At 48.0% G+C, this 144,179-nt stretch overlaps 1 protein-coding gene across 1 annotated transcript; it reads left to right on the top strand.

The window, feature by feature from the left end:
* The first annotated feature begins 42,558 nt into the window (after positions 1-42,558).
* On the top strand, positions 42,559-141,535 carry LOC126545078 (uncharacterized). Its single transcript, XM_050192769.3, has 3 exons — positions 42,559-43,172; positions 71,290-71,471; positions 136,209-141,535. The coding sequence occupies exons 1-3, from the start codon at positions 42,857-42,859 to the stop codon at positions 136,737-136,739; spliced, it is 1,029 nt and encodes a 342-aa protein (XP_050048726.1). The 5' UTR covers positions 42,559-42,856; the 3' UTR covers positions 136,740-141,535.
* Positions 141,536-144,179: the final 2,644 nt, after the last annotated feature.

Here is a 144,179-nt window from a genome sequence, read left to right as displayed (position 1 = left end):
TATTCAATTAAATATTGACAGAGACCTCTTTAAGGCTATGTAAATTTGTTTGTAGAAAAAAGAAAAAATAAAGGAAAAAAAAAATTCTCCCCGCAGGGGATTCGAACTCTGGACTGAAGCATACCGAGCCCAGCATCTTACCACTACGCCACGCCGAATATGCGCCCTGTTACATATTTTAGCTATACAAACACTTTACGTTTATGTTTATATTTGCATTTTAAGAGTCAACATGCGCTTTCATTCCATCGCGTCAACTGCCGCATCTCTAGAAAAGTAAAAGTGTTCTTACCATCGACAGGTACATTGTGTAGTGCTGGAACATCGATTTTGCTGTAGGATATACATATTAAATAAGAAATACAGGAATAGACAACGGTGACCGGGGACACTCTTAGGTTGTTACTGCTAATTTCGACAGTTGTCTCTCGCTCTGCACTTTTGAGCGCGCATATAATTCTGTGTTCAATGCAAGATAGCTACATAAACATTCGTGGATGATTGTTCATTCTGACAGCATACTGGCATCTCTCGGCAGCGCTGTACCAGAATATTGAGACCCGAGCGAGACAGCTTTTCACGCAACTTTGTGGAACAACCCAAAACTTATTTTTCGCTTTGTAAAAGCTTATGCAATATTTCTGGGAAGTTAACAGTGTCAGTTTAACGGCACATGTAAGTCCACAGGCCTGTGTGCCACATCTTACCAAATAACACAAAACGGATACGCAGCCATTCCCGCAGATGATATGATTTTCATCAGCGGCCGATTTTGAGGAGGCCGGTAGGGTATTTATGGTGCTTCGTCGTCACGGCACAATTATAACAATTGGCCACGTCGACTTTAATACCGGTGTCTGTGCTATCAGCATTGCCGGCTTCAGAGAAGCACGATTGAATACCGCGCAAGAGAAAAGTACAGGGTACCACCGATGCGAAATTGACATACAATTTTAAAGCGTCGCGACTGAAAGCGCTTCTGTCGCGGCGTCAGAAATTATGTCGCTGCGACAGAAAGTGGCACATTTCTAACGCCACGACCGAAAATGTGTAGTCCCGACAGAGAGTTCCTGTTGCGACGTCAGAATCGCTGTTGCGATAGAAAGTTGTTGTTGCGACTTCAGAACTCTTGGTCTTCACGACAGGATGATTCTGTTGGGACATCAGAATTTCTGTCCTAATGTCAGAAATGTCTGTCGCGACTACAGAAACATCACGAACTTCTGTCGTACAACAGAAATTTCCGTAGTTGCGACAGGAATTCCTGTTGTCTTTTTCAACTGGGAGCGATTTGCGTCACAGCAACATTATTTTTAAGGCGGCAAATTACTGTTATGCAGCATGAACAATGCGAACAGCCAGCCTGTTTCTGTGTTAAATGGAGGCACGCAGTGTGTGCACACAATTATGTTCATTTTGTCAGTTTTGTGAAATAAGCTTCAAACTGCATGCATTTTCACTGGGAAATCTGTACCAGCACTTCCTTGTATCAAGTTGTCTATGCACAAAGGTTTGTGCATTAGAAATCACAGTTTCAGGCAGTTACAGCCTACGATTTCTTTTTTTTGTATACAGACACTAACTGTGTTTTCATAGTCATGTATTGCACGTTTGACCAGTGCTGAAAAGGACAAATGGAATAAATTCAATTAGGCCTGCGAACTTGTTTGCTTGGTCAGGCTTTGATGTATTTTAGTAACGTGTTCATGTGCAGATGTCGTGTGAATGCATACTTGGACTTTAGTTACGTTTCACTGCATCAAAAGAAACCACCCAGCCAATCTCAATTTCCTTCCTTGTTTCTTGCCCTTGGTGTCCACATACCTGAATGTATTCTGAGTTTTTGTACCAAGACAACAGCAGGGCATCACACATGCTAGAAACATTAAGACAAAGAATAAGGAATGCGGCACAAATGATCCACAGAGTCACAAAACAAAAAAGAGGCTTCAAAGAAGCGGAGGCAGTCAGACTTGTGCGAGCATTAATTATTAGCAGGGTGACCTATAGCCTCCCCTTTCAAAAACTAAATAAGGCTGAAATGTCTAAAGTGAGCTCCATCATCAGGGCAGCTAGTGCTCCCAAAAACACATGTGCCAAAAAGCTGGAGGCTCTTGGTATTCACAACACATATGAAGAACATGACACGGCATGTGGTCATGCCTCAGATAGAACATCTGAATTCTACAAAACAAGGAAAGGCTCTGTTACAAAAGGCAGGATATCCCCTGATAGCGCAGTATGGCTGAGAAAAAACAGTTTTGCTACCCAGACAAACAAGAGAGGAAATTCTAGTTTCACGAATCCCAAAGAATATGAGCACGGAACACCACCAAAGCAGAAGAAAAGCGCAATCAAAGGCTTTACAAAAGAAATGTGAAAGAAATCCAGACGTATACTACACAGATGCATGTAGAGTGGCAACAGACAAATTCAAAATAGTGGCCTTCAATTGGTCCACAGGGATAACAACTTCCATTCGGAACCCTTTAACCTGCACCGTGGAGGCAGCAGCCATAGCGCTGGCCTTTCGAGATGCAGAAGCAAAAGAAACAATCTGCATTGGCCATGATGGACTCTAAGGCAGCATGCTGTTCGTGCATGACGGGTACCATACCATACAAAATTCACAGAATTGCACCAGGTGGTAATTTGGTGCCCGGCGCACTCTGGACTCGAGGAAAATGAGAGGGTGGACCGAACTGCTCGAGCAATAAGCATCCGAGCACTAGTCAGTCCTTTCAAGGAACTCCCATTGACCCACACGACACCTTCGAAAACCAGGAAAAAGAGAGATAAAAATACAGCCACCCGCACTCCAACCTTACGGAAGAACAGGCCAGGGATTCGCGCTGTGTACAGACTAACACATATCTACACCTACAAATACTCACTAAGGTACACCCTGCATTCTATGAAAGTATGTGTTCTTGGTGCGAGGAGCTGCCAACTCTTGCATACGTAACATGAACGTATAAACTACAGCCTCCAAATTCCAATTCGCCCCTTACGGCGTAAGTGCCAAGTAACAGGCACTGGGATGTTTGGCTTGCTAGTGAAGATGTAGAGAGCCAGAGAGCTCTTCTCGATCAAGCCCAGCAAACCACAGAGATCAGTGGAGCCCTGGACTGAGGGACGCACCGACCGCCCAAACGACTAAGAGAAATAAACTTTATACTACTATTACTTGCCCTTAGTGCTATCAGCCATCAAGTTTACCTACAACTACAAATGAGCCACATGTCACTTGATTCACTCAGTTTCCATTTCACTCTTTGTAGGAGGGCATGCATGACTGATTGCGTATGTGCAGCATTTTGTTGCCACAGAGGGGTATGTAATATGGAAACCGACATAAACATTAATACACTCTGTAGTAACTTGTTCTGAATTGAACTTTTAAAAATAAAGAGCAATTTCAATAAATGACAACATGTGTTTTTTTTTTTAACTGGGTGAGTAGTGTGCTACCGTCTGGGATTTTTTTTATTCCACGTGGTAGAGGCATGTGGCTGTCACTGTACTGCTTTCAAGCTTCTGCATCAAGTGTGCTTGTGGCACCTGGGACTAATTCTCAAAGCAAATATGCTTCAGGTAATTGTGAATTCTCGTCAAACATGACATGCATATTGCTGTATTTGTCTTGGAAAATTTATTCAGAAAAGCAGCTTTTATAGCTTCAGTAAATTATTCATTGTGGCCAATTCAGGTGACCCTTTCCGAGATTGACCAGTAATTTTACAGCAGTGGCTTTCTATCATTCAAGTATTCAGTGTGTATACTGCTTCTTTTCAGATATGTTAACATCATACAAGTCTGCATTCCTAAGAACATAAACAGCCAGAGGCCACATTGCAAAGACAGGGATCTGAGTATCAAGAAAAGAAATCAGTAATAAAGGTAGCAAGAAGTACTCACAAGCAAATGTTTGTTGTCAGAGGGATGCAAAAATAATACAGCCCATCCAGGGGGTGCGCAAAAGCCAGATAATGGCCACAAAAAACAAAGCCTACTCATATGTCACAGCCATTTTAATCAATATTGACATTTAACTCCAGGATATGCATATTGAAGCCTTGCTAATTATGTAAATTTACTAGCACTACCGTCCAGTACTGCTGTGCTCCTGAATGGCGGCTCACATTTGCAGGCAGCAATAGGTGCAGCGACATCCATCATTCGTGCATCACTCATTTTGGACAATACACACCTTGCTGCAAGGAAAAGTAGCCACAATATAGCTTTCTAACAATTATTGGCAATTAGTTTGAGAAAGGCGTTTCCAACCACACCAGGCTAGACCGGCATTGCTTTGCAGCATGCTCTACACCGGGAACGTAACTCCTTGCCCCCGAACCCAACATGTCTGTTTACCTGGCATAGGACAATGTGCAGACAATGCTCACCCCCCCCCCCCCCCCCAACACATGCACCAATATATTCCTGGCTACCGGCACTGGTCCTTGTTACAAGAAATAGAAGTACGGATCCTTGGTCTTGATGTTCGCCAATCCGGAACAAGATCAAATTGGCTAGGCAAAATAAAGAAGACACCAATGTCAACCTTCCACCTGATATGAAGGATTGCATCTAAATGTGGAGAAGATTGTACCGAAATAGCCAGTAATGCTGTTTGGTCTGTACTCCAGCCACATATTATTTATCAGGCTCAGTTTTACTGGCCCTCACTGAAGCAGAGGGACCAGATTGAGATCATTATTCAGAACGTGATGAGGGCAATAGCTGCTCTCCCTCTGTTCGCTCAAGAACATGCCCAGGTGAACACCACGGCAGCATTGCTAATTCAATGTGAATGAGCATTTGAATTAAAGAGGTTGCATGTTGCAGTCACTTCTGATTGCTTGGGTGCAAGAACAGACTTAAGGCCATGGCACGGCTGTACACTGATGTTCCTTTGGACCAATGTATTTTGTACAGACGCTGCTATTACAAGAGATGGAAGCATAGTATCAGTCAGCCTTAAGTACTTCCCTCTTTATAAAAATAAGGAATCTACAATGGATGTCTGCAACTCTACTTGAGCTTCATACCATACATGACAAGAGTCTGCAGAATGGGGCTGGTACACGGTAAAGTCACACATGACACCAATGAGGCAGCCTCATTTTTATCAAACTTCACCCAAATACAGACACACCAATTCCTTGAGTGCCATTTAGCAGCTGAAGCAAGACAGTAAAGCCACATAGCTTTGTCAGAAGATACACAAGCTTCACAACTACTCACTTTTAATGCTTGCTTACACTAGGTACAGGGACACATCTCTGGCCTTTTCAATGCCATGGCAGATAACAAAGAACACAACAACATCAAGAACATGTATCTACCCGCACCTCTTGTGCCAGGCTCACTTACCGTCTTTCTACGCCGAAAAGTTTGCTCTGATGCGACACATGCTTTTACGCTCAAGTTTGACAGCCATTGCTGCATCAATTTTGCAAGCACTGTCAAGGACGCAGTATTCTTAACTGCAATTTATTATCAGGAAATACGTAATTTTAATAATGTGAGCACAGGCATCTTGACTCACTTATTATGAATGGAAAGAAATGTCACTGCTGCCTGAATGAAAAGAGTAATCTTCTGCAGTTGTAGAGAGTCAGTGTAGCTTCATGCAATACTGTTTCACAGCAAGTTTGTACAAAGTATCATTACAGGCAGGGAATTATAGGCCTAATCGTGCTTTTCACTTGCTCTGAATGTGACCTTAAACAAAGCATTGTGTGTAAAAAGGGCAAATGTTCTTTGATATGAAGCATCTATCAGCGAGTAGCATTTTGCCTTTTGAGACTTTTTAGCATCCATGGGGGAGAGATTAAATTGCCAGTGTATCTCTATAAGTCATGCCTCTAAAAATTAAGATGCACATGGTGTTTAGGAAGGTAAATTTTTTTAAACCAGGGAGGGACGTACGGAAATAACTTTAATGAGAAAAGGATCTGCAAGGTTTCCAGCCCAGGCTCAGGCCACCCGGGCATTATGTGCGGTGAGGCATAGCCTTTCCACTGCTGCCCGGGCCCACTGGATAGCCCATAGTTGGTCGTGTAGTTCCGAGCTAGTCAGAGCGCTTAGCTATCGCTCCTCGAGAAGGTCCTGTTCTATCTTGTCCTCTAGATATATCGATCTGATATGTGTGCACTTCCATGAGATCTGTGCATTGTCTGCGGGTTCGTGCTTGCAGAGCTTGCAGCTCGCGTCTGGGTATTGTGTTGAATTTACTCTGTCTAAATGTACTGGGTTTCGGAATGTTCTGGTTTGCAACCTCCTCCAATCTGTTTCTTGAAACCTGTCGAGTTGTTTGCGGGGTTGTGGGTATGTTTCTCCTCGTTTCGTATAGTGTGTCAGTATGTCGTGGTACGTGACCAGTCTGTCCCTGTTGTCTCGTATCGCTACTTCGCTGTCGTTGCCTTCCCGCAGTCCTTCCCCTTTCCCCGGGGGTTGCGGGGTGTTGTGCCGTCACTGTCCGAGACGCGGTGGGTTAGTTCTCGCGTGGCTCGGTCGGCCTTCTCATTGAGGTTGGGAGGGCCATTCATGGTTACTTCTCCCATATGTACTGGGATCCATTTGAGGTATTTGGGTCATGTCAGAGAAACACAAATGTATTGTTCCAAAATGGTACAGTGTTACTCCGCTGCTAGAAAGGTGATTTAGAAGAGCTCTCTAACTCCATTGACTAAATTTTCAGAGGTGATTGCAATGGGTGATTCCCCTGTTACTCTGCTATTGCTAGTCTGGTGCTTACTGTCAGTGATATACACAGCATGCCAGTCTTGGAGCTCAACTTTCAAGAGCCAATTAAGAGGCATGTCATGGGTGATTTAATAAGCTTATTAGGCTTCTTTTTAAACAAACAATTAATTTATTCTTTATTTTTGCTGTCATTTTGATGGCCTGTCTATGCTTTTTGTTTTCAAAGGCCATATTATTTCCATAATTATGGCCTTCAATGTTTAATTGTAATATCCCTTATAATCCACAGTGATCACCCGTAAAAGAGAAATAAATATAGAACAAACAGTAGATGTGGGTAAATGTATGTGCATTGACTTGAACAGTCACCTGCAAAAGTTTAAAGTCAGGTTGCTCAATGGATTGAATAATCTCAGTTGGAAAGCAGCACTAAGTGTGTTCATATGCCCCTCACTCATCCAGTATACGTAAATGTAACCAAATGTAGTATATGTAACCAACACACTCTCAGACTTTAGCGCAATAAGTTAATATGCTGTGTTATGCTGTTGAGTTGAGACTGTGAACGGAACGATTATTAAAATGAGCAAGCTAGAGACAACTATTGCAGTGTTTATAATTTGTGGTAATTGCAGCATGATATTGCAAAAGAACAATAAATAATGCTCCTCTCAATGTTTCTATCTATGCCTTTCGTTCATCTCTTAGTCTCTCTGAAATTAAGCAGCAGGGCATGGCACAAGCACTGCTGCTTACGTTTATAATGGAGTCATCAGTGGGTTTCAGACAGAGGCAACTCCTATCCCTTATGCACATATGTTTTGGTATTTTCAAGACTGATCCTGTCATACCAAAGCCAAGGCTCACTGGCCCCTCATGGTATTGAAGCTTGCTCACCAATTACTCAGAGTGGATGATACATTTTCTGGATTTTGTCAGGTGCCATCTGTCTTGCCCTAATCATGGTATGAAAGGTAGGTCCTGCTGGTCCAATGCAGCTATCTTAATAAAAAAATATTATAATTTGCATGTTTCTTCTCTTGGCCACCGAAGTGCATCATCCAAACCAAACACAAACACTTTTCTTCCTAGACGCACTCTTGAAATCAAAGGCTTGCAGCCACATGCAGAAGAAAGTACAAAACAAATTATGCAAATTAATGCTCTGCAGTGTGCAGATTATGCAATGTGTACAGTAACTAAGGCTGCACCTCTAATGCATTAACTGTATTCAAGATTATGAAAGCTTTTTGCTAATAAGCCATGTTCTAAAATTGGATTGCATACCCTAGCTGCATATGTGACTAAAAATGTGGTAGCTCAGTTGAAAAAGCTACAAGTGGCATTCCTGTGGGGTATGTTTGTTCACTTGAAAAGCAGATTTTACTCAGTTGGTCATATGACAAGAAATTTTGTTGTGTTCTTAATACTTCATTCCTACATTGCATATTACACTACACCCTAAAGGTCCACACAGCCCACATATATCATCATTAAATTAATAAAATGTGAATACCATGTGCACATTTGTAATGTTCCTCCTCAGGCGAATATGTACGGTACTGTACCTATATGCCGCCCTCATCATTCGTCTACACGCTAATAGGAAGTTCGTTTGCATAGTTGTGTGCGAGAAAAATACTAAACAGCACTTCATCGGCATGTCGTCGGCGAGCATATCTCATGAGAGCCTCTCAACTGTACGTGCCAATTCGACCGAGTCATACATACATACATACGGTGCGATTCGGCAAACATGAACCTATCTTCAGGGCCAGTATGTCAATGGATTCCTTTCTCGGGGTTATCGTTATTATTATTACCTACCGTCCATATAAACGACCTATCGGTGATAGTGTACGCGCAGCACGGCAAGGAAAGGCCCTAGCGAGTACGGCATCTCGATCCGGCCTGCCTGCTCTATCATAACATAGCATAACCGTCGGAATAAAGTGATCGCAATCGCACCTATTGTGTAACACAATAAGAAAAAAAAAGCTAATGCCAACAGAGCTGGGATACGGAAGCGATCGACGTTTCACGTACCGTCAACACGCTAACTTAATTGTTGACAAAACACGATTTTACTACTAGCGTTGGCCAGACAGAAAGCGTTGTCGGCCGCATATGCCAAACTCGGTCCAAGGATGCTCGGGGCGGCAAGACTCGGGCCCGGGCCGGTCTTGGACCTAGGAGCGTCTGGCCGGGGAACATTCATTGGCGACAGACGGGAAGTCAGCGAGTCGTGGAAACTTCTTGCGCGAGCGAAACGCAAGCGAAATTAAAATATGTTACAGTGTCCACCGTCTACAATCGGGCAGCGCGAAGCATTGGGCCGCGCAACAGCTACGCAGTTAATCTGAACCCTCGGGCTAATCACAGGTCACATACCGAACCCCGCGTCGTAAGAATGGGCTATTTTCCCATGCCCTTCACCTGCGGGGTACCCTCACGCAGCGAGCGTACTACCATCCAAAAGTCAATCTATTATTGCCCGGCCGGCACCGCGTACGGCGGACGTGAGGTGGCACACAACGACGGGAGCTTTGCCCAAGCCGGATTAGCAAACGTTAAGAAACTGCCGTATTGTAATAAGTCGTGGTTATCAGCGCGTGAAATGACAAGGAAGAGCTCAATCATAACCTACGCTTATCCACGCCGGCCTGGTCGCTGTGGACGCGGATATAACACATAGCGTTACAGAAAAGTGTTCACAAACCATTAACAGCCCTGCTCGTGTATTTGATAACGTTTTCTACTCATCGTACCTTTGCGCTAGCTGTTACCAAAACTAAGATAAATCCTAACCAATTCGCCCACCTTGCTGTCTTGCTGACATAATATGACTGGTGAAAGTTATTCTAGTGCATGCACATATATTGTATTCACATGTGCATATATTGATAGTTTACTTCAGCATAAAAAAAAAAGGATGCTCCATCTGTATAATTTCACATAATTACATTTTCCTTCCTTTCTTTCCTTTTTTTTACTGTTGCAGTTGGTTGAGTACAATATGTACAAATAAAATATGTCACTTTCGCACTACTCCATCTTTTAGGAACAGCAAATCAGCAATCAGGATGACAGATATATTTATTTTCTTATTAATTTTTAAAAATTTGTAGTCAGTATGAGACAGCTCACACTAAGCTTGCTTAGTTTTTAACAAGCTCTTGGTCAACAACGACACATATGTTTGGGACTCGGAAATAAACTGTGCAGTGCGTCTGTCTCATCATGCTTTGGAATGACAAGCCAAACCTTCATCTTATGCAAGTGTGGAAACTGACAGCTTATGCAACCACACACCCATAACACATCTACAAACCTGTCATTCTTATGCACTAGAGGTTGAAGTGTGATGTCAAAATATATGTCACTTTCATCACTCATTGATTCATGCGTGACATCTCTTCTTGTACTAATCAAGACGTGGCTAAACGATACCATCTCCTATAAAATTTTTCTTTTCACATCTGCATGCAACACTTTTTGTTGTGAATGATGCAACTGCATAGAAGGTGGCATGCTCATAGATTTAAAAAAATAAATTCTTGCAGTTCCAACTGGCATTCGTTCATTCCTAGAGCACATTTTCATTTCACTTCAATGCTCAAGCAGAATGTTCTCATAAGTGCATACTACTGCCCTCCGGATGTAAATTGTGCATTTTCAAGCGAGTTTCAAAACATTCTAGATGAAGTGCATATGCTATTTTGGCATTCTACTGTGATCATTTATGGCAATTTTAATTTCTCCATTATTAACTGGACAACAGAATCTGTCACAGCTGCTCACGCTCAATGGCATATTTTCCTTCATTCCTGTCTACACTTCATGTTACCTCAACTCATTACTCTCCCAACCTGTTCATCATGTACACTGGCCAATATTCTAGATCTCATCAGAGGTAGAAAAAAATTAACATTCAAATATGCAAAGCCATCAAAACTGCCCTGGGCCTACCATCTACGGCTTTGACTACGAGACTTCTCAAGACGGGCATACACAACACCTGGCAAGAATTAGCCGAAGCTCATAAAGCCAGTCAGTTAGAATGACTTAAGCTCATGCCCACCGGGAGATCAGTGCTGCAACGGCTGAGCTACAGTGAAACCTTTATAGGCCATCATGGACCGAAAAGAAAGAATTCCTCCAAACATCTACAAATCCCTGTGCATAGCACCAATTGTACCACAAGGAAAGAAGACAAGCCCAAGTGGATACCCTACGGCAAAGACACAGGCAAGGTCCGGATGCCAGATACACCGGCACAGTCAAATACCCGCAAAGAAATGCTTACGCCCTGAACGTCACAGATTCTAAGGGCAGAGAGCTAGCGTCTGCCACAGTCCGTGCACAAAACTCTGAGACTGCAGAAGAGACGGCAATCGCCCTAGCAACTACCACGTGCAGACGCAGCTGTAGTTTTTTCCGATTCTGAAGCAGCTGTCAGGAACTATGCTAAGGGTCTAGTGTCGACAGAAGCACTAAAGATATTGAAGCACGACAGCGCTTCGATCCGCTACACCTGCGTGACCTGGGTTCCTGGGCATGACGGGCTGGAGGGGAACGAATCAGCACACACTGTGGCCCAAGGCCACACCTGCCGGGCCAACCCTTCTTACTCTCAAGATGCCGGTCTGCGTCAGCAGGGGCAGAGACCGTACCCATCACCTACTCAGCGATCCTTCAATATCACAGGCTGGAACGCAGGGTGCACCCACCACCTCACCCAAAGCTCACCGAAGAAGAAAGTACCACACTCAGAAGACTAGAGAGTAACACTTACACCCATGGAATACTCATGCACAGACTATACCAAATGCTACAAGGAAATACTCATGCACAGACTATGCCCAATGCTACAAGGATACCACTGCCCAATGTGCAGCTTACCATACACCTTGGCGCACCTGATCCTCGAGTGTCCATGGCATCTAGATACAGACGCATCGCCTTCACCGAAAGAATATAACGCCAGACAAGAAAGCGAAGACCTCATTGAAACGTGAGAGGCCAAGCTCGTCTCCGAGGGCCTGGAGCAACAATGACACCTCGTCGCCAGGGCCAAGGAGGCAGCGAAGGCCAGAGGGTTCCTGGAATGAGGAGACCTCCCACCTAGAGTAGAACTGGGGCTTAACCCGGGATACTGTTTCAAAAATAAATGTTTATTCCTCCTCCTCCTCATCTCGACCAGCGATCCTCTAATCTGTTCCGGCATTACTCACCTGGACGGGCTGTCTGATCATGCAGTTATAGTAGGTCTGCTTAACTTCTCTTTAACAAAAAACAAAACACTACTAAACACATTAGGTGCTACAATAGGGCCAACATTACTCGGCATAATCGTTAATTAGCCACCTTTGCAGACACAGTCGAGCTATTGAAGAGAACTAGGTTATGTTTAGAGCCACCTTTGCAAATCTTATCAAAATGTTCGTCCTTTTTCTCAGCATTAGATGCAACAAAACATTCAATAAACGCCTGCAGCACCTCATAAATAAAATGAAGCGCTCTATAAAATGGCAAATAAAAAGAAAATCCAAGACATGGCAAAGATACATATTATGTGACAAACAATGCCAGATGCTACTAAAATCCACACGTCAACAGGTTTACAGCTATGATTTATTATGAATAACAGTGATTATGGCACGTAATAAACCCCTATTCACAGCTTGACATAATCCTAATTCTGGTGGTGATGTAGTTCCTGAGTTATAGTGTGTGCAGTTACTAAATGACATGTTTTGTTGAGTGTCCAAATGTGAAGACATCACTGCATGCCCTGACTTCCCCATGCAATCTGACATGTCTGAAATTGTTATTAGTGGGTCGGGCATTTTTACCTTACTAAACAGATTAAAAACTTCATCTACAACAGGTCACAGCAAATTTAATAACAAGCTACTCAAGAATGTGTCCAAGCTAGTGTCGCAACATACCCCCTGGGTTCATTCTTAAGACTGGTGAGTGGCTAAAGTCATCCCATTCTACAAATCCAGCGAGTGTTTATCACCCCTTAACCACCAATGAATATCATTAACCAGTACAATTCGCAAACTTATGGAACACATTATTAATTCACAAGTCATCGACTATTTCGAAGATCCCAGTTTAACATTCAACTACCAGCACAGGTTTTCATTTACATTACGACTTAGCATGAAACCACCACATTTACTCCATCTTTGCAGCAGCTCACCACTCTCTTGGCATCATCAAATTAAACCTAAAGCATGCTTTTGTCAACATACATAAACTTGCTTACACTGCACTAATCCACACAAAGCTCGAATACGCATCGCTAATATAGCACTCTGGCAGGTAAACATTGTTGACGAGATTGCATTTGTTCAAAACTGGGCTGCTCACCTTCATATTTTCCGACTATTCATCTTACACTTCCGTATCATCATTAAAAGCACATACTGATTGACAAGCACTATCCCTTCGCCACAAATCAGTGCGTCTTTGCCTGCTTGACAAACTTTATAATCGTACTTCTCTTCACAATGATTTCTTTCAGTCACCACCTGTCGTATTTTTATGCCGGGATCACCACCTCATATTCAAGCGTACACCATCTCGCACGTTACAATATGCATGCTCTTTTACACCCTGCACCATCACTGGATGGAACTGCTTTCCCTCTGATATTGCCACAGAATCTGACATTAATATTTTACGACGTGCTACGCACTGTTAATTAGTTGCCTTTTTTGTTACATTCTTGTTTAGTTGTTTTTGTGAGTTACTAATAAATACCTGTATTAATATCGTAGTTTATGTGTGCATGCATATTTTCAACATTTGATTTTGCTGTGTGCATAACTTTTGTTTTGCAATTCTTATGATTTCTTACATTCTGTTTCTTAATACCTAAACAATGTTAGCATACCTTTGTTCTGTACTTTGTCCTATTATTTGTTGTAACTATTTCTTTGTAATCTCATTTATGTTTGTACTCCCCCTGCCCCTGTTATGTGATGGGCGCAACTGATGCCTTTAAGGGCACCGTTGAGCGCTGCAACACTGCTACTTTGATGTAGCAGTGTTGTGAGGCATTTTGCTACCCTAGGTAAAGTCAAACTACTGCACTCCTCTCCACTCTAGCACCAAATTTAGGTGCACCATGTGAAGAATTTTAAGACACATTGTAAGGCATTATAGTAACTAATATGGGAAGAAAGTTGGTACACAGGTTTCCAGGCATCACTTCATTGTTCTTTCAAAAGTCAGTCATCCATAGTGCATTTGAAATTGGATATTTTACGGAATCCAACATTGTCCTTTGCCATTGGTGAAATGTAAATGTTAAAGTGGGGTGAGGAACGACTAGATGCGATGTGCCCATCTAGAGCTGCCAAATCTAAGTGGCCACTTGTTTTCCCTACAGCACAATATACCTCTGCTTGGTTGTGTTGCTGGTCAGAAATATACATACAAAATAACAGAAGGTGTTGCTGTGCCAATATATTCACAAAAGTCTTACATGATTATACAGGTGCCATCCATTAGCATCAAAACATGGCCTGCACAACAAGCACAGTATCTTCAGCGGAAATTGTAGTGTTATATCTTGCATACAGAAATGCAGAAAAGTGTAAACAAGGTGCACTCTGCTAAAATTTGTCTTGTGAATTCCTACTGTGCCAACTGTGCAGATTGATGACATATAGTTTGATCTGGGAGCTAGCCCAATGCACATGTACACAAAGGAAAATGATTCACCTCTTAAATATGTGAAATGACGCCCAGGTAGGCACAGTAAATTTTCAACTTTGTATGCTTCAGTGTTATGCTAGAAGAAAACGTTTTTTTAGTGTGTTGCTGATTCACAATTATATACCAACTATGCATACAGGAGAATAATCTGCAATCTTTTAGGCTGCGTGTTAAAATACCATGTATACAAACCCAGGGAAAACATGGGGAAGGCGGGAAATGGAAATTCAAGACGATGAGCAAACCGAGAACAAGATGAAAGCAGGAGCCAACGTTTCAACAAGTGGACTTGTCTTCTTCAAGGCGACATATGCTTTCCTCGCCACAGTTACAGATATTAAGAATCAATTTGGTTGATGCCCAGCCTGATACTCCGTGATTATACTGATAGATATGCATACAATTGTTTATCCTTTTTCTGTGGATTGCATTTCACCTACTAACAATTGAAAGATATCAGTCAACGTGAGATGCAAATAGTGTTGTACTTTGCGGAAGGTATGTATATATATATATATATATAGCACCAGCAATTATGTTACGACCTTTGACGAGTCATGTGACGCGCTTGACACACCATACTCGCCGCTGGGTTGTTGTGCTTTGAGTGCCACATGTTTTTCTGAGCACAGGTTTCACCGATAAAGATTTAATGCTGTGAAGTGATGTTTCCAGTGCATTATTCTACACTGTCACGACAACGCAACAATGCTCTGAAGTATATATTTATTGATTTGACAGCAAGAATTCCATAGACATTTTCTGTAGCATGAAGGAAGGAGATGCAGATATGGTAGCAGATCTGAATCAGTATTATTATTATTATTATTATATACATATTATTACTGTATTAATCATTAATATACATCATTGTACTGTGTGGTAGTACAATATATAGTATACCGCTCAACACAGTCAGTGCTCAAAGTTAGCCAGGGCTCGAGAGAGTTCGGCCTCTCTTCCATTTTCTAAGCAGGGGTTCGGCCCCATCTTTGCAGGTCAACTGTAGCACTGCGGCACCCATTCGACAAGCACTGTAGGTGATTTTATTGCCAATAGTGCCTTGTGAGGGGAAATTCCAACTCTCCAATTTTTGGAATAATGACTTAAATAAACAACAAATCGGTTTACTACCTCTGTCCAAGCGGCGTGATTATGAATGCCTTAAATTGTTGCATAATTCAAATAACACCCCACACTACTCATTAAAGAACAACTATCTGCCTCCTGATAATTTGAAACCTACTAGGAATAGCCACAAACTTAACCTTGCACCATTTCAACTGCATACTAACCTGTTTAAGTATAGCTTTCCTCATACAATTGAAAAATGGAACTTACTCCCAGGTGAAACTAGGTAAATTAGAAAAATCTTTGTATTTACTTGATTCATGCTGCGTTTATTATACTGATTGTATCTTTTATATTGAAGTTATCATGTTTTTTAAGGCATTGAAGTTGATTTGTGCAGAAAAATATTTTGTTATATGCAATGTACAAACCCACTGCTGCGATAGCCCAATTGGACTACAGTATGTGAAAATAAAAATAAATAAATAAATAAGTGAATAATCAGTTGATAGGGCATGAGCAAAGACAGAGCAACAGCTATTGTCCTACTTCTGCATGCATTTCCCCAAGGCATTGCACATGACAGTCACCACCCTTAATTGCTCGACTAATTAAGATTCTTGGCACAGCTAGCATACTGTTTCATGAGTCAGTTGAGTGTGAACCTACCTGTTCGTGAATTATTGAAGGTTCACCTTGGTTTCTTAGTTTACAAATTAATTTTAATTCGTTTATTTTTGCATTACGAGTACAGTGCTATACCATGCATGTACAGTCAACCGCAAAAGTTTACGGGACGCAGGATTTGCCAAGGAGCTGAATTCTCTCGAAGCGTGGTCACACAGCCTCGAATTAAATGTTCCAGCATATAGTAGCCTTCGCCACCTGCACAGTGATTCATTAAATACTAAGTGTCATGCCTTGACAGTGCAGGAATTCACATTTTAAGGGGAAACCGAATCCCGTAAACTTTTGCTGTTGACTGTACGTACACTTTTGCAGTAAGCAGGTGTGAAACCATGAAATATATTCTTGTAGTGCCCTGAGGTTCTAGGTCCTTTCGGCTCCCCTTATTACCACCGGTACCACTATAGCCGTTACCACCAGTGGTGCGGCCGGTATGTCGATCGATACCGCCGGAATGCTTTATTGAGCGATATATGTGTGAATGTGACACGCGCGGCTTGCCCGTAAATCCGTTTCACTTGCGCGTGCCGCGTCAACAGAAACACGCCGCTTTTCTTTCTTTCTTTTTCTGGTGGAAATGGGGCACAACATCGAATAAACGAAGCTGTGCACAACACGTTTACAAACGGACAAACACGAAATAACAACCACTCTGACTCATCATTAACATGTCTAATTGACCAACGATTTGGCGGCTGTCCATTGTATTTGTTAGGTTCTTAATTATGCTGTTTCTCACTGGTCAACCAAACGAGACTGTACTAGTAATCATGCAAGCCGTTCGTTTTCTTGCATTTCGTGACTTGCTCGTCCGGCTCCTTTTGCCGACGAGAAGCAGCCTATTTCTCGCTTTATCCCCAGCAGCAATACTCTACAAAACGAAATATTGTCCCTCCATTTAAACCCCATTCAACCAGGTTTAATGTCCTCGACATTGAGCCACAATATGTAAGGAATATCGTTTAAAGGCCGCAGGCCAGCTGACAATGGACATAAATCGGAGGGGCCGAGGGGCCAAAGAAACTAAACTAAAACATTGTTTGCCGTGAGTATTTTCTAAACAGCATGTGCCTTATATCTTAAATAAATAAATATAAAATAATCTAGACGGACATATGTTAGAACTTTGTTTCGTTTTGTCCATTTTCAAACTCTTCTAGGTGGCGCCCCAACAGCTCATCGAAATGCACGCAGCGCGAATTCGAATCCACAGCGAGATTTGAGCGCGGAAAGCTGTTATGTGCCAGTATGCTGGGGTAGGCTTGACAACTCAAAATTTTCTATTTGTACTTACGAAGCAGCAGTATTTGACAGAAAAGAATAATACTTTGATGCTCTTCTCACGCCTACAAGCGAGGGCGGCGTGATTAACAACACAGCCTAATGCGCAACGGTGAACGCCAACGAACTGCGTGCTGCACCAACCTGGACGAAGCATTTTGGTAAGCTCGTATTTTATTTCTTGTTTGCAAAGTTTGTCGCAGGCAAACAATTTCTTTATTTCTATAAGGATCGCATTTGACTTCGCTATCGTGAGTCTCACGACGTGAACAACGGCTTCTGCGATATCCAGAACGTATTGATGTGCTCAGTGCGCATGCATGATGTAAGACGATAGAATAAGCAGAACTGTGTAACCTCTATATCGTACAAGGGGGAGAAAGCGCGAAGATAATATGTCAGTTGAATAAAAAGGACACATCTCGTTTGTACGCGTCCTTTTGTTTTAGTTACTGTATATTTTGGTAATGTATCGTCATATGGGTTTACCAGCCATGGCCGGACTTGGTGCTCTCGTTCTCGCGTGCAAATGTCCCAGTTGGCTGAGGTGGCACTGTGAACAGCGCCAGACAGGGCGCGATTCCCCCGGTTCTTGAGCCCCTGGCCAAAAACTTATTTCTGGTATAGGAACAATTTTCACAGCTGTGCACTGTACCCACCGTGGTTGCTTAGGGGTTATGGTGTTGGGCTGCTAAGCACGAGGTCGTGGGATCGATTCCCGGCCACGGCGGCCGCATTTTGATGGGGGCAGAATGCGGAAACACCCGTGTACTTTGATTTAGGTGCACGTTAAAGAACCTCAGGTGGTCAAAATTATTTCGGAGTCCCCCGACTATGGCGTGCCTCATAATCAGATTGTAGTTTTGGCAAGTAAAACTCCATGATCTATTTTTTTACCTCCGCACTATGTGATTTGAAATGTTCTCCCTTGTTTAGGCGTGTTGGTACAAGCCTTTACCGTAGTTTTAGCTTTAAGATTTGACCATATTCTCTCGGTGCGTAATGCCTTTATATACAACAACCACGGATAGAAGTTGCGACTGTTTGAGATCGTAGCGCCTTTCCTCTAAGTTGTAGTGATTAGATGTCATTGGAAATGTGTAAGGTTGGAAATGCTTGTTTTCATCCTTCACATTCTAGAATACAAATTTATACTAGGGTAATTAAAACTTGCAAAATGCAGTGTGAAACTTCATACTAAACTTTATTTATTCAAAGAAAATAAACAATATTTTCAATGTCCCTTTATAATAGCATCATTGTGCACTGTGGAGGTGAACTGGTTCGAAGGCACAAACTGACTGAATGGATTCTTGTCTTGCTTTAGCATAACTCAGTTTGAGTATGGAAGAAGAAGTACAGGTGACAGGATGAGCACTAACTTCTAACTGGTCTTATTCCACGACCCTACTGCACATTATATGCGCCGCTCAGCACACTTGAGAAAAACAACTGAAACAACAACCTTACAAGAAGCAGACGGCTGCAGTTCACTGAAAACGTGCCAACCAACTTAGAAAGTAAAGTTCCTTGCCTGATAAAGATAAGGAGGGTGTACTCACGCACACCCTAACGTATTTGGCAATGGCATTAGCCTGATCAGTAATCTCGCGCATCAGTTGAATGTTACTGCATCCTATGATGACACATTCTTTAAAAAAACTAGTTTGCATCCACAAGTCTTGCAATGCATGGCAAGGGGCCTACTTCTTTAACTTTTATGAAGGTTGTAACTATGCTCGCCCAAGCAATCGTTGATACCGCATCAGAACGGCAAGTTGGGCCAGTTGGTTGGGATTCATACTAAGGTTTGTTACAGCGCAACCTAAGACAAGGACAACAGAAGGTACAAAACAGCGCCGTGTCGTCATTTTGTACCTTCTGTTGTCCTTGTCTTAGGTTGCGCTGTAACGAACCTTATTATGAATCATTGATACCCCTTCCCGTCTGTCTAATGTAGACGCCCTTGCACAACAAGGGAAACTTGTATACCATAGCTCAAGTGCAATTAACATGCCCGTTCATGTCTTTTTTTCCAACCAGTGTGTCAAAACAGATATAAAATACTCGCAAACATGCAATGACCACTACGTCACTTCACATTTATTCTGCGATATTCTGCTATCTCAACTGCAGGTTGCCAAGAATGAAAAATTACCAGAGTGCACTACTCGAATGGTGTTCACTGTATCTGATGAGTGTCATGATTTACCTAATCGATGAGATGTCAGTGAAAAGCTTTGTATGATGGTTACAAATGGCCGGTAACAGCATTTAAGACAGCCTAGGATTTGTGAAGGCACGAGAATGAAAGCCCGTAAAATAAATAAAAGGTGAAAATAAACTGCCCTTACCATGACAATGCTTCTGCGCACTATTGCATCAATCTTTACAAAAACTTTGTCAAATAGGGGCACTGGGAAAGAGCAGCTGCAGTTTTTTCTCGACATGTCAGCAGTTTTGGCGTGCAAGTACAGTCCCTACCAAATGCGAAGTAGCGCGATCTTGGTAACAGTTCGCTTTGCGAACCTTTACAAGACTGTCCCCCGGGTTTGCACATTCATAATATATGCAGTGCACTGATGACACTGTTTCTGTCTGAGACCACTTATATTACTGATGCGGAGCGCATTGTCACGTGAATTTCTAAAGAAAAATTCGCTTGTTTGTTTGTTTTGCAACGGGGGTGTTCACCTAGCAAAAGGGTCACTAGTTATAGGTTGTAGCGCTAGGCTTAAAACAGGTCGGCGCTATATCGTAACAGGGAAGCAAGCACTTCTCGTCGTCTTCTTTTTCACAAGCACACCAGCACCATGCCCACTGCCCAGTGCCTTCAGTACAATCACTCCCCACCAAAAGAGTAGCCATCCTGGCGACCTAAGGACAGGGGAACACAGGGGGGTCATGGCACTGCTTGAGCCGGGAGACGTGGACAATTTCCTGGCCCCGACGACGCTGGTCGGAAGGCGTTTCAATTGGCTCGATGAGGTAGTTGACTGCGGATGTTTGTTTAAGTACCCGATAAGGACCGTGGTACTTGGAGAGCAGCTTGGAGGAAAGGCCTGGAGGAGTAGAGGGCACCCACAACCAGACCAGCGAGCCAGGCGCAAAGCACGTAGCCGTAGTGGATGAATCGTGGCTAAGCTTTTGGCGCCACTGGTCCTGGGATGTGAACGAACGAGTGAGCTGGCGACATTCTTCGGCGTAAGCAGCCGCTCTAGAAACAGTCGTCCACTCCGAGGCATCTGGCCGATAAGGTAGAATCGTGTCCATAGTGCATGAAGGTTCGTGTCCGTAAAGGAGAAAGAAAGGGGAGAACCCAGTGGTGCTTTGCGTGGCGGTATTGTAAGCGTAGGTGACGAAAGGTAGAATGCGATCCCAATTCGAGTGGTCAGATGAAGCATACATGGCCATCATGTCACCAAGGGTGCGGTTGAAACGTTCTGTCATCCCATTAGTTTGAGGATGATATGCCGTGGTAGTGCGGTGAATGATGCGACACTCCTTTAGCAATGCTGCAATGACGTCAGAGAGGAAAACGCGACCGCGGTCGCTCAGTAATTCTCGAGGTGCTCCATGGCGTAAAATCAGATTTTGAAGGATAAAACTGGCGACGTCTTTTGCTGTGGCAGATGCTAGGGCTGAAGTTTCAGCGTACCGCGTGAGGTGGTCGATAGCAACAATAACCCAGAGGTTGCCGCTTGGAGTGTTGGGAAGCGGACCGTATAAGTCAATGCCGATGCGGTCGAACGCGCGCGCGGGGCATGGTAAAGGTTGGAAGGGGCCGGTGGCATGTTGAGGTGGCGTCTTGCGTCGTTGGCATAGGTGGCATGACCGGACATACTGGCGAACGAAACGGTACATACCGCGCCAGTAGTACCGAAGCTGGAGGCGAGAGTATGTCTTTAATACACCAGCGTGGCCGCATTGTGGGTCGTCGTGGAACGTGGCGCAGATGTCGGAGCGTAGGTGTCGGGGTATAACAAGCAACCACTTACGGCCGCTGGAATTGTAGTTGCGGCGGTACAGCAGGTTATCTCGAATGATGAAGTGCGTGGCTTGGCGACGAAGCGTCCGAGAGGTCGGTGCTGGCGACTGGCTGGACAGGAAGTCAATAAGCGAAGAGATCCATGGGTCTTTGCGCTGCTCTGACGGCATGTCGGAAATGTTGAAGGCGAAGGCACCGCAGGTAGAAATAGACGAGTGGACAGGACCAGAGGGCAGGGGTGACCGGGATAGAGCGTCTGCGTCTGAATGCTTTCGGCCTGAGCGATAAACAACGCGGATGTCGTACTCTTGTAGGCGCAATGCCCAACGGGCAAGCCGACCAGTTGGATCTTTTAGTGAAGATAACCAGCATAGGGCATGATGGTCGGTCACGATGTCAAATGGACGCCCGTACACATAAGGACGGAATTTGCCGATAGCCCAAATGATGGCCAGACATTCCTTCTCAGTAACCGAGTAGTTCGCCTCGGCTTTGGTAAGGGTGCGGCTGGCATACGCGACGACGTATTCTTCGAAGCCATCCTTGCGTTGTGCAAGAACAGCGCCGAGCCCGACACCACTAGCGTTCGTATGGATCTCAGTTGGAGCAGAGGGATTGAAGTGTCGCAGCACTGGAGGCGAGGTGAGAACGCGTCTCAGTTCTTGGAATGCGTCGTCGCACGCCGAGGACCAGGCTGATAGGTCAGAACTGCCGGTGAGAAGCTGCGTCAAGGGGGCAATGATAGAGGCAAAGTTACGGATGAAGCGTCGGAAATATGAGCACAGGCCGATGAAGCTGCGAAGCTCTTTCATGGTGGTTGGTTTAGGGAACTCGGATACGGCGCTAAGTTTTGTGGGGTCCGGAAGGATACCGTCTTTTGACACTACATGGCCGAGAATAGTAAGCGTACGAGCGCCGAAGTGGCATTTCTTCAAATTTAGTTGCAGTCCTGCAGTGGAGAGGCACGCAAGTACTTGCTCGAGGCGGTTGAGGTGCGACGCAAAGTCGGTGGAAAAAACCACAATGTCATCCAAATAGCAGAGGCACGTTTTCCACTTCAGCCCTCGAAGAATGGCGTCCATCATTCGCTCGAAAGTGGCAGGCGCGTTGCAGAGGCCGAACGGCATGACAGTAAATTCATATAGCCCATCAGGCGTTACGAAGGCTGTCTTTTGACGATCGGCCTCTGCCATTGGCACTTGCCAGTAGCCGGAGCGCAAATCCAGCGAGGAAAAGAATTCTGCTCCCTGCAGACAGTCCAAGGCATCGTCGATGCGCGGCAGAGGATAGACATCCTTGCGCGTTATTCGGTTAAGGCGGCGATAGTCGACGCAGAACCGAATGGAGCCATCTTTTTTTTTAACGAGGACAACCGGAGATGCCCAGGGACTGTTAGAGGGATGGATTATGCCACGCTCCAGCATGTCGTCAACGTGCTGGTCGATGATACGGCGTTCAGCAGCCGACACACGATACGGACGCTGGCGCAATGGTGTTTGTGGACCGGTGTCGATACGGTGAACGACTGCGGACGCTCGGCCCAAGGCTGGTTGGTCAATGTCAAATGAGGAACGAAAGCGTTGGAGGAGCTTGATAATTTCTGTGTGCTGCGCAGGTGTGAGTTCTGCGTCGACGGCACGAGCGAAGACGTCTACAGGGGCATCAGTCGCGGCGGGAGGAGTGACGGAACAAATCGGAAGTGATGCCGTATCACCAAACGTGGTGGCCAGGAGAACGCTATCGAAAGCTTCAGCGGTACCCAGGCACTCGCCGCGGAGTAGGGATGATGGGCAGGCGGACGGATTGCACACGTAAAGGGCAGCAGAACCGTCGCAAAAAGTGACGACAGCAAATGGAAGGAGAAAGTTCCGGCGGCGCGCACAAGTGGCCGACGGTGTAAACAGAACTGATGAGTTTGCAGCAGGGTTACATGACACAGGAACCAGAGCGGCGGAGAAAGGTGCGATATCGATGTCAGAGGCGGCAACAACTTTAGGAGAAGAATGGTCGTCAGGGTCGAAGCACTGCACTGATAATGTAAGTTCGGCACGAGCGCAGTCGATAAGTGCTTGGTTGACAGATAGGAAATTCCATCCAAGAATAACGTCGTGTGACGAACGAGATAAGACGACAAATTCTATAACATACATAACGTTTTGAATGACAACCCGGGCTGTGCACGACGCTGAAGGCTGAATGCGATGCGAGGTTGCCGTACGCAGAGAAAGAGAGGTAAGGGGAATGGTCACTTTGTTCAAATTGCGGCAAAGCTTCTCACTAATAATAGAAACGGCGGCTCCGGTGTCGATAAGTGCGTGTACGGTGACGCCATCTACGGAGAGTTCAATTTCGTTCGCCGGGTTAGAATGAGGCCTTGAAATGTTCGACGTAAACGCAGTTCTTGCCTCTGGAACTGCGACTGTTAGTTTTCCTCTCGGGCTGGGCTGGGTCGGCGAACCATCGGGGAAATGGATCGGCGACGTGGGGAAGGTGACCGACGGGCATCGAAAGGGAGGCGACTGTAAGATGAGTCCGGAGGAAGGCTAGATGGGTCCTGACGTGGAAGTCGAGCAGGCCTGTAGCTTGAGGCGCCCCCACTGTCAGGTAAATGGGGGCTGCGACGGCGGCAGAATCGTGCTACGTGGCCCGGAAGATGGCAGAAATAGCATATTGGCCGGTTGTCAGATGTACGCCACGGGTTGACGACAGGGGCTCCAGCGGCCGAGTAAGGGACGACCATCGGGCGTGAAGGTGGCGGCGGCACATGGAAGGTTCCAGTGGCCCGGTAGGCATCAGCAGCCGGAGGAGCGTAAGGCCGGGCGACAACGTCAGCGTACGTTAGCGGCCCAGCTGCAGGCTGCGGAGGAGGGGCAGATGGCAGCGCCGCGGCAACTTGGGTCTGAATGACGTGGCGAAGCGAAGGAGCCAAGGTTGTCGACGGCTCGGGTGTGCTGTTCGCCAGAGAGAGTTGGCGGGCAACTTCCAGACGGATAAACTGCTTTATCTCTGGCATTAAAGCAGAGATGTCGGCAGCGTCGCGGCCGAAATCCAACGGAGATAGATCCGTGGTGTCCTGCTGAGCAGCGCGCGTTGAAGCACGCTGCTTGCGCAGCTCGTCATACTGCTGACATAGCTGTATGACTTCGGCAATCGTCCGCGGACTCTTTGCGACGAGCATCTGGAAGGCATGGTCATCGATGCCTTTCATGACGTGCTTGATCTTGTCAGCTTCGTCCATAGATGAGTTCACGCGCTTGCATAGCGAGAGGACGTCTTCAATATAGCTGGTGAAGGTCTCGTCCTGGCGTTGAGCTCGACCACGCAAGCGTTGCTCAGCGCGAAGCCGGCGAACGGCGGGACGGCCGAAGACCTCTGCCAAAGTCGCCGTGAAAGCCGACCAGGTGGTAAAATCGGCTTCATGATTGCGGAACCATAGGTTTGCCACGTCAGTCAAGTAAAAGATGACATTTGTGAGCTTGGCGCGGTCGTCCCACTTATTATAGGCGCTTACACGGTCATATTCGGCGAGCCAGTCTTCCACGTCGTGGTCGTCTGTGCCGCTAAATATAGCCGGATCGCGCTGGCGGATCACGCCAGAACAGACGATGGTGGGGGGCACGGGAGCAGCAGCCTGGGACGGTCCTGGTTCATCCATTGGAACAGCTGGTGGTAGCGTTCGGCTGCGGAGTTCCAGGATGTAGAAGAGAAACCCAGCAGCTCCACCAAATGCAACGGGGGTGTTCACCTAGCAAAAGGGTCACTAGTTATAGGTTGTAGCGCTAGGCTTAAAACAGGTCGGCGCTATATCGTAACAGGGAAGCAAGCACTTCTCGTCGTCTTCTTTTTCACAAGCACACCAGCACCATGCCCACTGCCCAGTGCCTTCAGTACAGTTTGTTTGTTTTCGGAAAGAAAAAAAGACCACACATGAACTAGGTCGTTGTAACGCTGTTATCGGTCATTTCTCGGCGTATTCCACAACCTTTGCATTGGCACCATATTCGATAAGTAAGGAAATAAACATTCATTACAAGTACATATTAATTGCTTGTTCACAATGGAAAAAAAGAAACTTGAGTAGCACAAACATAAACCTATCAACATAGAGTGGGTGATGTTCACGGAAAGCACTCATTAATTTTTTTCTTGGCCACAGTTAGTTGTCACATCCAGTATGTAATTTAATGGTGGTTTCCGAGAAACCTGTACAGGTCTCCTTCGTAGCTTCATGCTAAAGTAGGGTGGGTGAAAATTTTTCCTGTCATGAATTTTACTTGCCTTGCAGGCTTCCACAGAACTGATCTGCCATAATCAAATAGTGCTCTGTAAAGTAAAATAAGGAACACCTTTTCTTCATATACCTGTATTTCACTCATTGACCTTTACCAAGCTACTCATGTAAACATGTATTTACTGCTCGAAAACGGGCAATTCATGCTCCAGTGTGTCAAATTTGCCACCTCCCAGAGCTGCTCCAAAACTTCTTTGACTGCTTCCATCCCTGTATGAGTGGCCCATATAATGTTTAATGAAATTATCACTGGCATCCCAGAAACTTCAACATTTAACATCCGCCTGCCAAAGTGCCTACATCTCAACATTTTGGTTAGAACTGATCACTTTATTTGCTGCAGGACTGAAGCTGTCTTGATATCCACAATACATTGGACACTACATGCAGGATTATGAATGGATACCTGAACACTGCTTGAAGGAGCAAGCTCTACAGCATCACTTATGCTCCTTTCCATGGGTTGGCAAGAGGAACCGTGGCACGCAACTCTACAGGCACCTGTGCTCTTCACTACCTTCGGAGGAGAGATGCATTGGTATGCTGTACATATATTTGACTGCGGGTTCCAGCTGCATTTCTTGCATTGTCATTCGATGTGCAGGTAGAGGAGTTACCTATTGGGCGCACATGTTGGTTAACGATACAAAAAGGAAGGTGCTTCTTTGAACACCGATGACCCTGTCCTCCACTTATTTATTTTAATTTTCTTGTTACCTTATTTTTGCTGATTATATAAAGGTCGCAGGCAATTAAGCCAAGAAAAGCGTTGGTGTAATTAGCTGTGGTTGAAATTGAAATGTAGAAAATATTGAAAGAAAGTCATGAAAGCAGACGAAAGGACCTTGTCTCTGGTGGTGACTGAACCCACAACTTTTGCAGTACACATGCGATGCACTACCAATTGTGCTAACTTGGGTATTTATGGTATTTATGCCCTGGGAGTGTTAGCCAGCGCCATTTAGAGCCATGGTGGGCAGATGTGGAACATCTTTTTTTGCACGATGGTGTCGCGTAACACCTGAACTGAAGAGAGCAGGCATGTGGCTAATAAACCCATGCATGCTACCTAAAGGCATCAAAGCTATGAGGTTTCAAACCCTCGCATGAATGAATGAGAAGGAAAACGGGCTTCATTTTTTTAAAATCACGACCATATAAAGCCAGCAGGCAATGAAGCCAAGAAAAGCATAGGGGTAACTAGCTGTGGTTGAAACTGAAATGTTGAATTGGCTCTGCGGCCATCTATCAAATTTCACCACAATGCATTATCATAACTCAATGGGCAGCACGTTTAAAAATTATAATTCAGAAGACTGCCAGAATTTCAACAAATGAGCAGTTAGCAAGAATGATAGTGTATGCCCTTCTAATATTCTTCGTATTTATGGCACTTATTCGTAACTTTTCCGCTGTCTTATATCAGTGTTTTAATTCGGACCAAAACTGTGCTATAATGTAGCAAAGAGGTTATGGTCTAGTGGCGTAAATGTGCATGTTAATAAGAGGGCAAATCGCCTTAACGTTAACTGAGAGTTGCTTAAACTTGGGCAGCCTTCCGAAATATACTTTTTTTGAAGTTGCTGTCCATTGAGTTACACTGGTGCACCGTGTCATGCGAGCTACCACAACGAGATGGCGCTATGTACACGGTCATGTAAGATGCGGAACAACGCCTCTGGGAGAGCGGACCAGACCGTGTAAGCCGAGCCGGCATGTAGCCGTGCTTGTTTTGCATACACAACCTAGTAAACAGTTCCAGTTAACACTTACGTTTTGTCAATCACGTATGCTCGTCACCCGACCATGACATGGAGGCAACGGTGGGATACTCGACAACGCTGTGAGAAATGCACCACGCAAGTAGAAGTCTACACCTACAGCGCACTGCGTTGAATACGAAACTTTGCTACCCATGGCTTCACCTACAGTGTCCACAACCCAGCACGCAGCTCCACTAAACTCGTTCGTCGTCAAACTGCCGGAAAAACTTGATTTTCGGCAGCCCGAGGAGTAGAAACGGTGGCTCACGAGAAGGGAGTGCTATAGAGCTATCTCCAGACTAAAGACGACGACGAGACGCAGGTGAACACCCTCATTTATGCCATGGGTCGTGAAGCCAAAGACGTCCTAGCCTTGCTCAGGCTCTGTGATGCTGAGAAACTAGACTACAACACAGTAATGCAACTGTTCATAAAAAATTTCCTGACACGGATGAACATGATATACGAGTGTGCAAAGTTCAACAGCCAGAAGCAAGACGTGCATGAGACAGCCGATATGTTCATCACCGAACTCTTCAGGCTAGCTGAAGCCTCGGAGTACAGCGCCCTGAAAGAGGAACTGATCTGTGATAGACTCGTGGTCGGTCCCACAGACACGTAGGTAAGTGAGAAGCTGCAACTTAATGCTGAGCTTACTCTGGAAGCCGCTGTCAACGCTGCTCGCAACATGGCAACAATCAAACAGCAGCAAAAGGACCTACGGCCACAGCTACAATCACTTGAAGCTGTAGACACCATGCACAGCTTCTCGAAGAGCAAAGGAAATAATTCGTAAAAACCAGCGTGACCAAACTGCGCTGACATGCAAGTGGTATGGCTCAACAAGACACCTATGGTTCACCATCACACACTATGTGCACAGCGAATGGCAAAACATGCAGTGCCTGCAGTAAAAAGGAACACAGCTGCCATACGCTTTTCCGCTTCCAAAAAGCAGAACAAAATGCACATACCAAGCTGTTTTGGAAGAGGTTTACTTGGACAATTAACTGACCAACAGGATCCTGGGCCATGAAAAATCAATGTGATGGTCAATGGCTTCAAGGTAGACACTGGTGCAGATGTGACTGCCATGCCAACAAGCCTCTACGACGAACAAGTCACGGGAAACCTGAAGCAAGCAAAAGAACAGCTGCTCGGACCCGGCAGGACCAAAAAAAGCAACGGTTAGACTGCTACCGTGTGCTGAAATGGCTGGTTGTGTCAAGAACAAATTTATGTAATAGACAAGCTGCATGACGCACTTTTTGACGTCCCCCCGCAATCAAATCCTTCAATGTCCAACCAAGTCTCCTTGAAGTAGCGGAGTCAAAAGGCAAGGTCAGTGACCCAGCCAACATTTTATGCCACTACCTCTACCTGGCTACAGACCTGGGCCTACCTTCTCAGGACCGATTACAATATATCGCTACTCCCTGATGCTAAGCGGTGTGCTATTATGTACTCGGGGCGAGTACCTCTGCTCATGTTGCCGAGTGTCCAAATGTGAGTTGGAGAGAACGGAGAGCCTGGGTGTCATCATAAAGGTCGAAGAAACCACAGAGTGGCATGCACCTATGGTAGTGGCTAAAAATGAAGGAGGCGAGCTTCAAATCTGCAGTGACTTTGGAGGGTTAAAATAGAACATTCTGTGAGAATGAGTCTTAGTGCCCACCATCAATGATTGCCTGGCCAAACTCACCGGAGCTGCCTGGTTTAGCAAACTTGATGCTATAGCCGGATATTGGTTACTGGTTACCCGAGTCCCAGAGGTACAACACTTTCCTGACGCCAATTGGCCATTTTAAGTTCCTCCGATTGTCCTTCAGAATTTCCACAGCAACTGAATTTTTCCACAGGGAAATGCTAAGACTGCTAGAAGGTCTGGACGGCCAAGCATGTCTGCAAGACGACATAATAGTGTTTGGCCGAACGAAGGCAGAACATGATGCACGACTGCACAAAGTACTTCAGCACCTGCAAGAAGCTGGCATCACCCTAAACGCAGGAAAGTGTGTACTACACCAGCAGTAAAAAATCGGGCCCCTTGGTTAACCCCCTTCTCGTTCATTACATAACGAGGGTCTCGAATCTGGCAACATTGGTGCCTTCAGGTACTACGTGTGGGTTTATTGACCAGTTGCCTTCACCCAAAAAGATCACATACTCGTGATGCCTGCGACAGAAAGGATGCTCTACATATCGCCAAGGTTTGTGAGTGGTGGCACTGGCTAACAATCCCAGGGTTAATTCTAGTAGTAACATAAATACCCCAGAAAATAGATGGGAAGACGGTGCTGTGTTAGCTCGATCGGTAGAGCATCACACACGTAATGCGTAGATGTGGAATTGTTCCCCACCTGCGGGAAGTTGTTTCTTCATCCACTTTCAGTTCCATTAAGTTATAATTTCTTTATTTCAATTAGTAAGTACAAGTAATTTTCCCTGTGTTGTCCTTGGTGCCTTTGTTTGTTGGCGTCTTATGATTAATAAAAATCGGGCCCCTCGGTTAACCTGCTTTCTTCTCGTTCATTACATAACGAGGGTCTCGATTCCGGCAACATTGGTGCCTTCAGTTGGCATGTGGGGCTTTATTGACCAGTTGCCTTCACCCAAAAAGATCACGTACTTGTGATGCCTGCAGCAGAAAGGATGTCCCACATCCACCGCGTGTGTGCCATGTTTTCTAAGAAAGCAGGAACTATTCATATAATCTCTCTGGAAGTTCATAAAAGAGGGGGAGGGAGGAAAGATTGCAAAGAAGGGAACAGGGTCAAACAAATTGAGGTGTAGCAACCTGTGTAAACCGAAAGCAAAAAACATTCATACACATACTTGTGAGAAATAGAAAAAAAAAAGAATAATTACACAGTCATTCTTTGATATTAAAAGAGCTTCTGATATCAGTTGTGAATTCATGTTTCTACTTCTGCGAAGAATATATTTCAAGTTGTGGATGACAAGTGCATGTGTTACAATGCTCACCTACATTGGTCTTACTTTGTTTTTATATTCTGCAAATGTTCTCTTGCCCTTTCATCAGTGCAGCGTCCAATTTGGCTTGTGTAGAGCTTACCAGAAGTAAGAGGTTATTTGGTAAACCATTCCAATGGCACAATTCATGAACGGTGTTGCATGCCTTTTGTTAAAAGCAGCTGTATTTTTACACTCAAGCGTGGGAAAAAAGCTTAGATGGCTTCTTCGGAACCAGCAGCACGAATGGGGCCCCATATTTGTCATTAACCTTCTTCAGTGAGCGCAACTGCTGTGCTCATGAGGCAGTGCCTCTGGCTGCTTCAAACTACGCACTGTTACCTTTGCTGCTTTCCACTCCTGAAGTTTTCGCAGTAGGGATTCTGAGATTCCGATGATGAGAGTGAGGGAGGCCAGCTGTTATGAACATGCCAACGTGAGCACAAAATCTATTGCGCCTTGTGTTAATACACATTTTTAGAGCCTATTCAAGGCACATTTGGCAATTGTGGGCTTAACGTGGATTTAGGCTGGTTCATACAGTAGCTAACCTTTCTTTGCTCTTAGTTGGTAACTTCAGGAAACATGCGTTAGGGTGAGCATCAAATGTTTACCTAAGATATGCAGCATATTGTCAATGGGTTAATGAAGTTGAGTCTGATGAAGTCTTGTCCGGTTAGGAAGAGTCAAGGGAAAAAACAGAACTGACACCGACCAAAGTGAAAAATTATTTAAAGACACGTGGGAGCTTTGCGTACAATGCTTTCACCATGCGTGTCTCATGTGTAAAGGTTAGTCCTTTTCCGTGCCCATTAAAGACATTTCAAATGTTATCTACCGTATTCTCATGTGTCATATTAGAGTTAGGTTGTAAAAGAATCAAGATATCGATGTATGTAAAAACACTTAGAACCACGGCGTTGTCAAATATCTAGTGATGTAATGTCACAAAGCACAGGAGCATTGCGATTATCACATCTCAAAACCCCTACTGCAAAAGCTTAAATTCCAAATGCAATGAAATTTCACTTTGGCTATATTGGTAATAAATTAGTAGTAAATACTACTGTAGTGATCTTGGCAAAGCTGCGGGGCTGGTATCTAATTTTCTTTTTGATATTCTTTTAATACTGTATTAGCAGACGACACATGAACCTGGTGGTTAGTGGCTATGACGAGAGTCCACATCGCCTCCAGGTTTTTATCACTGCAGGCAGCTGCAGGTGGTCCCTTATCTCGTAGGCCACACTAAGGTGCCCTGCAATCTGAGTCATGCCTCACTGCCAGTTACTGGTAATTGTGGCATTCATTTCAGTATCGGTATCAAGATTGCTAGAATGCTGTTTTGTATTTACACTGTTCGAATCATTTTTTTATGCAGCCCTAACTTTTGTTGTAGTTGGGCTTTAAGGGCTGTAAAACAGCAAAAGCCAGCAGTGCGCACACTTTAAAGCAGCTGAAGCAGCTGGAAGTACTGCCTCATGAGCACCAAGTGATGCACTCACTGCAGAAGGTTGCTGACAAGCATGGGCTCTGAGTTGGGCTGTTTGGTGTTGCGCTGCCAAGCCTGATGGTGGATAATCAAATTGTAGCTGTGGCAGCTGCATTTTGATAGGTGTGAAATGCAAAAATGCATGTGTGTTTTGCACTGTATGCACAGTAGAGTAACCAAGGGGGTCAAAATTATTCCAGAATCCCTCGTACTTCATGCCTCATAATCATATTGTGGTTTTTGGCAAATAAAACTACAGAATTTGGTTCAATATATTAGTTGGTGCCCTTTGATGTTCCAGTTCTAATTTTCTTGCTTATAAAAGCTCTGTTCTTGGTATAAATGATGAATTTGTTATTACAAAAGGCTAACGTTTAATCTAACTTAACTCATTAATTTCCTTTAGTGTCCCTTTTCCATGCATTAAAAGCATGGGACACTAATACATTTGCATTAATTTTTATTTGACTCGTGCTCAACAGCTAGATGCCATAGAAGAGAACTACTACCGTGGGCTTCAAGTTGATAGGTTGCCGTATAAAAGCTTGTCTTTTCTTTTAGAGATAAAAACACCTGAGCCTAGTTTTCTGTCTTTATATAGACTATTGAGATAGGCAAACACCACTTGCATGATAGATCAGTGATTAGTTATGTGTTCAGTGTTTGCCCCCACCCCAAAAAAAGAAAGTGAACTTGTGGGATCGTTCTCCACCTGTGGCAAGTTGTTTTTTCATCCACTTTCATTTCGATTAATTTATCATTTCGTTATTTCCCCTATGTTGTCCTTGGTGTTTGTTGGCTTCTTATGATATTACTAGTAAAAATTGGGCCCTCGGTTAACCCTCTTTCTTCTCATTTATTACATAACGAGTGTCTCGAATCAGGCAACATTGATGCCTTCAGGTAGCATGTGTGGGTTTATTGACCGGTTGCCTTCACTAAAAAAAGATCACGTTCTCGTGACGCCTGCGGCAGAAAGGATGTTCCATGTCCGCCGCCAAGGTCTGTGAGTGGTAACGCTGGCTAACACTCCCAGGGTTCTACAAGGAAACATAAATACCCCAGAAAGTGGATCGGTAAACGGCGCCGCGGTGCTCAATTGGTAGAGCATCGCATGCGAAATGCGAAGGTTGTGGGATCGTTCCCCACCTGTGGCAGGTTGTTTTTTCATCCACTTTCATTTCCATTAATTTATCGTTTCATTATTTCATTTATTAAGCTCCAGTAATTTCCCCTATGTTGTCCTTGGTGTCAGTGTTTGTTGGCTTCTTATGATATGACTAATAAAAATAGGGGCCCTCGGTTAACCACCTTTCTTCCTGCAATAACATGTTTCATGGAGGATAACAAAAGCACGCTTTACTTTCTTTAAAAAAATATGCTTCATGTACACAGTCTCTGCGTCCTTGTCTGTTTGCAACCTAAAAACATGAAAAAGAGCTAGTAAAAGGCAGCAGAAAATTTTAAATGAACTGCTTCACAAAGAATAGCTAATAAAAATATTTTAGAAATTTCAGTGGTTTTCTGAAAATAAAATTGGCTTGGAAAAGGTTAATCTTGTATGGGGCACTAAGAACAGTAGTAAAACAAATTAGTCACCTAACGCAATCTGTGTAATGAATTGAGGATAAGTGCTCTATAAAAAATTACATGTTTTCGATGAGAGATGGTGATTATTTTCCGACACATGTCGATCTTTATTTGCTAATGTGGAAAACCACAATCACTTCCCTCTCAGCTCTCTCAGGGCTCTGCAACTAACCTCATGTGCTGGAAGATAGGGAAACACCCACGGCTCATATGTTCAGCCATGTGACTACTGTAGTTATTTGTGCAAGTTCTGGGTTCACCCACTCCCTCATTGAAACATTGATAATGATTACGGTTACTAATACTCGTTTCCATCCAGGAGCCAAATCAGCTTGTAGTTGATGCTAGTCCTGTTGACAGGTCTTTATCCTTGTTTCTTCCTGCTATCATACTTCTAAGAATAAATAATCTTGCATACTATTGCTGAAAGCTGGGAGAGTTGGTTACTGGCATTAGGAAACATAGTTACTACACTATAAGATGAAACACATGAAATGCACAGGATGAGCACTACGCATGAACTTGTTTTAGTACATGAGTGCGATTATATGCATGCATGAAATGCTCAAATTTGCAGCAAAATTTGACTATACGTGACATATAACATACATCACTCATTCTATTTTGTATGTACCGTACATCTTTTTCAAGTAATCAATTTTTATATTCGAGATTTCAATAGAAGGTGTGCTATTGCATTTATCGGTTTGTCTGGGAAGGCCCTTATATATCAGTGTGCAATTTTAGCCTTACATTTTCTGAGTATGTTGTGCTGTTGTATTTTGCCATGTATTGACATCTTTTACAATGTCCTGCAAGTGTTTCAGGCCTTGCTAACACGCTAACCTGCGCAGAATGCTCAGCCTGTCTTTGAGGCACCTTTGAGTGCCTTTAATGCCTTCAGCAGCAAGTGTTATACCCGTCACACGAGCATGCCAAAGGTCCTTTGAAGTTAAGGAGCATTGAGCTTTCAAAGACATTAGTTCAACGGATATATGTCGGTGCTACATGGTCTCCAGGTAGTCTCCGTTGAAGCTTTTAACAGAAACCGCAATGTATCCTTAGCGCTACCATCACCTTGAAAGTAATAAAAAAATATGGCCTAATGCGTCTTATAATAAATTTGTCACATTTTTTTCAGCAACATTTATTTTTCCTAATACATAGAAACATCAAAACAAAATGCACACGTAGTAAAGGCATTACTTTATCACAAACAGATGTATTTATTGTAATGATGGCCACCATGTGTACCGCTTCGTACACCGCACATTGGCGTCGATTATTCATTGTTGCCTTTGCTTCAGCTGCTTTGTTTCGTTCGTTGTGGCTAGGTAGCGGTAGGTACACATAAACGCTGTAAAAACTAAAAAACAAAAGTGACAAGGAAAGATGTGCAGAAAAAAGCCAAGGAGACTGGGATGCCTAGCAGCCACTAACCAAAGAACCAAATCGCACATGGCAACCGTGTTGTGTCGAGGTTGCTGCTGACGACAGGCCGTGCCGGTGTTGCTGTACCGGCGCTTTCATGATGGAGATTGCGGGTGTCCCGAAAGTGTTTAGTACTTTAGTAACAGTATTCAGTACTTATAAGCTCGTTCTGAAGAGGTAAAAATTGAACTTCCATATTTTTAGATTATTTTTTCTACTGTCAGACGCCCTCTAGGCTTGGGAGTATTCCCTTGAGGTTTCATAGGACGAACGCGCACTCCTTTGACTCAAAGCCCCCTTCCAGTAGGGCTCCTTTGCTGTGCCTGTGTGACAGTGCACATTCTCCCTTGAAGTAAAGGATCTTTGGTTCAAAGGACTTTGAAAGTGCCCGTGTGACTGGGGTATTATGTAGGATAGACCAGGATTTGTGGTAATGGCAGGCTGCAGGAGCATTGTGCACAGATGTAGGTGGTAACAGCATCTGGATATCTCACAAAACATTGCAAAACATGCCAAACTGTGCCAAACTGTGACTGTACACATGCAGTTTGCAAATATAAGGCAGGGAAGTGCAGATTTGTATACTAGGTCTTTTCCATCCAAGAAACCAATAACTGCATTAACAAACCTTCTACAGGGGTCTTGAATAAAGAAGTTGGTTACTTGAACAATATGATGTATGACATGGGTGCATCATGAATCACATAGTTTATATGTTGTGTATTGTGAAATTTCCTGCGAATGTGTCGTTTTTATGTATGTAATCATTGTTTAGTGAGGTTGCTTGATGTCCAGCACCCATTCTCTGCATATCATGTTGGTATTTTGTTTTGTCTTAGAACTGTAATTATGTTTCATAAAACCTTACATTGCTAAAATTAGACTTTGGGGCAGTTTGGTCTTTTCATCCACATTCTTGTTTTTGTCATTTCCCTTACCATGCAAGCATTTTTCTGGAGCACTTGCAGTATTTCGTCATGCTCTTGCGTTTACAAGCCAGATGTCTGTCTCTGAACAGCTCAAACCACTTGTAGCATGCAAATCTGATGCATCATCAATAGAACTCCATAGTGAATGTATTGCTAAAAATATTTTTCAGGGGATGAAGCACTTCTATAACTACAGAGTTTTGCAGCAATAAAGAAGCAGAATGCTTGCATCTGTGTAATCTATATATATTTTCTTTGTATCATCTTTTATCTGACTGTCTGTCAGCATGGTAACATTGCATATTATCTTCTTAACATTCATGAGTTCCAAATAGCTACTATAATCTTTTTGTCCTCGCATTTTCTGCAATATCCTTCACCGGAAGGACAACTAGCAGTTCACTTGATTTACCACTTACAGGCAACAAATTAACCATAATAGTAGTGTCATGCCTATTGCTTAAAAGCTCCTAAACGATTTTGCACATCTGAAAGTTCCTTGAATTCATGCAAGCAGGTGCTGCTTATATGATGGCTGAATGCTCATGTGGTTGGTTTTTAGGCCAATGTGAAAGAAAAACGCCAGTACCCATGTGTTGCTTTATGATGTTGACCTGTATTTATTATTACGTTGGTGAACTGTGTGTGCACTCTGAAGATATGCACATTACTGCTGGTGTTTTGTATAATCTGTGTATAATACAACAACATATTATCAAGAACACATTCATTTTATTAGTTTTTGTAATATGTTGTCATGATTTCCTTTCTTTGTCAGTGCTGCAAGGCGTCCTAATACCTAATTAAAGAGATTCTGCAGATATAAAGAGTTGATTCAAAATTTCAGAAACTTTTAATCACTGCAGCTATAGGTTTTTTTAATATAAGCTTTCTTCACTACAAAATGGGGGTTCCTAAATTGGTTATTTGCGCCTATAAACCACCCAAGCTGGATGAAAATACTTTTCAGAAATTGCTCGAAGGCCTATTATACTTAAGTCAGAATAAGAAGATACTCTTTGCAGATAAAAAACATTAATGGTCTATCTCACATAATGAAACATTCTGGAAGGCCTTGTGGTCATTCGTAGAAACACTTGTTTGTAGCTTTGTCAGTGCCGTGATGTTTCAACCTTAGCCTACAAGATAACGATACTCGCACCATGTGAAATTTTCGCGAAGTATTCTGTTTGTGCATTCTGCGACTTAAAAGGAAGAGGTCCGGACACTGACCAAAATGGTTTAAAGTACTTATTTGAATTTATTTGAATTTGAAAACGTAAAAAACTATTTTAAACATTTTGGTCGGTGTCTGGACCTCTTCCTTTTAGTATGCATCATCCCGACCAGACGGGCTTTCATCATACTCTCCACTTCATCCAGTCTGCAACTGTACAATGGGCTGTAATTTTTCCTAAAATCTGAGGTGGCCAAGATGCACTTGGAGTGGTAGCAGTGAATGGCCCAGCACTGTTGAATAATTGGTGATGCTATGTTTAAATATTCATGCGGTGTCTGTTTGCAATACAATCGTACATAATCAATTTACGTTTGGTTTTCCAGAATGCTCCCTATCAAGCACTGCCATCTCAACAGTACCATGGCTTTTTGTGTAGATTCCTTCCCTTTTGAAGGCCACCACTGTTTGCACAGCATCACAGCCTGCCTGCCTTGATCTTGTGGAAGAAGAAAATACCAAATGCCTATTTTTTGAAATGCATGCATGGCTCCATGCAACACCACCTGTCGTCGGGGTGTTAAGGCTTTTTGCAGAGAAAATGTAATGACGCCTTATGTGTGCCCTGGTGGCAAAGTGTTTGCCTCTTTGCCTGTGTAAAAATTTCACACTTATGGATACTGTTAAGGGTTCCTGTATCATATTTTCTTTCACATCCTAAGAAATTTTTGTTTCATTATAAAACCAAAAATTATAGTTGAATTGCTGCTTTGTGTGATATGCAATATTCAGCTGAAGGTGATCAGCAGAGGTCGAACAAGTGTTATATCAGGTGGAGAAATTTTTTTGAGAAGTGGACTTCTTCGTTAGGGTAACAACCGTTTTCCTTGGCAGTATTTATATAGTTCACTTTTCTCCACTCCATGGATATCCAGCAAAATGAGTGTATAGAGAAGGTGAGGTAAGTTTAAATGCTCACCATGGGGGTTTAGTTGGGGTAGCAAGGTGTGTAGAAGTATGGGAGTTTGGCAGGTTGCTGGCACCAATTTCTATGAGTGATCTTGTTGTTTGTGTCTATGTCAGTTATATAATACGAGGCGTCTTCTGAGGCCAGAAATATTGAAAAAAAACTCCTTATATTTGTGGAAATTCAGTATGTGCCCCTGGGGCTACTACGAGCACTTGGGGCCACTGGGTAGATGCAGCTCTCCAATGAACTTTTTTGACACAAACTTGTGTATGTACACTGGGTGTGTGCCACTGCATATGTGCCACTCTTTAATGAACCTCTTTGATGCTGACTTAGGTCATGGGGCATCACAACACAAACCTATGTAGCGAAATCTGTGTATGCAAGTAAGTGAGCTGGAATTGTCTGCTTGGATTTTCTTTCCCTGACGACGACTAGTCCCCTTGTTGAATTAACTTCAGCCTGAGATATCACCTGTTTGTCTACTGTTATCACATTATGCCCATTTTGCTGTGAACTTGTCATGTTCTCTAGCTGGCAAGCTTGAATTTCAGGTACTGCGCGCTAAGGAAATTGATTCAGAGTGGGTGGTACCACCTCTGTTCTTTCTTTGCAGCTGTGTGTTACATGAGAGAATAAGTTGTACGTAGATGTCTATTAGAAATAGCATAGGTATTCAAAGGTACTTTCATTATCTTCTAGGTCATTGGTGCTGTCTGGCCTCCTTTGCATCATATTTTGTAGCATGCTTTTTACATGCAAAAACAAATGTGGCCTGTTCTAATGCATGCAAGCACTGCCCAATAGCTCATGATGTTTTGAGCCGCTGAATTTCAGTCTTGGCTGCACTTGTGGATTTTCAACTGTACTGAAGCTTGCAATATGCTTGAATTTCCTGTCAAACTGGTTTGCTTGTATGTATCCAATTTATTGAATTATTTCACTTTCATTATGCTAATAGTCATTGATTGTACTATCATGCTGGCACATTTGATTCTGGAACTGCAATAAATTTCCAGACATTTTATTGCTTTGTCATGGTTTTTGCACTCGTCAGACACAATCTACTAAACACACACACAAAAAGAACTCCCTTCAACCTCGTAAAATTCCCAAAAAGTGCATAATAAACTCCCAGACCTACCTGTAAAAGCTCTAATAAGGAGCTAAAATGCACTCCCAAAACATCTGTTTAAACCTCCCTTAGTAAAACAGCTCCCTAAAGCTGTAAAAATTCACTCCCAAGCATTCTCCTATATGTTCCCATAAAAAGCAAAAATCGAACTCTCAAAACTATCCATAAGTGCTCCCTTAAGCAGAGCTCCCAAAATATGGGAACGGTTGCTCCCAGGTTTACACCTAAGCACTCCTACAAGGAGGTAAAATAATTTCCCAAAGGTATCCTTCAAAACGCCCTTAAGAAGCCAAACGTTTCCGAAAATATGTACGTAAGAACTCCCATCGCTTCTCCTATAAATTCCCATAAGAAGCAAAATAAAATACCCATGTCAACTTGTAAAAGCTCCCAAAGCTCCTCATAAGAACTTCCATAGTTCTGGTGTTCAAAAGAGGAACGAAAAACTCCCAACGTTCCCCATATAGACTCCTGCAACCACTCGGGGGTTGGTGTTCAAAGGAGAATTAAAAACCTCCCATAATTCTCCATATAGACTCCTGCAACCACTCAGGGGTTGGTGTTCAAAGGAGAATTAAAAAACTCCCATAATTCCTCATATAGACTCCTGCAACCACTCAGGGGTTGGTGTTCAAAGGAGAATTAAAAAACTCCCATAATTCCCCATAACACCACCAAACACAAGGGTGTGAAAAAAAACTCCGTTCGAATGGAGGATATTGTCCTCCCTTAAGGGCTGAAGTTATGCAACGAGGCCAAAACTCCCTAAAAGGGTCAAACCTGTTTACAGTGCAGTGACCGGAGGTTGTCGCGGGGTGAAGGACCGATCGCAACAGCGTCCTGTGCCGAGTCGCGCGAAATCTCGCGAGAGTGATCGTATCCCTGAATGCAACTATATCTTTTGAAGCTGGCAATGCATAAATAGGCCGACTATACGCCTAGCGCAGCGCGCGCAGGCCCCGCCGCCACCTGCCATGTTGGTACAGCATGTTCACATTTATCCCGCGGCCTGCTGCCCCAGCGTTCGATTTTGCAAACTTCGGGCAGCTTCAGGTTGTCTTGTGATCCCAGCCCACGTGACTTCCTATCTGGACCAGAACTCCGAAAATCAAAGAGGCCCAGATTGTGCGCGCCACCCAATCTCGGAGGCCATGTCATTGTAACGTTCCTTCCCTTGGTCTTAATAATAATATTTGGGGTTTTACGTGCCAAAACCACTTTCTGATTATGAGGCACGCCGTAGTGGAGGACTCCGGAAATTTTGACCACCTGGGGTTCTTTAACGTGCACCTAAATCTAAGCACACGGGTGTTTTCGCATTTCGCCCCCATCGAAATGCGGCCGCCGTGGCCGGGATTCGATCCCGCGACCTCGTGCTCAGCAGCCCAACACCATAGCCACTGAGCAACCACGGCGGGTGCCTTGGTCTTACGGCATGGCTATTAAAAGAGGGGCGCAAATTAACACCTAAAAGACGAAATAGACAGCACCTATGCATCTGTTAATTTACGACCCTCTTGTAATAGCTATCTTTCACTAACTAACACAACAATGCCGTAAGCGTATATATACGCTTACGGCATTTAACACTCTGTCTATGCCATCGATGTAGAACAGGCTGTGATAATCCGAATTTCAGTATGGAAGGCTTGTATTCATTTTGGCGTTTATACAAAAAACATACCAAAATCACATATACGCTCAAAATAAAAAAAAATGTGCTCAAGGTTTCTGAAGAGTGCGACCTACGGTATTACAAGGAAATAAATACCTGAAGGGAATAAATAAATAAATAAATAAATAAATTATCATCATAGAAAACGGACCAACATTAGCCCTAAGGTATAGAGAATGGTCGCACCTCGTAGGACTTCAGCTATATAACCTGCATGAGCTCACACCAATAGCTTTATTGGGGTAATAAAATAATATAAAGTAAATAATGTTTGCGTGTTCCGTACGATGTCGGCCTATTGTTGGTGCAGAGCTGTCAATGCTTGCGGCCCAGAAAGTAAGTCGAAGAACCAAACTCAAAAGCGCGAACTCGAAACTAATTTTATTTTATGGAACCAAGCGCATATAGGAGCTGTTTGGAAGCGCAAATACAGAGAGAGCATAATAGAGAGATTTAGTTTAGGGGACGCAAGCGGCTTGCGTACGCAAGAGCTAGGGGCGACGGTACTGCGCATGCGCAGACCCCTACGTCTGCGCAGTACCGTCGCCCCTAGCTCTTGCGTGTTACCTTTCGCGCCACAAACGTTGACAGCTTTTTCTCAGCTAGTGTTCGCTCAAGCGAACCCGAAACAGCTGTTCTCGTTTCACGATATTTCGTTTCGAACGTTAGCATTTCGGCCTGGGAGTCCAAGCCCAAAACCCGTTCCGTGCTGCGAACGCCTAGCTCGCTTGTGACTCGAAGTCGCGACGCTGTGCCCCGCGTCCGTGCAAGCCGCCATACGGCACAAACGCGCGCGGCGCCAGGCGCTAGCTCGCACCTACTAATCCTCTCGCCGCTTCGGGTACCCCCCCCCCCTACCCTCCACCAAGGGTCGCGGCAGCTTTGACGTGCATAGGGGGGGGGGAGGAGGGGAAGAGAAGAGCGAAAAAAGGCGGGAAGGCCGAGAGCGTCTCTTCTCCACGTCGCCGCGGACCCGCTTGCAAAGAGGCGGTCCGTACCTGCCGCCCGGTGGCGTACGCTGGCGAGGCAGCCACTCGAAACGCGCGCTGCGATTCCAGGCAGAGCCGGCCCTCGATAGAGAGAGAGGGCGTCGCGCGGAGGAAGGAGAGGGCGAAAGCAGGCTCGCCGTGCAAGCCGTCGGGAAAACGCATTCGCTCCGCAGTCGCGCTCCGAGAGCGACCCGTGAACACGCCACCGCGCGCTGCGCCCTGCCGCCGCCCGTTGTTGTTGTTTTTTTGTTACCAGCGAAGACGTCGACAGCGTCACGAGTTCAGCGGAGTGTGGAACGCGTGCGTGGTGGCTGCGGCTTTTGTTTTGTGTTCCTTTAGGTTCCGTTGCCTCCGTCCGAGGTGTGACACGCGTGTGGTGGCGAATCCGCGGTGACCAACGACTCGGAAGCGAGGCCCTCCTCCTGGAAACGTTGCTCGGAACCGAAATGGCTGCTTTGCGAATCGCGACGTTGATCGTACGGTCGTCACCGGTGATGCGGTGACCGGGTGGACGTATTCGCCGCTCAGGCGCCAGGAAGAGCCCGGGAACATCTGCACAGAGTATTCTTTTTTTCGTTTGTGTGAGTGAGTATCTCGCGTCACCGTCGAGCTCGCTCGGTGTGGGTGCAGACCCGTTCGTTTCCAGCGTGAGCAGACCAACAGCCAAGAGCGTTGCGCGTAATCGGGACCCTGCGAGGGGGCAAGGACTGTGACGCCAGATGTCCTAAGGACAAGAGCGGCTCGCTCGGCGTGATACCCGCGAAGCCTTTCGGCTCCCACGGCCCCGGACCGCTGTCCTGGGCTAACCACCAAAGGAAGACTCGTCCGACAGTCGGCGCCAAGGGGGCCGACACCCGTAGTATCGCGACGCCGTCGGCACAGGATTACTACCTTGGTGACATCGGCGGCGGCCGCAGCAGCTTCACCACGCTGAACTTCACGGACTTCTCGGCCGCCTACCCGACTTCCATGTCGGGGGTGGTGGCCGACCCCCTGGACCCGGACAAGTCGGCCTTCATGGAATTGCAAGGACAGGCGGCCCCCGCGCCTCACCAGCCGTACCCTCTGCGCGCCCCGGGCTACCAGCCGCCCGGTGCGCAGGGCCACGACGGCCCGCCGGGGTTCCAGACGCAGGGTCCGCACAGGGCCCCCCTGGGCGCCTACCCTTTTCCGGGCATCAACAACGGGCCCCTGCACAACTCGTACGGCGGACACCCGACGCATCCGTACCTGAGCTCCTACCCCGGCGGACCTTGTGGACCGTGTCCGTCGCCACCGAGGGACGGTGAGTGTGAATTTCGTTGGTCGATGCGGAACTCGCTGAATGTGCCTCGAGGCACAACCGTGGTCTCAGCCACTCCGAACTTAGTGGAAGCTTAGGTACGTCCTGCGAAGGGCACCCCTGACGTTATATAGTTCCGTTGGTGGAGCCGAATATATTCGCTGCATTGGCACGTGTTCGCCATCGCTGTGCACTGTCGCCACTCGTGGGGCTGTGTGAGCCGCGGCAGGTCCTTTCTGTCCAGCTGACAATACAGATATATGGCGCGAAAAGCATTGCACATTGTTATATAGGCTTAGTGTGTTGCGCCCAAGCTCATTTATTTAGTCAAGTTCCTGACTGCCGAGGCACAGCCTTCACCATACACAGCTTCATCTACACAACGTTAAACTTAATTCACAGGCAAGCGAAAAAAAAAAATGTACAACGGCCTTTTGCGTTTGCTCCCATGACGCACTGCTAGTGTCACTGCATCTTAATTGATGAGAATTGGTTATTTAAAGCAACAAGAGATAGATGGTTCCACGATCGTCGATAAGTAATACCACCGATCACGGAAACTCCACGCCATGTCTTCAGTGCACTGCGCTATTTTCATGATACTACCAGTGCATCGAGTGAGAATTGTAGACGTCAATCTCTGTCGTTCTTTCTTCCCGTAGAGCACGCGGTTTCGGTATCCGAAAACTTTGTTAGTGTCGAGGTACATGCGATATTTGTCACTTCGTGCAGACATACACAGCTGACCCGCTTTGCAGGAGTCTCAGTAAGGTTAAGAACTTATAGGAACACAAAATCCCAACACTGACCTTCATGTCCTAGCTTTGGAGAGCTGGATTCGACACGGGAAGTTATCAGCGCACTGATGGCTGAACAGTTCGGGCGGTTGGAATGGCACTGAAAGTACATGCGGGCAAACGTCGGCAATGCTGCTTGCTTCATCGCCTTCCCAGGAATATGCACAGAGCTCGAAGCACAATAACACAGTGGGTGTCGTGTCACATGTTTCGCCCCGATCCTGCGTGGGCGTTGAAAGCTCTTATGCGGACAACTCCCTCCAGAGGGCAGAACCAGGCGCGTTGCACGGTTGCCTTTTATGGCGGCGATTTTCTGCCGTACAGGCTGGACGGCTATAACACGAACCATGGGTTCATAAGGGCCGACAGTAAATCCAGCAGGACGGTAAAAATAACGTGCGTGGTGGCATCGGGTGCCATTCCTTTTCAAAGAAGGTGTTCATATCTATCCATGCTGGTTCACACTTCCAAAATACCGAGCAAAGAAAAAAAAAAAAAAGAGAGAAAGGCGTTGTGCGCTATGCCCTAACGGCAGTCGCCGCAAAGGATATGCATTCCCGCCCCGACGTGCGCGTCGGAAATCGCCATGCAAATGCGCGTGTATAGTGCACAGCTTAAGAGTCTTTCAGCTGAATGGGCGCTGACCTCTCCCGACAAGATGATTATCCGCCGAGGGCCCCAATTACGCCTAAATGGCTTGTTTGCCTAGGTGGGAGGCAAAAAGGCGCGCGAGATAATGAGATCATTGATCGAGACGCTTGTTGACTCTGCCGCGTGCGCCATTGTGGCTTGCGGCTTCTTTTTCTTCTTTATTTTTGCCCCCTCCTTCTTTCACTTATCTCGCGAATTACGCGCGCGACGGTTGTTAGCCTGTCACTACTCGCTTTCACGGACAATGATCACGGGTGTGTATGTTTTGGTCAGCGTGCCCCTTGGTCTTTCTGTAGGTTTTTATTTGTGCCGTTAAATGTTTTGAAGACGTCGGCAAGTTTGTCGATGGCAATATGGCCGCACGGACACGCAGATGCGTACTGCCATCTTAGAGGGCCACTAAAAATAATCAATTAATTACTTTCGACCTATAGATATATATCCTCGATAAGAGCAATATTTTCGATAATTTCGCCGTAATAGATAGGTTGGCGGAACAAAAAATGCAAGCTTGATCCTTTAAACTTTGCGCCGATATGTCGGTGGGGCGTTACACGAATTTTAACATACTTTGTTTTATAAATTTCTTTCTGAGCCACTGCGGCTTGGCAAGCAGCCTCTGTTTAGGGAGATATCGTTGACGGTGACTCGGTGAACACGATATGAAGCTTTGGCCTCAACTTCAGAGAACATGCATTGTAAAAGCGCTTTGGGAGCTGATTAAGCTATGTTCAAACGGCGCGAACAGCATACATGGTGCTTGTTCTAAAAGCGGGGATAAATATGTATTCCAAGCTATCCACACTTTCCGCTCATGAACTAAATCAGGATTTGTGTGTTTTGCTCTTCGTTCTTTATTTGGCAAATATTTTTGAAGAAGCGGCTTGTTACATTTCTGACTCAGTAAATTTTTTTGGTGCGGTCACTATGCGATTATTCCTGCCTAATCGTTCGCGAGTGTGCTCAGTTTCGATAGATTTGTTCTTGCTGCGCTGAAGGCTTGAAACGTAGCCGTTTTGTACATTGTAATGCCTTGTAGAAAAGATGTATTGTCGCTAGTAACTCGCTTACTCTTGTGGACCGTCATGAACATTCAGCTTCGACCATTCGTGCGCTATCGGTGTACTCCGTCATTTATTGCGCGTATATAATTCGAGTGTGCGCCCATTCACTCACTGACACGTTGGCGATAGAGTGGGTGTAAGTTTTCGCGCCAGATGGCGTAGATGTGTGTTGATACTGTGCGCGAAACTTACTATGACATGAAGAGGCGCTACTCCCTTTGTCATTGTTTAACGAGCGGTACTCACTCTTGCCGACGTTCCGGGGCTGAAGCACATTTTTTTAAAGGTTAGCGATACAACGTTGGCCGATGGGCGAATTTCTGTATCCTCGAGGAAAGCCGTACATCTCGAAGTGCCGGTAACATGTAAGGACAGTTGCAGCAACGGTCCGCGAACTTGGCTACACAGATTCATTCCATTCCCTTATATGCCAGTCACTATTTTTGCAGCCAACTACTGCGCACGTCACCAATCCACGTTATTCAATACCGCACGATTGGAGCACAGTGCGTTGGCGAAAACTCAGTTGCATTTCCAACATCTGATCGCACAGAAGCAAAGTGGCAAACCGTAATAGTTTCGTATTCGTGCGCTGTCGCTGAGATGTGCGGCGCGCCGCCGAAAGCGCCATCTCGTTTCTCCATAACGAACTGCTCCGTGAAAATGGTCGACACTATATGCATAACTACGCTTTAGTGTAGAGAATGTATGCGCAGACACCCAAGAAAGGCAAAACCGTTGTCGTGCGTTTTTATTTGTATGTTGTACGAGAGTGGTGCTGATGAATTGAGTCGAGGCTTGTTTGGGTTATGCGTTTGAATATTTCCATTTTTATATAGCTTTGGCAACTTTATTATAACGAGTAAGTGGAATGCGGCTTCTGCGTTCTATTGTGATTTGGGATTTCATTGAACGCAAGTCCGTTCTCGGGCTGTTTAGGAGCGTTGGCTAAAACAGTGATATATCGCGGCAAATGTCTCGCTTCTTTTTTTTTCTTGAGGCGCTCTATGGACTAGTTTTACACAACGCTGCCTACTCGTCGTATGATAAATATACGTTGCAAATTAACAACACAACAGCTTCGTTATTCGCGGTAATAGCGCGATTCTCAGTCATTACCAGTCGACGAATGCAAAGCACATCTTTATCGAAAAATGCGAATTGATAATATCTGCCGGCGAACTTTGCCTCCCGACCCGCAACGTTTGTTTTCTTTTGAAAGCAAGCTAAAGCTGGGGGAAAAAAAAAAGGTGTGTTCCATCTGCCTCGTGCGGGCGAAAACACCGATGGCTGCACTATTTTCGATTGAAACACATCACACCTGCGACCGCGTTCCCCGGTGCCCTTGTGGCCAGCAACACATACTGCTGTTCCTGATACGCATCGCGCCACATGTGTTACGTGGGATATTGTGGCGCTAAGCGATGACGCCTGTCGAGCAACTGCGACAGCGACGGATAAACATCGGGCACATACGAGAGAAACGCTCAGTAGGAAGTGAATCGCGATATCGCGCAAACGTGTATCAAGTTTCTTTCATTTTGTCCTTTGTGTAACAGCATAGCGCAGTGAACAGAACGAAGAGAATCGGGATTTCCAAGCAGACTGTGTCCAAACACCGTGAAAATCACACGAATATCAGCAGCCACGTTGCTGTTATTGATGCCACGACATAGCCGGTGGGGTATCATACTGTTTTCATGTATACGATAATGATGTGCCTGGAAAGAAATCATCAGACGAAGCCTCGACGGAGAGCTTGAATATGCCTCTCGCAACAAACGTTATCCTGCAGGTTGGCCGTGCAATGAGATTACTCGGTGCACGTGTGGCGTGGAAAAAAAGGGGCAGCACGTTCTTGAGAACTGAAAATTAACTTTGCACTTGAAAGCATGCGCCCCAAGGTGACGCACTTAACGCCATGATTCTACAAGCATGCTGCCCATGAAGATAGTCTAAATACGGCACTGGGCGCTGCATTTTTGTTACTCGGAGCAGCAAAGTCCCGAAAAATCTGCTTTAGTAGTGACATTCCGCCTCAAGGATGTATCAAATTCCATCTTCTAGATTGGTTACAGCGCAAGAGGCAACCGAGACAAAACAGCGTAACAGATGCAATTGTTTCCACGTAAACGCTATAGCTTGCCATCTCCGGAAGGCACCTCTGCTTGGAGTTTAATAGGCAAATTAGTGAGCACAAAGGTGCTGCATTTATTAAGCACGTACTGCAGAGCTCACGCAAGATATCTAAGACAGATGGACAGTTCGACGTGTTCGAGATTTATGCGCACAATAGTTCAGCTACACTATGTGTTCCTCTATAATGCACATCAGTAATACGCGTACAATAAGTAAGTACAACATTTCATAGAAGCATCGAGATTGTAGGCCGAGACGCTCCGGCCCATTGCACGGCATAGGGGCAGGAATCGATACCGTCCGAAGCGATACCGTCCCTACATATCTATATAGAACTGGGCAGAAATAGCCTGCTGTTACATCTGTATTGCAGTCTCTTAGCGACTAACACGCCCAAACTCCGTACAATGCATCAAATGGTTCCAAGTAAGCCATTCTGTATATACGCAAAAGCTAGAGCCTTTCCCTTAGCCACACCAGTGATGACAGGCCTTGAAGACATCGGCTTTTGCAACGGTGCCCGCAATCGAGTTCAGGCAGCGCATTGGGCACCCCTTCTACTATAAGCGCGCAAACAAACTGGCCGTATCATGTTCCCCCAGCAGCGCAGGCATACAGTATATATATACGCCTGCACACCCGCCCGCTGCCGCGTAGTCACACATCGTTCTTGAGAAATGGTTGCAAGCATCCTGCGGCCGCCGGGTATCCACGCCTTCTGCCCTGCCGACCGTTCCTTCTTCGCTTTTTTAGTTTCGAAACGGGCCGATCCTTCTCCGTTTCGCGATCTCATCGACACGTATACGGCCGCCGCGGACCGCCACAGCGTTGTTCGCACGGTGGTGTATGGTACACACACACGTACAGACACCGCCTGCCTCGGCACCGCCGTGGTGCCTTCGTCATCTCGCGGCGTCTCCGGCGGCGCGTTGTCGGCAGAGAAAAAAAAAAAAAAAAAAGGCGCGACACGACTTCTGAGAAACGGCTCCATTAGGGGCGGTTCGGGCCGGGCTCGTTAGGGAGTGCTCGGTTTACCTGGCGCGGCGGTCGGTCGGTCGGCATGCGCGAGGCGGGCTGGCCGTGGTCGGTGTCGGCGCGCCGCCGGTCCACCTTGAGCCATCAGCGCCGGCTTCGCACCGCGGCATCTATCACGGCGTCGTCTCCGCCGCGTATATGGTGTGTACTGTCTGTCTGTGTGTGTGTATGCGCGCAGGCTGGATGAGGAGGGCGGGTTTCGCGCAGGCGGCGAACTTTACTCGAGGGCCTGTTTGCGCGAGGCAGTTGGTGAGGCGATGTAGACGCTTTGAAGCGGCTAAACCACATTGAGCGTATTTCGGGCTTACTTTCGACGATCGAGTCCACACGGCCTTCGCCACGAAGCGCGATAAACACGCCGTAATAATGAACGCCGTGCGTGCCGTACCGTTTTCGCCTCAAAGGAGCATACTGACAACACGTGTTCTGACAGTTGTAAGGCAACCGCTCATTTCTCGCGCGCGATAGGATGAGACACAGCGAGTATGAATGTTGGGAAACGCAAATTACGTTAATTTGATACGAAAGAGAGAGAGAGAAGTAGATGAGAGGGAAGGCGGGGAGGTTAACCAGATGCACGATCGGTTTGCTACCCTGAACTGGTAAAGTTCGTGTCTTGGTGACGCACCTGCTGTCGTCGACATTATTGTGAGGTCATGACACAGAGCAAAATCTGCTGGCGTTGTTTAGAAATATCGGTGTAGGTATGATGTCGTTGCTCATGAAAAAAAAAATGGGATGCATGTGTGGTTTTATATTGTTCTCGCGTATGGCAGTCGCAGTAGGTGCAAGGCAGACGATAGAGAGAGAAAGGACAGGAAAGGCAGGGAGGTGAACCAGACGAGCACCCGGTTTGCAACCCTACATAGGGAGTGGGGGAAAGGGGAATAGAAAGAGGAATAAAGGGAGAGCGTATACGAGTACTGAATGTGTGCGGGAGGATGCACAGGGACACTATAAATGGTCTCTTAAGCAGGTGCACTATAGTGCACGAATCGCTTTTCGTGCCAGTGATGGGTGTGACCACGGTCCGAGTATCTTGGACGAAGCGTTCCCTTCGATATCGGCGGAGAGCGCACAGTCGTCGTCCCCAAGTTCGTTCGCGGTGCACCTCGGCTGTGGGTGCAGCAGCGGCGAGCAGCACCACCCGAGCGATGAATGCTGGCCGGCCTGCCCCCATATAGTGCACGCCGGCGATGGATTGCGTGCACCCTCGCCCCGGTGGGTCATCGATCACGCTCCGTGCACGGTGAACACGCGTTACGTAGTGCGCGCTCGGACTGGCACCGGCTCTGTGCGTGTGCCAGATCGTGTGTGTCGGCGGGCTCGCGTCCTTCTCGGGGCCAATGAGGCCAGCTGGTCTGCAGAGCGCTGCACGCAGGCCGTGGCCCGGACGATGGCCACTTGTTGGTCCGAGCGGCTGCTGCTGCTTTGCTGCCCCTGTCGGACACGCACTTACAGACCACTTTTACTCGGCGAGTCTTGGGGCAAAAGGCACGAAAAAGGACGAAGGCACGCAGCTACAGACGAACAAACACGAGGTCCTTCCACTTTCAACAAATTTATCCAGTTGGTGTTCAAGCTAACGCGAGCGATAAACGGACGGCAGCCAGAAACTCGAGAGCGTCGGTGTGTATACGTTGGTGGGTGTGCGTTCGCGTGTGTGGTGCATAGTTCCATTCATAACAGTGAACTGCGCCAGTTATATAGCAACAGGATTGACTACAGGCACGGTCACACCAGTTCGCGTATTCACGCTGTCAGTAACCCTTTAATTGGAGACAAGCCCGATGCCTAACTCGTCGTTGCCGAAAGAGTGGTGACGCCACTTCTGGCGCGCCACGACGCGCAGTTCTTGGCGTCCCAATTTTGACGTCGCCCGTCAGGCAATTAGCGCGCGCGCCTACCGTCTCGCGTGGTGTTGGGCAGGGGATTCGGGTCGAGGCATCGCGGATTATGCGTCAGTAAATACAAGGAAAGCTGGCTATGTTTCTGAGTTTTTCTTTTAGTTAATGAGGGAATGTTCTTCGCGGCTTCTTCACCGGTAAAGTGACAAGGAAGAGAAGTGGGAGGGGGATGAGGGAGGGAAGTGGCTTCCTGTGGGAGTGGCGGAGAGGGTCAGGCCGCTGACAAGCCGCTTGCGAGCGGTACTTTCGCGCAAAGACGATGCTGTGTCTTGGCACTCAACGGGGCACCTGACGGCACCCTCTTACGGGCTCAGCGGGGAGGCCCCGAAGGTACAGCGCAGTGGTCGAGCTATTGCTGCTTAATTGAACATCACTCACATCTTGTTTATTGTGTAGCCGCAGCAGCGTGCGAAAAGAAGCGTGGTGGTTGGTTGTGGTTTAAAAATTATTATTTTTGTTTTTGCTGCGTGAAGCAGTAATGTACAAGGAGGCCGAGTATAAGCCCCTGCAATGTCACACTGTATAGCTTAGCGCGCTGAAAGTGCGAGCTTTAGAGGCGGATACATTATTTGGCACAGAGAAAGAGGGCGAAAGTCTGAAGAAATTTGTGAAAATTGCAAGGTTTGGAGTGTCATAATTAGCAAAGTGATAATTATTTGCCAACTGTAGCCTAATTCAAAGCCAAGGAACAGCGGTGGAGAAGAGAAAGTACATTTCGATTGCTTTTGAATAGAACGCGCGAAAGCATTTATACCTAGATAACTGCTCTGCGAGACAACTCGTGAAACGGTAAAACAAAAATGGAATGCCAGAAAACAGTGCCTATATAGTTTTTCTTTGCTCAATGCGCTAGCGTTACACTGGACAACTACCATTTTTCGCTGTTGATGTCGACGGAAATTAAAGTGGAACGATTCTGGCTGCAGTGAATAATCAAATGCGTTTGTCGGCTTATCTTTGCCAATCCTATCTAATTATAGTGGCTCAAATATGTATAGTATAAAAATCTAACTTTTCTTTATTTTCTTCTTTTATTTATTTATTTATTTTGCGTGGATTACGGTGGTTGAGCCCTGAGGAAAGTTAAGGGTGAGTAAAGAATATACCATAACGGATCGCGGTTTAATGTTTTTAGTGTCTGTAAATCGATATAGGGTTTGCAGGCGGCTTGTCTGAGATAAGGTAGCAGTCGTTTCCTGTTTTTTGTGTCAGCATCACGCTGGTGAAAACGTGCAGGATGAATAATAAAGGATGTGCGCTGCTCGCTTCACGGTGCACCTCAGTGAGAAGAGAGAGAGAGAGAATAAACATTTATTTCGCAAAGCAAGCAGAAAATTTCCTCGATGAGTGGGGCCCTCAGTCCAGGGCTCCATTGCCATGCGCGACTTCGCGAGCCCGCTGTAACAAATCCGAGATCAAGCGACTACAGGGGTTATGTATTCTAACTCAAAAATCGTACTGGCTGTGTCATTCAGCATATCGCAAATGTTGCAGTATGGGTAATATATACGGCGTCGGCAGTCCTCGGTGCCTTTTACGGAAGTGCAGTCGTGTTTTCGGTGGATAATCCATTTCGATTTCTGCGCCTCAAGCTTTTCAAATTTACAGTAAGAATGTAGCAACTCCTTGTTTGTTCGGAATATTTACCACTCGTACGCGTGGGGGATCATACGATGAAAGACCATAAAAAACGTCGAGTATTTTGTTACAGCGCAGAGTTCGCAGTTAATAGAAACTCTCTCGACCACGACGCCCAAAGCGATGTTTTGACCACATGCTGTTTCGAAGACTTTACTGGAAAGTATCCAGGGAACTTGGATTAGAGTAGCAAGAACCGAACAAAACGAAGAAAGCACCTTCTAAGAGCCCATTTTCGCAACTTGGGAAATATTTATGAAGCGTCCCGCGTCCTCTGCATGCCCTTGCTTCTGCCAGCTCACAGCGAAGGGAAAGGGCGGCGCGGTGGGTTTTAGCCGTAAAGGAAGTTGTCCAGAAGCCGCGACGCTGGTTCTGCTCACAAGAACAATGGGCGTTTGTTATTGTGGTGCGAGAAGCTCTCTCCCATGCTTGTCGCCTGCTGTAAGGTGAAACGTGCTTCGCATGCGGCAGCTGAAGTCTCTCGCGGGCATGCACGCGAGAAAAAAACAAAACAAAAAATCTGCGCTTTTGCGTGGGTATACGAAGAGATGAAGATGCATATCTGAAAAGGCGGCTGGCCGAGCAAGTCGTCGCTAGCCGCGCCTGCAGTGCTTATCGCCCCGTGCCCAACTCGCTCACGAACTCACTTTCTCACACACATACGCGCGGGCTCCCGAACCCCGCCTTTTCGTGTTCCTCTCGTTGCAAAAATAATGCGTGGCATTTCAATTAAATTTCAAGGGAAAAGTCTATTCAGTGCACCGCAAGGTAAACAAGAGCGCAACAGTGCTTAACGCACGCACTTCACTCACGAGCTCACACACACACAGGCATCCGAAAACAGCTTTTCGCTTTCCTTTACCTGCAAAACGAAATATGATTGAGTTCAGGCGAGAGTCCTATTGTATGTAATATAAAGTCAATTAAACAAAGTAGTTCCCATCTCCTACACACCCACTTACCGACGAACTATGTAACAGTCGCATGCATATGAACTACGGTTCTCGCATTTCTGTCCATAAATATGATGAGATTCAATGTTAGCTCAACAGAAAGTCTATGGAACGCAACAGGGTGTCGGTAGAAACACAACAGAAGTTATTACTTACAAGTTGTGTGCAGGAAAACTAATTTGATCTAGCGCGTTTCTGTCCGATTAGGAATGAATGCGGGGAATCACTTTGCTCCAGACAAGCGAAGGCAAATGCGCATACACGGGATGTATTGTGGAAGTTTTGTAATGACTGATAAGGGCATAGATGCTAAACAGGGCGCCCACAGGGGGGCTGGAAAAGGCAGCGGTGGGTTGCGCCGTGTGCAAATCATTCCGACAGCGGCCGTTTGCAAACAATGGGCCCCGTGCCGAGTAGTTTCTTTTTGCGCGCTCGAGCTTTTTCCTTTTCTTTTTTTGTTCGTTGTGCCTCGCTTGCGGGCCCCCTTCGCCTTTGGGAAAGGATTCTCCAGCGAGGGAGTGAGTTGAAGTGGCGAGGAGGTGCGTCGATTGTTGCGGGCGATTAATTGCGGCTCGAATCGTCGCTCTATAATTACTGGATTACGGGGCGTTCTTTATTATTAGCGATAGCCGTGGTTGCTTATACGTATATGTACACGCCAGCTTCAGCCCTGACACGGCACTGAGTCAGTAAGTTTCCTCCAGGAGCGCCACCTATGTGGTCGAGAAAGTGTTGGAGGCAGATAGGGCATGAAACCGCGAGTGGTTGTAAAGCTGTGCGGTAAACATTCTTTCTTTTTTCCTCTTTTTCTTTTTTGTTACTTTAGAGCACTTCAGGGCCTCTAATTGCTGTCAGTATAAAGAGAGAGAGAGAGAGAGAAGTCATAAGGGAAAGGCAGGGAGGTTAACCTGGCTGAGCCCGTTAGGCTACCCTGAACTCGGGAAGGGGAATTTGAAGAGGAGTAGTAAGAGGGAAGTTCACACTTTGCAGAGTTACACAGGCAAGCGTTCATCGCTGAGTTGGTCACGGGCGGTCGTACAGGCTGGTGAACTTAAAAAAAGAAGCGCAGCAGCGTCTTTGTAGCCTCGCACATAGCAGACAGACGAGGCCGCGGGCCCAATCTCTTCTCCTCTGCAAAAGGCCTGTCATCTAAGTGTCGCAAAGCTATCCGAAGGGCACTCCTCTCATCTTCGTATGTGGGGCAATCACATAAGAGATGTTCGGTGCTTTACTCAACACCGCATGCGCTGCATTTGCCTGGCACTGTCCGCCATTCTAATTAGGAGTGAGTGTGCGTTTGTAAAGGAAACTCCAACTCGCAGGCGGCATAGTAATGTTTCTTCCCGTCGGTTAAAATCCGGTAAAAGTTGTTATTTCATACTTAATGCTATGTGATATTCGAGGGCCGCTACATGTGTTCATGGCTAAGGTCCATGACAGGAAATTGGAGTCACTTTGTGTGCGTGTGTCGGTTGCCACCTGTTCTAGCAATGAAGCGCAACTTCTATTGAAGACGAGAAAGCATAGTTATCGTTTCCAAGTGCAGCAAATAGCAACACTATAAATATTTGTACTGATAACATATGCTTTCATAACTGCATTAATTCACTTGGCGGAGCAATGCTGATTGTTACTTAAGAAATTGAAGGACAGAATTCCCTTTGTTCAATGTTGCGCTCGACTTCGACGTGGGTGCGCCAATGTGACGTCATGGAATTCAATGTATCTCGTATTTGCCTCGTCTTGAAACCAAAGGAATGTCTTTGGACTTTCTAGGTTCAGTGCATGGTTCCTGTGGAGTGCACTGTAGTTTTTCTTTAGTGGTAAGACTATATATATATATATATATATATATATATATATATATATATATATAGACCGATGTGGTAATAAGACGCAGTCAAGTCGCGACGCCATGGAAAGCTGTGTAGAAGCGTCAAGGCAGCCAACACGATCACAGCCGTTGACAGCACAAGATGACAGTTAACACAATGTCGACTGTGGCGTGGAATTGGCCCTCACAAAATACCGGGTGTTTCAGCGAACACTTTAAAAAATGTTTAAAGATTACCGGCAGCGCAGATAGCACAATTCTGGTCCATGAGCGGGTCTATTCGAAAAGTCAAACATCAATTGCGTAAATAATTTAAATACGTAATCGACTAATTAAAATAACTAATTAGGTTTTAGCGAATTACCTTATGGTACATATTGCAATTACCCAATTTTACCGCGTGAGACTGCAAGGAATATCCACTTGAAATAATTGTGTGGATGACACAATCTAAGAGATATGCGCCGTGAAACTTTCGGTAAAAATGCACTGTCGTTCCACTTACTTTCCTAACAAAATGTCGTTTCATGCATTGAAGCACAAAAGTAGCTGGAACGCCAATGCTTTTCTCCGCAAAGTTCGAGAATTAATATCTCCAAACTGATGTCATCCTGAGAATTCGTTCTAAGTGGATGCCTTTTGAATTCCCCGGCTGGAATTTGTATATTTAAAAAAAATCTTTTTTTTTTTTTTTTAAGTGTTTGCTTAAACACCCGGTATATTTCCTTCCGTATTGAAATAGCTGACGACATTGCTCAGTTGTGGTGACTGTGGTCGCGAGAACACCTATTGTGTGACTGTCCTCCATACAGTTTTACAGACACAATCGCTCGCGATCTGCCCCATAGCTCGGGGTGACGCCAGGCCCTTGTCAAAACGAATCACTTCGGAGTACCGACCTCATAAGCCGTCGTCGCGGAGGGCTACGAAACTTGCACAAGCGACATTATCATCAGTGACGACAGTGGCTGTCGTGCTATTTTACGCAAATTACTGATTCAAAGCGACCAATATTAATTCCCGTAGTGCCTCTGGGAGACATAGAAAGAAAAAGGAAAAATACACAACATGCCGACCTTTCGGGAATTGTGCTCACTTTCCAGAGTGAGCACAATATCTTATTACCTCAACGCCTTATTACCTTATTACCTACCTATTACCGTATTACGATTACACATTACCTTATTACCTTACCTATTACCTTACTACCTATTACCTACCTTACCTATTACTTTATTAGCTTACTCATTAAATTGTTACCTATTACCTTAATACTACCTTAATACCTCAACGCCTTATTGCTGGTCTGTCGCCCACCCGTATTAAGAAACAATAACAAGAAACCAGATCGCTTTTCCTCGCCACCGACGACGCGTAAGCCGGGCAATGTTCGCGTGTGCGCCAGTCGTTGCTTACGTCTGATGCTGCACATTGTGTTTCGCGCCTGGCTCGTTGCGTATTCTGGTCGAGACGCCGAGGCGATTGAGCCGTTTCCCCCTCGCTGGGACGTGTCGCGTCTCCGAGTGCGCGCGTGTTCTTCGCGGCTCGTTATCGGCCCCGATTAAGATAAGCCGCTGTCGAACGAGGCCCGCGCCTGGCGGTGGGCCGGGTGCCTTTTTTATTTATTTATTTCTCTCAGAAAGGTGCCGCTGTTCTCGCCTCGTCGAATGTGCTTGCCTGTGGACGTGTTCTGAATGACGACGTGCGTTTTCGAGAATAAGAGTACTGCGAGTAATATTCGGTCGTTCTTTATTATTTCTTTGACGTGTGATTTTTTTTCCTACTCTGGATTTGCTATACCTCGAAATTCCGCTTATGCGCGGGAAACTTAACGCATAGCATCTGATAGCGTTCTTGATGCGCTACGTGGAGCGAGGTTTCAGTTGCGAATAGTTCAGCAAACAAATTACTTATTAATTAATTATTATATGTGCCTATTAGCCCCTTACTCAAACTATCATTGTTGTTTTTGTACAAATGTCTCCATGCGCAGAAATAAATGTGAACAAGTTCTAATTTTCCGCGAAGTGGAACTGCTTTTCTGCACCTCAGGGTTAAATGGTAAAAAAGAGAAAGGAAGTCTAAGCTCGCGCTGTATCTGCCTAACAAGAGAGGGAGAGAGACTGCATGAGGGAAAGAGACGCCGCATAGTGTTTCGCGTCTTTCCACTTTCACTTGAAGAGTACTCAATATATGGAAGGGAATGGGGAAGAAATGTGAGAGTGAGTGTACGAAGCGGGCGCTACAATCACATGTTCCCAGTTAAGCGAATCAGCTTTATTTCGTGCGTTTTGTCAAAGTACATTAGGAAAGAAGATGCTGAATTTGGGGAGTTGTCCTCATGACACTCCCCTCGTTTGAATAAAATTGAAATCCTAAAACGGCGCGATAGAAATAGTTGAGTACTTATGCAACTTTTGGAATGCTTGGACACGTGTCGCACTCGCTGATATGGTCCCGAATACTGTGCGCTGTATCCCGTGATATCGGTCGGAGTAGATATGCGTAGATGCATGCGAGAAATTTCTAGAAGAACAAGAAGTTCGAATTGTTTTTATTTATAGAAGTGACTATCCGCGGTGGTGGAGAGAGAACTTTTTTCTTCCTCCTATTAATTTATCCTGCTTTTTGCTTCTTGCTGTTGGGTTTGTTTTATTTCTTTCGCCTCGGTGCGGGCTTATCGTGACTAGTGGACGCTACTATGCAGCGAGTTCTTAAATTTTCCCGGGCTCTTTGAACGCTCGCTGAAATCGGAAACGAACTGGCGAGCGTCCGAATGACTTCTGCTCGAGAAAAGTGCTGGCGCGACCCACCAGTCTGGGTCAAAAAGCGGTGCAGTCTTGAGAGAGAGAGAGTTCCGAATGTCGTGTTCGTACGGGATGCGCCTCTCGCGCGGTTCTGAGTAACGGTTGCGAGTGCGTGTTGTGTGCTATGCGCGTCCGAGGAGGCGTGCTGCCATTTCCGACCGCATCGCGCATCGCACTCGGCGTCGCGGGACGATTAGCGACGCCTGCAAAAGGCCCGGCGCACCATAACCGTTCCGGCGCATCCGTCCAGACTTTCGCTCTTTCCTTCGCTCTTTGTGTCGGACTGTACTTCCATTTCCACGCTCGTTCTTATTTTTCTTTCTTTTCTTTCTTTCTGCTCGTCTGGCGCAATAGGCGACGACCCTGACTTTGTGGAAACGTCTCCGTTTTTTGTTTGCGTCCTTCCTGTTCATCGTCCTCCCCTCCAACTCGCTTTCGTTGTTCCCAGTCTCGTCCGAGCAGACCAGTGGGTCTGTGGGTCTATATGCCTTGGCCTCTGGTGCGTGGTTTCCGAGTCGTGATGGCCGGCTGCATTCCTAAGGAAGTGCACCCCCGCTGCCCACGGTCCAAGTGTCGGCCGGCTTTCTCTGTAGCCGTTTTGCATGACGTTCTCTCTCTCTCTCTTCTTCTTTAGGCACCTCCTAAGCAGGGGAACCTTCGCCTTGCCGTTGTCTTGGCACAAGGCGGCGAAAGTGGCGAGGGTGGGGGGGAAGGGGTCCGGTTTTTTTGTGCCCGACCGTTGCTTGCATTCACGGGCGCTGAAGCGCGGACGACGACATTGTCTGGGAGGACGCGCTTACACGACAGCGTTTGCGGGGAACCACGTAACCGGCGCGCTAACGCGCTCACGTGGCGTACCGTAGCGTGGGCGTAAGAACGCTTGCGCAGTGTCCGAAAGTGATAATAATAGCGGACGCTCACCTTGCCAGTAGGGCGGAGAAATTCCGTTCCGGTCGGATGGGAGTTAATCGACATTCTTCGTTGCGCTTCGTTTTGCGAGACGGAAAGATTTACCGTATGCGGGTATAACACGCTATGCCATGAACTGCTAATGAGACCGACGTATCAGAGCTGCAACCTGCAAGGGTGAAGGACGTAGCAGGTATGAGGAAGACGGAACATCGCCAGGAATTCCTCCGTCTGCTATCAATTCTGATACTGGGTAATTTTCGTCGGGACCGCGAAAAAAGGCAAAAACCTGGATGAAAGCAGCCACGTGGCATGTTGAAAAAGTGCTAGTGGACAACACGCCAATGCATTGACCCAATTCCAAATTGCATTGCTGCGCTAGAATATTTTTTTTATTTTTTTTTGAAATTTCGTTGCCGATGTCACGGTCTCTAAACCTTTGCTCCCGAGTGCACTTACAGTAGCAAGATGCGCAGCCTTATGCCCGACGCCTCGCTCGCTCCTCCTATCGTCACCTCATCTCAGGGAACGGGTCCCACCTGCATTCCATCTCGAATTTCGAGTCTGGGTCGTGTTCACCCACCGATCACCCCGCTGCACCTGTGCTCACGACCGCATCGCGTCCACGGCGTACTTCTATAGCAGGCAAAAGATCTGGTTCTTCCGATACAGACAGAGCGAGGCGCGCAGTGGGCTTGGCACTGGCGATATCTGCTATAGAGGGGGATCCTCCTGTTTACCATTAGCGGCCCAAGGGGCAGGGTCGGCAGCGCTGGTTTTCCAGGCAGCGTGATGCTCCTGACCTGGCAAATGTGGCGGCACCACGCATGCAGCCACCACGATGCCCTCGTCGTATAATCGTCTGCTATATTCGTTGCAGACGTCGGAAACCATTAGGACCCGTGTTTTGTTTCTTCTTGCACTTCTCTTCCGTTTTCGTTTTCTCGTTTATTCCCATGCTTCGCCCGCTTTGGCGGAGTGTCTCGGTTCTTCTATCCGCGTGTTGCGTGAACGCTGTGTCGGCTTTTGACTTCCAGACGTGAACGCATCGCGAGGCTTGCCGTGACGCAGTGAGCGCATGCGCTTTGCCATGAAACCGTTTTCCAGGAAAAGTGGGTTCGTGTGAGGGGGCGACACGCCTGTTTGAAGCGAAAAAAGTGGGGAGGGAGGGGAGGGGTACCTTTATGGCTGTGTCGGATGGCGGTGTGTCCATTGTTGAGTCACGTGGCGCACCCAAGCACGTGTGTCTACCGTTGAACAGCGTGCCACGAGGCGTCTGTATAAGGAACCGTTTCGATGGAATGCGTATAGGCATTGGTTGCATGTGATGCATGCGGAATCTGAAGGGGAAGATTAAAAGTACATTGCTAGTGCATTTCGCGACGAAATGCGTGAGAACAGACGTTAACCAGTTTTGTTGAGTAATGTTCTCGGCACGTCGATGTACCCACGACATGCTGAATTCCTTCAAATAAACGCAAATATAGCTACAGCTACGTCTTGAATGGCATTCGATTTCTTTTTGCCTGGAGGTTAGCAAGCCGTGTTGCAGCGGAGGAGGAGCACCCGCCGCGATGGAGCTCAGGAACAGGAACACAACGTAAAATTCGTTAGAGATCTTTAGTGCTTCGTCTGTGAGTGGTTCTGGGCATCTTCGTGATATGTGCAGAAACGGCGAGTGTTTCCTTTCGTCAGTCGTTGAAGTGCGGGTCAGTATGTACACGAACTGCGCGCGTTGGAGCATTGGTACAGCTGATGACAACTGCATGCAGACCAAAAATGAGGGTCTTACAAAACCCCTACAGTTCTCTAATACCCATGGTATATATATATATATATATCGTTGCCATGACCACGCCGTTCTTTATATGTATGCTGGCAACTTGCCGAAGTTCTGTCACGCTCGATACCCAAGACGCATGGCCGCCACTCCTTCGAAATGTGCTCGGGAGCTGAGAAAGTTTCCCTTCCAGCGCTGACGTTTGGCGCACCTTTGCAGGTCTCCTTGAAGCTCAGTCAAGAAGAAGCGCCTCAATGTTGCAGCAATGAAGAGCAAGCAAACAAAAAAACAGAACAAAGCCCGTCCTGAGGTAGACAGTAAAAGAAAGAAAGCGAGCCAGGAGTGATATCCCGCACACCTCCCACCTTACGTCTGACAGCCTCGCTGCTTCATGGACTTATTTTGCTGCGCATGTATCGTTGGAGGTGAAGACACGGCTGGCAACGCGGCGAGAGGCAGTGCAGAGAAAGAAAGGAAGAGATGGAGCCATAAAAGAAAGCGCCAAGAGCTCGAGAAGGGCAGAAACAGAAAGCTCTCGGGGAACAATGGTAGCGCTATAGCATGTGCTTCCTTTCGTTCGTTCCTCCTTTTTTCTTTATTCTTTTTGCGCTACATGTGCTTGAGCGAGAGAGCGCGTTCGTCTTCGAGAAGGTAGGAAGGCCGTGGCGCGTTTACGAAGTGCCGAGGCGGCGGCTGTGCCTTTCCACGGGATCCGACATTGTGGCGTGCGCGAGGTTTGTTTCAGTTCGGAAACCGAAACACGGCCGCTTGCATGCGTCTTCGACGTGCAAGGCGGGTCTGCTGCCGCGTGCCGAATTTTCTCGCGCGTAACCTCGACTCTCGTGGGGCGTTCGTATACCTCGTTCACTGTTTTCATCAAGGCGGTGCATGTTTAAAAGATATGTCGCGCACACCACTGGACGCCATACTTTTGAATGCGGACAACTGGCGCTCGGGTCGCAGAGAGGATAGAAGCTGGGAGGTTGACCGAAGTTGGTCCTGATGGGGTATACCGGGCACGACGAGAGTTATAGGGCGATGGCAGAGTGACAAGGAAGAAAAATAATAATAATAATAAATCAGGAGCTCAGATCAACCACGCAAGCGCCCTAAGACAAGGCGCGGCACGTCGTATAACCGACTGACGTGTGCGACATCCCAAGCAGACCCGATGTGACAGGGACAATTTGCTACGGCACACCGAAAGCAAATGGAGCAGCATGTTGTATCAAGTGATCGCGGCCAGTAACGCGCACGCACGCACGCACGCACGCACACACACACACACACACACACACACACACACACACACACACACAATTTCCTTGCTTTTTTGCCTTATAAGAAAATTCTTATTTTAATTTCTGATTTCCTCGTGTCATTTGTGGGTGTGTCCGCTGAAAAGCCGATGACGAAAGTTTCCCAGCATTTCCCGCAACATCAAGCGAATCAAATCCAGGGGAGCATGACAGGAGTGGTGGGTTGGTTACCTGAGAAGAAACGCGGTATTACCGAGAAGCCGATGCGCCGACGCGACACGGAGGCTGCGTGCACAGGCGGGCGCGGGTGAAACGCCGGGGCGGCATCGTCGGGCCGTTCCTGTCTCGCATGCGCGCGACCCCGAGGTCTGGCCAGCGGGAAGGTCTGCGGCCGACGCCGAAGGTCTCACGCGTTCCGCGGGTCGAGGCGTGGCGGCGGCGGCCGATGAGGCGAGCCCGTCTCGTGTGAGCGTACGCCGTCTCGCTTTTTCGGTGGCGCGCGGAATACCTCTCCGAGCGCCTGAAGGAATCTCGCCTTCGGCTCGCCCCGCTTTGTGTCTTGTCTTGTCTTGGAAAATGTATTTCTCTTTCATTTTCCTTTTCGCCGAGGTGTGTCTCCGCTAGTGACGCGCGGTCGCCCGCTCGTCTTCTTTTTCAGCTATCTCTGACGTCGCGCGACTTGGAGTGACCTTCCTCTGCTACCGAAAAAAAGAAAGAAAACAATCACGCGAGTCGTGCACAGAAGGTGTCACAGACGTTTGTCGGTGGCGTCGATGGATTGTCTGGAGACAGCTTATAGACATTTGGCTAAGATTACGAACCGCAGAAAGCCTGAGCAACGTTACACACACTCTCTCACGCACACACACACACACACACAAAATTAGGACGAACTTGTTCACTTGCACTTTTGTACTTGTTCACTTGTACGAATGTGTACTACACATTCGTTCAGAAAATACGATGATATGTTTACTTTTCAGAGGTAATTATTCATTAATTAATAATTAAATTGTTAAACTATCCACAACTAGAGGCTTTGAGTGAGCAAAGCGTTCAGTTTTGAATGAACCACTAGAAACATAATAAAATAGATACTTTGGCTAAATATGTCAGTAGGCCGATTGTAGACGTCATATTGATATGATCTATTTCTTCCATTAGCCCCACAAAGGCCTTGGGCCTTCCTGTGCGATTAAAGATGTATCCATACATACATACATACATACATACATACATACATACATACATACATACATACATACATACATACATACATACATACATACATACATACATACACATACATACATACATGCATACACACACACACACACATGTATACATACACATTTCGATGGGGGCGAAATGCGAAAACACCCGTGTACTTAGATTTAGGTCACGTTAAAGAACCCCAGGAGGTCCAAATTATTCCACATTCCCCCACTACGACGTGCCTCGTAATCAGATCGTGGTTTTGGTACTTAAAACCCCATAATCTAATACATACATACAAACAATATAGGTCCAAAGTTCGCTGGCCACAGAGTTCATGAACACGTTCACTGCGTGCCCTGTAGAGCGGCCCGTGTTCGGTTCTAACAGCTCCAAGGTTCTGAAGAGAACCATCAACAACTCGCCATGTGAAAATTGCTCCAGGAGCCCTTGCCGCTGTCCCACACAAACAAAAACGTCCGGAAAACGCAAGGTGATCGCGCAGTTTGTTGCCTGGGAAGCTTTCAGCTAGGCGAAGAATGCGCATGATGCTAAGCAGGTTGTGTCGGTGTGTGTCGACCGTGGCATCAAGGGAGGGCCGTTTCTAATTTCTTTACACTCGCCTTCTTTTGGACGCACTTGGCAACAGAGAGAGAGAGAGAGAAGGGAAAAGGGAGACGCGGGCCGTGACAGAACGTGTCTTTGGATGGACGATCCCCTCGAGAGACGCCGTGGCCTTCGAAGGGGGACTCGTGCTACGCGCGCCTCGCTTTCGCGCGGTGGCCCGAAAGACGGAACGTGGGCCTTTCCGTCAGCGGGCCGAAGGGCGCGTCGCCAGAGTCGCCCGAGGGCTGCGGGAGAGGAGGAGGGGGAGGAGGGAATAGAGCCAGCGCTGCCACTCCAGCAGCCACGCAACCGCGCGCACCACCACCACGCACGCAACCCCAGCGCCCACACGAAACGCTCGCTGCCTGCGTGTGTGTGGACACGCGACACCTGGGAGCGCGCATGGTCGAGTGTGTGCATACACTCCGTGTAGGCGAAACCTCAAGCGAGGGGGAGAGAACGCATACACTGGGTGCGCGGTGGTGGGCGATCGCGATGTCGGCGTTCTTGCTCCTCTGACTGCTCGATGATTGCACGCGGTCGTCAATGGTGTGCCTGCTTTAGAGGGCGTTTGTGTGTGTGCGCGTGTGTGTGTTGACCAAACTATTTCGTGCGTGTAACTAAAATCTGGGGGGGTGTTACCTTCTTCTGGGTGAAAAACTTACGAGGGACACCGAATTCCGCAGGGGGATAACCGAATGAATTTAGACCATTTGAGTTTTATCACCCCAAGCGCGGTGCACGCACGAGCTTGCTTGCATTCCGCCCGCATCGCAATGCGGCTGTCGGTAATCGGACCCGTGATTTCGCTCTCGGCAATAAAGTGGCGCCATCAATTGGCAAAGCTTGCGATGTGGTTTGTGTTTGCCCCCTTATCCTGCTATTGTAGGGTCATTCGGCGGGGACACGGCAGTTCCCCGCTTCCTAGAAGAAAAAAAAAATCGAACCAAAGCAGGAGCTTGATGCCTTTATTCGCGCGATAGTCGTGTGTGTGTGTTTCCACACACACACACAAATAAAAAAGAAGAGAATATAAAAGGGATGTGGCCATAACGAGAGTTAATACGGCATGACAGAGATTCATCATAATGGTGATCATCATCAGTTAATACGGTACGACCGCGCGTGCGTACATCTGCCTAGGTGAGAGTTCGCCGCGCGCGCGTGTTTTTGGACGTCTGTGCTAATGCGTCGAGGGGGTGTGCACGTGCTGGCGACCACTCTCGCCCCCCCCCCCCCCCCCCCCCCCCCCCCCCCCCCACAGCCTGCGGCGCTGTTCCTCTCCTCCGCTTTCTCTGTCTCATCTGCGCGTGCGCATCAGCCCCGATTGGGCGGCGAGTAAAGTGCGGTCGGGACGCGTTACGTGATTGAGTGGCGAGGCCTGGCTATGCGCCTCGCCGGCCTTCGCCTGTTATTAGCACTGCCGCCGCGACCGACGCTCGCCGATATTTGCTTCCTTTACCTTTTCTTTTTCTTACGCGTATTCTTCGCTGTCGCAGAGGAGCGGATGTCGTCGAGTGATTACGCGACTGTCGTCGAAGCAAACAAAGTGCGCCTCGACGCTTGTCCAGGAGGGACAGCCATTTCGCGAGCAGAGCTCCACCGTGTGTAACAGTAGAATACCGACGGTCTTCGTCAGTGCGAGAAATCTCGCTTTACCACGTACGTGGATATACATCCACACGGCTGTAAGGAATGTAATATACTTTTAGCGCGTGTGCTTTCCTTTTCATTTCAGAACAGGTGACTACACCGCGCTTGGTATAGAAAACTGATTATATATATATATATATATATATATATATATATATATATATATATATATATATATATATATATATATATATATAATACTGAGATGGTGCTTTCCGATGTTATTTTGACGATGGGATGATTTGTCAGTAATTCGTACACGCTTGAGGGCTGCTTCGCCAAGGCGTCCTTCGTTCTGGCATCTGTCATGGCTTATACCAAGCAAGCTTAATCTTACGGTATCGCTATCGTAGACTCGCTAATACAGCTTAACTCCAGGCACCTGATTGGAAAGAGAGACATTTTATTGAACTAAACCCTCTCTGATATTCCAAAGTCTAGATCTTGCGTAATAATTAAAGAAAAAAATTGAATAATTTTGAATTTTTTTTTGGAATTGGACTGATGTTTTGTTTAAAAATTATAAGGCGGCCATCATGTCTGGCATACGTTGTCGTGGGTGGCGGTTCACTACAGCGTTTGCGTCGGGAGCCGCGAGAGAAAGGTTTCAAGCGAGCGGGACGACAAGGACGGGCCCTCCTCGCATGACGCGTACGCTGGCGATGCCCGCGGGGCTTCTTTCGCTGGCGCTGCGAGCGGGAAAGGGGGGGGGGGAGAGAAAGTCTCGAAGGTAGTGTGTGTGTGCGCCCGCTGTATGGGGGCCACGCTGCCGAAGCGGTGGTGCCGGCCGTCCTGCTGGCAAAGAAAGGCTCGGCCTGGCTTGCCCGCCTGCCTTGCTATACAGCCTGCCGTAGCGAGAGCCGCTCTGGACTGTCTTTTTACTTTGTCTTTTTTTTTTTGCTCTTCGTTCGTTCCGTCTCCTTCTCTTTATGGCATCATCTTTTTCTTGACGAGGACGTCACCATTGTCTTAGGAGACGGCCGGGCACTTGTCTCGCTTGAAGCGCGCTTCGCGGCATACGCGGCGGACGACGTTGCTTAGTCGAGGAAAAAAAAACAGTGCCTAAACCCGGGTGAAGGTTGAGACAGGCAGTGTTACTGGAATGAAAAAAAAAAACAAAACAAACAAAGAAGTAAAAGGAATATGATGTGTCAAACGACCTTGGAGAAATATTGAAGGAAGGAAAGTTACCCGGCGCATGTGACTCAGCGGCTACCACTCCGTTCAGGTGCGAGCGCGAGGTTGCCGGTTCGCTTCCCTATCGAGGCTCGTCTGCTTTCCGACGGCGGTGCACATGTGATATATATGAGAAAAACGTTCGTCTACTTGTACTTTTTTGGGAGGGTTCACGTTAAGAAAACGCCAGTCTGTATATTTCAATGCGGAGCCCTTCACTATACAGGCGCTTCTCGCAGCTTACGTGTTGCTGTCTTGGGGGGGGGGGGGGGGGGGAGTCAAGCCTCGTCACTCAATCGAGGAGCCAAAGTTGCGGAAATGACGGGGAACTTCGTAAATGAAGGAGTATCTCACACTCGGCATGGTCACGATTCAATTTGGCTGTCGAAGAAAAAAAAATGCAAAGAATCAAAACGCACGGCGCTTTTTTCCAACTGCATCAGCAAAACTTCACGATAGGTTCACATCATATGTAAACCGAGATCTCCTTTTCCTTATAACTGAACGCGATCTATATGTGTAGGCTCTGCTTTCACTCTTTTTTTTTTGCATATATATATTTCGTACGCTGATTTCTGCCTGATAGCACTCCTGTGTCTCCCTGACAATAAACACCGGCTAGTGAGTGGTTCTGCTCGCCGTCTTGCGTGTGCGTATGATGTATTTTTTTAATTTCTGCTCCTGTCCGTTAACTAACAATAGCTGGCTAGTTGGTTAGTTAAGATGTTCACCACGGGCAGGGTTAGTTAGCCTGGCAGTCTGGGCCGGCTACTGCTCCGCCTGTGCGTCTCACGCGCTATTCCGAATCGCTTACCACGTGTCTAGAAGTTCACTGTCGCGTATAAGACATGCGAGTTTCTGCAGCGCAAGACGTACTATCCTCAACATTGAAACGTTTCCCAGTCGCAACAGGTTCATCGGACGGTAAACTCGCCAAAATCGAGCCGTTGCAGATGACCGCAGTTAGGCGCCTCTGCGCACACAACCATGCCTCCGAGCGGCGCCTCGCAGGTGCCGGTTCGTACTATATATACATGCATGCCGTTCGGACGCTGCCGCCACATGCATCGTGCCGCGGGCACGCGCTGTCCGGCGGTCCCGGGGCTGTCCGCCCGCCGGACCGGGAACGAAGTTGGCCGAGAGTGAAAAGCCTCTCCGAGAGAAGTCCTTGAACGTGTTTCCTGTTTCGGAGGTCTCGGGTCTCTCCGCCGCATGGCTACCGCCGCCGTTGCAACGCCTGCTACACAGCCGCGTGCGCGTAACATTTATCTTCTTCTGGGCTCCGCCACGCTCCTTTCCCTTCCATTCTCTCTCTCTCTCTCTCTCGGCGTTATGACTTCGCCTCGGCGTCTAGCTCGCCCCTTCCGGCTGGTCACTCCCGACGATGGCCGCCGGCTTCGCTGGCGGCGTCGCCTTGCGTGGTCGTCGTCGTCGTCGCGTGTTCTCGGATGCATTCGTGCGTGGACGCTCCAGGTCCGCACGGACACCGAGGAGACAGCCTCGGTGACGGAAGGAGAACGAGAGAAGAGAGAAAAAAAAGAAAGAAAGGGCGCTGCTGTAGTGCAGCGCCTTCTGACAGGCGGCAGCTGCATGCAGAGCGGCTTTGTTCGCGGACCAGGAGGTGTTCGCAGACCCTACACATATACGAGAAACGTGTATATGCATGCGAAGACGCGTCCGGCAAGGTTTCCAAGCATTCATTAACGAGGCACTAAAGCAAAGCAGCGAATCAGTTTATCATACTGATTAAACGATATTTGAAAGCTCTGTTGTAACAAAGAACAAAGATAAACAAAGAAAAAAAATACGCAGGTCCAACGCGCACGTTGCAATCTATGTAAAGCGAAGCCTTCATTAAGTGGTTTTCTCGCACACAGGCATGACACGCGACGCCAATTGTCTCGAAAAGATATACTTGACGTTGTCAGGGAGAATCGTAGACGTGCGGTTTCGGTTAGAGCACTGGGCTGTTCAATCCCACCATCGTGGATTATTATTATTATTATTATTATTATTATTATTATTATTATTATTATTATTATTATTAGTTTCTGAGGATGAGCTGTTCGGCAAAGCAGCAATCATACCAGCCGCGATGGTTATGTCCGCGAGAATTTGTCAAGCTTCGCTTTTCCAAGGTATAGTGCATGACCTCGCTGCGCAATACATATTACCGAGCTAGCGCTGTGGAACAAACTGCGCATGGCGTCCGCGTATTGCACGCGTGCATAATGCAACGTTGCGAAGGCATCGATTCCCAATTTGCCGCGGAAGTCTCGCTCTCTTCTTTGACGAAATGTTTGACCAAGGCGTGGCCGCGTCTGTCCGTCACCTTTGCCCTTGAGCGTGGACCAAGGTCGCAGCTCCGCGGGGCGGGGTTGCACCAGCTCAAACTGAAAGTCCGGTCAAGGTGGTCACGCATCTGCGGGACAGAGAGTAGCGTTTGATGTCGACAGCGATTTTAGGACGAAGTTAGTTGTTGGTAAAGACTCTCGCTTGCAGTAGCGGACACTGCCGCCTTTGAACTCGTCGAGTTCTTTCTGGCAGACGAAAACTCAATGCGTTTCCCATAGAAATACTTTACACACTGCTTAAGGAATTCATTTCAGCCCTTGTCAGCGTTTCACCAGCCATTCAACTTTTCGTCGTTACGGAGATAACGAAGAAGAGTTGTAGATGGAAGCGGAATAACGAAGAGTGTTATGCCAAAATATCCTATATAATCTCACTCACTCACTCGCTCGCTCACTCACTCACTCACTCACTCACTCACTCACTCACTCACTCACTCACTCACTCACTCACTCACTCACTCACTCACTCACTCACTCGCTCACTCACTCACTCACTCACTCACTCACTCACTCACTCACTCACTCGCTCGCTCGCTCGCCGTTACTACATATAGTCCGAATGATCGCCGTTACTATATAGTATGAATGACTATAGCTTCAAATTATTCGTGCTCCAGCAGTGACTCAGTGACGTTTTGTTTTATGTGTTTTCTCAAAGAAATCTGGCCGCGGCAATCTTATCGACGGTAGTAATCTAGCTTGACACGGCTTACGCCATAAGTGTTGCGTTCGGCCTCCGTGTTTTTGTGAACTAGGTTCTTTTCTTCCCTTTCTCTTACGAAAACAACTTCAGACGCCGCCGTGTTTTTTCCACGCCGCTAGCGCGTGGGGTGCTCAGCAAGTGCAAGCACCCTTCCTGCGCACGCGTACCCCCAGGCAGCGTCGTGGTTATAAATGACGCGCGATGCACACCCCTACATAGATGTTTGCAATACCTGAACGACATGACCAGAGCACTCATGCCGGCGCCTTTCGTATACCTATAATGCCGGTGTATGTTTTCTTCGGCTACATTTGCGTGATTGATGACTGGGAAAATCTGTATTTTTTATATCTTCTTTTTCTCGTTACTATTCACGATGTTTTGAAATACAGCTGTTCAAACAAGCGAGCAAAGCTAAAACGACTGACTTCTGGACGAATTTTGTACATATATCCCATGCCGTTACACTCATTACCAACGCTTATTCGGAGAGTCAATGGGATCTTGACACTCCTTAATCGATGCATTTTATAGAGACTGATAAGAAGCTTGATTTTTACTGTAGCATGCATTTTTGAATGCGGTGAATAGTGTAGAAGGAGAGAGGGTGGGGGAAAATCACAGAAGTTAACCGGAACAGAAAATCTGGTTTGCTGCTCTGAACTGGCGACGGTGACATGGAAAGATCACAGAGATAAGTGATATCATAGTCGCCTTGCCTGCTCTATGCTTGTTTGTTTACAACCGCGCAGATTGTTTAGAAGTATACGCTAACATGCTGCTTTGGAAGTGAAAGAAAGCCCCCGGAACAACGATTGCAGATACAATAAAGGATAAAAACTACGCGAGTTGTCACGTTTGCTTAGACTCTTCAGGTTTTAAGTGATCTGTATCAGTAAAGGGACGTCCATTTTCCCCATTAAATTTACATAAATTTTTTTGCGCTTACCTTTGCTCTCTTCTTGGCCACATTTTGCGCTATGGTCACATGTTGTAGTTTGAATCATTCAGTAAAACACACGACACGGTTGTGCAAAACGAGAACAAGGTGAAAGCGGGAGCCAACGTTTCGACAAGTGGGCTTGTCTCTTTCAAGGCGACTACGTAGCTTTGAAAGTTTCGTTTTGCTCATCCTCTTGAATTTCCATCCGCCGCCTTCCCCCTGTTTTCCCTTGACACGATTGTGTGTGTTTAAGAAGACGTTCATTACTGCATTGACAATTGACATCCAGTAACACTGGTTTGTCAAGAAAAGAACTGCGAATTTGCCTTCGCCCGCGCCTCTCGAATGAACCCCCGAGCGATCATAGGCAACCAATCACGAATACCTTCTTTTTACCGTACTAAGCATCACTCACTGCAAGAGGCGCACGAGAAGGAAAATTCGAATTCTTTTTTTTTCTTGGCTAACAAGGCAAGTAACAGGCACTTCTTATATGCAGAATGGTTCGGACCATGAAATTCGATCTCGCTGCAAAATCCGTGCAACAACAGAGCAGCGCTAAACACAGAATGTTTTCTTTTTCTTTAGCGATTTCAAGGTATAAACACTCGCGTCTCTGCGTATGTGTTAACACAACGGCGACAGCATGCGGTATGCGCGTTTCTGAGACGGGGCGATTGTTGTGTGGTCTGCGCAGACAAGTCCCAGCTGGAAGATACGCTGAGGGTGAACGGCAAGGGAAAGAAGATGCGCAAGCCCCGCACCATCTACTCTAGCCTCCAGCTTCAGCAGCTCAACAGGAGGTTCCAGCGGACCCAGTACCTCGCCCTGCCCGAGCGCGCCGAGCTCGCCGCCTCCCTGGGACTCACGCAGACGCAGGTCAGTCTGCGCCGATATTTCCTCTACTATACTTTGGCACGCGGGCGCTCGCGAGCTGTAGCCCTAAACAGGGCTCTCGGCGTACCGACGAAGGAGGGCTGCGAAGAAGGTTCTGCAGTGGCAGTCCCTGCCTCATACGGTGTAATTGATTGGTTTTAGATAATCTGCAAGACTTCCGATGTAGACTGCTATATATATATATATATATATATATATATATATATATATATATACACACCTATTAGACAAGGCTGCCTGCATGCACTTTTTGTAGTTGGTTTCCGGTCTGTAGATGGTCCATAGGAGTATGTAGTGGCGTCATGAATACTGCCATATCGTTGTACAGCCAGCACGGAGCAAAACTGCACTTTATCTCGATCCGCTTATATCCAGAACCACAATGGAAGCTATGAACAGGAAACAAAATGGCGTATGTTACGTCACGCGAGTACTCCCCGCCACCAGCACTAGAAGTCGTTGGATAGCTATTCTTTAGTCTGCTCGTTATCTATAGATTGTCTACGGCAAACTGCAAAGTCATAAATCTATGTAAAGTCTACGGAGATTACATGCTCTGGCTGGGTGCGCTCTCTGTAGGCCATGTATATAGCCATACGGAAGGGCTGTAAGACTGTGGTCCATAGTCACCTTTAAGGGCGTTTCGGCATCTACTAGTACTGTACAGCGTGAAGCTCTCCTGACGGTTCATTTGTAGACTCCTTTTCGTTTTTATTACACGATGCCGTTACTACTTACGTCGGGTATCGTGTACGTTAAAAGAAGCCAAGTTTGCGGCTTTCGAACCAGCATTTCCTTATTAGACAAGATTGGGCACCCGTACTGTCTCGTGGAGTAAGTGGAGGTGACGAGAAGGAAGGCAGCTATCCGGCATATAGGAAGATTCCGACGTATCCGAAATATTCGTTTAGATAAAAAAAGGAGCAGTACATAAGACACGAAAGACTAAAACGGCAAGAAATAATGTGGCACTGTAAGTACAGAGCTGCACAAATCTTTCCGATTTGCTGGCGGAGCTGTCGGCGTCTATGGTGGCCTTGAAGCGGGCACAAGTACGCAGAAACGTAAACCGAAAAAAAGGAGAAAGGAAGGAAAACGAAAGAAAAAGGGAAAAAAGAAAAACGATCCGGAGGTTGTAAACTTGGCTGCCGAACCCTTTGAACCCGCACCGCGCCTCCGCTCCCTGCTGCAGCGGTGTATAAATACGGCCCCACAAAAAGTGGGTTTAGCGGGGGACCTCCTTCGGCGCCCCGTCGTCGTCTCGGCACTGCGCTCACGACGCGGGTAATGATGATGGTGATGACGATGGCGATGATACTTGACTGCCCCGGCCGCGCGCGTGCCCGTGCCACCTTAGGACAGTTGGAGGCTGAGAGAAAGATGAGCCTTCCCTTCCGAGTTTTCTGGCTGCAGCAACGATGAAAGCGAATGGTTTCGCTGCGCCCGCTTTGTCTCGGACCCGTCGACGTTTCTCTCTTTTCGGCGCGTTTTGGGCGATTGTTAGAAAGAGGAGAGAGAGAGAGAGAGCTAGGGAGAGCCACGTAGGTACGCTTGCACGGTTTAGGTAAAGCGTGGCGGTGGCGCGAGGTAGCCAGAAGACTTAGGTGAGGGTGGTGGTGTAGGCATATAGAAGTGCCGTCGGCGAGTTCTTTTTTCTTTTTCCGTGACTGAGTAATGGGCCTTGTTTCTGGGTAGTGCGCCTCCTTTGCCGCCGTGCCCGCTGGGCTCTCTCTCTCTTTCTCTCGTATAGTCGTCGGTTGCGGCGTCGTCCGTCGACAGCCCGTTCCGTGCTCCGACGCCTTCGGCGGCGTTTTTTCTGCAACCAGAGCGGAAAAGACTTCCCGCTTAATGTGGTACCGGCCGTGTGTTTTGTCGCTCGCCCGTACCTTGCTCCATCGGCCGGTGGCCGCGTCGGGGATCTTTTGTTCCGTTTCGTATTTGTTTCGTTTTTTGTTTCCGTTGCCTTCTTTTTTGACTCCCGGCATTACGTACCTCGGTGCTGCGGAGCCTGCGTGTCCCGGGAGACAATCTTCGTTTTTTTTTTTTTTTTGTGCCGCGATGTTGACGCCGATAACGCTGCGATAAAAGAGGGCGTTCTGTTTTGGCGGCCAGAATTAGACTTCGCCAAGTGGCCCTGCTGGGTTTTCTGGGTGACGCGCCTTTAGGTTACAGAAGCGCTGTGCGTCGGGCAGGGCCGGAAGGGCCCTGTGGCTACCACCGAGCTGGGGAGAGCATGCGGCGATTACGTATGCTCGCGGCGTGAACGACACTGCGAGGTCATTTAGTCTGCAGTCTTTAGCTCCGGCGTCGTTTTACATAATTCTGACGTCTCCTTGGACCCTTATGACAGTGGACGTAGTGTACGAATTGTTCTGTTGCGCTTCAGTAAATCACGCTTAGTAAATACTAAACAGGCCCATTTCCTGTTCCGCTAGACTATTTCCTTCTGACAAAAGGCAGCGGAGCGCATTGGTACTTTCGACACAATTGAACAGTAATGGACGCCGACCACAGAAATAAAAGCTTAAAAGGAACAAGACAAGTTCTGGCTTTCATGCAGGAGGCTCTTAAGAGCCATGTTCACAGTCTATTTGTGAACAATAACGCTCCGCTACGGGAGCTGGAACGTTTTCTTGCTTTCTATTGAACTATTATTTCTGTCGTCGGTGTTAGATATTACTCAAATGTGTCGTAGTAACCAACGACCAGACGAGTTTCGTCACACCCTAGATTTAATGGCGCTTTTAATTTCGAGATTGCAGGAAATATATGGGTAGTGAAGGATGCTACTACTTTGCCAACAACGCCTTCATTTCAATGTGCGAGAGTCTAAAAACACCAGTGGCAAAGTTGCTGGCGTGACCCAGCGCAAGAGTATGTGTATCAACCTCACGGAGCTTCTATTACAGGGACGCATAGTTTCGGTATGAGTCAGTTTGCATCGCTGAAACTAAATAACAGGCTAATCCGCGTATTTCATCATATCGTATTCAGAGAAAAAGTCCCGAGTTTCGCCCAGAAGGCGAAGCATCGATTGCGATAGCAAATTAGCAGACATCCATACAAAGTAAAGACAGTATATTTATCGGCCGTGTCAAATTGTAAACATCCGCCTGCTAACTAACCTAACAAGCATGGTGTCAGCACGCACAGCAAATATGAACATATCACACTCGATGACCGCAGACATTCGCTCTCAAAACGCTGGCGTTAGGAAGCGCTACCGCAGCAGCGAACGAAGAGACCTTCGTGCTGTCTATCGCTTCAACGCAAACGAAGTGCAGAGCACACACAGCATGCACAAAGCTATGAGCCGTCGGCGCACTTAGGCTCAACGACCAACGCAGATCGCTTTCAAGATACGGCCGCGCGACCACGCGCAGCAGCCACATGCGCAGTTGCAACCGTAGTAGAACTCCGTCCCCCTCCCTCCCCTCCTACCCGGTGCCTCGCAGCATTGGGTGCCTTGCCGTGCGCGCGACGGAAGACGGCGCGCTTTCTCCTCGCTTTCCTCCATGCTTTCCTCCCTTTGGAGCGGGCGAGATTGAACCGCGATCGTCGCGTTCCCCCTCGCAAGCTTTCCCTCGCACACACAGCGCAGTGCGCGCGGCGACGGTGTTGTCGCCTTTGGACTTTATGCGGAACGTTACGGCGACGCCGACGGCAGAAATGCGCCTGGAGTGTCCACATAATTACTATATCCCAATAAGAAGATATAAAAACAAACAAATATATCCTGCATCCCTTGGCGTGGCTGGTTCGGCCAAGTGAGCCAGCATCTAGTCCCGACATCTCTAATGCGACGCCCTCTTGCGGCGGCAGCGGCGCCGTTCCGCTCTACAGGTCTCCAAGCGGAGGAGTCTGTTTTGGTTGTCCATCTTCTTGGCTTTCCTCTCGTCACGTTCGTTCTTTTGCTTTTCCTCTCTCGCTTTCTTTATTTCGTCCTGTCCATTGGCAGGTTGCACGGTCCGATCGGCGGCCCTCTTGACGTTGCAGTTCTTGCGTATCCGCCTGCAGACAACAGGAGTGCAAGCGCAAGGCTCGTCGGCGGATCAAGAACGCGGCGAATGAAAAAAAGAAAGGGAGAAAGAAACGCCAAAATATAAGCACGAAAGAAAACGAGCTAAAAACCAGAGAGCGGCCGAAGCGCCGGGCCCTCGGCCGGGCTGCCTGGAGAGCTTCCAAACACGCCCCTGACGTCGGTCGCTGGTTCCGAGACAGGAGAATTCACGGACGGACGCGTGCGCATGCAACGGCGCGAACCGCCTTCGACGGACGGCGCGGCGCGCCAGCCGATCACGCTTCGGCCAACACCGCCGAGGGCCAACACCGCCGCGCGCTGTGCGTGCGTGGCCGCGGCGAGATGCCGGCGTGCGTGCCACGGACGGCTGAAGGCTGCCGCAGGCCGGCCCTGCGGTGTATGCGGCCGCGGACATCCGTATACACATACGTATGCGCGGCCAGGATTTTTTTTTTCTTTTTGCGTTCTTTATTCCAGCGAGTCCCGATATGAGGGCGCGCTGCCAGAGGGGTTGAGGTTGGACTTGAAGCCGCATACTGCGGAACTCAGTGTGTCTGGACGTGGTCGTCAATGTAGACGGTCGGCTCTGAAGCAGGCTCATAGGTCGATTCGGCGCACGTTCGGGCGTAAGGATTGTTGCATGGTACACCAACAAGCAACGTCCGCGTTACTGGCAGGCTCTCGGACGCCTTTTAGACGCGTCGCACATCGTATCGGACGCTGCGTTGTGTTAGGTGTACTCTGGTTTTCTGATGTACGTACATGGGTCTTTTGCTACACATGCATGTGTCCCCTGCTGTTGTACACGTGTCTTCAGATTTACACGGGGCTTCTGCTGCGCACGTGTCCTTGCAAGTGTGTTCTGCATCCCATAGGTCTTCATATGTATACACGTGCCTTCGGTCGCGCCTGCGAATTTTGGCTGACATGCGTCTTTTGCTGGACATGCACCTTCTGCTGTAGTCCTGCTACTATAGGGCCGCCGGAATTCGCAATACACTTACGCGCTAAATTTTCCTCCAAGAACGTCCGGAATAACAAGGCTGGTTGCCAGAGGACGTCGTATACTGAACTGGCTGCTGCATATCGCGGACATTCATTGCCTGGGGACCCCTGTAAGTGGCAAGTTTTGTTCTAACATGGCTAGTCCCCTCCCTGAGGAAATCGCCTCTCCGCATCGAGTAACTCGCCAAAGCTTCTATATATAGCACTCAGCTGGAATAATCATACTATTTAGCGAAGTGTCGTGTGAGCTCCACGAGGTCAGGTTTGATTTTCCGGTGTCTGTCTTTGCTTATATATATACTAAACGGCGCAGTCAATTCCACAGTCTCTTGCGTCTCTCCTGTTTAGTCGGCCACTCTGCGAAGGAACACGGAGCTTCGTGAGACGACGCCTGTATAGGCGCACAAGAGTAATCAGAGGGGATCTATTCTAGTGTTCAGCCCAGAAACCAGAGAAAACGACGAGCAGAAGACGAGGCAAACACAGGAACTTCTCTCGTCTTCTGTCCGTCTTTTCTCAAGTTGCAGTCTGCGCTAAATAACAGAATAGATGCCACACAAACAATGGCATAGCTCGACGCTTGCAAGGGTAATATTCATGTCGACTGGCCAGTTGAGGCTTCTTCGCTATGTACGTCGGAAAGTTTGTAAACTGTCGCGCTTCCGAATTCTTCCAATGAATCGCTGTCGTTATCATTCCATTTTTGTCCACTGCAGGACGATAGCACAGCGATCTGCAATTGAGCCTCCGCTGCACTAACAGACTGCGCCTTATGTCTGCAAAGTGCTTTTTCCTTTGTAATCATACCGCCCATTTCTCTGCCACTCTCGATTGTGTTTTTCTTCTTTAGGCACTTACACATCTATACTCTATAGTCTACCACCTGGTATATTCTCTACGCAGCTGCCATACACTGTTTCTGAATATCTCAACAACAGAATATCATAAATCCGCGTTTGCTGTCGCAATCATATACTGCTGTCTTACAATTTCTTAACATTTCGTTAAACAGCTGTCCATTGCCTTAAAGCTTTCTCTTCGAAAACTGAATGTTCTTGAGCACCATAGAATCACTGCGTGTATAGACGGCGACGTCCAGACGCACTGTCCATCCACAGCTTGCCGCTTTCCGCCACCGAAAGAGGGCCCACGGCCTTCTGCAGTGTTCCGACGCACGCGGAGCCGGAAGGTTTCCGGCTGGCTCGATGTCTTGCAAGCCGGCTCCACGTGCTATCATCCGTCGCCCGAGGCATTCGCGTGAGACTAGCTGCATGCTCCGTGCGGCGGCAGGGACCAGAAGACGTGGCCTACATACGGCGCCTGTGGCTCCGACGGCTCCTGCGAGACTCCCTCGCAAGCACGGCCTCCCTTCTCCGGCCGGCAACCCGACAGACGTGTTGGGTCTGCAAGGGTTCTCGATCGTCAAAGCTCGCTGACGGACAGGCCGTATTGGGGACGCCATGCTGGAGCACGCTGCAAAATCAGGCGAGCAGTGAAAAGTGAGATCGATGGCGAGAAAAAGCAGCAAAGAAACGTGACGACGTTAGCTTTCTCGGGAGCCCTTACCTTCCTACTCCGCCCATATAATCTCAAGCTTTTTCCTTCTTTACCTCAAGCGCATGAAAGTGAAAGTGTTCGCACATACGCATAACGTGGCCATATAGATCACTCTAATACGCACTGTCTCGCGTACTCGCGATGTTCCGTTCGATTTGGTTGTTCGCGTTTAGCGGCCGCCACTGCCCACTGTAAACCGTACCGAGGATATTGACCGCTCTGAACTACACCCAGTATGTTGACCTTTGTCAGATTGCATGCAACGCTTTTCTCCTCTTGTCACAACTGGCGGGCATGTTGCGTACGCATGTCTGACTAAAGCGAAACTGAAATGCAATATTGGGCGCGTTATGCAAACCGAACGCAAAACTGAAAGCAGCCGGAGGCGGCCGTTTCGCGTCTCCCCTGATGAATGTGTTAATCAGATTTGGGTGCAAGCATGTGTACATACTCGCCGCCCATAATCCCATGGCCGTACGAACGTCGCCGTGTTTTCGGCAGCTGCGAACTCGCCCACTTCATCAGCGCGCGAGCCATTAATCTCGTTCGCCCCGTGCATAGCCGCAGCGCGGCGCAGTTCGCCTTCCTCGTCCGACGTTCGCCTGGGGCGTCGTCTTGCGGTTGCCGCGTTCGTTTGTGCCCCGAGATTCGCCGAAAGCATACGCTCCTTCCGAGTTAGCGAGATGCCGTCCGGTGATGAAAACTAAACACAATTAGGATTGCAAGCGACGATAAAATAGATCACGTCTGCTTTTTTTTTTCTTATGCTGAAGAACCGAAAAGATCAAACGTTGCCAAGCCCGGGTCTATCGACGGTTGTAATGTAGGACAGCTTTCCACTCGGATGTCCTTCCCAAAACGGAAGGATAGCTTCGTCAATCAAAGGAGTCATCGTATTTGGATTTGAACATATATACGAACATGAGTGACATGCGACGCAGCGTGTCTTAGGCAGTCAATTGCTTCTTTACCTTCGTCATGCCGTCGAAGTCGTTGTATCAAAAGGGAAAAGGGTTTTTTCAGCTCCAACGTTCTGCATGGTTGGTCTCTAGTTACACATGAGCCCGTCTATCATTATAGAGAGTGAGGAAAAACTTATTATGACTTTATTTTCCATCCAGACAACGATGGGGAAGAAAACCCTAAGTTACTTTACTAGCTTCCCCTCAGAAGGGAAAAATGACATACATATTTTTACATTTTTGGGTGCATACAATGTTTTCCGCACCTCGAATTGGTCATTTAAACGAAGCAATAACTGTAGCTAGCAGTGAATATAAGCAGTATAGTAAATTAAATCTAAACGCTTGTGTAGTCAGTGTAGTATGCATAAATCATTTTCAAAGTAGATACAGCTGCGGTAGTGCAATCACTGCAGAAATATTACATAACAGTTACTTCAAAAAGAACAATTGCGTGTTACGCAACAATATATTCGAAAACAAGCAACACTGGAGAAAGCTACGTCTCATTTAATGCAAGCTCCTCAATGCACGCGAAGGGGGTCTAACATTCGGGCGCACTCTGGGAACGAGCATACCCTGTTCGAGCACGGCTCGGTGAGCATCGGACATGCGATAGCACCTTTCTCCCGAAGGCGCCAAAGAAACGACGATTTATACGGCGATCGCTTTCGGCTAGGTCCACTTCGATCTCCCGGAGATGAGAAAAGATCGCTGTACACAGGTGGAGGGACGCGGAGGAAGGGGGGGGGGGGAAGGGTGAGTCTAGGGAAAGGTTGCGGAGGGCCGGTTCCAGCGGTCTGCAAGGGGGCTTCGCAGCGCGGTTAATGAATGAATGCCCCCTCTGGCTTTTGCTCGGTGTGGGCCACGAGGGGACTGGCACCGGCGCGCGCGGTCGGGCATAGGAAGAAGAATCGGCCTCGGCGCGGCTCGCCGCGCCGTGGCCAGCCACCACAACACGCGCCGGACCCGCGAAACGTAATCTGATCTGCCCCGCCGCCGCGCTGCCTCTTCAGGAAGGAGGTTCGACTCCCATTTTTCATCCGCTACGGGGCACCGCGTACACTTCGCGAAGCCACCCTTTCTTCTTGTTCTTTTTTTCTTTTGCTCTTCTCGTCGCCTTTTCCTGGTCGTCTGCTGCCGTCCTTCTTTGCCTTGTCTTGGATCGTCTGTTCTCGCTGCGTTGTCCGTCTGTTTTATGCATTTTTCCTTTTTCTTTTTCTCTCTGTCTTTTGTCGGCTCGGCTTGCCTTGAGCAAGGAGGCAGTGGCCTGCCATGCCTCTTCGCGTGGTTTCTTTCTGAGGAAGGGAGGAGCTCACACTGCGCCATTTTGATCATGTACATGTTTAGTGTTTTCGTTTTTTATTTCATCTTTATTTTGCCTAGCTCGAGAGGAATTCTTCCTGGCGGCTAGCTCGTTAGCGGCCAGCCATGTCCCCGCGGTTTACTGACGACTGGCCGCAGTGCTTGTGCTTTACTGCTCGATATAATGCGACGCCATATTTCCGTCAACTGGACGCAGCAGTAATCGGGAAGATGAGATTATTTTGCTATAGACGACGACCAGCCGTGTAGCTGTGCGTCGTTGCAAAGAAGCTACCCATGCTCGCATCGGTCATGGCATCAAGTGCACGCACTGTGATTGAATGGATGCTGGAAAGTTGGTTAGGAAAACTATATCTATAAATTATAGTTCTACACTAAGAATCACTTCAGTAATGTCCACTATAGGGGAGGCTTGGTTATGCAATAATGACGTAGAAACGACGAGGGAGGTGGCACTGTACCTTGATGCTCTCGTACCAGATCCCCATGACGTCAGAGATATCAACAGAAGCGTGTGTCGAGAGACATGACTTTTTTGAAATGGGGTTGACACCGCTGATCTTTAATCTGTTGTGGAAAAGAAAAAAACAAAAGAAAGGAGCCATCCGCGCTTGAAATCGGTGCGCGCGAGCAGATCAATGTGTTAACCACGACGATGTACGCAAATCGCTGTCGGCATCGCCGTGCTGAAAGCTAGATGCGGTTGCTTAACACCGCGGAAGCTGTTGTCATCCGCGCAACGGGCGTCTCGTATCACTCGCGTACGTGCAGCGACTCGGAAACGTCGAAAAGCTTTCGCTTTGTTTCAAAATTAACCGTAATTGCGGCGCCGCGAACAGCGCTATGCAAAGTAATAACAGCCCGTCCGGGGCGTTCGACGCGGCAGTCTCTCACAGGGCAGCGCTAATAAATTTGCCGGGGAGGCAGGTGCGTCCGCTTCTATCTAGTACATTAATTCAGCGCTGTAACTGCTGCAGGCTCGCGTGTAACTAACAAGCCACTGATACATCGATGCAATTACGCGCACACAGCTCGCCGTTACGCCGCACGCATGCAACGTGTGGACTATACGAGTAAGCCTTTGGGCAGTTATCACCTGTGTGTGGATTGGAGCGCTAACCACTGGGCTCGTGCGCGTAACTGGTCGCGGACGCAGTATAACGCGATTACGAACGTTTACAACACCTGGTTGCCGTGTGCATACAAAATTACGAACGCGGCTTTCGGCGTCGTCGTAGGCCCTGCTGGTTACGGACTCGTTACGCGGTCTCCGAAACAAAATATCCGGAGACTCTGAGCGGCTCATCTCTGTGTAACACCGGCATCGCAACCAACGCGCAGGCTTCCACGCCTCGCGGTACGAGCGAATAACAACCTTTCCGGTCTCGCCTTCCTTCGTGATGCAAGCTGTAGCGCTTTGAGACGGTTGTAATCGCTCGCGCAGAGGAGAGATCGTGCCCGCGACGATGGGCGAAATTGAGCCGCCGGGATTTATCCTTCCGAGCGGCATACATCTGTACTTCGCGCGGAGAATGAATGTGTGTTAGGAGCGCGCGCGCGCGCCCAATTACGGCCCAATCATCGTGGCTCGGAATCGATTACGAGGATTACACAGAGCGGGAGTCAAAACGGCCGGCGACGCATAATCGCGACGAGTTAACGCGAAAGGTGTTACATTCTGACCCCTCTCCCCCCCAGCCTCCATGAAGACGCGGAGAATCGCCGTCCATGATTGCGCTCGCCACCGTGCGCCCTGTGTGTCGTATACGTGAAAGCGAAAGGTCGCTTCGCCACACGATGGCGGGTATTTATCTATCTGCTGTCTTTTTCTCTCTCCCCCTCTCTTGAGAGGTCACAGGATTGGCTTCCACGTGTACATGACGCCCTGTTGCTGCGTGGTTCAGGGCTCGCAGTTCTCAGTTCACGTCACTCGTGAAATGGCACGCGCACAGAATGTAAATATAGAAAATAAAGAAAACACTGCAGAGAGAGAGAGCGAGAGAGAGAGAGAGAGAGAGAGAGAGAGAGAGAGAGAGAGAGAGAGAGAGAGAGAGAGAGAGAGAGAGAGAGAGAGAGAGAGAGAGAGAGATAAATGTCCTCTGTCGGGGGCTACGGACGTGCTGTACTATCCATGGCTGTAATAAAGTCATGACGGGAAAATGTGCCCCCTCGTGCATTGCGTGCGCGTGTACGTGCATGTGATCGAGCTTGCATGCGCGCCACTATTTAGCATGAATACGTTGGCAGGATTGCCCCAGTCGCAGTTGTTTCAGCGGGTCGAACGACGAATTACGCACTTAGTCATTACCTGCCGCGCTGAGGGGAAAAAAGAAAACTCAAAAAAAAAAGAGAGAGAAAAGAAAGAAGCGCCGTGCGCCGATTTTGTGGCGCTGTGAAAGGCGTGGTCAGAATTTAAAGTCGATAATTTTGGTCCGTATTGCGAGTTATTTGGCGCGGGGCAGCTTTCACGACTGCTAGAGGAATCTGTCGGTACTTTCTGGGCATAACTGTGTCGTTGTGGAATTCGTATCTCATGGACCTGCGTCGCAATACGAACCCACGACGTGCTGCCGTGTAGCAGCATATGCCTCAACCGCTTAGCCACCATTGGCCCATGATATTGAGCAGCTACGCCACAGAATATCAAGAACTGGAGAGACAGCATCTTGTTTTCCATGCAACTGCATCGTCACGGCACTGCCAGTATCCCGGAACCTTGCCACATGAGTATTTGAAGTTCACTTGTTTCTATTACTTACAGAAACGGTAGCATGAGAAAAAGGCTTCTCTTCTAGGTCTGATAAAGGCTACATAAGGACAAATTTCACATAATGTTCACATAACGAAACCCCACGGCCCCCGCGGCCATATATGTACGTATCGAACCCAGGACCTCGTGCTAAAGATCGCCAACGATACGGCTCAGCCGCTGAGAGCGTCCTTAGCACGCCAAGTATTTTCGGTTCCTTCCTTTCTAGTCGTGATATCTGGGGTCGCATCTCTGCAGCTCAGCCGTGTGATCCAGATTCGCTCCGGTGTCTTGTACGTTGTAAGGCCTCCGGCGAGAACCGACTTTTTCTTGGTTGGTCGGAGTGAGCGGCGCGACTGGAGGGGCTTCGAACTGCCGTTAATTATTGCTCTCTGATTACGCAAGCGATATGCCTGACGATATATCTGAGAACGTTGCTTCGGGCCGTCAGCGTCGTACCGAGAGAAGGAAAGACGGCGTGGCGGCACATGTCAGGGACTGCCCACATGGACCTGAGAAACAGTCGCTCGACAAGATCCGAGGGAGAGGGAGGCGTTTATTTCGGGCTGCCTACTTATTTAACTGGGTGATACATTTTTGTCCCGTCGTCAAACTAGTTCGGATCTGTTACGAGGCAACGTGGTGCCTTGCTTTCCCAAGAGAACTGCATGTGGCCAGGATAGGTTTCCCATGGACGACTGCTAACAAAGCGACAGGCCTTGCTTTTTCACTTGATACATGGACTGTCAAGAGAACAGGTCGATGGGGACGCGATCGAAGAAGCTCTGAACATCGCCGGTGGCGCAAGATCGGCGTTCACACAGACGGCTCGGCACGTCTCTCGCATCTCGCTTGGCTTCCAGCGGTTGAGTTCCCACCGCTACATGCATGCGAGGCGAGCTCCCGGGTTCGATACCCTGAGGAAACGAGTATGCAAAGAAAACTGCGACACCCTAGATTGCCTCGTGAGAAGCTCTCAACGTGCTGACATACACGTTGTTCTCGATGTACCTCGATATATAGGCGCTGTGAAGGCTCATTCGTGTTGCTGACCCGTCCGCCGACGGGGATTTTAGTTGCTACTACGTAGAAGTTGTCGTGGCGTTCAGCAGACTACATATTAGGTATATATACGTGTATCGCCATAATAAGGTATACGGCCAATCCCTTTAATGTGCACCTTCTTCCTGGCCATACTCCCCTGTCAAGCAGCTGTGGTTGCAGACTAGATGTACTCAGTCGACGGCTGTACCGTAGCTCTCGAAAATGTTGTCGAACGCGAGACCAGGTTGTTACACCCGCCTATAGGAGTTGTCAACAACCCCTTTGGTTTTAGGCTTTACTCGAAAACAGTGCAGTGAAAGTGTAGTGAAAGTAGCGGAAAAAAAAAGAGAGAGAAAAATAGACTTCATCGCCCCCTTAGCTGTGTCTAGCTGTGACAGGCTTGCTCCGCCAATGTGAATGCACGCTTGTATGCACTAACGGATAAATTTCTGCACTGGTGGAAGGAAAGCGAAAAGCTATAAAGCGGCGGAGCTCCTGCGCACGTGTTTTTTCTAAAATAGTCCGGCAGAGGTTGACAGCGCCTTCTGCTTGAGTTCATCGTAGCAGAGAATGAATCTTCGTAATTTGCTATACTAGCGATGGTCTCGCACCTGCCAAAACGCGGAGGAATAAAGCGATGAAATAAATTGGAAATCTCGCACTAAGCGCTCTGTAGTTTATGTCTCATTTTCAATGCGACGTAATATTTCTGATGTTTATATTTTCTCCTGGAAAACAAATTCGTGTGAACGCCACGCATCAACTGCGTGCTGCCGATTAGATGCGCACCGTTTAACTCACTACTCCTCCGCGTCATGGCTTCCAGAAGTGACTGAGCCGGCAACGGACAGAAGCAGCCGCAATTTATTCCTTGCTTGGGGACCAACAGAATTCGTAAGCGTATCAGAATATGTGACCGAAAAGGAAAGCGTCATATCGTGTATCTTTTGCCAAATACGCGCCGATCACATTCTGAATGATGCCTAAAGTGCTTGAGCTGCTTTACGCGCTCCTTTTCCTGTAAATGATAGAAATACCGAAAGAGTTAAGAAGCAATCATTGGGCAACCACGCATGTAGGAAAAGCCGTTGCCAGCGTCGGCCGCCTCCACAGCTCCTGACGGTCTTGCGATACGGTATACGTCTGCACGCGTCTGTGACGTTTATTCTCCCTGTGGAGGCTAGAGCGTAGTGACACAATTGGCGTGTATGCATGTGGTTTTTTTTTTTATTTGTTGACGAGAGTCAACAATTCGTCAACAATTTTTCAACACGTTGTCTACAACTTTTCAACAATTTTTTTACAATTTGGCAACAATCTGTCAACTTTCGTCAACAATTTATTGACGAAAGCGAAAGGAGCTGCACAGGCTCCGAGGCGACTCGAGCCGACAAGCGAGCCACACGTAGACGCCGCGAAGCAAATGCGCGTCCTGACGCCAGGCCAAATACGTCTACAGCGTAAGCTGCTATATGGGCGCATTCCAATAGCGGTTTCGGTTGGCGATGGTGTCCGCCCCCGATTCCGCCGCCGATGTCCTGTGTCCGTAGCAGCTATTGCCGGGAATGAGAAAAAAGAAAAAGAAAACCCCAGTTCCCACCGAGATAGCTACTTCACCACTGAGCTACGCCCGCGCTTGCTAGCATGCAGCTGGAAAATGTCCTGTAAACGCTGTCCTTGCGCGTGAGGAGACACGCGATGCGACATGCGCGCCGCGTAGCGTCGATACGTGAACATTTTGCATTGCAGTTGCAAATTATTACACCAGATAGAACGCCACGTAGCAGATACCCACGTAGGGGTAGAAGGTCAGTAAAGAAGGTTTGAAAACAAGAAGCTTATGGAGATTATGCAAGAATGCTTGAAAAAAATATATATCATGTATCTGATTAAATCAAGCCGGCTAAGTGACTTTGTTACCTCCGCGTTACAGAGGTTATGCCAATAAATCATCATCAGCACCATCGTATCGTGCCACTTGTCAAATCAATCAAGCTGGCTTTTGACTATATCACTAACCCGCTTGAAAGGTGATGCAAATAAATCATCATCATTATTCATTGTATCGTTCCATTTGACTGACACGCGATGGAACGTGCGCGCCGCGTAGCGTGCATTTCCGTTATATTCCACCAGTTGTCCCTCTACATGTGGCAATTGCATGCTGCATGTGGTTGGACTTAGTTAAGTCAAGCAGGTAGTCACCTAGTCTCACCTTCTCTCTGTCTCATGAGTAAACCTTACTGCCCAACTAAAATTCTAACTTGTATCCTCAACTGTGCAGGGGGGTTCGTGTAGTCATAGCCAGTGCTAGTGGGTGCCTAGCAGGGGACTAGGACCTAACTCGGGCCCTGAACATACCTCCAACCGCGAGACGAGGCGGTGTGATCCATCAAAGCCGCTATCTACCGTCCTGCGCTAGTCACGATGGACACTAGATGGCGCTGCGTGAGGCGCCTCATCCAGCATCACGAGGCGCGTAGATGCGGTCTCCAGTGGGTTTCACAACGTCCCGTGAGTCCATAATGGGTGCCCCCTAGCACCGGCGATGGGTTTAAACTCGAAGATCGAGGGCACCAACTTGGAACAGTGCTGCAAGCCACCCATCGGGGTTCCGTCACCCCACTGCCTCCCATCTATTTCATCAAGTGCATTATATCCTCTTGACAACATCTCTGGTGGGGAAGATCAGACCGAGACGACGAAATATACCTTCCAGTTATTGGTAAATGATCGGTACATGCCGCATAAAGAGTAGACACGTTAATCATTGAACTGTTTTTTTTTTTTTTAGTTGAATATCATTCTTCTATGGTGTCCTCTAAATAACAGAAACAGATCTCGAAGGCTGCGCTTTAGCTGGCTGCATGCACCGAAAGTGACTATGGAGCCGGAAACATGTCATGGCCGACATGTTTTATAGATCATCATCATCATCATCTACGTTTCGCAGTTTAAACAAACTTGAGTGAGACTGCGGGGCAATTTTGGGAGCGCTGTTACTTGTGCGCGCTTTACCTCCGTTACTTCTGTCAAAGAAAGCTGTCCGCGGATATAACAGCGACTGACACAGCGGTTGTCATTTGCGGCTGAGGCTGTGGGGAGCTAATACGCTGCTCAGTGCCGCGGCGCAGGGCGTTAACGGTTGGTTTGCCACAGGCGAGCTCGCTGGCGTTGCGAAAAACTTGCATCAAGGAAAGGGGGAAGGTGAGCTCATTAATTGGATGATTGCTGCCTCCCGCGGTCGTCTCGCGTTTCAAGCGACAGCGGTGTGATTTATGCCGGCAACGGTGCGCGCGCGCGCCTCTTCCCGTTCTTTGAGACCGTCTGGTCGTTTCTCGCTTGCCTTGCTTCTCTTGCTTGCGCTGTACGTCTTTTATCGGAGCTATATTCGTTTGGCACACGAGTGATATTTGGCACTTGGACGTACAGCATTTTGCGAAAAACTATGACAGAAGATGCACGAGTCGGCTGATGTGCACGCGGTAACGGAACTCGTGGGTCAGACTCCGCCTTTGTCTACAATGGGCTGGGACATGCCACTATTTAAACCGGATGTGACGCCGAAATATGTTCGTATATAGTTCATTTCAATGTTCACATAAGAACACAGAAATCGTCTACATTTTCTCTGTGCACATATACAGTGGGCGTCACCCTTGTGTGGAGACCGGGAACGGGTCGCTCGGGAGGCAGCCAACTACGTCTAACTCTAGCTGCTGGGCCCGACCTGTAACGGTAGCTATACTGGGCACGTTTGGGTCCAGCAACCACCGTTGGACGTCGATGGCTGGCCCCCGAGCGCCCCCGAGGCCGCCGTTCTCGCTCTCTACTCAAAGGTGACGCCGAGTGCACACCAGTGTATTGCCAAAAGTGCCTCCTAAAATTTTATATACAAAAAAAGAGATGTATGAGGTTCTCCGACTGCACGAACCTTGCAATGTGACCAAGACGCGCGCACAATAACGAAGAAGAAAACGACACAAATCACTTTTTATAAGGTCTATAGGTCCACCAGTACTTTGGCACTAAAACTGGAAACAGACGGGCAGAAAAAGCTACATCGACAGAATACAGACAAAGACCTTGGACTTCTGACCTCGATGAAGAGGAGTGTAATGACACCAAAATTTTGTCGTAATACCAGTGGATCGGGCAGTGACCCACGGTTGTGCCGACTAGCGGTGTTCAGCACTATTTCGAACTACCCGCAAGAACAGAACCATTAGCATGACCAAGCTCATTTTTTTCTTGTTTGTTTTTTTCGAATCACTGCAACGTATACAAGGGGTTCCGTGGCATTCCTAGCTCGTCACGCCGAGAGCTTATGCAAGGCTTCAGGCTTCAGCTCAATTCGCGTATGCTTATACACAGTGCCTCAACGCGCACTTGACTCACACCGCCATTAATCTGGGCTCGACTCTGAATGAGCTCTCCTCATACTCAGAAAAAAAAAGAGAGAAAATAAATACCGCCCTATTCTTTTGGGTTTGTCAAAAGCAGGGAAGAGAGCAAGATATAAAGAGATAAAGAAAGAACCGTACGGAAGAGTGTACATATGCTTTCGCTCTCATGTTTGGCGGCGCAGAGTAAGAGGGTCGAGCGCTTCAGGCCGGTCTGACACAGTTTGCTTTCAGAGTCAGCCATCCGAAATTTAGTTTTCGCCGCTTCACGGATGGGGGGACCCGAGCAGAAACGCCGGCTCGCTCGCCGCCTCAGCGCAGAGAGCCAAGCCAAGCCGCGTGACTGCGAGCTACGCACTTACAAACACGACACGGCGAACAATAGGCGCGGTTGCGGGCAGCGTTAGCCACCCTCGTAGACGTATAGCACTTGGCTGCCGCTGGAGAGAGAGAGTCGCGGAGTCGCTACGGACGACGCCATGACTAGCTGGCTATCGGTTCTGTGGTGCCTTTGCCAGACTCGCATAGGTAAATGCACAGGGGAGGCTAACCAGCCGAGAAGTGACCAGTACAGGAGGATAAACTCAGTCTGGCTGGCTACTCCCCGTAGGGTGCAACACCAACTGGTGTTTCGAGAGCACTGCCCGCCAGGTCTCCATTGCAATGCGCTCGGCAAAAAAAAAAGAAAAAGGTACACATTCAACACCCACATATAGATATATACGATATACCGGGTGCTTCGGCTAACACTATCAGAAGTTCTAACTATTAAGTTTTAACTGGTTACCTTATGTGACCCATTGTAATTTACAAATTCTAGCCGGGGATTTCGCAGGGCGGATCCACTTGGAACGAATGCTTAGGATGACGCCAGTTTCGGAATATTAATTCCCGAACTTGCGGAGAAATGCATTGGCGTTCCAGTTACTTATGTGCTTTAAGTGGAACCGCAGTGAATTTTTACCGCAAGTTTGACTCCGCATGTGTCGTAAATGGTGTCATCCGCACAATTCTGTTCGGGTGGACATACCTTGCATTCTCACCTGCTAGAATTTGTAAATTGCAACATGTGTCATACGGTAACTACAAAAAGCTTAATTAATTTTTTTTTTATTTGTGGATTATGCACATCAACTGTTTGTGCAAGTAATGTCCGCCTTTTTGAGTAGACCAGCTCATGGACTAGAATTGTGCTATCTGCCACAGACAATTAAAGAAAAAATTGGAATTGTTCGCTCAGACACCCTGTATAGCTCACTCACCCTTCGCTGCACACGCTTCATCGATGTTATCGCGATGCAGTTAGTTGGATCGTCATTTTTTATTTTTTTTTAGAAGTATGTTTCGCGATTCTTAACTGGTGAAAGCTCTTTCTCTTCTTTAGAACCTTTATGGTCGTCACGATGGCGAAGCGATGATCGCTATCGAAGGCCTACTACAAGAAACAGCCTACGGCAACGACTTTCGACAAGGGTCCTCGTAGATTGTTGTGCAGCTCGGAGGGTCTCGGTAACTGCTGTACGGCTGCGTTAAAGCTGGCCGGCGAACGAAGACATGCCCTTTGTTTCGAGCACCGAGTACTGAGGCTGCGCATTTCTCTTTCCGGCGTCCGCTGTGTATACAGTGTGCCGGAGGCGATCCTTGGCGTCAACATGCATGCCTGACCGCCTTGGTTATACGGGCGGACGGTGGTGCTCGCTCGCTGCCCGTGCCCGGCGGCGAGACGTGTCCTTGGGCAAAAGCGGAGGGTGTCCCTGTCTCCCCCTCCCTCTCGAAATTGTAGCGGCTTCTGGGCGACCCTATGCATATGCACGAGGGCTCGCAGGAAAAAAGAAAACAAGTGGACGCTGCGGATGAGGGGAGGAGGGCAATCCAAGAGAGAGAGCGACAGACGGAGCAAAGGAAACGACGGGGCCCCCCCTTCGGCGATGCTTACGGAGGGTCCACTTAGAGCGGCTCATTAGGCCACCATTACAAGACCAGGCGAGACTGCAATGCGCCGGATCGCCGTTGTGCGTGACGTTATGCACGTGTGTGCGTTCGCCTGTTTGGGTTTGTAAGCGCTCGATTATGATGCGCCCGCACGAACCGGTGCGGCTTCGCGCGGCTCCGTTATGAGCGCGAAAGATCCGTTATTCCGCCGAGCTTTTCTCGCTGTGCGGTTTGCCACGTTGCATGCCGATCCGGTAGACGGCGCACTGAGTGATAACTTGCCCGAGAGAGAGAGAGAGAAATAGAAGACAGGAAAGGCAAGGAGGTTAACCAGACACACGTCCGGTTTGCTACCCTGCACTACGGGAAGGGGGCATGGGGGTGAAGAGAAAGAGAGAGAGAGGAGATAATTTTGGATCATGTGATTGTGCTGGATTTTGCGCACTATATCCACCGCGGCTTAGTGTGAGGTGGCTGATCTTGTCTGTGGCGAACTCCTCTGCTACAGGCGATCTGCGGTTATACTCCGGATCAGACCCGAGCTGATCACAGCCTGTGCGAAGCTTTGTATTCAAACTATCCAGCTTCATTGCTCAGCTTCACTGAAAGCTCCCAAATATACAACGAAAGTCGCCAGACCACCATCACGAGAATTTTTCTATGACAGTTACTTAAGTATATATTCAGTATCTTAAATGGCAGTGTGTTGTTCACTTAGCCTAAAGCATGTTATATTTTTGTTCTTGGTATACTTTTTAGCTTTCACTGCTGGTCACAAACGCATATTGCAAGGCGATTCAAGTCATTGCTGCTAACATGTAAAATAAGGACATAACGAAGGAACAAACGGATGTTGATGTGTGCACTAGTCATTTGACAGGGACTTCCGGATCGTTCACTGTCGTCGGCCACACATGATCGACGCATCCCCGTCTGTACTATGTTGTACTTTTCCTTTTGCTGGATCAATCTCCTTTCCTGCCATCGCACAATCATGCTCGACGTGTCGTCGACCCTTTATGACATACTCTTTGACACCGCGGCGCGACGCATCGAAATACGAGCAGGGACTGTATATAGACCTGCAACCGGAGCCTGCGCTGTTCTGCATAGAAGGACGTGGCCACGCGTGACGGCTCGCGCAGTTATTTGCGTCCGGCCCGTCATTCAGACATCGGCTCAAGCTGTTCTCTGTGAGCTTGGCACTCGTGGCAGTATAGTGGAATCCCGCCGTAAACAGTGTTAGTCGAGGTGGGAGTGCGTCTGTTGTTCCGGAAACGACACGCCGATCGCTGATCGATCGTGTTTACCGTAGGACCTGTGAGGGGGCCCGTCTGTGCTTCGCGGTTCTTCAACAGGATGTCTGTCGCTGTTTCTCTTGGCCGCGAATGGCGGTCAGCGTACTACCTCGCGCTGCAGGAAGCGCGCGAGGGGCGTGCTCTTCAGTGAAGCCTCCTTTGGTGCGAAAAACGGCGATAAAACACGCTTTTCTTTATTTTGGCGGAGTTCGTTTTCGTGTTGCGCACGACACGAATTGTAAGATACCTACGTGTCCTGTTGGCAGGAAGAGAATTAAAGACGATAATAAACAGGAGACATCATTAGTAAATCGAATGGGTGGGGAGCGGTGGCCAACGGCGCAGTTGGCGCAAATCCAGTCCTGTAATTTACTAACCTAAACGTAGTTAGATCCCCATATATAATCCCAGCAGCCAACGTTTCGACAAAGGGACGTGTCTTTGTCAATGCCGCGTCGAAGACAGTTGCATGCTCTTTAGGACTACGACGCCGTGGCATCCGGTCATCTACATTTCTCTCTCAGGGAGATTCGCCATTCATTCGTCGTTGCATTCATTCGTCGTTCCTTCTGTTTGCACCACAGCCGTCCACGACTACGTTACCAAGAGAAAGGCTAACTGTTATCGGTCATTTCCTTTGGACTTAACACCTGCGCTACGCAGTCCTTGCATACACCTATACCATGCACTGGTATTACAAGAGATACCCTTACTGCGAGGCCTCCTGTTTTTCCGTCCTCAGCGGCTTCCTCATACTAAATAAGCGGAGGGCGAAGAGAGTCTTCTGTGGGCCTTGATTTAGGGTTGCGTTAAGCGAACGCGACAACCGTGGCATGTAAGCGGCGGCGGTTGTAATGAGAGCTGCTAATGACATGGCGGCTACCGTGGGCAGATGGTGGTCTCGGCGTGTGTATAGGAATCCATTCGTGCCGTAGCTGGCGCGTTCTTGGGACGTTGCGACACGTTTCTCGGACAAAACCAGCTGCCCTTCCCCCAACTTACCTCGAAATATTCGGGGGTTGGCAGGGCAGGTAGTTTCTTGTTTGCGCGCGACGAAGACGAAGGAGCTGTCTTTCGCTCGCATCTGTCGTCTTTCTTTCTTCTTGTTTCTTTTTTCAATTGCACGGTCGAAAGCAGCGTGCTTGTTCCTCGTGAATGGGAGCGGTTCCCAGTTCGTGTGATTAATAACGTGGCTTGTCCCTTCAGGCGAGGCGTCGCTGCATTTGCTCATGCCTCGCTATCGGTTGCGGCAACTTGGGTCCTGCAACTCGTTGTCCTTCCCTGTTCCTTTTTTTTTTCTTTTCTTTTCGGGGGTGGGTTGTGCATGGTCGACGTCGTTACTGTCCTTGCCGATTGAGAGAATACTGAGCCAAGTATGAAGACACAGCGGAATGCGAAGAAGGGAGGGCTTGATTTCCGGCACCAGGGTGCGTGCATCCTGAAGATATAATTAACAGCAAACCGTCCACTGAACCGTTCTTGGTAGGCAACATACGTTTTTGCAGGCGTCCCTGTAAGCACGGTGACTTGCATAATTCACAGATTTTATGCATTAACCCCGCTCCTTAGCTTATATAGATGTAGAGCATTATAATTGCACTTCTGCGATATATTGTACATCTTGCCGCGCTTAGACGCTTGGTAAATGCCGTCGCGCGCTGGCAGCTTGTAATTACTGCACTGATTCTTGGTGACGTCTTAGCTTATGACACCAGCTGCTCCAGTTCTTATCAATTATGAACTATACATACGCTACTCTTGAAAGTGAGCTTAGACTAAAAGGTGATTACTTTTGTCAATTGTCCGTGCATCAAAAACGGCTGAAATACTGAAAGGTTCCAGCAAAATCGGCCACGTCGCGCTGACGTCATCCACATCGCAGTGCTCAAGCGAACTTATGGGAAAGTTCTACCATTTCCTATGCATACTGCATTCTGTCACGCTCCCGGGAAAACAGGCATGCGGATAGAAGAAAAAAAAAAATTGTCTGCCCTTTATTTTTTCAGCTTGTAGTCAACGGCTTTGCGACAAAGAAATGCAGTTGCGAATCAATGTGCTCTACCAGTTTAAACTGATTTGTATTTCGCGTCAGTCAGTCGTCAAAGTTTCTAGCCGTATGCGTATAATCTGGCGGAATCGCACCAAGTTGTGCAGCGTCCATCCTGCCCCTGCCACGCGGCGTCGCTCTTCAGATCGAGCCGACAAGCGTGCATCGCAGTTCCCGCCTTCCGCGCGCGCCACATAGCACGGCACACGCTTGTGGAGGCTGCAGCTGACGCCTTCGCATTTCGCATCTCGCCGATCGAACTGACTGCCGTGAAAGGCGGACGCCAGCGGTGGTGTCGTGGGGCCGGGCTGTGCCGTGCTGCCGCGGAGTAGTCTGTTGCCGGCCGGCTCTCCAAGCAAGTCGCGCATGCGCTCTGCGTCTCTCCCGAAACGGAAGAGCAAAACAGTAAAGCAAGAAGAGGAGGCGAAAGGCGTTGCTCTGTGTCCCCCACCCCGAGCAGCAGCCACCACCGCCGTCTGCACCGCGCTGGAGACATTCGATCTCCATCCAGAGCGACACCCGGGGACTGGCCCCTCCCCCTAGCCGTACCAGAAGCCACTCAGCAGTCGGCTGCTTCGGCAGCAATCGATATCTCGCCTACCGCCGACGCTCTCGCCCGCGCTGGAAAGAGGAGTGCGACCGGGTCGGTTATGCTTATCTGGTCTTAGCTGCGACGTGGGAGGCAGAGGAGAGATTTCTCCCCCCGCTGTGCTCGTTGGCGGCTTCCCGCCGGCATCGGTGATGGCGTCCCGCTGTGTGCGAGCCCCCTCCGAGCTGCTGCTGCCCCCGCGAACCGCTCCATCAGCGAAGGCGCGAGTTGCACGCGCCGCCGTTTGCAGCGCTACCGTCGTGTTCCCTGTCGAGAGGCCGCGCGCGCGGGCTGTTGTTACCGGTTGTCAAATAACCCGCTGTCGAAACGAGCGGCTTGAAGGGGAAGTGCTGGGAGTTGAAACGTAGTCGTAAAGGCGCGCTAGATTGAGAGAGCTCTTCATTGTTGATTTTGAAGGTCGACACTTGACGTGAACAGCATGACGCTTCATGCGGAACAAGAAAGCAGTCGAGATAAGGGTACACAGGAGATGCGATTATTTCTGTTTTGTCCAGCACTTGTCCTGCATTCAGTATTTCTGAGAAAGGTTGTCAATTGTTTCGTTTTCTTTTCTTCTGGAGATTTGTACATGACGGCGTCTCAACACCAAGTGGCCCAGCAGGAAGCCCTTCCTTTCGTACACTGGTGGAGGACGGCATTATTGGTCGATCACAGGCCAGGGTTCAACAATCGCTTGAAAACTTGTCGTGTGTCGGCAGGGGTTGACGACAGTCCGAAAGGCAGCGAGTAAGAGGAACTCTGCTTCTTACCGTGAACACAATTTACGCATGCTTTCCTTAGATGTTGTAGAACGTCAGACTGCGCAGTCTCATTGATATTTGCAGAACTGCTTCGTAATAACCACTACTGTTACCGGTGTATTATGGGTGCAAGCTGCTAGATGTAGTTCCTGGCTTTTTATCGAAATGCGCGTTCATGTGACTTTTATCGAGCTTCATCAGTTACCGAGCTTCGTCAGACTCCACAGCTCGTGAGCCTGAGCATGTGATGGTGCTTGCAGTATTGACTAACAGTTCGTCCTACTCCAGACCTCGAGCTCCATCGGGGCAAGATCTCCCGTCAGCTGCCTCGTTGTCCGTATGCATGTATGCGTCTTCCTCGTTGCACCACCCTTAGCCTCTGAGAATGGGTGCCAAGAGAAGGGAAACGCATTCGAGGACGGCAGAAGACTAGGGGTGATGAAATTAAGAAATTCGCAGGCGCAAGTTGGAATCGGTTGGCGCAGGACAGGGGTAATTGGAGATCGCGGGGAGAGGCCTTTGTCCTGCAGTGGACATCAGATAAGCTGCTGCTGCTGATGGTGATGATGGGCAACCTGACTTCCTACTATAATCGGAGGCAATAGGCATTTCGTTCTGGCCGATATAGCATATCGCTTCTTATGCAAGGAAGCTATCGCAGCCTTTTTCCATGAACCTTTTCGACAGTGTGAATTTTGACTGTTTCGCGTACGTATACATATGTAGTCACTTGGAACCATATTTTTCCTTGTTACTGGACACGTCCACTGATAGACCCTATCTGCATAAAAAGTGAAGCCCAGAAAGGGATCCCTGTTGTTTCAAGAGAACTATTTCTTGGCCTATAGCTAGTTGGGATTTGCTGGAACACACATTTGCCGTGGACAGAACAAACATAAATACGAAGATGCACAGACGTGCGTGTCGTCGTCTACGTGTCTTCCTTTTTGTATATATCTTATTTGCGGCAAACTAGTCTTTTCATCCCGATACTTTCCAGGATAGCTTCGCAGGATCAGTCTCGTTCCCCACTTGCCTCTTCTCTTTGTCCCTAGACGCATCGGAGGTGTTCAATGGAGACAGAGGTCTATGTGTGTTAAGCAGTAGCTCATTCTCGGTGTTGCAAGTTGATCTAGGGCTTTACAACATTTTGCCTTCTCTCTCGATGCTGTTGCTCTGTGCAAATGGTTAGAGGTCAACTGCAACAAAATTTTACACCGCATAAAAAGCGTACTTTCAGATGGCATTGATAGAGCTGCATCCGTGCAAAATTTGACGTTTGAGATACATCACGAAAAGCTTGCTACCAAACTTTAAAAAAAAAGAAGAAAAAAGAAACCGTCATTACCGCTCGCCGGAAATAGCGTAGAACTCGGAACGCTCGGGAACCAGCGCTACTTTTCGACATGGAACCTCCGAGACTCGGCGCCTCTCGTGGCGTACTGGAAATCTCGGAAGCCACGGTCTGTGATTTGCGTCATATCCACTAACCACCATGTGTACACGTCGTCTACTTAGGTACCATTAAAAAATCTATTAATTAGAGAATTCTACGATTGCCAGCCCTGTAGCGTTGTCAACATTGCTGCAAAAGCGCACTCTACCCACTCACGACCTTTTTCGCGAAAGCGCAATTCTGTTACCGCGTTGGTTTGAACGCAGCGCGCATTTCGCACCTCCACCACACGAGTAATAAAGCTCTCGTGCTCGCACGAACGTCGCAATCTTAGTCTATAGTAACTGTTTAGCTTTCTTTTTTTGACGCGCACTTTGATGTTGCTGTTTAATTCGCCGGCGTCACGTCCTGCGCGTCTGAGAAGAACTCGCGTGCGAAGACCTCATCGGGGCACCCCTTAGCTCGACCGCGTGCGTCTAAACTAACCCCCCCCCCCCCTCCCCTCCTTTCCCCGAGGGACCAGGGGAGGCTGCGACGGCACAATCGATAAGGAAAATGTGCGCAAGCGTGAAATCCCGGCGGCCATGCATGCGCCAGAGAGCGGTCTGCGCACACCGGCGCGTACATACGCCGCCCGTAGCGAGCGCCCCCTTGAGCGAAGAATTAGCATAATGAACGGGACACCACTAAGGGTGTGCAAGGCGGGGGGGAGTTGAGCTTGATGACGTAACTGAGCGGAGCGGTAAACGTGCGTGTGTGCGCACCTTTGTTTTTTGGCCTTAATGTGCCCAGAACGAGGAGAAAGGTGAGATTTAAAAAAAGAATGCTTTGCAGGCAGGGAAACGAACTAATGCGTGAACCCTGCACTGATGGGCGCCGGTGGCAGCGTTGAGAATTCGGCCATGCGTGAAAACGGGCTTGCGCATGCGAACCTGAGTTCTGCCCGTTTGGTTCCTCTCATTGTCTGCGTTGCTTTTTCCGCGAAGGAAAGCGGGGGCTCAGTTTGCTCGATTTCACTTCCCTTATTTTTCACAGCTGCAGGTTAGGCGTGTTTGCGCGGACAGTGCTTGCCCTCCTGTTTCCGCCACCATTTACTTTGTGTCGAGAGCTTAAGTTTCTCGCATTTTTCCTTCCAACAAACTTACCTTTATTTGCCTTTGCATAGCGCATGCACGGTCAAACTTGCTACATTTGTGTCTGTAACAATTCGAAGCAGCTCATTCGAACACAGGATGGAGGAACTTCGAATGCGGTTAGTGTCTGATCGCTCTTCGGCATCCATTAGGCAGTACTTGCATAATCCTGCGGAACGTGTTTCGCCGCGAGGAAACGCATGCTGTGTAGCATGGGGCCGGCCTGCTGCAGTGCGTGCTCTTTATTTCGCACCTGGTAGTATATCTTGGCAGCGGAGATGAAAGCTGTAAAGGTAGCACGTGTGCTGTATATCTGCTGGATTTGTATTCATGCAACCACACGACGCGCTTTAGAGGAAATTCAGTCGGTTAGCACTACTCTCAACCATGTATCACAGTAGCTTCCACATCTGCGATATCATAACTTACAGAAATCAAGGCAAGTGTACTTCAATAATGTTTGCCGGCACGAAATTATTATTTTTTAATCTTATTGAAATGAAAATAAAAGAAAGAACTGTAGTCGCCTTACGTATGTGACAGCTGCTCCGTCCAACATAATATTAACAAGGCAATATAACATAAAGAAAACCCTTTATCCCTTTTAATTCAGCTTTACTGCTTAATTAAGAAGTGTTAACCAACTGTGACAATATATTCAGCTTTTAACGCGATAGCGTTAAAGGCCTCGTGTCAGGGAAAATCCAGTGTCGGCGTTGGCGGAGTTGTCCGTGAGCGAAAAATTCCGCATATATTTACGTATATTTTGATACATGACATGCGGCCATATATGGCATGCCGGTTATATTGCCGCACCATTCTATCACTAAATTTGCTCATACCTTGTCTTACATTCTTGACAAAGTTATTGCTGGGAACTTTGAGAATGACAGCCTACAAACAAATGCCACGATACAAAACACCGACAACGCGTGCCTTTTATGTTAAATCATCTCAGACTCAAATATTAAAAGTGCGAAACAATAACAGAAACGTGAGAATGATGTAATTTTTTTTGGTGCGGCTGTGCACAGCCTCCGGGATCGGCCCACGCAAAAGGCCGTTTTTATACCAGAGAGCTTGCCTTCGTGCATAGCGTTCGCCGCCAGCGTTTCCCCGGTAATTATTACGGTTACATACTCTCCAGCTGTCGGGAACCGTGAGAAGCAGTCAGGGATCTTCAAATGCTATCGCGTCCCAGTGTAAGGCGGAGCTTAAGCGTCCTCGAAGGATTCTTTCTTTCTTGTTTTTAGTCATTCGGTTGAAAAACTTGAACGCTATGAAGAAGACTGAAAACTGTCTTTCGATAACCTCCGTACTACCTGCCTATAGGTACAATTTATGCAAGACTTAAATGTTTTAAATGAAATTTAAATAATTTAGGAATCACTATTAGTTCGAAGCCCTAAACGAAGTGGGTGCCGTAATAGAGGGCTCCGGGTGAATTATCACCACCCGGCGTTGTTTTTAACATGCTCCCAGAGCGCGATGCACAATCGGAACGCGACCGCCGAGGCCCGGAGCCGAACCGGCAACCTGACGCTCGCCCCGAGAACGCCACATAGCACACTGAGTCACAGCGGCCCGCGCGGGTCCGTTTAAAAAAGAAGAGTGACGTCAACACCCACGAATAAGCTCGACCCTGCAGGTTCTTTCAAAAACCCTTCCACAGAAGCAGGGACAACACGCATATATAGGGTATGCACCCACTCGACTGGTGTATCCGCGACGGAAGCGGAAGCAAGTGGAAACGGAAGCGTTGGACCGCTTACAAAGAAAAAAAAAGAAGACAGAAACAAAAAGGAAATGACGAAAAGAAAACCAAAGCCAGGTTCCGGAAGCGAAAGTGGTACTGCTTCGCCCGTGCAGGCACCGGGAACCACGTGGCTTCGGCGTCCGCGAGACCAACTCTCTCTTTCTTTTTTCTTCGATCATATGTGCTTCGTTCTGCATCAGAAGTCGCGTCTCGAAAGCTGCGGGATCGAAAGGAGGAAGGAGTGAAGAAGTAAGAAGGAAAGCGAAACAAAAAAGATAAAAAAATCATTACGAAAAGAAAAGCAAGCAGGGCAAGGAAGAAAGTGCGGAAAAGAAAAGAAGGCAACAGATAATAATGCAAACAAACGAAAGAAAAAAAAAAGCGTAATGCGGTTCTGCTTCGTTACGCGCTTCTCAAGAGTCCCTTTGTTTGCCCTGTATTCCGCATTCTCTGTGCCACTCGTACTGTTAACGGTTGTCCGCCGTTTCGCGTTTCCCCTCCTTCTTGGCGTAAGAGGTTTTACTCTTAGGGGTGTTACGTGAATAGCGGTCCCTTGCGTAACTCTTGGTAGTTTTCCGTGTAGCGCCGATCTGTAGCTAGAACCTTGCCAGCCGAATTTGGGAAAGAAACGGAAACAAACCTATATACGCAGATAAACAACAAAATATATTCTTACCGAGTACGATGTTTGAGACCCGTTTACGCCGAAGGAAAAGTCATCACAGGGAGAAATTAATAGTGCGATTGCTTGCTGAACTGTATAAACGAAGCGGGCTACCTTCCTCTAATAAAATGAAAATTTAAAAAAGAAGTGGTTTAGTCACCTATAATGGTGACGGCTGCTCCTTTCTTTTTCGCAACAGTAATAATAATGAGAAAAATATTGTAAGATAAGTAAGATAAGAACAAACGTCGCAGGGTCGGAAAATCTATTGCGGGGTTCGACAAGAAAGTAAATTAACTATTCATATAGTTCTAGACGCGCTGGAATATACGAAGACAAAAGACGAGGATAGGTTGCTCAACACGCTATGTACTGAGTCCCGACACGTACACGTGTAATGAGTTTCGAACATGCACACGCGTACATATGAAGAAAATGCGCAGATGACATAGCATAGTCGCACGTACCTCCATTAGCTAACCAGTCTGATAGGTTATATGGCGAAGTGGAAAAGGTGCGTTTGTCGGCGAAAAATACGCCTAACGGCCCCCTCTTACGACTCCAATAAATGATAACCAAGTACTTGGAGGGTATCTTGATTATTCTTTGCAGCCTTTCGCGGAAATGATTAAATGAGTTGACAAAGCACAGCACGTTTGATAAATGAAATAAGTTCAATTGTAAAAACTACAAATGTATGAAAGCACACTGTAACAAGCCAGCGGGAACACGTGAGAGCTTATGAAGACGTAGAGTGCAGGGACCAAAAAATAATGGAAACATAATACACCCCCCCCGCACCCCTCCCTCAAAAAAAAAAAAAAAAAAAAAAAACAACAACACACAATCTCAAAATGTTCGCTGCTGTGGTTGGTTTTTAAGCGAGACTTATGTTCCCCTTTTGTACAAGTGAAATCTGTGCCAGAGATTATTTGAATAAACACATCTGCAAGCTTCATGGTCAGTTTGTTTTGTTTCGTTAAAACTTCCATGTTGGCTCATTAAAACTTTCTAGTTCATTCGTTGCAAGTGCGTTTGATGCATGTAAATGGCAGATACTATTGTAAAATAACTGCACATCTATAGGAAGGTATGTTACATAAAAGCTCGCTATTCCAATAGTAGAGGGAACAAATATTCACACACATCATCAGCGTAATTTGTTATTGAAGCTGTTTGCCCTGTATCTTCTTCTTTATAAAATTTGAAGTATGGGCAGTTAGGCCACAGATGGGGCTGGCTATCACACAATCATGGGTAGAAAGAAAAGGGTAATAAAGAAATACAAAATATTGCCGAAAGTGTATTTAGACATCAGAATCATAGGTAAGAAAAAAAAAGATAATGAAAATACAAAATATTGCCCGAAGCTTATTTCGACATCAAAATTATCGGTAGGAAAGAAAAAAGATAATAATAATACAAAGTGTTGTTCAAAGTCTAACATCAAAATCATAAGTAGGAACGAAAAAGATAATGAAAATACAAACTATTGTCGAGGGTCTGTTCGAACATAATCGGTTGGAACACACTGAATGGCACCATATGCATTGGAAGTCTTGGTTCGATTGGCACTGAGGCGCTTTCGTGACCTTCACTTGCTTAGCCATTTCTGTTCACTCCGGAAGTTTGTTGTAGAATCAAGGTATTCGGACTTAATCCCGAGAACAGCAACGTGTGCCTGGCGTGTTGGCACAGTCGCGGTATTTTGTGGTAGTTTCGCGTGTTGCAGGCAATATAATGCAAATGTAGGCGCGGTCGCCCCGTTTCACGCTGCCACTTCACGACTTGACCGCCGTCGGGCCCAATACGCTCCAGCGATCAATATTACTGTGTAGTACGCCTTAAGACCTCGTGTATAATACAATCGCAAATATAAGATGGGGACGCTTTCGGTTCCCCGATCAAAGTAGAGAAGGGATGTGTACTTGCACTATAAGCTCGAAAAAGGAAATCACTTCAAGAACACGTGGTCACAGTTTTTTGCGACTTTCTGACCTTATGCAGTCACTGAAAGACGGGACATTGTGACCGTGCTCACAATCTGACTTTTCTAGCACGTGTATGGGAAGCTATGCTATTGTTATGTACTTTATTCTTCACCGTCTTTGGTTTTTATGTCCTGACTGTACAAATCAAGACTGTTTTGACAACGCTCGCTGTTACTGCACGCTTGTATGTCGCCGATGCATACATCACGCTCTGTATTCGATATTACATGCACACCAGGCTATGCTGGGGTCATCTTCTTTTCCTTATTCTTCTTCTTCCTTCTTTTCCTTATGGGGATCTTTTCCTTATTTTCTTCTTTATCTTTCATTTTACGGTTGTTTTGTTTATTACAGCGTACATTCTTTATATAGTCGCTGAAGTTTATTTTTGATGATTACGACAGAGGGCTCTTCAGTGGCCTATTCTGCCACTTGCTTACCATTTATTAAACAAAACACTTGGTTATGTAGACTCTTGCACAGAAGACCGTCTGTTGACTGTATATGTTTTTTTTTCTTTCGTTAAACTATCTCCGAGGGATCTATTTAAGTGAAACCGGAAATTTTGGCAGGCATTGAGTCACCGGTTTCTCCGCCAACAAGAATTTGTTCAATAATGAAAGGAGGATAATGCCAGATGACCGGAAAAAGGTCCCGGCGAGCAAGGACAATTCGTAAACGTGCTTAAATAGTAAACGTAGAAGGAGAAAAAAATACAGCAATTCAACAACTAATGCTGCACTTTACGGCACTCCCTCAAATTAAGCACAAGTCAATCGATCCTTTTCTAATGTTTGGAATGGGACCAGCATTGCACACCACAGGAGCGCGAGCACCGTTTCAGCCGTTCCGGTCTACTCAAGGCACATCGCTTCTCCTTCGCCTGACACACGCTCTCTCTCTCTCTCTCTCTGTTCGTGATCGGCTCATTAACCCTGCTCGCCGCATACATACATACCGAGTTCGAGACCTTAGCACTGTGATCACCGTGCATCCGAGACTTGGCGCGGCCGAGATTCAAAGGACGTCCTTGGTGCCAACCCCGGACACCCGCTAAGCAGTTCGCACGCGTGGTCGCTTGCATCGCCTGGAGCCACCATTCGCGGACCCTCGAAGCTGGCCATTTAATGCAAGCGCTTATACGTATTACACCGCGATTCGGACCCAAGATCGTCATTCTTTCTTGGGATCGCGCTCGGGCCCCTCTTTTCGGTTTCTGTTATACATGTGATACGTTTTCTTTGTATGTTTGTCACGTGTCCGTTTCGTGAACTTGAGTTGTTAGTGCTGGACTTGTCTTGTCCGCTTCTCTGCCCTCCTTTTTTATTTAGCGCTACTTGTAACTTCCCAATCAAGAATATATGCTCGCCTTTCTGGCCGAGCGGGCCTGGGAAACGTTTAACGAACGTCTTTCTCAGCGACATTACCGCCACTTTTCCGTATCGGGTATGTTTCCAAACCTTTTCTGGGCCGATCCAGGAGGTTGTGCACAGCCGCAAAATTTTCAGGTTTGAGCTCTGTTATTGTTTCGCGCTTCAAATATTTAAGTACGGGAAAAAGAATATTTTATTGATAAAGAAGACAGAGAGGTCCACCTATCAATAAAATGTTCTTCTCAGACTTTTCATTCGGAGATGATTTAAGATAAAAAGCATGCGCTCTCGTTTTGTTTCATGACATTTGTTTGTGGGCTGTCATTCTCAAAATTCTCAGGAATAATTTTGTCAAGAATATAAGACCTGGTGTGGGCAACTTTAGACATAGAAAGGTGTGGCAATATAACCCGCATATATCGCATGTCATGTATATGTAGCATGGCATGTAGCATGCATATACCTAAATATATGCGGAAACTCACGGTGACGAGTATGGCAAACATTTCTTTGGAATGCAATTATATTTGCAATCGCAATAAAAATACAGAAAGCAAAGGTGCCTGTAGTTGTCCAGACGTCTGCGCGGTAATAGGCAGTTTCTCATTTGCACGAGCCGATTTTGCTCGTGCGTCTTCTAAAAATAGTACATTTAGGAAAGTAAAGGAATTCACGCGCCGTCCAGAGAATCCTGTCCCAACGGCACACTGGACTTCACCAAAAACAAGGAAAGAGAAATGAAGGTTGTGTGGCTTATTCGCCCTACCCTCCCAACTCTCTCCTCACTCCCACACTTACGCGTACACTCTGTCCCCCTATTCTCGCCTGTCTCTCTCTCTCTCTCTCTCTCTTTTTTTTTTTTTTTTGTTCAACTGGTTTCGACTCTGCTAGCGCTGCGGTACCAAATCGTGGCCCCCCGTCTGGTCGCGTGATACGAACGGGACAATATTTGCTCGCTCGTTTCTGGACACGGCGGTGCTCTGCGTGGAGCGGCCGCCCGCCGCTGCAGCCTGTCGGCGCGCAGGCCGAAAACGCCGCAGCGCGCTGCGCAAATATGCAATAGGCGGAGCTGCGGCCGTGACGCGTTGTCGGCTGCAAATGAGGTGACGGCACCGCGGTTGTAACCTTCCTTATCTGATTGCTTTTGTCTCCTCTGTTTTGCGCTGCTTGCATTAAAGTACACGCGGCAACGAGCCATTCAGAGGCAAAGAACACATTTAGAATGAGCAAAGATAGTAATAGTTCCGTGCAGTGACGAGCAACTTGCACAGTTCACGTCGCAAAAGGGGCGAGAGCACAGCTGCACGACGTTTTTCCATGGCGTACAGAGTATGCGCTGTATATATGGCTTTTTCTGTATCGATTGAAGACAGTTTTTCCAGACGTAACAGAATGTCGTAATGATTAACCGTTTCGTTTGGATGTATAATATGCGGACGATAGAACTGCACTTGCAGAGATTCGTTGTCGTCGAAATATATTTTTTTGTGCTACCTTTCTTTTTTCACGTTTTGCTCTATGACAACTGATGGAAAAGAGCGCATCGTGCTTAAGCACTACAAACTTAATGTTGTCGTATCGGCAGCTATACCACTCTGAAACCCACCCTGCCCAACGTCTAAGAACGTTGTACGCAAGTTTGGTGGCGTCTTATACGGTCACGACGTGACATTCGAATAGAAATACGTTGTGCTTCATTTGTCACATTAAGACATAATGGAGAAAGCCAAAGTAGGCGTATATTGCAGCACCTCCCACCGTGTTTGCATAGCGCTTCTACTGCGCATGCTCTAATCTAAGCAGCTGTCCTCTGCGTGCCGCTTGCATGAAATGACATTGAAAAAGTGTCACACGAGTTAGGAGATGTGGGCGTGATTTCGAAAGAAGAATGAAAAAAAAAGGAAGTATTTATTCGCGCACCGAGGACGCATTCTGGGGTTCTGTGCTGGACTATCGTCGAATTCCGCCACGTTGTCAAATTTCTTTATGTTGGCGCCATTTTGAACCAATCAGAGCGGTCTTAGCTGCCCTCTCAGCCAATAGAAGCTGATAAGATGGCGAATTTAACAGTATGGCCGAACTTAATAGTGCCCAGAGTAGGGCCCGTGGTTCGCACAACACTGCGCGCTTCTTTCAAGCCGAAAAAAAAAAAAAAAACATCTCGAAAATAACGAAAGGGCGCGCAGGTCGTGAACGATGAAAGGCCCCGGCAAGCTCCTCGCGGCTTCCGAATGTTGCAGACGACGGTCTTTTCGTTTGGTCCTGCATTGGTTCGCACGTTCGGTGGCAGGCGTGAAGGAATGGGGTACGGCCGCACCGTTGCCGACAAACAAAGCCACGGCGGCGCTTTTTCGCTGCCGCGATCGAGTGTTTGCTCTGGGAAAACACTTCAGGTCATCGGTGGGGCGCCTCGCTAAAAGGGCACCCGCTACGTTCGCGTGCCCATGTACCTGACATGTGTGATGAGGCTAAAGGGCTGCCGCGCTCTCTGTACTGTACAGTGCGCAGGGAATCGGAAGCCCGTGGCGCCCCGAATATGTGCGCGTTACGTTGCGTGGTGCAACGACAGTTCAGGAGAGTACCTTCGTGCGCATTGTGTATGTATGTATGTATGTATGTATGTATGTATGTATGTATGTATGTATGTATGTATGTATGTATGTATGTATGTATGTATGTATGTATGTATGCATGCATGCATGCATGTATGTATGCATGTATGCATGTATGTATGTATGTATGTATGTATGCATGTATGTATGCATGTATGTATGTATGTATGTATGTATGTATGTATGTATGTATGTATGTATGTATGTATGTATGTATGTGTGTATTTGCAGAACTGTAGACATTGGCGCCTTAATCGGAGTGGGTGCCGACCGTTGAGGGTGCATGAATAATTTCTATCGTTGCATTATTTCTTTCCTGCTCTTCGAGCAAATGCGCTGGTTGCCTCCTCTCCAGAGAAAAATACCTATAGCCTGTTTTTCATGCTCTCTGTGCGCTATTCATATGCTTGCACGAATTAAAAATGGTTTGAAAAAAAAAACGCAACAAGGTTATCTCAACACCGAAATAACTTTGTCGTTATATAACACGCTTTGACAACGGTGCAACCTATAGCTCAGCTCGTCCGGAGTTACGTGTAAGGGGCGAGCTCCCCCGTGCCAAGCGAAGCCACCGAGCTATTTCCCGCCCTCTCCTATGGCTTTGGAGTATACCCTCCCCCCCCACCCCCACCCCCCTGGTCGGGTGCACAATTACGGCGACGCCGCGCAGGCGAGACGCTCGGCTGCCGCTCGTCGTTTCCCTTCGGCGAACTATTGCTTCCGCCATGGGAGTTCAGGAAGTCTCGGCGCCGACGTCTCGTTGCTCCACGCCTTCCTTCGCGGCGACGCTTCATTGAGCTCGGCTTCCCCGCGCGACTCTGCAGCTGCGCACGACGGAGGTCGGTTGCCGGGCGGCGAAGCCAGCGGCACACTTGTCGCTATCGCTGATCGTGCTGGCAAGCTTTTCTTTCTTTTCTTTTTTTGTAGGCTGTAGGACAGACGAGTTGAAGGAATGGACTATTTGCAAAGGTATGGAAGTCGGCTGTGCCCTGCAACGAAAACCTCTCGTCCATTGACTACATCTTTTCGCTCTAAGGGCGGTCTCTCCAAAGGATCCTTATAAAAGGAAATAAATAAATAAACGGAGAAAGCAGTTACGCAATGCAGGGAGGTTAACCTGGAGACAAACAAACGGTTTGCTACCTTATACTGGGAAAGGGTAGGGGAAAACAGTAAGATGAAATAAATATATATACCTACATATACACAATACACAGTCTATAGGTGATCTAGAGACAGCTTGTGGACTCTGTCGAAATGAAATCCGTGCGCGTAAGCCTTCACGTGGAGCGTAATATGGGGAAAAAATCAAAAGGGGGGCTCTAGTGACTTTTTAACGCCTTTTCTCCCTAGACAGTGTATAATAGACAACGTGCATTGCTGTAATCGCAACTATACTATTGTCAGGCAAAGTGGTTTACAAAACGCGAGTGCTAATTTATAACACACTATCTGAATTAACTTTCGCCAGAGTCAACCTCCATCGGTTCTTCAACACCCTCTCTCGCACGGTTGTCCTCTCAGTTTCTGAGACTCTCGCCGCTTCTTTCCGCTCTGCATACCACGGCGATTTTCCCGAAGACAGGGCCGCTCGCGAGCGCCCCATTGTTTCACTTGCTCTTTCCGGAAAAGGTGGGAGGATCCGCGCTGCAGATCCCGAACTTCATTACAGCTCGACGCGCGCCGGCTTTGACGCGGTGGCTGGGCGTGCGCAAATACCGCATAATCTCGTCTACAAGGCGCCCGCGCTTTTGCGTTTTACCGTCGTTTCCTGGCTATACATTACAGGCAGTGACGCTCGACTGTTCTGAGTGAACTACCCTTCCCCAAACACTAAGATAGCCTTTCTGCCGTACTTGTAAAAACGTGTCGGTCGACTTTTCTTATTTAACAATGGCGAATATGTTGGAGATATTATGGCTTTCTTCGTGAAATGCATGCACGTGTGGAGCATAGAAAATCGAATGGCATGAAGTAAGCAACACGGGTTTATTTCGTATCAGTAGCTATATTTACATGAACCTGATAAAGTCGGGTCAAGTGGGCGATTTCAGTCAACCCGCATGCAAGAGTTGGGTCGAGTGGCCCACTCGCTTGGCAATTATGCACGTAAACGCGGTCGAGTCGGGTTGGTTCAGCTCGGCTGCAGACTCGACGCGCTCGCGCCGAGTTTGTAAACGAGGCTACTGTGGAAAAGTAATGGCAGGAATCGTGACGACACCGAGGTTTAGGATTTCTTCACGAAAGGGAGAGAGAGAGACAAGGAAGAAGCGTGAGAGCGCGAGGCACAATGTACAATGCTTCAGGCTTGTCTTACCACTTTATGTCACGCTTATACAAAGGTTGTTGTTGTACTTGCTGTAGCTTTGAAAACAGGCTTTGCGCGGAAGCCGCCTTTTGCACGGGATTAGTTTCGTGTCACCCTCACCTAGCGTCCATCGGTGATATAGTAAGACGCAAGAAGCGTAAGAAAGACGCCGCGAGCGCTGAACTAACAATTGAGGTTTATTTCTGGTTAGCCGACATTACTATATAGGACTAGGGTAATAGGCACACCTGGGCCTTATTCAACTCCCGCTCTGTAGTCGAATGTGTCCTCTCTTTTGTGGCCAGCACAATGCACGTAATGACCCATCTATCGTTCCCGGTGCACCACCGCACGTGTTTGTGTTTCCCGCCTGTCGCTCTAAGAGGAAATGGGAGAAGGAAAAGGAGGAGAGGGGGAAGAGGGGATGGTTGCGGAAACCGCAGTTGCGAGCTACCCGGTCGGTACAACTTGTTGGCTGTGAAGCGAAAACAACGCCACCGGCTTGGATGCGGCCGAGTCGCTAAGAAAGATAAAGAAAGAAGAAAGATATTAATGATAATCATAAAGAAGCCGCCCCGAGGCTTTTGGCTCGCCGTCCGGCCTGGCCGTGACGTCATGTGAGAGCAATTAAAAACGGCCCGCGGCGTTCACGCGCACGCCTCCCCCCCCCAGCCCCCCTTCTTTTCCTCGCGTCTACAGTGCTCAACACGTGCGCCCAACACGAGCGCTAAAAACGCGTCAAAAATAAAAGATGCGGGAGCTCGGGTGCCCCCTTGAGGTTGTTTGCGCTTCAGAGGTGTGTTGCGTCACTCCCTTAAAAAACCCCAAAGAAACAAAGAAGGCAAGAAAGGAACAGAAAAAGTTACGTGGCTAATGCCGATGGCAGATGCCATGTTCGCGCGTCGTACGCACGCATAGTTTCGCGACAGCGTTTTACTACGAATTGCTCGGCAATGAAAGATGAAACGTAACAGCAAAAAGAATTGCTGTACCGAGTCCTCCTTCGCTGAGCAGTAGATTCCTCGTGAGTCGCTTGACGTGGCATCGCTTGGCTTGTCGTGGCTTCGATTCGCACTCATTCGTCTTCTTCCTTATTTGCACACACTCCTTACTTCCGGGTAAGATGGAATGTATCTCCGTTCGAATGTCACTGCTGTTTGTTCTGTGAAGTCTTTTTTTATTTGTTATTGTTGTTGTCGCTAGTGATAATTTCGCGTGTGGTGAAGAGCAGCTTATCAACCTGAAAAAAATGAAAGAGGGAGAGAGAGCGATACGACTGCGAAACCGCGCAAACTAGTCGGACGATGCGTGTTGGGATTAATGCTCCCGCTTTATCTTTCACTCGTTCCATATGCGGCTGATATACCTCGGACAGCCTAACAAAGAGCCTGCTTTTGCGGCGATATGATTTGCTGGCTTGTTCTGCTTTCGCTTTAGGTTGCGGTTCTGCTGATACGCCAGTGTGTTAGTGGTGCCCATACGAGCTGAAAGAACGGTGAGGGTCGGTTCCTTCAGTCGCATCGGTCGCACCAGATTTAAACTGCTCAAGGAACTCGGATGCGGAACTGTCGACCCCCTCCTTTTTCTTTCTTTCCTTTTTTTGTCTTCTTTATCACGCCCATGCCCAAAGACAAAAACAACAGGATAGATTCACTGCTTAATCAAACACAGGACCACGTAGTTGTGCTAATTTTGTGCAATTGTAAGCGTCAAGGAATAATGTTAAACGCCACAGGAAACTTTTTTCTATATGCTTGCGCTAGGACGGTTACTCAGCAGTTCGAAAGATACCTGTTAACATATCTATAGTAATATCAGCGGGAAAAAAGGAAAGTGAAGCTAAATAAATACGCATGCGCGCAAAGAAAAATAACTTACTCTAACTAATGACTCCAATCTTGCGACGTTTTGCACTATATATGGCTGCAATCGCCCTTCGTCCGCACGTTGCACCAAAGGACCGATGCACGGCAACACCGTCTCCAGCAGCGCATTCGCATCCCCGCCCTCAACAACTACTGAACAGTGTCAAGGGACAGCGCCTCGGAAAGGCTGCACTGATGTGGAAGGCAAGTTGACCCGCCTTTAAAGAATGACAGAAATCACCATCTGGGTGCTAGATTGGTCACGTGTTTACAAGCTCCCCATCTGTGAGCGACACCTGAAAGCCTACATTTAAGGCCAAGCGGTAATTAGCGACGGTCGTGGAGACTCGGTGACAGGCGGCGCAACCACGACTCCGCGGTTTCTCATTCATGAGTTGATAAGTCGATCGCTGCAGCTTTCGCTTACCGTTCCGACACACCGCGCGGAGCCTGCCAGCTTCGCGATAAGAGGTTTCCGTTTACGGCAAGACTCGACGCGTTGTTCTTGTCGGCTCTTGTTTTGTTGCGTGCGCGACATTTCTCAATCTCGCGCAGACTAAATTTCCATTTGCCTTTCGATAACATGCTCTTCATTCGAATGCGAACGAAGGCAGATGTACAGAGCACAGGTATATACGTACGCCACCACCTCCGCCACAACAGCAACAACGACAGCAATGTTTTCAAAAAGTGTGTGGTGCTGGGCCCAGTCGGTGCATAGCTAATCGGACGTACTGTGACGCAAATAAATAAATAAATAAATAAATAAATAAATAAATAAATAAATACAAGGGAGACTGATGGAGCGACAGGCGCTCGTTTTGCATTCCCTTCTCCTTCTTTCTTTTATTTATTTATTTTTGTGCCACAGCACGTCAGATTAACAATGTTTTCATGTACGGGGCGTGTCGAGCGACCGCGGTGCGACAGAAAGTTAACTCGGAGTCCACCGCACAATATATGCATGCACAGCTGCGAAAAGTGCAGCGTGTTGCGTGCACCGCAACATAGCTCGGGGACATGCGACGAGCTGCAGTGCGGTGTCAGCCGCCATCCGACAAGTTCGCGCAGCGTTTTGCACGATAGCAAACGTCACAAGCTTTCTTTCTTTTCCTTTCTTTACCTTTTCTTTCTTTCTACACTCACGCACGTTCGCGTATGCAGCGAGTCTGGCTCACGGCGAAATGGAAATTTTTCTGGCTCTAGCAGGCCCTCAGGGGGTGCAGTGTGTGTGTGTTGGTAGGCGGAGGTGAAGGGGAGTGAAGCGGTCCGCGGGCTTGTGTCTGTGCGCGCGCGTACGGGGGCCCACCGGGCGTCCTGGGAAGTAGACGCTGTCCAGCGCTGGGCCGCTTGCCCGCGGCAAACAGTGTGTCCGGTATTATTTTTCTTTTTCGCGCGCTCAAGGTTGTCGCCTCCTGCGAGCGCTGACCCAGAAAGCAATGGCTGCCACGGCAGCTTCGGCGATACACGCGAAGTGCGTCGCTCGCTGGGCGACGACGCCGGCCGTTCGTTCGCACGTCAGCGCCGAGGCTTGGCTCGGCAACTTTCTGTGTGTTCCCGATAGATGGATGGATTTTATGAGCGTCCCGTTTGATGCGGGCTGTTGGCGAGCGCCTGCCAAGCTCGTTAACTGTAAAACTCTGTTCTTTTTTTCTTTGTGCTACGCCCTGCCTCAGCCTCTGTAGTAACGAGGCATCAAAATGTTTCCGCGGCCGCAGAATTTGTTGGCCAAATGCTGCAGCACCCTCGTGCGTATCGCTGGGTGGACAGTTTCCCCGGACTACTAGTAAGTACCTGCCCGATACTAGCCAACATAAAAGCAATAATATCGGTGCGAAAGGCCCTCACACCGTCCTCTCCGCTGAAGCGTAAAAATTAATTGGCGCAGTGTACTCGCGTGTCCAGCGAGAAGTGTCCCTGACGTAATACCGGTGTTTTCCGCTAATCGGTTCGCAAGTGCTGTGGCAGCGCAGCGTAGTCGTAAAAGGCGGCATTCAAGCTGGAATGCGAGAACACTCGGCCTCCATGGCATGCGGTGACAATCCTGCGTGCACCATTGCGCTTGTTGGGAGTCGTTCGGTTTCGTGGTAAAGCTTTCAAATTTGGCCCTGCGCCCCAAGTTTGCATTTCTTTTCTTAAATTTAATATTTGATCATACACGGTGGGTGACGTGAAATACTCGAAAGCTGCTCGAAGGATATCCGGGTTCTCGAATGGCGACTATTCGATTCGATTGTCGAATCGAATGGGGCAGTATTACATTCGTTATTACGACGTTTCAAACGTTCGCACATCCCTAATAGTTAAGCTTTCGATGACGTCGGATCTGTCGCCTCGGCCGACCGATTCGCGCCCAGCAGCTGCACAGATCGATCGCAAGTCCGCCAAACGAGAACAAAAAAAGAAGTGAAAGAAAAGGAAACATCCCAGAAGACGCCTCTCCGCATTACTCGCTCGCCGGATCAATTTCCGCCGCGCTATCAATCGAGTCCCCCACCCTCAGCGTAATTAGAGATGCCTATCGGGTGCCCCGTGCTGGGTGCCCCCCCCCCCCCCCCCTCCCCCACGTCCGCTCTCCCGTCACGATTCTGGGCGAGCGTCGTCGTAGTCGTCGCGAGCGCGGCGGAGCGAAGACGTCGCTTTCGCGAATCTCTTCATCCCTTACCGAAGCGCTCAATTTTCGATAGCGCGGAAAGCCTCCGCGCTATACAGCCTCATTAATCCCCCCCCCCCCCCCACAGGAGAAAACGATGGCAATCTGTCGGCGAGAGAAAGCCGACGCCCCGCGTGGAAGCAGGTGTCAGTGTTGTCACCATCCTTCGGAGGAGAATGGTTAAAAGTTGCGAGCATCCATGCGTGCGCTTTTGTGCCTCTCGTGTAGGTTAGGTTAGGTAACCTAGACGTTCTCTTTAGGTCTTTCTTTTTTGCGTCTGGAGTATCGCTTGTCACGTGATTAACTGGCAAACCTAAGCAGTCCTGGCGCTGGAACAGAAGTATCGGCTTGGTTTCTTCAAACGAAGTTTTCATAGCACAGGTCCCCGGGGCTCGACTCAGGTTCGGTGCCGTTGGCTTCTCGTCGAGAGAGTGTAGCGCGTTTGCCTATTGGGTCCGTCGGGTTTATGCGTCATGCTGACGTCAGAACGTGTTTAACCCGAGCTCGATCGCTGAATAAGCACGAAATGGTGGGATTAGATGTTGAGGTCCGAACGAGGGTGCCCACCGCAAAGAGCCCAATGCTATACCCATTGGGTCACAGACACGCGCGGGGCCCGAGAGAATATAACTACCTATACTATTCCTTACCTCCGGAAGTTAACGTTCTGATGCGCTTGGCGGGCTCAACAGAACAACAATTCGTCTTCCATTGAACTTATTTGTACGTACTCGTGTCTCTTCTCTCTTACACCGTGTCGCGTCTTCTCGTCGCAATCTGCGCTAATCAAATTCAAAACAAGTTCACCTCCAGTGTTGCGCTACGTAGTGACGCGTTCGCGGTATACCGCGTCGTGAACGAGGTCTCTAAGAGTCGCAGTACTTTGTACTGCGTTACGCGCGCGGATATCCTTCGAGCCGTCACAAGGCTTCCGGAAAAAAAGAAAATTCCGCCAGCTTCACGGAGAAGGCCAACTTTATCTCGCGTGCATGCATTATTTTCCCTCCGAGCACTGAAGCGCAGGACAGGCAGGAAGGCCTCTAGCGAGAGGTGCACGTGAAGAAAAAAGTGCGTGTACAAACAAACGTGCTGCTGGACCGCGTACATCGGGCGGGCGGAAATTCAAACAAAGGATTGAAGCGGCAGCAAACTCGCCGGGCCGGTTGTTGTGAAAGTGGAGAGGCGGCACACACCCGGCGGGCCGCTGCTGCTGCTGCGTGCGCTCGCCGATAATCGCCGTAATTCCGTGCACTGTTGCGGAGGCCTGCGCATACCGCCGTCCCCGTTGGGAAAGGAAACGAGCGCTAATTCGAACGCTATTCGAACGCTAATGCATGTAACAGAAGTTCGATGCAGAAGGAGGTGGCCCCATAGTCCAGGTGAATGCCGGGACCTCCTGTCAATAGCGTATGGAAAATATGTACGCATAGTGCGCGGCAATGAACGAACAGGTGAAAAATAATACAGAAAAATGAAATGAAACGGAGCTATAATTACACAGCGGTAAAGTGCTATACACTAGTATACATAGACACATATACTCACGCGTACGCACACGTACACACACACCTCCTATAACTTCACCAATACAGTTTAAATTATAGTACTAAAGCGCAGCAAGTGCATTCCATATTACGCAAAGCGCGAAATACAAACAAATTGCCGAAACAAATTTTAGTTTCATGATATAAAAAGTACTTTTAACGTTATTTTAAAACTAGTGATACGTCAGCAATGTTACATCAAGTGGAGAAATGTACCAAAAAGAAACAGATAAAAAAATTATATGCCGTTATTTGTTTTAACGTTTGGTATCATTTGAGCGCGGCCTTGTGCGGTGACGGCGTTGACTATGAAACCGTTTTTGCTATACATGATAATGCACAAAGACACCCTTGGGGCGCAGTGAAAATATCTACAAATAAAAGTGTCGCGTAGATCTTGAAATACTTCTGATGCGACTTGTGCTGCATGTTTGAACAGTGCGTGTCAAGAGTTTTAGCAAAGCTATAATTGGAACGTAGAGGGCTGGATGTCTGCTCCACGTGTCAGTCAGTCGTAATGTATACGTATAGCGTGCTCACCTTCAAAGTTTTCCCCGACGTTTCCCGTCAAGCACGTTTTTCCAGTGGCTGGATAGGTTCTTTACAAGTATATGCTAGGCGGGAAGTCGCCAATGCTTTCATGTATATGACGCTGCTGTACAGAGTTCTCACATGATGTCCACATTGTGTGAACTCAAAAATTTACAAAAGAATTGACAGTTCTCTAGTACGTGAGAACTTCATTCGGTTCCTTGCTGTGAACCGAACTGCCCAAATCAAAGTTAAGCTTGAAAATTCTTAATCCATTTTCTGGATGCACAGTTATCATGATTGTGAAGATGCAAGAATATGACGAAACTAAGTTTTCAATGGGCAGAATTCGATGGGTACTGATGGGGATATTTGCATGAGCGACACAATGTAGTTAAATCCCTACTTGCTTTCACGCAAATCGTCGTAACGCGAATTGCTCCAAGGAATCATTAGATGCTCCACGGACTGGAAATGTTGCGATTATCCTTTGTTGTGATTATTGTGCATCCCCATTGCTGCTGTGCTTGATCTCACACCTCCATAACCTTAGAGATGTTTCAAAACAAACAATTCTTTGTTGTCGTTTTCAATATCGGCAATTAGTGTCATCATCATCAGCCTATTTATGTCCACTGCAGGACGAAGACCTCTCCATACGATCTCCAGTTACCCCTCTCCTGCGCCAACCGATTCCAACTAGCGCCTGCGAATTTCTTAATTTCATCACTCCACCTAGTCCTCTGCCGTCCTCGACTGCGTTTCCCTTCTCTTGACCCCCATTCTGTAACTCAAATGGTCCAGCGCTTATACATCCTACGCATTACATGGCCTTCCCAGCTCCATTTCTTTCTCTTAATGTCAATTAGAGTATCGGCTATCCCTGTTTGCTCTCTGATCCACACCGCTCTCTTCCTGTCTGTTAACGTTACGCCTGACATTCTTCGTTCCATCGCTCTTTGCGCGGTCTTTAACTTGTTCTCGAGCTTCTTTGTCAACTTCCAAATTTCTGCCCCATACGTTAGCACACGATCAGCAGTGACAACTGCCAACTTCGCCAAGGAAGCGGATTGTCAGTGACTTCGCCACTCGTCAGCCGGCAACACCAAGGCTACAGCTTTTTCAACTTCTGCACCGTTTTCTCATGAAACGCGGCGTATTTGGTCGCGTGCATGTGTTCCGCGAGAAACCGTTATATAAACGCACGCGCGTGCGCGGACAAACAAGTGCGCGCGCTCGCGTGATCCGTTGCCGCTTCGAAACCCAAAGCGGGCAGACCGGCGGCTTTTGCGACGCTGTGTCTCGCACGGGCATTGTGTGCGCTATAGATGTGCGGACACACGCGACTGGCTCGGCCGTGAAGGGATCTCCGACTGACCTCGCCCGCACGAATGCTGCCGCGCGCACTCGTTCTTGCGCGATGCGCGTATACTATATATACGCCTAACGTTATAATAATGATTGATTAACGCGGTAGGCAGTCCCAATGCAACGCATGCGTAACGAGAGATGCTCGAGTCTCTTCCGAGCGCGCTGTGCCAACAGGACACTAGATCCTTCGATGAGGCTAAAATCCGGGATGCATGGCGTCACCTGTCAGCGGCGTAGCCAGATATATATATTTTTTTTTCGGGAAAGGAGACGGGGGTGGGGGGCGCGGGTGGCTAGGCAGGCGGGTGTTGTCACACGTAGTTTTAAGCCACGCATCCTGATGCGCATGAATTGTTTCCAAGGTGAAGGGGATGCGCCTGGTGTGTCGTGCTTGCTAATTACTCAATAGTAATGCGAATTTGCAAATGTCTACGGGTCTTTTCTATCCATCTATAGAGTCCTGGAGGAATGTCTAGTTGCGAACGCACTTCCTGGGGATCAACGCCAGCGCGTCATTTCTATGCACCACGTCATTGGGCATGGGCCGAAAGAGGGCTTTCGTCACCTTGGTTGCGTTCGCGTGCGCAGTCCTTCGGTGCCGTTGCCAAATTAGAAGAGGACTTGGCACCCGCAGGTGCCGCGTTCCAGAGCTTACATGTACTCATCAACCCAAGATCATTCGGCACATTGACCCCGGCACCCCCACTCTACCCGAGTTGACTGGAGACGGGGGGCTTTGTTTGGTTCGGGTCAACGGTCCTTCCCGGACAAGGGGGCTGCTGTGGTGCAGTGCAACTGAGATACTGCACTCAACACATAAACTACCACGTCGGTCGTGCAGGACATGAGCCTGACAGACCCTCGGATTGCCTTAACACAAAAGCGGTCAAGGCATACAACCATGGCGACCACCAAAGCCAACCGCGAAGCAGCGCGACCACACGGGGGTGCGCCACGGCGAGTTCCGGCTCTGGGTTCCACTGAGTCAAACAAAACCTCGTGGATTGACCGGCACACATGGCCAAGTCGATCGACCTTAGGAGCATCCATCATAACTGAATAATTAGCTTTCCACCTGACTCATCAAAAATCACGGCAGGACGAGCCCACATTTGGAGAAACTTCTTGTCTCCCAAGTGATGCTGCTCCCGGGTAAGATGGAACTAGACCCCCTTCCGTGCTTTCGCAAGCACTTCGTGAAGGCCCGGCGCCCCCCCCCCCCCCCAACCCCGCCCCCGAAAACCGCATCACAGCGTGCTAACCAAACTGCAAACTGTATGAGCACTCGACAAGAAGAAGCACGAACTGGTTTATCGCCTGCTTAGGCAACGGGTGCAGAAACCGAACAGTCTGATATGGAATACCTGGGAGACTTAAAAGACTAGCAGTCCGTTGGAGAACAGCTGCGAGAAGCAAACACTGCATAAAGATATGAACCGAATGCTCACAACCGCCACAAAAAGGGCACACTCTACGAGCCTGTAGATAGCGGCAGGCACCCTCGCGCCAGGCGGTACACGAATCGTAGCTCGCCTGACGTCGAGGAAACTGGCCGTAATGAGCTTCCGGCTTGGCCTGTGGATGGACAGATCGTACCTTTGGCAATGCGGGGGAGAGCTGGAGTGAGTATATCGACTAGTTCATGGACTGGAGCTGAAACTACATCGATGCAGGGGTGAACCTTGCGGAGGCATGCCAGAGAATTGGCAGCCGCCACATAAATGGTGGAAGGGGAGCCTGAGCGAGGCACACAGTGGGAAAATGTGCGTTCGCGTGCGCAATCCTTCGGTGACCGCGTCCGCTGTGTGTCTCGCGTGAAAAGACACTACTCCTGCGAAGCTCGGCCTTCGGTGCCGTGCTTTTGTTGGCGCTTTGCAGCCTGTCCTCTGCTTCGCGTGCATGTTTGTTCTGAACTGCGTGTGCCTCGTATTCCCCTGTTTTCCGAGAATGGAAACGTCCTTGCCGTTACCCGGGATCTTGGATACACAGACACCGTCTTCCCCGCCCCGTGGACGCCTGCTAATCTCTTCATTGTCCACCGCCACGCGGAAGCAGGCGCTACTGACAGCCCCTCTCCGAAGACACACACAACCTGCGAACACGTACAGGGAGTTGAGGTGGGGGGCGCGAAATCTCCTGCGCTTAGGACTCACGGGACATTTTCTCTTTTACTTTCTTCTACATATTGCAGTCCCGCATAGGGGCGCGAGTACTGCGAGCTTGCTCTGCGCTTGTGCTACCACCCCGTCCCTGAAGACAAACTCGTAGACAAACTCGTATTTCGGTTTGCAAGGATCGTCTGAGCGTGGGCTTTTCTGCGTCGTGCCCGTCCAACACCACTCTAGGTGGTGATGACCCGTCTCGCGGTGGTGACGCACCCCTGTCGGTGTCGCTTCGGCAGCTGTGTCCTCACCCCTTCTGAACGCAAGCCTTTGGGGTCGCAGGTCAAGTTGCGGTTTGGAAACGAGGGGTGGGGGAAGACGTTTTGGAAATGTGGAAGGAAGGATTTAAAAGTGATCGGGAGATCGCTTCACAGATACGCAAGGCTGGTATGCACGGTTCGTTCGCCCGTCTTCTGTCTGTTGTGGGACGATCTGTCCGTCGACGAGGGCGGGTATGGCCGCAGTGAAGACCTCGCCACACAAACAAAGCAACGAACAGCTAGTTTGTTGCCTTGTTTGTTAGCTTGTTTGTTGTTCCTCCAGCGGTGGGAAGGGTTTTTTTTTTTTTCCTTCTTTTCCGCTCGTCCACTGTTGGGCCGTGTCCCCGAGGCCGCCGGGAATTTGCGTGCGTTTCTGCAAGCTTTTCGTTCACCTCTCTGTATGTAAAAAAAAAAAAAAAAAAGAGAGAGAACGAGAATGAAAGACACGGAGAACTGTAGCGGAGGCGACAATGTGATGGAAGGAGCGGTGACGTGCGCGACATGCTTTATCGAGTTTTGCTCGTTGGGGTGTTGTCTCTGGGCGGCCGGGAGACAGGAGCGATGAGTTTAGAGCTCATAAAGGCTTTTGCGAGAAGGGGTTTTTGACGAATGTACCGATCACTGTCCTCTTTTGTTTTTAATATTGGTAAGATAACGTTGGTTCATTGCCGCATTCTTTCTAATTTTCTCTCGCGAAGCAAATTTAGATACTCGCGCTGGTCTTATAGCCAAGGCGCACGGCTTTTCTCATCTGCAGAGGCAACCGTGCATTTCGTCGTGCCTGTCTCTCTATCGAGTGTCCCGGGCATCGCAAGGGTCAGTTACCTTCGCGAGCGTGCCGGCAAGATCTTTTCATGAATAATTGAATCATTTACATTCGTTCCCGTCAGTTAAAGAATAGACTCCAGACAAAAGAAAGCAACAAAAATGCAGCTCGAGTACATCTGGGGCCCAGTAAGCAAGTACAAACATACGTAATACAGGGGTGACATGGAGGCACTATTTATGTCGGCACAGAAGGACCAAATTACATTTAAGCCATCAAGGACGTAAGATGCAATATGGAACACTGATGGACGGAAAATCTATGACAAAATTAATCAGTGATCCATGGCTTGCAGCAACTCTAAACGTGGTTGGCGGGTGCGCATTTAGAACTTCTTGCAGCGTGTTCCTGTACGCGGTTTTTGATCGCCTGGTAAGATTATTCCAATTGAGTACGAACGCTGTCTATTTAAACGCGAGGACTGCTTTCCTGACGCTGCACCCGAACTAATATTCGCGGTTAGATACGGGTTCTCGCGAACATTTCGATAGAAGAATGAGAGAATCCGCTTGGCGCCCCTCTTACACCTCAAATTTCTTTACTGTCACATTGTATTACCCTTGAACCATACACGGATCACACCGCTGGACATAATGCGTGATCCCGCTTTCTTTTGGGTCCGTCATACAGTATGAAAAAATAAAAAAAAACAAAGGGATAGATCAGAGATAATTCTCTTATGTTATAGGAGACTGCGATTTTTTTTTTTTTTTTTGAGGTACTGACATTCATCTCGTAAAGGTTAGCTGTTATACTGGCGCAGTAATTTTCTAAATCAATATCTTTGTCATCTGTTCTCTCCAGTTGTTTAGCTTTCCCGCACCATGTGGTTGAGCCTGCCGTGTAGTTTTGTCTATCGAGGTATCGGGTCGCTCACTGGGAGGCTTCCACGCGATTGCCTAACGTCTTAGCATCGGAATTTTGTTGGCTTTGTCTTCCCTTGTCTCATTACGCTGTTCGAACCCATCCCGCGTTAACCTTTCCCATTGTATACTTGAAGAACCTCCAACTCCCGTGACGGTCACGAAGCTGACTGCCATCACCATTGCGCTCGTAATACAAACGTGCCCGATGGCTGCTGACTCGTACGGTTGCAGCGACGTCGATTCCTCTCCAATTCAACATTAACTCTGGTTTTGACAGACTTGTCCAGCTCGATTCGCTTTATCGCTCGTCTTCGAGTGTACGACGCTAGACGGCAACGGCTGGTTTACGCTTCGCCGTGCTCTTCGCATAGCCAGCTCCCAGCCTCTTCCGCATAGTCAGCCCCCCTGCGCCTCGACTCGATTCGCGGCTTTTTCTGCTACAGCCGCGGCAAGCAGCAGCAGCATTCCTCGATCAGGTCAGCTGCCACTTTCGCCTCCCGAATAATGAAACGGGAAACAAAATAATGGAATAAAAAAACGGGGCTGGTTGCGAAGAAGCAAGAGAACGTAGGCGTACGAGGCAACCGACCGGCAGCGGAGCGGGGCCGCCGGAACTATTTTCTTTTCCGGATGTCCATGACAGCCGAGGCTGCGGCAAGGCGAGGAAAGCGCCATTGTTCGAGGCATCGCGCGCGGCCGCTCGGCTCGCAGTCTGCGCTGGCTGCTGTCGGGCGCCGATGCTTCGGCGACGTCTCGCGATATCGGGCATGCCGGTATCTTAGGAGAGGCACGTCTCGGTCCAGTGAAAAGGAGGCCATAGGCCTTATCCCCCCTCCTCCTCCACCCTCTCTCGAGCGAAAGGAAAAGAGAGAAGCTTCGGAGCGGCCGCCGTGGCTGATGGACATGTTCCTCCGCGGTGCCCGGGCACGTCAGCCCCTGCATAGCGCAGCACGCATGCACCGCGTGTGACGTAATGGGAGAAGGAGGCTCGCTTCCCTTCCGTTCGTGGTCCGGCCGTCTGGTGAGAGATTTTGCGGATACAATGCGGAACCAACGGAGAAACAAAAATAAAAAGAAACGTGCACTTCGTTTTGTTTTTTTTTTCCTGACCGACAAAGTTTGCCTCGACATTCTAGACGCGCGGGGAAGGGGGGCTACTTTCTAAAGCAGAAAGGGGTGATTAGAAACGCCGTAGTAAGGGTCTCCGGATTAATAATGTGTTTGTTTATCGTGCGCCGGAAGCTAGGGATGCCTGCGTTTTTAACGTCCCCGTTTATTAATTGTCGGTCGCCGTGGATGGGAATCGAACCGGTGTCCTCTTGCCTGCGACAGTGAAACGTCATTGCCACAGAGCCACCGCGGCAGATTAGGAATCGCTGTGTTACGTCTGTTTGTTAATGAGATTCTGACAACGCCTCTGCGCAATGGCTTTATATATGAGGTTATTGGTTCATGTCCGTCATTTGACACTTCTATAATAATATCTTACTGCTCAGAGTGAAGAATAAGGCGTTTGCAATGATATATATTTCTCGTGCTAGTAATGTCTGCCTGTTCGAATAATCAAGCTCAAGGACAAGAATTATGCTAACCGTCAGAGACCATCTTTAAGAGCACCATAAAACTTAAAATGATTACCCTGTATCTCTTGGTATACCAATCGTACCGCGGTATATATGAAATGAAATAGATTTAGGCGTAACCGTCTCCGCCGCTCTTTTATTTTATCCCACTTTAAGCTTTCCTTGGCCTGTGTATAGCGCCGAGATCGACGCCGTATCTACATTTTGAAGCGTGCCGTATCGTGCACCCAATTTCTGTGCCTTCTCGAAGTTATCGGTGTCACGTGTCGTGGGAGAGAGGGTTCCACGCCACACTGGCACAGTCAAGGACGGGCTGCACGTAATCTTTATACAGCAGTTCTCGTGCGGACTGACTGAATCCACACGAGAACTATACTGTATAAAGCTTGCATCGCGCAGGGCGGCGTCTTTTCGGGATATCCCCGATTTTCACACGACACTCGGCTGCAGCGACGTGCGGCGGCAGCAACGGGTTTCGTAGCTCCGCAAGAACTCTGTCCGGCTGGAATGTATCATTAGAGACTGGACCTGCGGTCCCGATTGGTGTGCAACCCTTCCGGCTTTGCGTTCAGAGATAACACTGTGTGGCAGCCACGAGCTCGCTGTAGAACCGAGTACCCCTCTCGCAAAAAAAAAAAAGAAGGAAAAGAAAACGCGTCGCTGCACGCGGTGCGATTTCCATCTCGCACGAGTCTATACGCTCTTCGCCCGAGGGACGCCTCGTACACCCCGACCGACCCGTGGTTGATGGATGCCCGTGGAGCCACCCAGTCTTTTCTGGTCGCCGCAGCCTTGCTGCTCTTGCGAGAGCTGTACTCGCAGTCCTCGTATGCACGGTCGGTTGTGCCGGCGGTGCCTCACTCTTCCCAGCATTCGAAGACACGGTGATCCATTTCCTCGGCCCTGTTTCTTCACCGTCCTACCTTCCTTCTTAACAGCGCGTGCTGAAGAGGAACAAGAAGAAGAAGAACGACCACGAACCACTCGGTAGTCTCCTTGTCCCCTTTTCCCCCCTTATTTTATTTGAACTTTTCCTCCATCGTCGCTCAGGGTGCTCGGCACCAGCTTTTAATTGCACGTTTTTGTTTCTTCTTTTGACCCTCTCTTCGTTGGCGGTGCGAAAATAAAAATAAAAAGGGCCCTTGCTTCTTCCGCAGTTTTTCCTCGGCCGAAGAGACCATGTCGTCATAGCCTGCGCTTTTTTTTTTTTTTTTGAAGTACAAGTTGCGTGCATTTGAACGGACTCGGCGAGGCGACGTCTCGTCCATCCCAGAGAGGCCACACGTTCGAATGTTGCACCTGCCGCATGGTCGCAGCGCGTTCCTCAGCCTTTCAGTTTGCGCTAGCTCGGAGCACTTTTGCACCGGTGCATTTTCTCCCCTTCCAGTTACGGCTGTCTCGTGCAGTGCCGACAGCAGAAACCAAGATCGCAACTTAATAAAAACGAACTACCTTGTTGCACCTAGGGAAACCTTTCCATCGCCGCGCTGTTCATTTTTTCTGCTCGGGGAACGGGTTGCCTCTGCTCATAACTACGGGCAGACTGCAGATTTCCTTGTTTCCTAGAAATTTAGCGCGAGTGCTGCTTTGCATTCACCCGTCCTGTCTGCTTCTAGTCTGTGTCCGTGTCAATTCGCGCTAAAATCCAAGATCATTCACCCGTGTTTCATTGAGCACAAAACGAAGCAAAGGTACGTACGACTTAAAGCGACACTAAAGCGAAACAATAAATCAGTTTAAACGAATGAAGCATTGTTTGAGAACCCCGCAGGCAGTCATTTCAAAAAAAGTTGTTTGATTATTAGATGAGAAAATTAAGGCCCAAGTATCAGTATTTGAATTTCGCGCCGAAACGCCAGCGTCGGTACGTCAGCGTGACGTCAGGGATTCTAAAGTATGTTTTCGCATTTGGGCCGCGATGCCTGAATAAAGGTCCCCGAATCTTGCCATGTTTATTATTTGGTTTCTTTAGAACACAATGTAGTCAGTCTGTACCGCTATATATAATTAGTAGGCCCTAAAAGATGCCATCAAACTCCAAGACGTCACAGCCCCCAGGTACGGGAACTTTTAAGTAGGCGTCGCCACCCGTATTTCGTTCTTGCGCTTTTTCTGGCTTGCCAAACGTCTTATCGTTTTAACAGTGGTGTTTTTGGTGTTGTAGAACGGTAATTTACTAATGCAGAAGAAATAATTTTTCACTTTAGTGTCCCTTTAAGTTACTATTTTGACGTCAGCAGAATAAGGGCCTAAGTTCTATAGGGAGCTTTGAAGTTAGTGGAACGAATTCTACGGAACGCCACCGTCTCTTGGTGCAGAAAAACTCAAGCAGAATGTGCATTATGCGCAGTGTCTCTGATTCTGCACTTTGAATGCGCAAAGTCGCTTGCAGTCGTTACTTCTAGAACTTTGGATTATGGAAGGTTATAGCAAGCATCGGATCAGGCAGATACGCCTTTATACGAACTCATTGCAGCAGTCACTTTACGCTTCTCATTACACACTAACAAATTTTTACAACCTTAAGGGCTTATCTCTTTTATAATCGTCATAAATCTTCGGTGCACTTCCGTAGTTCAAGCGTCTGCACGCTGATATACGCTCGCGCCGTTCGCCACCTAAAAATGTTTGAAGCGCAGCATTTTAATAGAAATACAGCCGAGATAGATGACGATTATTGTTGATTAACAAGATAACTTCCAAATGCTGCAACATTTTCTTGTGCATACGCTCGGATTGAAGGTGGGACATTGCAGTTCTCTTCGCTCTTTGTACAGACCCTCTCCGAGGAAGCATATGAGCCTGGTTACGTATTCATGCATGTGTCAGACTGAGCACGTCTTACTACTCTGGATTAAGTTACATGGCACTTATTGACCTTGCCAACAGTCTAAAAGGGTATAAAATAGCAAGACTAGATCGGTTTACTCTTGTGCGGTGTTTTTTTTTCTTTGAAACTCGAATTTTAGTTAATTTTTGTGAAATATTATTTTATTGGCGGATAAAACGAAGGGAACAGCTTCTATTTTTCAAATTACGTGCCTGGACCGCAGTGCCGGCACGTAAAAGCTACGTCACGGACTTCCGAAAGTATGGTACCATGTTGTTTAGAACGCAATCCTTGTTTTCGGCAAACTTGTCCCGAACGGACACTTTTGAATATCTATGCCGTCACGAATAGCTAGAATACGAGAAATTCAAGGTGTGGTGTCTCCACCCGCTCGTCGTCGTTACACGTCTTCTGCTTTACTGTAACTGTGCTCACGGTAAGGCTGACGCTTCTGTAGTATCCCAGGAGCCTAATTTACCAATCCAACTTAGCTCAATATTGCCGTCTAGTGTTTCCATTTAATATCCACACTCAAATTTGGTCCAGCGGTTCCTTCTTCTTCAAAGACATCGGCGCGTAAGGCCAGCTGGTCCCGGGGCACGTACGCGGGGAGGCCTTCGCACGCTGCCTGCCTGCCGGCCACGTTGAATGCCTCGGGCCGCCTCATCTGCATAGCGGGCTCACGGCGACCGCAGCCATGAGAAAGTGGCCCCGGCTGCACGCGCCCGTGCTATCGCCTTGGCATTGTTCGCTCCGCGTACGCACACGCGATACTCGCATCGGACGCATTCCGCTACCTGCCCCCTGGTAGATGTGCTGCCGCAGATTACTGCGTCTGTGCCCGGGTGTGTATCCTTTTCACCGTTAGCGCCCGAGCTGTGTGTACTCTTTCCGGTGGAGCCAGCTGTGCGGGACGACTCAACTGCCGCGTCCAATGGGCGGTGTATAGACCTGTGCCAGCCTTAGAAGATTTTACTTTGACAATCTGTACAGAAGTGGTATAGACGTCTTCTTCGTTATTTTTCTTTTTCTTCTGTGCACTGTACATTGTTCGTACATAGCCTGCTGCAGAGTTACGCTTTACACTTATCGCCGATTAATTTTTCCTCAAACAACCGAGTCAGAAATATTTGGACCGCCAAACGAAATACACACATAAGGCCTTTAGCTACAGAGCGTGTAATGATAGGGAGGGACAAGTCTATAACAAGGGGAAGCGGTCTGCGGCAGAATTCCGTATAGGCAATGTGTAAAATGTGACAGCTCATTTGCGTAACGGCTGATTTCACTGACAGATATGTTTTGAGGTCTATCCCACAGTGGTTTAGAAAAATATCGTGCCAGAAGTGCTCAACTGAGGCATAGCATTTCTCTCACAGAAGTAAGTTTGACACAAGAGAGGTCCCTGCTAGAAACGCGAGGGAATGTGAAAATATGCGCTCGTATGTTTTTACCGTGGGGCACTAGGGGATAAATAAATAATACTTATTATTTTTATTATGAGGATAAAACAATAGGGGGCAATGGGCGAAGCGGGGAAGTGCACAGAACGCCCGTTATCTGCTTGTCCTTGCAGCTAGTACTGTGCAGGTTCGTACGCGTCGTAAGGTCATCGTTTAAATCGCGTTGACAAGACTCGCAAGTGGTTGCTTCGCGGAAGTCACGTCGACCGAACAGTCGAGTTTGCATACACACCACGAAGAAGTGCTGTCCTTTTGTTCGCGCGTGATGTATGCGTCTCCGCCGGGAGAATTAAAGGTGGGAGAGAGGGAGGGAGGGGAGTTAGGCAAACGCGCTACCCCGACCTCTCCGCAGCTGCAGTAGACCCACAGCGTGCGCCGATGAAACCGCTACCGTACGGCGTTTCTGGAAAAAGTCCATCCACGGTGTGCAGGGCCCACTGTGCCGGCAGCGTAGTCATGGACCGCGGTGCGACTCGAATGCCAAAACGAACGAACCACCGACTGGAATTATCATAAGTGATGAACTGTGCTGCCGAATGCGAGTGCACGCGTCCCGCAGCGGCTAATAATTGCCGCAGCGCCGTCCGCACGACGACCGCCCAGCGGCGAGCGTGTGCAGCGGCGGCTCGAATGCGGACTGTTCTGCCATAGCAATGAGCTCTCTGTCTCATTGAATTCCGTAATTAGTGGATGAACTGCGTCTGAATGCAGAACCACGCATGCTGTGCCTTGCGTCGTCGTCGTGTGCAGTAGTGCTCTTTCCTGCTGCTGCTGCTGCTTCGAGGCCGCACGCGCGAAGAATAGCCGTGTGCACGCGGCGTGGCTAGGTTTGGCTTGGCTTAGCTCCTGGCGGCGGGTTCGGTTCCGGACCCGCCCCCAGTCACGGATCGCTCGTCACTTGTCGCCGGTTTTCTTTCTTTTTTTCTCTCCCTGTTTTTTTTTTCGGGTTCGTCGCGCGGACTTTCGGCGCCTTTAGGGGCTGCATAGATTTTCTTTTTTTGTTATCTCGCTCGTGTTTCTTTTTCTTTCCTTCCTGCTTTGGCTGCAGTTTCGAATCACCGCGAAGTAGGTGATGCCTCGCGTAGTGCAATGCGAGATAATCATCCTGACTTCATGGGTGTAGCTCAGCAAAAGCTGGGCTTGTGGCTGATCCATAAGGTGACTTGTGTTATCGGATGCTATAATTGAAAAGGAAGTTACCCTCCTTATGCAAAAACCGCGAGATAAGGTCTCGGTACGGACAAGTGGACATAACGAGAGCCGTCATTGTGCTTCAGTTTCTTTTCCTTTCTTTGTTTTTTTGAAGCGCCCCGTTAGGCCATGCTTGATTATCATATGCGCATTGTATGTACTCTTAGAAAGAATTTGCAGCCTCCAAATATTATCTCGTCCTCCGTCAATATTCGTCATAAATCTAACGCACATTTTCTTTGTTTGACATTGCGCTCCCGGTGCATTCAGGTCACGAACGGCATGTGCGCATTAGTACATTTCTCACAGGCGGGCAGCGAGCGCAATGTTAAATAAAAGAAAGCGTACGGAAGACTTATGACAATTCCTCTTGAGAGAACACGCTGGATAGCTAGAGTTATAGGAAGAAGATGAAAGAAGCACAGTTTCGGTATTGGGCGTATGCAGTTGCGCAATTTCTCAGCTGTGTTTCATTACTAACGCGTTTAATACGGGTGTAACACGACCACTTTCGCTCGCGATCAAGCCCGATCCGGATCGAAATTCTCGGCCGCAGTTGGTTCTCTCGCGCAGCTTGCGCAAAGTAGCCAATCGCGACCGAGAAATTCGATCCGCATCGATAGGGCTTGATCGTGTTCAAAAGTGCGCCGTGTGGCACCCGTATTGTATACGTGATGAACATCGGTGCAGGACTGTTAAGCGGGCACAGTGCTCTGTCAAACTACGTGCCTTTAGTCCCGACATTCCCTCGAGTGTACGAGGAATCAATTCATAAAATAAAATATTCGTTCTTCGAGTGTGAGTCACCGTCCTCAGCCACCCGTGGTCATGCAGCAGGCTTTCTTCTTCCAGTTGCCAATTTATTTTTCACCTTTTCGTGTTGTTTCGCTGTCTCCACGGTGTGCGTATACTTTGGTGGTTTCTTTTCCAATTTTATTTTTTTACTTTCTCCGGCCCAGCCCTACGTGGCATGCCCGTTCGTCCGTTCCCGCGGCCTCGGCCTCTGCGACAACGGCAGCTGCAAGAGAGCTGGCCTGTGCAGGAGAGAAAGAGGGAAGGGGGGGGGGCGGTGAGGCGATCGTGTCCCGATGTCCTAGATATCTCGCGCGAGGTGACCGAAGCGTTGTTGCGGCGACCGACTGGCGCGGCTCGCGAGAGAGCGACAAATTGCCGCCGGAGCCGTCGAGGCATTGTTCCGATTAGGCCCGCCGACAGTCGACAAGCCGCACCGCCGGTCACTGCGTCCTGCTCCTTTCGCCCGTCGTCGCCTCTCTGCCGTGGTTCTTTTTTCCCACGTTGGCCTTGTGGTTCGATAGGATACGACGAGAATTTCTGTTGCGGTTTCGTTTTCCGAACTACGGGTCTATAGTCGCCGCGTTTCTACTGTCTTGATCACTTGCACTGGCGTATCGTTGCCCTTCTCGGTCGACCCCTTGAGCCTGCCTATCGGTGTCTTTCTCTTATTTTTTTCAGAAAACTGTATTTAGTCAGTGCGACGACGTCGCCGGCTGCAGTTGGTCAATGTAGCTGTATTCTGCTGGTCAGGTGCGAACGAGGTCGTGTGTTCGATTCGCGGACTCGCCATTTGCATTGCCGTGGAGGCTGGACGCAAGAACTGCTCCTCTACTTCGGTTTTGGTACACGTTAGAGAAACGAATGGGGGGTCAAGGTTAGTCCGGGGGCCTCCAGTATGGCGCCACTCGTAACCCAAGTTTTGCTTCGGAGTGTTGAATCAATCAATCAATCGATCGATCGATTTATCAGTGTCAGATTTCTTAACACGCGTATTTCACTGTCAACCGTTCAATAAATCAATTATTCAGTTAATGGATGTCAGATCTCCCAGCATATTTATTTCACTGTCCAGTCGATTATGTTCTCGCTTCCGTCTGGGTGCTTGACTCACACGCAAAACGCTTTCTCGCAAAGAAGCTCCGAAGTAGGAAAAAAAAAAGAGAAAAAAAAGAAGGAAGAGCGAACTGTCAAGGCGTGCACGCGAGGATTCTCTATTTCCTCTTCAATCTAAGCCGGGGAGAGAGAGAAAGAGAGAGACGACTCAAGCGGTAGGAGTGTCGATAGATAGATAGATAGATAGATAGATAGATAGATAGATAGATAGATAGATAGATAGATAGATAGATAGATAGATAGATAGATAGATAGATAGATAGATAGATAGATAGATAGATAGATAGATAGATAGATAGATAGATAGATAGATAGATAGATAGATAGATAGATAGATAGATAGATAGATAGATAGATAGATAGATAGATAGATAGATAGATAGATAGATAGATAGATAGATAGATAGATAGATAGATAGATAGATAGATAGATAGATAGATAGATAGATAGATAGATAGATAGATAGATAGATAGATAGATAGATAGATAGATAGATAGATAGATAGATAGATAGATAGATAGATAGATAGATAGATAGATAGATAGATAGATAGATAGATAGATAGATAGATAGATAGATAGATAGATAGATAGATAGATAGATAGATAGATAGATAGATAGATAGATAGATAGATAGATAGATAGATAGATAGATAGATAGATAGATAGATAGATAGATAGATAGATAGATAGATAGATAGATAGATAGATAGATAGATAGATAGATAGATAGATAGATAGATAGATAGATAGATAGATAGATAGATAGATAGATAGATAGATAGATAGATAGATAGATAGATAGATAGATAGATAGATAGATAGATAGATAGATAGATAGATAGATAGATAGATAGATAGATAGATAGATAGATAGATAGATAGATAGATAGATAGATAGATAGATAGATAGATAGATAGATAGATAGATAGATAGATAGATAGATAGATAGATAGATAGATAGATAGATAGATAGATAGATAGATAGATAGATAGATAGATAGATAGATAGATAGATAGATAGATAGATAGATAGATAGATAGATAGATAGATAGATAGATAGATAGATAGATAGATAGATAGATAGATAGATAGATAGATAGATAGATAGATAGATAGATAGATAGATAGATAGATAGATAGATAGATAGATAGATAGATAGATACTACGCGAAGACTCGCGGTGGATGGCAGTGGTGATTACAGCAGCGCCACCATTCTCTTCTACGCCCCCAGCGCTGATTCTGGGCAGGTGAAAAGACGAAGCATGACTGTGGGAGGAGGAGGAGGCATCGAGGTTCGCGGTTCTCCTCTGCTTGTTCATTTTTTTTTTTTTTTTCCGTGAAGGGGGAGGAAGGGAGGAACAACCCCGGGCGGGTGGCGTGGCCGTGTGTGTCTTGCGGCACACGCACATCCCTTCTAAGGCCCGCCGGGCTGCAGAGTAGGCAGGTTGCAGACAGGCTGCTGTTCCTCGCGCTTTCCGGTGCAAGCGTCGGGCTCTTCTCTTCCATCTCGGCCATAACACCCCCCCCCCTCCCTCTTTACTGTTCACAACCGACCACTCCCCTCAAGGCTGGTTTCCTTTCTTCCTTCTTTTACCTGCGAAGCAGGCACTAACGAATCAAGCATCAGATAAAAACGAAAATTGTAAATAAAGAAAGCCGGCAACGAAAAATCGGCGCCAGGGATGTTTTTCTTTTACCCCAGTTCTCCAGTTTTGCTTTTGTCCCGACCAAAGGAACGGTATGATGGAGAGCGGCGGCCTTCGCTGCAGTGTAGTTGTGTGTAGCTGTGTTTCATATTCTCCTTAATTTACGTTTATTTTATGGCGCTACTACACACACGCCCATATATAGGAGCGTTCGCGGTGTGCCTTCGGTTTATAACGTCGGCCCTGCTACGTCATTGGCCCAGTGCGCGCGAACTAGGGGGCCTGGTGGAGTACACGGCTTGTAGGTGCTGTTTTTACTGTTCTTGTTGTTTTGCGACTTTGTTTACGTCGAGCCCGAAGCATAGAGAATATCTCGCGAGCATTGCTTTGGCAGTACCTGTTGGAATAGCTTATCTGAGTCGACGAAAGGTTCCTCGTTTATGCAACATCGAACTTGCCGGCCTTAAGGTTGGAAGGAGAGTGTATATGTTCATGGGAAAATGGTTTTGCCGTTATATGAAGTGCTGAAAAGTACAAATATGTCACGTTATGAAATCAGTGCTCTCGTAAAGCAGAAATACACCAACTGGCGAATCTTCCCATTCTACGCGCGTGTAGTTGGCAAGTGGTCTCACGTATTCGATCTTGCACATGTCAGGCTTGTATAACTGGAGAGACGTGTTTTGTAACATTAAAATATTTCTTTCTTTCTTTTTTTCAGTTCTTCTCGATGTGCGATTCATGCGCACTACACATACAAGATAGAATATCACAGTAGCCGTAGAGCTATGTACCGAAAGCCGCGATTTTTGAAATATCGGGGACGCTTCAAATCTTATTTTTTCCGTGCACGTGTAATTCTTCGAACTATCCGATAGGGCGCGAAAACGAACGCTTTCATGTCGATGACTTCTATCCAGAATGACAATGTTCATGCTGTGTTAATGCAGTATGCCGTCAGTGTTTATGGCGTTTGATGTTATAGTGACGGTCAGCCGCACGGTTCCCACTTTCATAACGACCGTTTAGAGCCAAACTCGTCTTGTTCGCACGCCCCAACTACGCGCCGACATATAGCTTCACGTAATACAAAACAGCAGCTAACAGAAAAACCTTCTTAATGCCATCGCCAATTGAATGTTCACGCAGAGCGTCAGCTTCCAAGCGCGGCGTACGGAAGACAAATCGGGTAAGAGTGTCCGTGCCTTCGGACGCTCGCAGACAGACTCGCACGAATTCTTTCTCAGGCTCCATCCAGCAGGTGGTCAGTCCGTGCACACACAACTGACTCAAACTCGTACTGCAATACGTATACTGCGCGCATGCGCGAGGCCGTTCGGTCTCGCTGACGGGTTGTCGGTGTCTCGCGCGGGTGGCACGAGGTACTCCATCACGTGCCCTCCGGGGGGTCGGGCCCGATCACCCGCCGCATTCGCACCCGTGCCCGATTCGGGTCGGAATGGATTGACGAAGCGCGGAGCGCGTTGTGTGTATAATGTGCGTGCAGCCCTGCAGCCTCCGAGACCTCCCCCGTCATTCACACCGCTGGTTGGCAACGGATCTCGCGGCGCCGCTGCTAAGAGTGGAGAAGGGCGCCGTGTCGGGGCCGCCATTGTTCGCCCTCGTTTCCTGCTTTGTGGTGAAGAGCGAGGTGGTAGCGCCGCCGTGTTGCGTGCGAAAGGCAAACGGCTCCGGAAACAACCCCAACACACGCGGCGTGTCGTTGTGTGGCCCTTGAGACAAGATGGGAGGCGAGAGTTTTCGTTTTTGTGGTCGCCGCTCGTCGGGCGAAATAATTGAAAACGCCCGTGCACCTTTGCGATGCAGGATCTCCGTTGCTCGCACGCTTCCTTTTCATCTCTTTTTTTCGCATTGTGGCATCCAAGACTTCTTCCGCTTGTGTGTAAGCAGACGATGCGATGGGGCGTCCATATCGTGGAATACTTTCCAATGGAAAAACTCTGCCGTTATTGTCACTACGACATCACAATACCATTATCCAATGCTGTGGCTCAGCGGGGCTTCTTTTTTTTTTTCTATGCAACTGTAAGAAAGCGCTTGTGTAAAAAACAGAATTACACGTGGCAACCCCCTGTGCGGCAGCACCAATGCTGCAAAGTCAATTTATGTTCCTCGAATGAAATTTATGTTCCGCAGCCTTACACTCACAATCACACTCACAGCCGACCATTGCAATAGAGGACGGACGAAGCAGCGGGTGAAGACCTCCGAGGAAGACACAAGGAGGAAGGCTCCCCTGAAGAATCCGCCCCAGCCGCAGAAAAAAACAGTTACTAGTGCTCAATAAAGTTTCGCTCACTCAACTTTCAAACCAAAAAAGGGTGCAAATTGGTTTATAACGCACACCCTTGTACCATTTTTGATCGTAAGGATGTGAAGTCACCGATTTTCACCCTTTCTCGCATTTAAGGCCGTAAATTGTTTAACAGCGCAGGGAGCCCACATTCGCTACGTGTGTGATGGCTCGCGGACCGGCGATGTCTTCCTTCGTTCATTGTTCCACCTACGACGACGTCGCAAGCGCTGTCTTCGATTGTGCCGTCACCTTCCATGCTAAACCTTTCATCATCGCTGGACGTACGCTCGCTCCTTGGTGCTTCTGCGCTTCCCCGTCGCCGTTGCGACCATAACGGTGTCTTGTATTCCTGCAGAGACTGCAGCGTTGTTTTCGCGTAAGGCCTGCCTCAACGTCTTCTTCTGTACGTCTTCCTGTTCCCCCCTTTCTTACCGCACTCCAGATAGGGCGGTGGTGAATGGACCCGCCTCGGCAAGTGCAGGGTCCGAGACATCGAAGGCGGCTTTCGGGTTAACGGCGGCTTAGAACCAAGGTGGGGTGATGGGGTGTATTGCAGCGAAGCCAGAAAAAGAAGGAACACTCGCAAGAGCTCGGAGACCAACGAGTCTAGAAGAAGCAAGGGCGAATAAGAGGGTGTCCAGAAGGATTTCAGGCAGAGCTCTATACCTGGCCAAGATGTGAAAAAAAAAAAAGAAGAGCGTGCAAGTTTTCGACCGAAGATGACGGGCATTTCCCGAAAGGCTCTCCCGCGGCTGCCGCCTCCGATGCCTCCGCCGAGACCGAAGGTGGAAGACGCGCCACGCGGCGTTCCCGCCCCCGAGAGACAGTTCAACTCGCGGGCCGGGACCGACGTTTCGGTGCGCCATGCCGCCGACAGAGGGAGGAAAAAAAAAAAGAAAGAGCGACCCCCGCCTCCCTGCGCTCTCAGAAGGCGGTTCTTTGTGCTGCCTCACCGTGGCAGGCGGCGATCTGCACTCTTCGTCTGGCAGCGGCTTCTTGCACGGCTGTGCGGCGGCGTGCGTCGGTCGGCGCCTGTGTCTTCTACGGCGCCCGCAGGAAAGGACTAGCGGCCAACGCGTATGTGTACATTGCGCGCCTGTCTTTTCGGCCGGGCAAGCCTGCCCGGCCGCCAGCGCGGGCCTTTCTAACAATAGTGTTTCCGGGGGCTTCGGCACAGCTGAGGCGGGGTTGGGGGCAGTAGCACCCCCTTTTTACTCCCCTGGACCTCGAAGAAGTGTGTGCCGAACCTGCGTGGTGCTTCTTCGAGGCGCCGCAAAACAATGACGCACGCGTTCTGTCTCAGTACCATTGACGTATGTGCGTGTGTATGTTCGTGTGGGAACCCTACTGCACGGTGCTCGCGAGCAAGCGGTGCACCGCGCATAAAGCACGAGCACTTTGGCAGTTCGCACTGACGCGGCCGGTACACTTGAGGGCGGCGGCATGTTGGAGATCGAAGTGAAGCCGCAGCTTCTTGCTCGGTTCTCGTGTGCTGGCTGCGCGCGTTCTTGGCACAAATGAGTACAACGCTCTTATTTTGCGAGCCTGTTCGACTCGGCACTCCAGGGATGCATCGCTGGTTTGTTATCTCATGTCACGGACAAGTTTGATGGCTGACTGACTGGTAGAGTTCACCTTCTTTTTCTCTTCGCGGGACAGTATGGGCGTTTTTACTTCGGGGCGTTTTCTTCTATCTCTGCTAATCGGAGAAGGAAAAGGAAAGAGCAAGCAGAGCAAACTTTTATTTCGCACGCGTCGTTCAGCAGGGGTCGATCCTAATCTTACTACTCAAGAGGACAGCCTCTGAACTAGTCTTGCCACAGCGTAACCTACGGTAGAAAACATTCGGGGCGAATAATCGTAATGTGGCCATGTGCAGCGAATCACTGAAATTATGGTAGGCACAGCATAAAGCAGATAACCGGTGGTCTATTCGACTAACCGAAGTTGCCAAGAGAAAGGAAACTGAGTTGAGTATATCAGATTACGTTGTGTGATAAAATTATTTATAGGCATAAGGGCAAGTCAGTTGACGCGAGACAGGTCTAATTGCAGATCTCCGACAGACACCTTCGTCCTGCAGTGGACAGAAGTTAAGGTGGCAGTGATGAGTATGATTATCATGATGATGATGACGATTATGATGATGATGGCGACTGTACGCTGCGATTTGTGGCATTCTCTACACTCATGCACGTCGGTTGAGTTTATTCGGCCCACTTGTCGAAGTGTCATCTTCAATTTGTACAGATGTGTTGCCTTGCCGGTGAAGACGCGTACCTGTTGGCTGAGTGCATGCACCAGACATTTCAGGCCCCCGAATGAACATTTCTGCCTTGCTGCTTCTATTTCCAAAAATATTTTGCCTTCACCTCTAGCCACTCTCACAATTAACATTTGCATTTTGTGGAGTCACATTTCGTTCTACAAATATGACTGCACAAATTACTGTAACAGTACTGTGAACGGCTACAGAGACGCCAATGCAATATTGCGTTGACGTCTTAGTATGGTTTGTGGTGATGTGCAAAGTAAGGAAGCAGCTACAACAGAACACGAAGAGATCGATGGCGGTCGAACAGATCCCTCGTTCGACGAGTATTTATCGCTTCAAGTCGGGATGATCGTGCAAACCCTTTGTATTGCTTGAACAACAGAACGAGTATCAAGTGTGATTTTCTATCGCATTTTTTTTTCGTAACGTCTCGATCCTATTTTTGCTCTCTGGACTCAGAAGCACCTTCCTCTCTCGTTTTCGCTGCTGCAGGTCAAGATCTGGTTCCAAAACAGGCGCTCCAAGTACAAGAAGATGCTCAAGGCTCAGCAGCAAGGCGGCAGCGGCGGAGGAGGCGGCGGAGGCGGCGGTGGCGGCGGAGGTACGCCCACCAACCAGGGCAGCGTGGGAACCCCTCAGCCTCAGAACCAGGGCCCGCACACGCCGAACCCGGCGCCCGGCACCCCGGGGCCGCCGTCGCTGGGCCCGCCCAACTCGGCCGGCACCCCGCAGTCGCCCAGCGAGCCGTCGCCCGGGCCGCAGAGCCCGCCCACGAGTCACCACCACCACCATCCGCAGCACCAGCAGCCGCCGTCGCTGTCGCAGCATCACCCGTCGCATCCGCATCACCCGCATCACCTGCCGCACGGCGCCAGTCTGACGCCTCCCGCCATGTCGCCGCCGCTCGGCTCGTGGGAGATGTCGCCGGCGGCGGCCAAGGCCGTCGCCATGTCCAGCTACATGCCGCAGTACACGTGGTACCACCAGACGGACCCTTCCATGAACCAACAAATCCTCACTTAGCGCCGCTCTTCGCCGCCATGGACGTGTTTTTTTCCTGGACTGTTTTTTTTCTCCTGCTTTCGCTGTGCGTGCGTGAGCGTGGCTGTGTGTGTGTGTGTTCGTGCGCATGCGCGGTATGTTGCGTAGGAACGTTGCACCAACTGGTGCGTGGACACCCTCGTCTGCGGTGGGTGAGGACATCGTGTGGAAAAGAACTGCGCGCTATCGCTGGTCTTGTACCGCGTGCACGGTGCTGGCGCAAGTCGCCCGTCGTTGCCCCTGCGTCATGGCGGGTAGCAGTGCGTGCGAACGGCAGCCATCGTCAGCCGGTATTCGACAAGCCAGACTTCAGGGGGCCCATAAGTGCGCGTCATAGAGCACTCACTTCCTTAGAGATAAATGTAATGGAATAAAATGAGGAGTGTAGACGCGCAAGCAGTTGTTAGACGCTTAAAGTGTCAGCGTGATGTCTAAATAAAGGTGCTCGTTGAAGCAAAACAGGTGAAAAGCTCAGAATTTAGGCGTGCTTATTTAGGAGGTCGAGATCGCTCACTACATCAAGCAATGCAGAGCAGATTTCTTGTTTCAGGCGAGGGGTGAAACAGAAGCCTGCACTTGGAAAACTGGCTTGCACCCACCGTCTAAACACGCGCGTACCGACCAGTAGGTGCTCGTAATTTTCTCAACAGCGTCGATTCTCTGACACGGATCCCACGATTCCGCTGCTTGATTATTGATAATATATGCTCCGTAGGGTCCAGATGCCTTCATGCATAACATAAACGCTAGCCCAGAGTCTAGCTCAGCTTATTGGTCAGCAAATTGATTCGGCTAAAGTTTCCCTGTAAAAATCACTGCTTAATCCTTGAGAAGTACGACATTGTGACGGCCAGGGTGGTACATGTACTACCTTACAACGGTAGCGTGCTTTCCGCAATGCCTAGGCGGGCGTGGGCTGCGTGTCACGTGACTGCGACTGCGCACGGCGTGTGATTGCATTCGCGTTCATGTTTGATTGTGGTGTGGTGTGTGCGAAAGCTCCCGTTTGCTTTTGAAAATGGTGCAGTGGACTTGGACTGCGGTTACGCCTCATAAACAGTCCCAAGGCCGTTGAATGGCCCTTGTGTGCCGTGTGGACTGTTTTCCTTTTTTTAGGTGCACAAACGCCCGTTTTCCTCTGATTTCCCCAAAACGAAGTTTGTTCACATGTGCGCGCAAGGCTGGATAATGCATTGAACAGAAAGAACTGTGCAACAGGGGTGTCGCCTCATTGTCCTTATAGACGCTCCTAACCACATGAAGCGCTTCTTTTGGCGTCAGTGTCGCGTTACCTCTGCCGTCGTCGTTGCGCCATTTTAAAGCCGACTCTTCTGCAGCCGATCTCGCAGCGTTCTTTTCAATTATCATGGTTTGACTACAAGCATGCCCATCAGCTTGCTGCAGATGCCGACGGACGGTGTGTGACTGTGATGGATGGACGCTTGAAAAGACGCTTCATGCAGTTGACGCTTAACGTTTTAGTAACAAACTTAAGCCAAGCAAGCCTACATTTATTGATTGCCCTCTGCGAGCGACGTACACAAAGTGACTTTGGTTGCCGTGTGCATCCGGCGATCTAGAACGCTTTCAGGTAGAGGGTGTCGACTGAATCGGCACATCGCTTCCTGCCGAGCTCCACTGCTCCTTTTGCATCTTAAACAGCGGCCTCCTTTGCACACAATACGGTTAGTTGAGCGTGAAAGAATCTAGCCCGCTGCATATCCTACATGCATCGAAGCGAGCTTGTTAAGCCGGTAAACCCGCTTTGTCCATGACTTTACACACAACTCACCATCACCACCGTCATATTCGCTCTGCTCAATCATCATTATTCGGTTGCCGTATTTCATTAAAAATTGTGAGGTTTGACGTCCCAAGGCAACTTTAGGGCTTTGAGGTACGCCGTAGTGGGGGCCTCCGGATTGATTTTGACCATCTTGAGTTATTTCATGCGCACCTGAATCTAGGTACGCGAGTGTTCTTGCGATTCTGCCCCCGTAGTACAATGCGGTCACCCTGACTGGGAATCGAACCCGCAACAGCATGCTTAATTGCAGCCATGTTTCATCGATAACTATTTTATTTGTCAGCGACAAAACTGCTCTGCAAGTGAATAATGAGTGAGTAATGATCTGTAAGTGAGCCAAACTTCTTGTTCGAAGCATTCCGCCAGACGCGTTCTACGGGCTGTCTAAATTCATTTTCGTAAGAGTTATAGCGAAACGTCCTTTCGCAAGAAAGGACATGGGTACGCTTGCTTCCTGAAGTCTATAGATTCCAAGTGAATCTTGCCATTGTTATTCCCGTATGACGTCACCCCTTTTGCACAGATCTTTGACTTCTCCATGGGTTCATAATTCTCGCCCCGTTGTTGGGATGTGGCCTCGGCGTAAGATTTATTACAAGCGCTCACGGCACAGCGGCATGCAATAAGTGGCAAAAGTCAATCCCAGAATGCATAGTTCTACTTCTGGCTCAAGTTAATGGCCATCTATCTCTCTGGCTCTCGACTTTTGGCCCACCAACACTACAGATGAATTCCACGTGACGTCACGGGCACTAGTTCATGAAGTACTAGTTTTGTGCGGTGCCGGTCGGAATTAGGAAGGGCGGGTATTTTCTGTCTTCATTTATTCATTGCTTTTCGTTCACAGCCCAATAGCATGACTGCTGTGACGACGTCTGTGGAAGTTCACCTGTGTGAAGTTGGGAGCTCGCTTGACCAAAGCGATAGCAGTCAGCGGCAACTTAAAACCGAACCTGAGAAAAATTCAAATCGCAGCACAACACGGAAAAGAAATAATGTTCTCGAGCCATTCGCTACAAACTACAGTGCTTTATTTTTAGTTAATCGTGCTGTAAACCGATTGCAATAGAGAAAAAGAACAGTTACATTCACCAGAAAACTCTCCCGGCTTATTTCTTTTTTCTTTTTTGTGCTCCCGTTTGAATAGTCTCGTTTAAGTTTCAACTGAACAAGACCATACGTCGCTTTGCGTCGAGGAATGGTTGTTGAAGGAAAATTGTGTACAGCTACCGGTCGGGTGATGCTGTCGGCGTGTAAAAGAGTATTTAATTTTTGCCGAAATACTTGAAGGAAAAAAAAAACTTGACGAGGACATTTCTGTTCACTTTGTGTTATTTCTTCTGACCTCACGTGTGTCGTGGTTCTCCACGCATTGTACATAGATATATGATAGAGTGCCGCGCGGAAATTCATCTGCGATCATTCTACACGAAGCAGCCAGATACGTATAATGCGTGAATGCAGCACCCGGCGTTTCGGTAGTCAGTGCCGTGGAGAAATCTCTGGTTGGTACCGGACTCGGATGCAGCCTCGGCTCCCTGGCCTCAACTTGAAACCGGTTCTTGAAACCCGCGTACTGCCCACTAAACTCCAGTATACAGTTTGTTCCAGGATATTATCTGTAAAAGCCCAGTATTTTTCATGTTGTTATATGTAACAACGCTTCAGTTGTCACCGATCTAAGATTAGCCAAATTTCGCGTATGATTGCGATTTTAGTGTCGAGACGTCATCCGAAAAAGTCGCCGCGTAATCTTTCTCAGTTTTATCTCCATATAAAAGCAAATATAACGAATTACCTGATATAACGCAGAGAATATACAGTTTCTCGCGGATATGAGCATGTAACAAATGTGCGGTTATAACGAATGTCGGATATAACGAAGGCATATCAGTGTCGATACGACTTCATTGTAACGACTGTCTATTGTATAGAAACCTACGGAAGAAAGTGCCGATCGTACATTCAGAGCCAGAAAAAAAGAAAGGAATTCGGAATAGGTATAGCGTTCGAACCGCTGGTTCGACGGAAATGCCGATGGCCGATTAGGGGAGATCGGTTGAGTGCGAGCGATCAATTTTCAAATGTCTCAGACACACAGGCTTCCCGTTATAAATACCTCGTGCATTGGCGTCATTGCGAAATTTCGATCGAAGCGTTATAAACAAGATGGTCCTGTTCAGCGGCTCTATACGAGGTTAAGGACAACTTATTTATCATAGATGGCCCTGCGCAACCCGATCTTTCTTTAATAGTTGACTCTCTGTCCGTTTAAAAGACAGAAACGGAAATCCTTAGAGCAGTGATAAATGCTCAGATCAAATAATACGTCCGTAATCTGGGAACAGTGACCACTACTGCTGCTCTCATTGACACTTTCTTTCTGTATAAAGAAGCAAGCTGCTGCCTTAGCGAAATTGTTCGTTTCCAGACTTGGAACACGTATTTAACTGTACAGAAGCTGCCTTAGAACCCTCTTCCTCTGGAAGTAAAATATCTGCCGCCATAGCAAAAGCGTAGACTTACGATGTGCAACAGCAGAATTACCTGGAACCAGCTGTGGACTTGCAGCATTCAGTTCACGAACGGGGGCAATAAATACCGCGCGCCGTTGAGACCAAGGATCGGAGGCTGCTGCCGACCAGAAGGACAACTGGAGACACGACGCATGTGTCTTGGGCAATCTTCTCACTGTGTCTTGATGCCACTGGCGCTTGATCCACGTCGGGTGCTTGTGTCTGTGAGTGCGTGTGGATGGAGCGTGCATAAGTGTGCGCGGGCGGGGCGCGTTCTGTGAACGGACACGTGCGGTGCGTCGCACCTGGCTGGGCGGCCTCTGTCGCGGTTGTGGCTGCCAGCATTTGTATATTATTTTGGGAAGAAAGAGAGAGAAAAAAATCACGAACTTTGTTGAAGAGAGTGATATCAGAGAAAAAGAAATAAATGTCGCTCAGTTGTACATAAACCTTCACCACTGGAGTCAGTTGTCCTTTCCTTGCTTCTGTACAGTCAGACTAATGTGCATCCTGGGACCCATGAGACACCGGATCCGAAGGTCATCGGTGGACAAGGTGAAGATGGTTGACATCTTGGTTGCTGTGTTCGATAGGCTTCAACGCGACTGGGTTAATGTGGGTATAACCCTGTTACGCGGGCCCTCTCAGCGGTCGCTGGCCCGTGTTGTAGTTAGGCTCATTCGCAGCGTTAAACGGAATTTTCAACAGCCATCGACATCGGAACGGCAGTTGGGTTGAATTGAGACCAATGGCGGCCTAGAGTAGTGGGGACTGCGGCGTCGTACCCAAGTTGACTGTTCTAGAGAACGTATGCAAAATATAACTTTTGTTATATATACATGGCTATGTGGAATTTAATTTGTAGCCAAAAATAAAACTGTATTGTCGGGTTAGTTCTTGAAGACGCATCGTAAGTGCGACTACGTGATCGGAAGAATGTAGCTGAACGGCCGTGGAAACACCAGTTTTCGTTTGACTCGACGGTCGTTCAAAGTCTCCTCGTAGCAAGAGGGCTGCTCCTTGGGGCGAGTTGGAATGGTACATTGCGTGTGTGTGTGTGTGTGGGGGGGGGTACGCTTTTAATACCGGGAAAGAGTAAGGCACATTCTTACACCATTTGCTTATCTGTGTGCCTTACTATGTGCCTATCTTAGAAGCGCACACCTTCACAGTATAACAAGGATATACGAGTGCAGGAAAGCAAAGAACACTTATTTTGACGGGACCGAAAGAAGACCCATCGCTGACACTTCCATCCTGTCACAAAATAAGTGTCTGCTGTTTTCGCCAGAAGTGTGCGAACTATGAGAAGTATTATATATATATATATATATATATATATATATATATATATATATATATATATATAATGTTCGAGACCGTCGTTTATTCCAAAACGAGGGTCTCGAATCCGGCAACATCGATGCCTTGAGGTAGCATATGTGGCTTTATTGACCAGTTGCCTTCACCCAAAAAGATCACGTGCTCGTAACGCCTGCGGCAGAAAGGATGCTCCACATCCGCCGCCAAGGTTTGTGAATGGTGGGGCTGGCTAACACTCACTTCATTTCCGTTAACTTATAATTTATTTAATTCAATTAGTAAGTAAAAGTAATTTGCCCTATTTTTTCCTTGGTGTCATTGTTTATTGGCCTCTCATGATATTGTTATCATGATATCATTATTGAACGTCTTTGCTGTCCACGTCTCCTTCTTCCGCAACGCTTCTGCGCTCCCCTTCACAAAAATCATGTCAAACCAACTAGCCCAACACCTTACTATTCTATTGTTATTAAAAATAGGGCCTCTCGGTTAACACCATTTCTTCTCGTTTAATACATAACGACGGTCTCGAATCCGGCAACATCGATGCCTTGAGGTAGCATATGTGGCTTTATTGACCAGTTGGCTTCACCAAAAATAGATCACATGCTTGTGACTCCAGCGGCAGAAAGGACGTTCCACATCCGCCGCCAAGGTTTGTGAATGGTGGGGCTGGCTAACACTCCCAGGGTTAGTTCTAGTAGCAAAACATAAATACCCAAGAAAGTGGATGGGAAAACGGCGCCGCGGTAGCTCAATTGGTAGAGCATCGCGCATTCACCTTCATTTCCATTATTTCTTCATTTCTTTAATTCAGTTACTAAGTACAAGTCATTTTTGCTATGTTTTCCTTGGTGTCATTGTTTGTTGGCCTCTCATGATATGAATATTAAAAATCGGGCCCCTCGGTTAACCTCCTCTGTTGTCGTGTATATAAATATATATATAGCTCGGCTGAAGATCACTGTAAAGGATATCCAAACCAAACTTGGGCAGAAAAAACAGCGAGAGGGTGTTTGCGTAAAGGCATGCCACAAAGGTATTAATTTGGCCAAATAGGCCAACGCTTTTACAATAGTTTCAAATATGAAGCTGAGAAGAGCGATTAGAAAACGCGTAAAGATGCAAGAACGAAGAAACTGCCAATTGTATAGATTGCCCGTCATCTCTCCCAGACGTGGAGACTAGGGACCTATTGATCAAGGTTTTACCAGAGACCTTGTCGCCTCTGACGAATTCATTCTTTTTCGCCGTAGCTATATATAAGCAAGTAGGGTTGTTCAGCCGCAAGAGCGAATGAAATGCCGAGGCGCTGAAGAGCAGTGGGTAAGAGATTCGTCATGTTAGCTTGGTATGAGAGTTTCAGAAGGGAATTAAGTTTGCTTAGGCCCTTAATTCATGAGCTTGCCACAGCGATTGTGCCTCTTCTTAGTAACTTGAACGCAAGCAGCGCTGACACAATGAATGCTTTGTGTTAACCTCCGTAGGCGCTTCATGGAGAGAGTGCCAAATTCCATAGCAAAGCTTTTTCTATGAAGGTGAGGAGGAAAGTGTTGTGCCCCCAGCGCTATCTGTATAGCGAGTAGGTTTCGTTCGAGGTGGCGCGCAAATATGTACGTGCGCAAAGAAGCCCTTCGAGCAAGAGGCTTCTTACAGGCGTTCTCATGGAGGACACTTTTGTTAAGACCTAGCACGGTCAATGACAAAGTAAGCATACCACGATGACGTTTGCTGATATCACTTTCAACATGTGGTGTGCGCGAAAGCACGTGACGG

Source organism: Dermacentor andersoni, chromosome 10 (assembly GCF_023375885.2).
Source record: "Dermacentor andersoni chromosome 10, qqDerAnde1_hic_scaffold, whole genome shotgun sequence".
Taxonomy (NCBI): domain Eukaryota; kingdom Metazoa; phylum Arthropoda; class Arachnida; order Ixodida; family Ixodidae; genus Dermacentor; species Dermacentor andersoni.
The sequence above is the reverse complement of the archived record's forward strand: the minus strand, read 5'-3'. Positions and strand labels throughout refer to the sequence as shown.

What these genes read in the sequence shown, in the direction of transcription:
- LOC126545078 (XM_050192769.3), top strand. Translation starts at nt 42,857, where the DNA reads ATGTCGGGGGTGGTGGCCGACCCCCTGGACCCGGACAAGTCGGCCTTC. An exon ending in TCCGTCGCCACCGAGGGACG is followed by an intron (nt 43,173 to 71,289) that starts GTGAGTGTGAAT and finishes TGGTCTGCGCAG; the next exon opens with ACAAGTCCCAGCTGGAAGAT. An exon ending in TGGGACTCACGCAGACGCAG is followed by an intron (nt 71,472 to 136,208) that starts GTCAGTCTGCGC and finishes TCGCTGCTGCAG; the next exon opens with GTCAAGATCTGGTTCCAAAA.